This window comes from Vombatus ursinus, unplaced genomic scaffold (assembly GCF_900497805.2).
Source record: "Vombatus ursinus unplaced genomic scaffold, bare-nosed wombat genome assembly UNPS02014822.1, whole genome shotgun sequence".
NCBI lineage: Eukaryota > Metazoa > Chordata > Mammalia > Diprotodontia > Vombatidae > Vombatus > Vombatus ursinus.
The window spans coordinates 296,150-412,669 of NW_020954600.1; the positions used below are offsets into that span (position 1 = coordinate 296,150).

The 116,520-nt window shown below is 41.0% G+C and overlaps 2 protein-coding genes across 2 annotated transcripts; both read left to right on the forward strand.

Moving 5' to 3' along the window:
- The first annotated feature begins 30,982 nt into the window (after nucleotides 1-30,982).
- On the forward strand, nucleotides 30,983-79,247 carry NUP160 (nucleoporin 160). The gene is made up of 36 exons (XM_027837830.1): nucleotides 30,983-31,100; nucleotides 32,023-32,131; nucleotides 36,153-36,363; nucleotides 36,638-36,860; nucleotides 37,809-37,887; nucleotides 38,581-38,695; nucleotides 39,216-39,374; nucleotides 40,380-40,457; nucleotides 40,723-40,820; nucleotides 41,103-41,187; nucleotides 42,335-42,403; nucleotides 49,929-50,012; nucleotides 50,303-50,473; nucleotides 50,676-50,775; nucleotides 51,027-51,192; nucleotides 51,723-51,850; nucleotides 51,957-52,117; nucleotides 52,310-52,443; nucleotides 52,732-52,802; nucleotides 52,895-53,054; nucleotides 54,335-54,404; nucleotides 57,668-57,766; nucleotides 58,105-58,224; nucleotides 63,205-63,300; nucleotides 63,450-63,544; nucleotides 63,621-63,717; nucleotides 63,814-63,919; nucleotides 66,508-66,668; nucleotides 69,507-69,567; nucleotides 69,906-70,016; nucleotides 70,214-70,337; nucleotides 70,732-70,833; nucleotides 72,240-72,381; nucleotides 77,531-77,656; nucleotides 78,363-78,467; nucleotides 78,671-79,247. Exons 1-36 carry the CDS (start codon nucleotides 31,001-31,003, stop codon nucleotides 78,755-78,757), a joined length of 4,203 nt encoding a protein of 1,400 aa, XP_027693631.1. The 5' UTR covers nucleotides 30,983-31,000; the 3' UTR covers nucleotides 78,758-79,247.
- Nucleotides 79,248-84,632: 5,385 nt separating this feature from the next.
- Nucleotides 84,633-112,390, forward strand: FNBP4 (formin binding protein 4). Its single transcript, XM_027837736.1, has 17 exons — nucleotides 84,633-85,003; nucleotides 86,756-86,851; nucleotides 90,850-90,986; nucleotides 91,244-91,409; nucleotides 91,987-92,134; nucleotides 92,257-92,377; nucleotides 93,533-93,871; nucleotides 95,950-96,160; nucleotides 97,310-97,434; nucleotides 100,020-100,124; nucleotides 101,485-101,618; nucleotides 102,597-102,790; nucleotides 107,750-108,057; nucleotides 108,213-108,357; nucleotides 108,920-109,215; nucleotides 110,350-110,507; nucleotides 111,264-112,390. The coding sequence occupies exons 1-17, from the start codon at nucleotides 84,634-84,636 to the stop codon at nucleotides 111,352-111,354; spliced, it is 3,144 nt and encodes a 1,047-aa protein (XP_027693537.1). The 5' UTR covers nucleotide 84,633; the 3' UTR covers nucleotides 111,355-112,390.
- Nucleotides 112,391-116,520: the final 4,130 nt, after the last annotated feature.

Below are 116,520 nucleotides of genomic sequence, written 5' to 3' on the forward strand. Positions count from 1 at the left end.
GAAGAAATCCAAGGGTTGGTTGACCTAGTGTGCAGTGAGAATAGTACTGCCTTTGGGACAGCCACCACATGCACATTGAATACCCTCTGACAATACTGCTGGGCTGGTGGCCCAAGGGTAGCGCCACCTGGTGACCACATTGTATACAACCCTCATAGAATCAGACTCAACATGAAGTAGTTCAGTACAACCTTCTAATTTTACCGATAAGGAAACTGAGGCCAAGAAAGGTAAAGTGACAAGGGCGCAAATGGTAAGACTGGGATTTGAACCAAGGTCTTCTGATTCCAAATCCAGCCCTCTTCCCACTGCCTGCTCCCTGGATGGTTAATTAATTTAATTAATTAGTTAATTAAGTGATGACCCACGTGTTTACAGTTGATTCAAGCAAAGCAACAAGCTAGGTGTGAGTTGTCATGGCTTCTACAGCAGTACCAACCCACACCACCTGTCATATCCTTTCTCTAATTCAATACACATTTATGAAATGCCTACTAAGTGCACCGACCTGTGGTCCAAACTGAGAATGCAAAAATAAAAAAGCTAACCTTTGTCCAAAGGAAGCTTATGTTCTACTTGTCTTGGTCAGTCAAGTGTTTCATTTAATTTTTTCCAAATGAATATCCACCTTTTCTCCTTCCCTCCTCCCCCCCACCCTTGCAGTGAGAAAGCAAGACCTCCTGTGACAAACACGTAGAGTCAAACAAAACAAATTCTCACATTGGCCATATTCAAAAAGTTGCTTCTCAATCTGCCCTCTGAGTCCATCACCTTTCTACGAGGAATCAGGTAGTATTCTTATTAAGTACTAAAAAGTGCCTGAAACAGCCCTAAGTGCTGGGGATGCAAAGGAAATAAAAACAGTCCTTGCCCTCAAGGAGCTTACATTCTAATGGAAGAGACTACGTGAAAATAACTAGGTCCGTGAAAGAAATAATCAGAGAACATGGAAGGTAGTCTTGGAGAGGAGAGCACTAGCTGCTGGGGAGCTCAGGAAAAGCCTCCTCCTGCAGAAAGCGGGATTTGAGCTCAATCCCGAAGGAAGCCAAGGAAGCTAAGGACACCGCAGTAAGGATTCCAGACACAGAAGACGGCCAGTGCAAAAGCCCAGAGGCAGGAGATGGGAGGACAGAGGCAAGATCAGTAGAGCTGAATTGTAAAACACATAGGATTGTGAGGTAAGAAAAAAACTGGAGCGGTAGGAAGGGGTTAGGCTGTACAGAGCTTTTATGTGCCAGACAGAGGCTTTTATATTTGATTCTGATGGTAATAGAGAGCCACTGAAGTTTACTAAGGAAGGAAGTGATACCATCAGATCTATCACTTTGGTGGTCAGGGTTCCGGTGGAGATTGTAAAGAGGTAGGAGACAGTTTCTGGATTCTAAAACCACATATTGAAAATCAAAGCAGGGAGTTAAGTAACTCTGGTGAATTCCCCTGGTATACACTAACTCTTCAGACATGGGAAGTATCCTCTGCCCCTGAAGCCCCTTCCTCTGAGACCAGATCACTCCTCCTAGACCTAGAACCTCTGTTGAAGGAGGGATCTTACTCCTTTCTTGACTCAGCTCCCAACTTCCTTGATCATTCCTCTCATCCCCTTTCAATTCTCTTTTAGGTGCTGTCTTCCCTCATTAGAATATAAGTTCCTTGTGGGCAAGGCTCTCGATCTCTACTTGTAACTGCTTTCCCTGCACTTACAACAAAGCCGGACATATAGTAAATGCTTAATAAATGCTTGTTGATTGGCTGACTGAATTGGAGCTGACATCTAATACAGCTAATTTAGGCTTTCCCAAACCACTGGGTGACTGACTGTCCAATGACCTGTCTACACAAATTCAAATTTCTCAAGTAAACCTCCACTTTATTTTCAACTGCAGTGACTTGATGTTTTTTTTTCCCCCCTAGGCCTTTTTTTTTTCTTTCCAGGAAGCCAAGTCCTGACTAGACCCAGCCAAAAGACTGGATGCAAGTCAGGGGCCTAGCCCTCAATATCAGGAAATAATAATAACTCTAATACTTCGGTAATTACTTTTTTCCTCTGTGCTGATCCAGACAGAGATCTGGCCTGTGGTGAAACCAAAGAAAAAAAATTAAATAGAATAAAGAAACCCCAACAATTCATGTTAAGGACAAGAGGATGCATCTGTTTCCTGGCTTTACCAGATCTAATGGGCCCTGCACCAAAAGCCAGCTGTGTTGAAGCTTGCAGATGCTCTGAAGAAAAAGAAGGTGGTCGGTTGTGCTCAGCTAAGGAGAGGAGTTCCCTGAAAAAGGACGTGAACAAGAAAGGGGTGGGGAGAAAGGAATTTTGATTATGGAGAAGCCAATTGGAAAGGGCAATGGGAAAAGAGTCATGACCCGAGATCTGAGTTCAAACCTGCCTCAGACACTTCCTGGGCAAGTCACTTAACCTCTGTCTGCCTCAATTTCCCTATCCACAAAATGGGAACAATAATAGCACCTACCTCCCCTGGTTATTGTGAGAACCACATGAGAGAATATTTGTAAAATTCTTTGCAAACCTTAAAGAACTACATAAATGCTGTGATTATTATTGGAGACCACTGGTCCACAGCAGTCTTCCCCCTGAGACTTTGTCCTACCCCTCTGTAAGATATCTGTCATGGATCAATTAAGCATTTCTCGAGCACCCACTATGTACAAGGCATTGTCAGATGCAACTAGGTAGATAGAACAGCTAGGTGGTGCAGTAGAAAGAGCACTGGCTCTGGAGTCAGGAAGACCTGAGTTCAAATCCAGCCTCAAATATTTACTTGCTATGTGACCCTGGGCAAGTCACTTCACCCTGCTTGCCTCAGTTTCCTCATCTGTAAAATGAGCTGGAGAAGGAAATGGCAAACCACTCCAGAGTCTTTGCCAAGAAAACCCCAAATGGGGACACAAGAGTTGGACACAACTGAACAACAACATACCTTCTAGTTGGGGTCACAAAGAGTCAAGTGAGACTGAAAATGACTCAACGAGAAAGGTGCAGAAAAGATAACAAAGACCGAGAGACTGGAGATGGAAAGTCAAATGTGAAGAACAGAGACGAGGTCAGTCTGCCCAGATCAAAGTGTGCTGGAAGGGGAGGAATGTGCAATGAGCCCAGGGAGATAGGTCACCTGAGGTGGATTGCAGGTGAATTCTCTACAATTCTCTATCAGATTTTAAGCTCCATGAGGGCAGAGAACAGGACTTGCCTAAACTCTGTATTTCTCCTAGCTCTTGGGACCCAGTAAGTATTTAATGAATGTCCATTGAATAACCGATTGGATGGATGAATGAATGCATGAGTGAATGAGTAAATGAATGAATGAATCAGAAGATCAGGCTTCAGATTCCAACTCTGATACTTCCTTGCTCTATGACTGGGAACAAAGTTCTCAACCTCTCTGAGGATCAGTTTCCATCATAGTAAAAGAGGAATAATCAAACTCACACTACCCAATGGACAGCACTCTTCTGAGGAAAACACTTTGTGAACCAAGTTACCTAAATATCTGCTCTTATTAGGGAAGCAACATGGTACAGGTAGGATCTAGAGTTAGGGGACCTGGGTTCAGGTCCTGACTCCGTCACAACCTAGGTAACCTTGGGTAAATCACTTTACTTCTTTGGACCTCAGTGTCCTCATCTGTAAAATGGGCTTGGGCCAGATGACCTCTATGATGACTTCCGGCTCTAAATCTGTGGTCCTGTGATTTCTAGATATGGAAACTTCTAGCGAACAAGGCTGATTTCTAATAAGCATATTGTTTGCATATGCATAGCAGGTGCTTCTAATGCCTCTCAGACACTAACTGGGAAAATCAGAACAGGAGGCCACAGGGACAGTAGGAAATTTCATATGTTTTCATTCTGTTGCTGTCTCCCTGGCCAGCGGCCCAATGCCTGCACTTGCTGAACTGGATTGTGGGATTACAGAAATAAATAGTTCTCGAATGCTCGAAAATAACTTGTTCTCTTGTGTCACTGACCTCTGGCGACAAACTCCTCTGATGGCTCCTCATGGTTTGGAGGGGAGCCCAGGTTCTCTAGGCCTGTGCTAGCAGGGGGCGGTCTCTGGCAGGTAGGGGCCAGGTGATGGAGCATGTCTGTCCTCTGGCGACTAGCTGAGCTAACTACAGAGAGGCTCAGGACCAGAAGGCTGGAAGAAAGGAAGGAAAGGAAAAGAAACAAGCATTCATACAGTGTGCTATGTGCCAGGCGCTGATCCTCACAACATCTTTGGGAGGTAGGTTCTATTATGATCCCCATGTTACAGCTGAGGAAATGAGATAGACTGGTTTAGTGACTTGCTCAGGGTCACACATCTCAGAAGTATCTGATGTTGTATTTGAACTCAGGTCTTCCCAACTCCAGGGGCCACCCATGTCTCTCTTTTGTTGCTCAGTTGTTTCTGTCTCTCCACGACCTCATTTGGTTTTTTTGGCAAAGATGCTGGAGTGGTTTGCCATTTCCTTCTCCAGCTCATTTTACAGATGAGGAATTGATGCAAACAGGGTGAAGTGACTTGCCCAGGGTCACATTTGAACTCAGGAAGATGAGTCTTCCTGGTTCCCAGACCAGTGCTCTATCCACTGCACTACCTAGCTGACCTACCTACCTCCCTCAAGGTTAAGTGAAGGCCTGCATGTCTATTGTCTGAGGACCAGCCCAGCTAATTTCAGAGGCTGCTCACCACTTTGGCTGCAAGGGGATGAATTCTTCATCACAGAACCCCCACAAAGCCCTAGAAGAGCTACCCCCACTGGGAGAATTGCAGGTCCTTAAAGCACTGAAGCCTCTAAGTTAAACATGCTCCCTTGAATATGATAACATCAATTTGCCTAGGTCACAGGGTCTCTTAACCTGAGGTCTGGGAACTTGTTTTCAAAAAAAATTTTTTTGGATAACTATTTCAACATAATTGGTTCCTTTTAAAGACAATGTATTTTATTTTATAAACAAATTTTATAGCTATGTGATTTTATATAATTGTGTAATATATAATTTTATATTTTATAAATACATTTTCATTTTAGAAACACCATTCTGAGAAAGGGTCCACAGTTTCATCAGCCTACCAAAGGAATCCATGACACCAGAAAGGTTCCTGTTCTGGGAAATGCTTTGGGTTTTTGGTTTGTTTGTTTTTTTAAACAGGATCTATGAGTTTAATGGTATAAGGAATCCCAGATGAGGAAATTGCTTCTACCAAGGCAGACCACCAATTGTCCTTCAACTTCTAGTCTTAGCCTGTGTCACTGGGAGGTGAAGTGATTTGCCTCAGGGTCAGACATCTAGTGTGTGCCCAAAGCTGAACTTGAATCCAGGGCTTCCCGACTGCAAAGCCAGCTCTCTTATTCCCTGGAACACATTGCCACTCACAAATTGTTTCTTCATGGAGGTGCAAAGGAAATGCCTGCCTAGCCTAGTTGAATTTTCTTGGTAAAGTCCAAACGAAAGATTTTATAATAGCGTCAATAACCTTTATATCATAGGCACCCAGCACTGTGCCTGGCACATAGTAGGCACTATGTATATACATCCTGGATTTGAATCAAATTGATATGAAGAAAAGGCATCTGGCTCTCTTTTCCTTTGGATCTTGTGACTATGGAAATATTGGCTTTCTACCACCAAGTTGCCCTGATTGTGACAATAATAGTTTATATTTATAACCACTTCATTTTGATAAGATGCTTTACAAATATAACCAGGTAGACAAGCCAATGAGGACCAAGTCCTAGGAACACGAGCCTTGGGTGAGCCTGCTTCTGGGAAGATGTGATGATTTGGAATGAGGGTGGTCTGGAGCTCTACCTCAGAGTACCCAACTCCTGCTCACTTGCTACATATGGAAGAAAAGATCTTTCAGTTGGCTGCTGAGCCAGACCTGAGCTCCAATGGAGAACCTTGCTTTCTGTCCTTCCTATGGGCCACCAGATATGGAAAGGACTATTTGAGCTCCAGAAGGTGACTGGCCCATCAATGCAAATTATCCTAGGCAAGCTTGTGTCTGAGATGGGGCTACCTTCTGTTGGTGTTTTCTTTCCTTTGATACAGGGTTTTGTGAAATCTGGAAAGGTTGGGAGAGCCACCAAATGTCCAAGAGATGAGTCTGGAAAGGAGCTAGCCCTGAGGAGCAACCTGCACCAGTGTTCTGCACTCGAGGGAGTGATACTGTCCAATGGCTCTGCCTCATTTGAAGGTGAATTTGATGGGCAAATGCTTCATAGAAAGTTTGAGCCCACTGTCCTCAAGGGCTGAGGTGGTACAGGGGAGAGTGTGGTCTGGGAAAGGGGCAGGGATCAGTGCTTATATTTCTATTCTTGCTGTATCTTGTCTGTAATATCCTTTTGTAAAAGTTAATTGATGATAATTATCTATGAGATCGAGGAGATATAGATTGGCAACAGTTAAGTGATATTAAAGAAATAGCTGGTCAATTGATATTGGGAAACACATCAAAATGGAGCCTTGAGCCAATAGCATTAGAAAAAAATCCCGAGCGCATGAACTGATGCAGAGTGAAAATAAGCAGAGCCCAAGAAAACATTTTACACAGTAACTACAACAATGTGAGTGGAAAGAACTACCCACCAAAAAATCAAAAATAAATGTAACAAAATTATAAAGATAAAGCAAGACTCAAACGAAAAGCAATAAGAAGCCATCCCAAACTTACTCCCTTGTGGTGGTGGGGGAGCTCCACAGGTGTTATACATTGTATGCTTTCTGGACTTTTCGGATGTATCAATAGGTTGTGCTAATTTTTTTTTCATATCTCAAAAAAATACTGTTTGTCATATAGGATGGCTCTTGATGAGTTGATGTGGGAGCAGAGATACTTGGGATTAATATGGTAATATAAGAAACAGAAAACACAAAAAATACCCCACTTATTTTTGAAAAATGAAAAAGCCCCCTAACCTCTTTGTGATACCCCTAGAACCTGAAGGAGTTGATGTCTCTAGCCAGCTCTCTGAGACTTGACTTGGCACTATGATTGGGAGTTAAGATAAGGACTCCTAGCAGAGTCTATTTGGGATACACACACATTGGAGCCTCCTTACAATTAAACCAATGAGGTAATCAAACATTATTATCACCATTTTAGATGAGAAAGATGCCCCAAGGTCACACAACTTAGAAGTGTCGTAAAAACTAGGAAATGAACCCAGACCTTTGGATCAGAGATCTAGAGGTGGAAGGAATTTTAGGAGTCACCTAGCCCAAACCTCTAATTTTACGGATCAGGAAACTGAGGCTCAGAGAGATGAAATAACTTGCCCCAGGGCACACAGGTAGTATAAGGATTTGATCTTGAGTTCCATGACTTCCAAGTTAAGTCTTTTCACATGTCATTTGACTACTTCTCAATAGCTACAGAATGAGCTCTAATGGTGGGGGCCGGGGGGGGGAGGAGGGAGGAGTAAAGCCAATTTAGTGTCATTTGTTATCTAGAAAATAGAATATGGCAAGTGAGAAAGAAACAAACAAACAAAAACATTTCTTCCCCTCCTCTCCTTCCCACCAGCACAAGAGTGTTGTCTCTCTGTTTTCTCTCCTCTTTTGTGACCAACAGTGTTGCTTTGGATAAAATTAGTGCCTAAGTAGTGACTTTGCCTCTTAGAGACAACAGGACACCCCCAAAACAACTTGAGGTAATTCCTTTAGAGGATTCTGTTTTCCAAGAGGATGATCTAAGGACATTGAATTGGAGTAGGAAGAAAACATAACGGCTATAGAAAGAAAAGCAATGAACTTTTTTTTTTTTAAAGAGCTAAGTAATTTCATTGAACAGCCCTTCATTCACGCATGGCCAGCAGTAGACCCCCAAAGTTCCACATAGCAGACTGGAACCAAAGAGGGAACTGATTCAAAATCATAAACAGACATGATTTTGTCGGTGGAAACAGCATTTAAAAAGAGGCATTGCCGTCTGCTTTGCTGCTTGGCCTCATCTGATCTTCAGGAGAAATCTTCCATATATATAGTATTACTCCTATTGGAACGTAAGCCCCTTGGGAGCAAGGACTATCTTACCTTTCTTGTTGTATCCCCAGCACTTAGCACCCTGCTTCGTACATTGCTGTTCATTCATTGTTGTTCAGTCATTTGGTTGTGTCTGACTCTTGGTGACCCCATGGATCATTTCATGTCAATACTGTCTATGTTTGCTTGGCAAAGATATTAGGGTGGTTTGCCATTTACTTCTCTAATGGATTAAGGCAAACAGAGGTTATGTGATTTGCCCAGAGTCACACAGCTAGTAAGTATACGAGGTTAGATTCAAATTCAGGCCTTCCTAACTCCAGGCTCAACCTTCTATCCAATAGGTGCCTCCAAGGCAAACAAAGGTTAAGTGACTTGACTAAGGTCACATAGCTAGTAAATATGTGAGGCTGGATTTGAACTCACATCTTCCTAACTCTAGGACAGGTTTCTATTCACTGAGCCACCTAGCTGCCTCTGTTTTGTACATAGTAAGTGTTCAATAAAATTTTTTTTCATTCATTCATTCAATATCTACACATGCTCTGTATAATCCACCAGGATGGACAGGTATGATCATTCCCCATGCTTATTGTACAGAATGTGAGATCTGGAATAATAATAGTCAACATTTCTATAGAGCTGTAAGGTTTACAAAGCATATTACTTATCTCATCTTATCCTCACAAAATCCTCCAATGCAGATGCTGTTATTATTCCCATTTTTAAAGATGAGGAAACTGAAGCCCAGAGCAGCTGAATGACTTGCCCAGGTCTAAGTACCTGAGAGCACATTTGAGACCAGTTCTTCCTGACTACAAGTCCAACTAGATGGAACGGAGCTTAGAGATCGTTTAACCCAACCCACTCATTTTATAGGTGAAGAAACCAAGATTCGAGAGATTATAGCCTGCCCAGGGTCAGGAAGTTAGGGCACAACAGAACAAAAATTAGAACTCACATCTCTGGCCTCTCCCTCCAGGGTTCTCTCCAAGAGCAGTTCTCAAACGATTTCCTTTAGGATTCTGGGCAGGGTGATGGAGCAAATAATTTAGGGATAGTCCGGAGCCAAGCTACAGGGGATGATTTTACAAATAGAGTGAATAAAAAAAAAATCCTTCAGTGAGATAGGCACTTGACACGGCACATGGATTGCTCTTCCCTCCAAAATGAAGCGGCAATTCCTGAGAATTAGTAACCCAAAAAAGTGGTCAAAGATGTTCTCGTTTCAAAGAGGATCATAGGTAGGTTTTTGTTGTTGTTAGGGTTTTTTTTTGGAGGGGAGAAGGGGAAGGGCAGGGTGGTGACTGTGAAAATCCCATCCAGGTTTGCCTCTGCCTTTGGCATTCAGCCCAGATCCTGTGGGACATTTCCTAGAAGGCCCAGCTTCTACCACCATCCCTACCCCATGGCCTCACTGGGCAGGAAGGGTCCTCCCAGGCTCAGGCTTGTAAAGACCAGCCCCAAATGTGAAGGATGCATTTCCCATTCCTGTCCCCACCCTCAGAGAAATGGGACACTTTGCTGTCCCTCAAATAGTGCAGTACAATAGTACAGACTGATGAGAAAAGGAGAAGGGGACTATCTCTTTATAAGACGGACATCTGATTATTCATTTACTCCCTCCACTGTTTCCCACTGATAAAAGGAGCAAAATGAAGGCAAAGTCAGACTTATAAACGTTGGGGACCACATCTTTTTTCTCTTAAAAGATCACTGATCTAGAAGAGATATTATAGAACATTAAGTAAAACCCCTTCATTTTACAGATGAAGAAACTGAGATACAGATTAATTTACTTGCTTAGAGTCCCACCGCTGTTAAGTGTCTAAGGAGGGATTTGAATCCAGGTTTTCCTGACTGCCTAGTCCAGGGCGGGTTTAATGTGTGATCTGTGAACTTTTTAAAAATATACTTTGATAACTGTATTTCATTATAATTGGTCTTCTTTCTAATCCTATTTATTTAATTTCATACACTTAAAAACATTATTCTAAGAAGGGGTCAACAGGTTTTGCCAGATTGTCAAAAGGGTCCATGGTACATTAAAAGATTTAAAAATCCTGCACTGAGCTATACTGCCTTTTTTTTTTTGAGTCCTTTAAACTTCTGTGACCCAAGATCCCCCTAACCTGACACACCAGCCCCAAATCACTGGGTGGAAGAGGAAAAGGAAGAGATATGGGCATTTGCTGATGTCCAGAGCTGGTATGGTGCTGGAAACCAATACTGAAGTAAAGTTCTACTGGCAAGGGCGTGATCTAAAAATGGGTAGTGAACGGCCAGGAGTAGGAAGTTGCCCCACCCCCTGGAAAGAATCTGCCACCCTCCCTTCCTGCTAGAATATCAGATAGACGAGGTGGTTCTCCAGGGGCAGCAGGGAAGCAAAATGAGCAGTCACTCTTTGGAGGGGCCGTACTAAAGAACATGATGTCTTTAACTCACATAGGGAAAAAGAGATAAGAAGAACGCAACAAGCCAGAAAGTTCATTGTTTATGTTATCTTTGTTATTTTAGAAAAACAAGCATGGCAGGCTGTGCCCACATTTTTGACAGCATGCTGTGAAGTGGCTTCTTTTATCCTTTCCACTGGCTTTGTCATGAGTCAAAGAATTTCCGCTCTGAGCTTTCTGGGGCTGGGCACAGAGTTGCCCTGCCTGGCTAGGGGGAACAGAAAGCCAATAAAATTAAGTCAGCTCTCTGGACTGGCACCAAATTAGTCAAGTCACAAAATGTTAAAACTGGAGGGGGTTGTAATAGTAATAATAATAATAACAGCTTCAATATGTGTGTAGATATATAGCACTCTAAGGTGTACAAAGCAGTTGTTCACAACCACCCTGGGAGACAGGCCTTGAGCACTATGGTTCCCATTTTATGGATGAATTAACTGAAATAAAGAGCAACTAGGTAATTTGCCCAGGGCCATACACCTGGTATGTGTCAACGGGGAGATTAGAACTTGGGTCTCCAAAGCCACTGCTTCTACTACATCTTTCTGACCCTTAGAACATAAAAGCTAATATATTAGAGCTGAGTCTCAATGGTGTAATGGATAGAGGTCAACTTTGAAGGCAGGAAGTGTGGGCTCAATTCCCACCTTGGACACATAAATAATTAGGTTTGTGATCATGAAATCACTTAACTTGCATTGCCCCAGTCACCACTCTAAGACAATAAGTTGGAGACAGGTTACCCATTTTCCTACTAGGAATTCCCTGCACTAATGAAATCACAAGTCTGGTCCCCTCCAAAATTTTTCTTATAGCAAGAAGCAGCCTTAGAGCATAAAATGTCACAGCTGGGAGGGACTTTAAAACATAGAATGTCGGAGCTGGAAGGATTCTTGGAACAGAGAAAGTCACAGCTGGGAGGGACCTCAGAACACAGAATGTCACAGCTGGGAGGGATTTAAAAACCGAGAATGTCAGAGCTGGAAGAAGCCTTAGAAAGTCCAAGCCAGAAAGTACCTTATAGATAATGTAGCTCAACCCCCTCAGTTTTGCAAGATAAACACATTGAGAGAATTATCATGATTATCATGATGATGACGTCAATAACAATAATAACAACACGAATTTCTGTAGTATTTTGATGTTTGCAAAGCACTTTATATATATTACCTCATCTGATCCTTACAACAACCCTGTGAGGTAGGTGCTATTATTATCCTTATTTTACAGAGGAGAAAACTGAGACCCAAAGAAGTTAAGCCTAGGGTCACACAGCTAGTGAGTGTCAGAGGCAGAATTTTTTATATATTTGTAATACTGTACTTGGAAACCCAACTTCTTCTCAGTGCCCATTTCTCCTCAATTTTGACTGGGGAAAGTATAAAAGCAAAATTCATAATAATAGTAGCTAATATCTATATAGTACTTCCAGCTTTACCAAGTACTTTGCATACATAATCTCATTTGATTCTCATAACAAACCCTGTGAGATAAGTACTACAGGGTTAGTAGTTTCATTTTACAGATGAGAAAACTGAGGCTCCCCAAGACTGAGTGACTTCCCCTTTTGGTTACACATCTAGTCAGGTTCTGAGGCAGAATCTGAACCCAGATCTCTCTTGACTCTCAATCCAGTGTTCTTTTCACTATACCACACTTTCTGGTAGACAGAAATGAATCAGAGATATGTGAGCATTCATAATTTCCTGCTGTATAGTTTTTGTCTACTCCTACAATTCAACTCAATTTGATTCAATTCAATAAGCCAGGTGTTAGGGATGCAAAGACAAAAATGAAAGCAGTCCCTGACCTCAAAAAGCTCACATTCTACTGAGGAGACACTGCATATGCAGAGAGAAGTAAATGCGCAGCCCTCCCTCCCTTAAATCCAGTTCACTCGCAAGTCTCACCTTCCTGATGTCATGGTCCTCTTCGAGAACGAAGGACAAACATATATACAACAACAAATATAGATGTCATTCGTGGGTCTGGCCTCACATGAACTAGGATCAATATTGGGGGAATTCTCAAAAGATTTCTTTGGCTCCTATGTCTCACTCAGAGTTTTCTTGCTAATATCTCTCTTGTACTTAGGATTTTGTATAGAAGCTCTTTCCAAATGAGAACAGTTATCATTGGAGCCAGCCCTGCCATTATGTCCATTACTTATGGACAGAGAAACAACCCCTACGATTAAAAAGTCCTAACTCAAACCAAAACCTTAGCTTTGAAAGCTGCTGGGGCATTCTATCACATGCAATCTTTCCATTTCATGACAAAACGAACCAGAAAATCCTTGCCTCGGTACACATTCACCATTGATTTCATCCACCAATCCAACCTTTCATGTGGACTAAACGGTTTTCTTTAGAGGTCACCACAGCCTTTGTTGTTTTTTTTTATTTGTTTGTTTTTGTGAGGCAATCGGGGTTAAGTGACTTGCCCAGGGTCACACAGCTAGTAAGTGTCATGTGTCTGAGACTGGATTTGAAATCAGGTCCTTCTGACTCCAAGTCCAGAGCTCTATTCACTGTGCCACCTAGCTGCCCCTGGGTCTTTTTATCTGCCCTGCAACTGGACTTACTTAATATACATTGAGTCCCCCTATTAAAATGTGATATTCTAGGGGCAAGTAAATTGGGAGAACTCGATAGATCAGTCCCCTGATCAACTCTCTAACCACAAACAAAAACTACTGTTTACATTGTTTGTTTGTTTTTGTTATTGTTTAATTTGGGTTTTACACTCCTAGTGCCGTGTGCGTCGTAGGTGTTTTATATGTTTCTGTTGAATGAATTAATAAAGTTTATATATAGAATATCTATATATACACATACATTCCCACTGCCCAGCTATGACATTTACTAATCGTGCAAGCATGGACAAGTGCCTCTACCTTTCTGAGTCTCAGGAGAAAGAACATGGATTCCGAGTCAGAGGGCCTGAGTTCAAGTCTCATTTCAGTTTTTCACTACTCTGTGACCCACAGCAGGTCATCCACTCTCTTTAGGGTTCATTTTTTCACCTGTAAAATAATGGAGCTGAACCAGATGATCTCAAAGGTCCACAGGACCGCTGATTTAGAGGCAGAAAGGACTTCAGCAGTCACCCAGTCCAATCTTCTCATTCTAAAATCCCATCTACAGAAATGGCTATGAGAATCCATGGACTCCTTTCCTTCACAGGCCCTTGGCGGGGAAGGGGTTTTGCAAATCTCAAAGCCCCCACTATGGAAACATGAGCAATCATTTATTATGCTGTGGGAGTTTAAGAGAGCATTTGCTATTTTTTAAAGATAAAATGAGACTGCCACCTGACCTTCTGAAAGATCTGGGTGAATGCAATAACGGTTTTGCCCTTCGCTACTTATTTAGAGTATCAATCAATCATTGCAACAGTGAAAAAGAAATACACCACACATCCTGCTGCAATCATACAAAAAATGAAGTCAAGATTTCAGAGACTTGTAATGGTTCCAGCATTTTTCCCCCCAAGATTCCCATAGAATTATAAGCCTGAAAATAGGTGTGAACATTGGTGCACTTTAAAAATTAATGAGTCGGCCTGCCATGGGCCTAAGATTGGTATTGTTCGGGGAAAGAAGTTCTCATTCTCCAGTGTTGTTTTGGGCTTGGCTGACCTTGTGAACTGAGTTTCTTTTCAGATGGGTGTATTTTTCCTCACCACAAATTTCCTTCAATTCATCAGCAGAGGTTCTAGCCACTTTTCTGGAAGTCTGTGACCTTGGCTTAGATAGAGTTTTGTATACACCAACGATAAGTTCTTGAATCATTGGAGAAATACTTACTTCTTTTTGATGTTTTCTATTTTCAGTGCCATGAGTGAGGTGCCATGGAAAGAGTACTAAACCCTAGAGTCAGAAGTTGTTCCATCAATCCAGTCACGTCCAACTCTTCATGACCTCTTTTGGGGTTTTCTTCACAGAAATACTGGAGTGGTTTGCCATTCCTTCTCCAGCTCATTTTACAGATAAGGAAACTGAGGCAGACAGGGCTAAATGACTTGTCCAGGATCACACAGCTAGTACGTGTCTGAGCCCAGATTTGAATTCATGAAGATGAGTCTTTCCAATTCCAAGCCCAGTGCTCTATGCCCTATGGTGCCACCAAGCTACTGAGTCAGAACACTTGTATTAAAATCCTGGGTCTTCTGCTCAGTCACTGTGTGACTTTGGGCAAGTCATTAAACATCAGTGGAACTCAGTTCCCCATCTGTGAGATGAGGGGGTAGATGACTTCTAAAATTCCTTCCAGTTATAAATCTATACTCTTCCTCCTCAGTCTCCATCTTTAGCCTCAAATGACTATGGTCTGCTTTCCTCCAAGAAGGAACACAACACTATTTCAAAACCAAAACAAAAATACTTTTCTAAACAGCTGCATCTTGACTTCCTAAAAAAACAGACTTGTAATTTCATTGGTGTTCAGAACTCCTACCAATGCAGAAAGAAACCTGTTTGGTGGCAAACTTAACATCCAAGAGACTTGCCTGGGGCAACGAAAGGTTGAATGACTGCCCAAGGTCACATCACCAGTATAAGTCAGAGGTCTCCCTGACTCCAAAGACAGCTCTCTCTACTGGACCTATCATTATGTCACTTTAAAAATGCTATCCTTTGTGACTTGTGCTCAAATCATACTAAGGTCACTGACATTTATGATGCAATTGTAGGATTTAGAGCTAGAAAGGTCCTTAGAGACCATCTAGGGCAATCTCTGCTGAGTTCCCTTACAGTTTTAGATCTATGATCTTGTATGCATTGAGAGGAAGATTTTTGTTTCTCTGCCTTCTGTAACAGTCTCATAACCATTTGTCGGGGGAGGAAGGGAAGGGAAGGGAAGGGAAGAGAAGAGGAGAAGAGAAGAGAGGAAGTGAGGGGGAAGAAAAGGAGGAAGAAAGAAAGAAAGAAAGGGAGGGAGGGAGGACGAAAGAAGAAAGAGAAGGGGAGAGAAAAGAAGAGGAGAAAAAAAGGAAAAGAAAGGGCATTTACTAAACATTTATCATATGCCTTATATTACACTGTATACAAGCATTTACTAAATACAGAAGATACAAACAGAAAAAAGCAGGCTCTACTCTCAGGGAATTCAGTCTAATTAGGAAGACCATAAATGTAGGAGTGTCCAACTACAAGATGAAAAGAAAGACCTGGAGATCCTAATGCGATAGCTACAATGCTGATGGCAAGGCCCTGGAGTCCTTAGTGGGGTCTACGCCATAGAGGGTGAGCTGAGGGGGAGGGGGAAGTGGGATCACACAGAGTACTAGTTCCAGCTATGACCCTCCAGGTGCCCCCAGTGTGATATGGGGCAGGAAGACCTATTTTTAAACAGCTATTTAGATAATTATATTGGTGAAAGTGCATCGAAAGCCCAAAGAATTCCATTCCTATTATTTTATTTACTGTCATTAATTCGTTATTTGGTTGACATGAGAGAAATCAAAAAAGAGATCGCCCATGGATAGAAGAGCCAGTGACAAGCAATGATAGACAGAATAAATATTCAACTCTTATTTTGCTTCATGTTAGTGGCCTAGGATCACAATCTTTGGATCACACAAGACAGAACAAAAATGGCTAATAGGGATTAAAACCCCAAACTGTCAGGGAAAGAGTAAGAAAGCACCTGGCTACCTTGACATTCCAGTTATCAGATCCGCAGGAACTGTACCCCAGAGTACTTATAGAACTAGAGATATGAATATGAATATGGATATGAATCCTAGGCTTTTTGTTACCAATGATCTCTGAAAGACTGTAGCCAACAGACAAAATGGTACAGAACTGGAGAAAGAAAAATGTCTCCAATTTTCAAAATGGAAACATAGTCAGCAAACTCTGAACCAGTGAGATTGGCTTCCAGTTCTGGCAAAATTCTAGAATGTACTATTAAAGAGGTCATTAGTGGACATCTAGGAAAAAGGAAGTGGCAACTACAATGAGCCAGCCTGACTTTGACAAGAATAGGTCATGCCAGAATAACCTCATTTTTCTTTTGACAGGGTTACTGACCTGCTAAATCAGGGGAATGCGGTAGATATAGCTTGACTAGATTTTATCCTAGCATTCCACCGTCTCTCTCATTTTTCTTATGGATAAACTGGAGAGATATGGTCTAAGTCAGAAGAGTGCACACAGGACCACTGCCTCCAGAAGTAGTCTTAAATGTAATTGGGAAATATTTGACAAAATAAATAAAAATACAGCAGGACATAGATAATGCGAATATGTAGTTTTCTAAGTCAATTTGCACCCACAGGGATTCTTATGTACATTTAATGGTTGACTTTCTATTTGAGTTTGACACAGCTGCTCTAGGTAATGGTTCCACCACTGATGTCAGAACTGACTGGTTAGGTCCAAAGAATAGCTGGTAACATTTTGATGTCCATTCAGAAGGACATCTCTAAGGAAATGCCCTGGGGATTTGTGTCTGGCCCTGGGCTGTTTCACATCTTTATCAAAGTCTTAGATAGACAAAGAGGACCTTGGGATCAAATGTGCATAGGACACAAAGCTAGGAAGGGAAATCACGTTGTTGGATGGCTGACCCAGGATCCCAAGTATCTTGATAGACTAGAATGTTGGGCCAAGTTTGAAGGAGATGCAATGAGAGTGGGACCTCTGTAAAGCCTTCCACATGGATTCCAAAAATAAACTCCACAATGGGAAAGGCCAGGCAAGGCAGCAGATTGAAAAAAAGATGGAAAGATTGGGGGGAAGGCAGCATGGCACATGGAAAGAACATTGGTCTGGGAATCAAGAGATTCTTATGATCTCCCATGAGTCACCACCTTCCCGAGCTTCAGTTTCCTTAACTATAAAATGAGGAAGTTGAAGAAATGGCTTCGGAAGGTCCTTCCAGCTGTAGGCTGTGACTGAAAACTGCGTAGAAATCAAAAGCGAAACATGGCAGACAACAAATCTAATAAATTTTAGGTTACATTGAGAGGCAGAAGGTCCATGTGGCACAGGGACCACAGTGCTGCACGTGGAGTCAAGAAGACTTGAGTTCAAATATGACCTCAGACACCAGCTAGGCAACCCTAGTGTCATATGCAAATTCTGTCTGCCTCAGTTTCCTCATCTATAAAATGGGGATAATAATAGCACATACCTCCAGGAGTTGAAGGGTAAAATGATGTGGGTAAAGCACTTTGCAAACTTAAAAGTACTATATAAGTACCAGCTATTATTGCTGTCATGATTATTATTGTTGTTACTAATACATTAGTATAAAATAATAATACATTAGTAGTTATAGTATTTTATTTGGTATTATGGTGTTTATTTGTTATACATTATATTCTATACTATTATATATTAATATGTAAACATATTTATATTGTATATAAATATTACATATGATATAAATATAAACTATAGTACATATAAATATAAAATACATATTTTATATTATTATAATTAATTATTAGTGGGGCAGCTAGTGGTACAGTGCATACAGCACCGGGCCTAGAATCAAGAAGACCTAAGTTCAAATCCAGCCTCAGACACTTACTAGCTATGTGACCCTGGGCAAGTCACTTAACCCTGTTTGCCTCGGTTTCTTCACCTATAAAATGAGCTGGAGAAGGAAATGGCAAACCACTCCAGTATCTTTGCCAGGAAAACTCCAGATGGGGTCACAGAGTCAGATACAACTGAACAACAACAGCAGCAGCAATGACAACATTATTATTAGTGTTATTATTACTAATAGTCCCGCTATACTCTACCTTGGTCATACCACATTAAAGTGTTCGGTTTTGTGTATCACATTTTAAAAAAGACTTTGATAAAACAGGAAGAATCTAGAGAAGGGCACAAGTCTTAAGATCACACTTTATGGGAATCACTTGAAGGAACTGGGGATTGTTTAAAGCTGGAGAAGAATGAGGTTGGACGTTGTGGAAGGGAAGTATTGCTGTCTTCAAGCATTTGAAGACCTGTCACATGGAAGAGAGATTAAATTTGTTCTGCTTGGCCCCAGAGGGCATAACTACAATGGTTAAAATTAGCTTTCCATAAATTGTGTAGTCTCCCCAAGATCCAGAGCTGTCACCAATACTCTTCAGGCAAAGGCTGAATGACCACCTGTCAGGTAAATTGTGGGGAGGGCTCTGGATCAACATGGGGTACACTGGACTGGATGGACAGCAAAGCTCTTTGGGATTTCAGTGATTCCCAGGAAGGGGTCAAAGAGAAGGTCAGTGTCATGTGTCATTGCCCAGAGGTAAAAAGTATGAGGAAGGAAAAGTCGGAAATGTGATGTATGTTTATGTGCATGAATATAAATCATTAGAAACTGGAAATCCTGAAGAAGACAGACATTTATGTCTTCCTCTAAAGCAGTGTTTGCTCTGCATACCACCTGGTTCTCATTAGAGCTCAGGGAAGATGTTATTTCATTAGACAACAGGTAGCAAAGTGGATAAAGCACTGGACCTGGAATCAGGAAGACCTGAGTTCAAATGTGACTTCGTATCTGCAAAGTATTTTGCAAACCTTAAAGTGCTAAACAAATGCTTCATTTCAGTCGTTTTTCAGCCATGTCTGACTCTTTGTGACCCCATTGGGGGTTTCCTTGGCAAAGATACTGGAGTGGTTTGCCATTTCCTTCTCCAGCTCATTTTACAGAGAGAAACTGAGGCAAACAGGGTCAAGTGACTTGCCCAGGGTCACACAGCTAGTAAATGTCTGAGGCTGGATTTGAACTCATGAAGATGTTTTTTCCCAATTCTAAGCCCAGTGCTCTATCCACTGTGCAGCAAATACTAGCTACCATCATTCTCCTTTGGCTACTACAGGACAGCTCACTCTCCATTATACTAAGTTCAGTATCTTTTACCACTGCCTAAAAAAAAAATCACAGTTGGATGAAGCTTGCAATAACTGAAGCCATGCAAGTAAAAAAGGAGGAAAAAACTCCAAAACTAGATTTTCCCCAAAATAACTGACCCCTGATATTTGTTAAATGAATCCTCTGGAGAAAACAAGACTTCCACCCACTGGAGACAAGTGATGCCAAATCATCTGTGGCCTTTGGCTTAATGAGTTAAACCCTTTCAGATGGAGAACATTCAAAGCAAAAGGGATATCTGGGAGCCCCTTTGAATAGCTAATAGGCATAATAATACTTTACATGTGAAAGAAAACATGCATCCTTTATCTCTGCCTTTAAAGGACAGAGGGGAAAATATTTGACCCTAAAAACTTTGATTATTGGAAAAAGAAATGCTGCATTTTGAAGTTTAAAAAAAGAAAAGAAAAGAAACCGTAGGCCCTCACAAGCAAGCATCAGCTGGGAAAAGTGCTATAAGAAGCTAGGATCCTAAAGGGCATCAAGGAAGCCACAAGCACAGACTAGGAATGCAGGGAATAAGGAAAGACCAATATGTCTAAACAAAAGAACATTTACAGAATAGAAAAGTAAGAAGGAGCTTCCCAGGTAAAGGGACAGACAGAGAAACAACAGGAATTAAATAGGTTCCAAATATTTGGAGACTTGGAGGGAAAAAAGTTAAAGATAAAATAAAATAATGTCTACAACAGCACCTTGTGCATTAGATTAATTTGTATTTTTTTTAAAGTCTGAATAATTGGCTCTAAGCTATAGCCCCCAGTCTCAGAGCCCCGATTTGGTTAGGGTCATTGATCAGTAACAGGTGGTGCCCACTGTACCCTATTTCCTAGATACTGAGGAAGTTGGAGACAACACCCTTTATTCCCTGCATCACTGATCTCAGTTCCCTTTCAGATGCTGATATGTAGCTAAATAACTCAGCTGCTAGGATGCCCCCTCAAACTTTTTGAGGCTTTCTAAAACTTGCATCATCATTTCAGAAAGTTCGAGATCATAAAAACTACAAAATGTTATAAGTGGAAGGCATCAAAGACAACCTAGGCCTGTGCTTTTGCTCCACAGCCTAGAGACATGAGGTGATTAACCCAAGGTTGCATAGCTAGTACATCGGAACCCAGGGCTGCAACCTGGAGTTGCCACTAATTGAAATCTACAAACATTTATTAAGAGCCCACTACATAGGGCAGCTAGGTTGGGCAGTGGATAGAGCACTGGCCCTGGAGTCAGGAGGACCTGAGTTCAAATCTGGCCTCAGACACATAACATTCACAAGCTGTTTGACTTAACCCCAATTGCCTCACCAAAAAAAAAAAAAAAAAAAAAAAGAGTCCACTAATTAAAGTCAACAAGCATTTATTAAGGGCTCATTAGAGTTTCTACCAACTGAAGTCAACAAGCATTCATTAAGGGCCCAGCTAGGCACTGAGCTAAGGGATAAGGATACAAGAAAGGCATAAATATTCCCTGACCTCAAGGAGTTTATAGTCTAATGGAGGAGACAACACGCATGCAAGATATATACAGGACAAATTTAGATTACCAATGGAGGGAAGGAGATAGCTTTCAGGAGCCTGGGGGAAGGCTTCCTCCAGGGAGAATTTTAGCTGGGACTTGAAGAAAGCCAGAACAGCTTCCTTCCTGGAATCCACAGAACCATAGAAAAAGAGAATCATGGAATCTCAGAATGAGATGAGAGTTTAGAAGACTTGGACTCAACCCCTGAGCAAGGATCTCCTTGAGAATATCCTCAAGAAGTCGTGCATTGGCCTGAAAACCTCCCGTGAGGGAGAGCTCATCATCTCCCCAAGGGCTCCTGCCCCTGAACCTTCTCTTCCTCTATCTAAACATCACCAAGACGTCCAACCAATTCTTTAAGCAGAATTCTTTGAGTCCAGTCATTTTAAACAATTCTGAATCAACCAAATTATACCATCACCCATCCCACGTCTCCCCATTTTGTCCACAAGGATAGAATGAGAGGCTTTGTCAAATACCTTGTTGAGATATGGGAACCTAATGCCTGTACATTAGACTGTGAGTTCTTGAAAGCAAGCACTGTTTTTGTCTTTTTTTCTTGTATCCCCAGTATTTAGCACAATACCTAGCACATAGTAGACACTTAACAAATACTTGTTGACTTGACTCACTTCAATGAATGTGTCATTTCTTTAATTTCCCACAAGACTATATAAAATGTATATCTCCTGCCCATGGTGAGAGGCAGTTTGAGCTCATAGTGATGGGTTTCCGCCCAAGTCGAGATCCTCACCCCTTACCCCAAAGGGAATCTGGCTCTACAGGCCCCAGCTCTTTATTTCCCTTGGAAAGCCTCAGCCTTACCTTTTGATCTTATTCAGATGCACCTTTGCCCCAGCCCTAAAAAGAATCTGGCTCCCGTTTGTCTACCGATCCCAGAAGACCCTTAAACTTTTAGGTTCCTTATCTACTGTCTTTATCTCCCTTTGAAAGCAAACTTCTACCTTCCAGTTCCCTTCATTATCTATTCTCATTGTTTACTCAAATCTCTCAGACCTTCCAAATGGAATTCTCACCTAGACCCTTTTCCCAACCACCCCCCACCTCCTCTGGCCACCCAAAGTTACTTTAGTGTATAAAAGATCCACCCTGGCCCCCATTCAGACGCTGAGAATTTCTCATGCCCGCTTGTCCCCATGGGCGTTACTAATCTTCAGGTTCCTTGGGAGTCTGGCCTGTATGTTTTACCTCTAATAAACTATTTCTCTGGCTGGAAGAAGATTTGAGTTGAATTCTTTCAGGCAGGGTCCGGTGCCGCGATCTTGGGGTTTCCCAGCACCCCAAAATCTCTAGACCTCTTCAGTAGTGATGTGGTCTAGAGGTTAGGGGTCCTGGAATCCCAAAATCACAACACCCAGGTCCTGCCGGAAAGAATTCGACTCAAGCCTTCTTGCAGCTAAAAACAAGGTTTATCGAAGATTCGCCATATTAGCTAGACTCTTAAGGAATCTGAGCATCTATGGGCTATTGGCTAGATTCTAAGAATCAGAGCATCTTAATGGAGACAAGATGGACCTTATATACAGAAAGACTGTGGGAGGGATCTAGGAGTGGCCAAGTAGTTTGGGGTGATGGGAGTAAGGGCCTAAGGAGATCTGGATGGGAGGGGCTAGTAAGCTGGGGTGAACAGAACTCCTGGGACCTGGACCTCATGGCCAAGGGAGAATGGAGCCTAGCTAGGATTAAGGGTGGGAAATGGTCTGGGCCATAGGAAGGTAAAACAATGGAGGGGAGATGGGGTGTAGCCACAATGAAAGGCCAATTGATGGGATTAAAGCCTCAGACAAAAGCCAGAGATTTGGCCATGTGGGAAAGTGCAGGGTTTTTCCTTTCTGGGGCCCAGATTCCAACCCCATCATTAGGACTTGGGTTGGAAATCTGGCTCCCCTGTTTGCCACCTGTGTGACCTTGGGCAAATCACTTCTCACCTTTCTGGTCCTCAATTTCCTCTTCTATAAAATAAGGGAATTGTTTCTGCATTGCCCAGGAGTAATTAGACCTTTAGAAACAGCATAATGTATTCCTGGGCAAGAAATCAGACCTTTAGAAACATCTTAAGGGGCAGCTAGGTGGTGCAGTAGATAGATCAGCAGGCCTAGAGTCAGGAAGACCTGACTCAAATGCAGCCTCTATTACTTACCAGCTATGTGACCATGGGTAAATCAAGAGAAACCTGAATTCAAATCCTCCATCTGACATTTTTTAGCCACAAAACCATAGGTAAGCCTTTAACTTCTCTGAGCCTCATTTTCTTCATCTGTAAAATAGGGGGGAAGCAAGGCATGGTAATCCATGTTTCTAGTTGGTGCTGTTGGAGAGGCTGAGGTTGATTGTCTGATTGGGTTCAGGAGTTCTAAGCTACAATCGGGCAAAAGCCGACATGGTGTTCCTACTTAGTCCAGCACAATATGGTAAGCCCCCAGGGGCACAAGTTCACCAGGTTGCCTAAAAAGGAGCTAATGGTCCCAGGAGGGAAAAAAATAGAACAGATTAAAGCTTCCAGGCTTAAGCTCGAATTGAGATCAAGTCTGTAAGTGGCTGCTATACTTCTAACCTGGGCAAGATAGGGAGCAAGAGGAGGAGGAGGAGGAATCTGTTACTAAATGTCACAGGGTTGCTGTGAACATCAAAGGAGGTAATGTATGTAAAGCACTTCTCAAACCTTAAATCACTATGGATAGGTCTATTATCATCATACTTCTATTGTCTTTAAGTGAAGGAAACACTTGCTTCCTTCTGTGTCTTTAGGAGAAAAATAATTTTTAAAATGCTTAAAGTAAAAAGTAATTAAATAATAGAACTATCAAACCATACCAGAGACCTCCTGAGTCAATCATTTTACTGGGCTGTACCTCAGCTTCATGTTTTGTAAAACCAGAATCCTAATATCTACTAATCCTGGTTCTCCAAAATGAATGTTGAAAGAATTAATGAGTTTATGTGCTTATGTCTTTTTTTTCAAAAATCCTGCAGAAGTCTTACAAAGAAACAGCCATTTAAGGAAGGACTTTTGTACTGGGCCAAGGGTCAAATTTTTTGTTAAAATGTCTGTCACATCCCAAGAAAGAGCATTTCCTTGTCTGGATGACTTCTTGACAAGTAGGGTCCCACACTTGGCACTGGTAAGAAAGAAGTGGCAATGGAAAGGAAAATAGAACTGTTGCTCTTCTTGGCTGAGATTCAGAAACAAACAATTCTAGCGACAGACATTGTCAGCGTTGAAGCTGAGACAGTCCCATGCAGACAGAGAAAGAACTTTACTGTTACTGGTGTATAAACAGGATCTGTAAGGGAAGCAAAAGAAATATAAACGGTGTACAGGCGTGGCCTTGTGGTTGCCTAAAGAAGTTATGTCAGGCTCTAGTTGGTAGCTGTGCTGGGGGGCCCACATAATCTCCAATGATAGCTCCGTATTTGGGCAATACCAAAGGAGAGATCTAACAGAACCAAAGCACTGGATGCAGGAAGTAGACAGACCCCTGGATCAGTCCTTTTAATTGAGGCCCTGACCTTTATCCAGATTATAGAACATCTACAGACCTGAATCGACTTTTTTCTTTTGGATACTTAACACCTTTTGGTATTTGTGGTCAACTGGAAGGAAAAGTAAAGGAGGACCACAGCTCTTCCTGTTTTTAAGTTGTGACCATCTCCCAATTCCTGTGAGATAATCTCCAATTTATCCTGAATATAACTTGCTTGTACAATCCATAGTTTGCATATTGCTTCTTCCGTTACACTCTCCTTGAGAGCAGGAATGGGGGGGTGACAGTTTACTTTCTTTTGTATCCTCAGAGCTTTGGTTTCCATTCTTACCCAGCCTTTAATTACTGAATGGGTGTTGCCCCAGACAAACTGAGACCTGGGAAGGACTAAAAAGGCCAAGGTCTCCACCACATCGGGGACCATCACCAGTCATCCTGACCTATGTCTTGGCACTGCACTCTGATGACTCTGGAGGACAGAGTGAAGCTGGTGACTTTGCACAGCCCTGCCTCACTTAAATCCAATTCACTTGCAAGTCAAAACATCACTCTCCTGATGTCATTGGTCCTCTTCGAGAATGAAGACCAAGGGGCAGCTAGATGGTGAAGTGAATAGAGCAAGGGCTCGGAACCAGGAAGACTCATTTTCCTAAATTCAAATCTGGCCTCAGACACTAGCTATATGACCCTGGGCAAGTCACTTAACCCTGTTTGCCTCAGTTTCCTCATCTGTCAAAGGACCTGGAGAAGGAAATGACAAATCACTCCAGTATCTTTGCCAAGAAAACCCCAAATGGAGTCATGAAGAGTCAAATCCACCACTGAAATGAGTGAACAACAATTAAAAACAACATACAAAGTAAAACTGGGGTTAGGGGAGCAGTAACAATTAGAAGAGGAGAGAGAGATGGAAAAGGGGAAGAAAGAGCAGATCCAAGAAGAAAGCAACGAGATTTCTGTCTGCTGAGCAATTGCAGTCCAGTGTCCTGACTGACCAGTGTGCTCTTCCAGCATCTTGATCTCACAGGGCAGAGAGGCTCAATGACATCCTACAACTCTCACAGCGGAGGCCCAATTGAAATCTCAGGCCTGGGGATTCAAGAAAGATGGAGAACGATAAAGAGGAAAGGGCCCTCATCAGGAGCCAAATTCAAATATCTATAGAGTCTCAGCTCTTTAAAATCCCACTGTAAATTAAAACAACCCTGAGGTACCACCTCATACCTATCAGATTGGCTAATGTGACAAAAAAGGAAAATGATAAATGTTGGAACAGATGTGGGGAAATTGGAACATTAATGCATTGTTGGTGGAGTTGTGAACTGATCCAGCCATTCTGGAGAGCAATTCGGAACTATGCCCAAAGGGCTGTAAAACGGTGCATAGCCTTTGATCCAGCAATAGCAATACTAGATCTATATCCCAAGAGAGCATAAGAAAAGGAAAAGGACTCACATGTGCAAAAATACTTATAGCAGCTCTTTCTGTGGTGGGAAAAAATTGGAAATTGAGGAAATTGATAGATGCCCATCAATTAGGGAATGGCTGAACAAGTTATGGTATATGAATGTGATGGAATACTATTGTTCTACAAGAAATGATGAGCAGGCAGATTTCAGAAAAACCTGGAAAGACTTACATGAACTGATGCCGAGTGAAATGAGCAGGACCGGAAGAACGCTGTACACAGTAACACCAACATTGTGAGATGATTAACTATGATAGACTTAGCTCTTCTCAGCGATCTAAGACAATTCCAAAGGACTCATTACGGAAAATACTATCCACATCCAGAGAAAGAACTATGAAGTCTGAATGCAGATCAAGCATGCTATTTTCTCTTTCTCTTTTTTTTTTGTTTTTTTCTTTCTCATGGTTTTCACCTTTTGTTTGAATTCTTCTTTCACAGCATGACTAATGTGGAAATATGTTTAATACAATTGTACATGTATAGCCTATATCAAATTGCAGGCCATCTTGGGGAGGAGGAAAAGTCTGGAACTCAAAATCTTATAAAAGTGAATGTTGGAAACTAAAAAGAAATTAATTAATTAAAAAATGAAATAAAATCTCGCTGTTTGGTGATGTCACAGTTCTGGGAGCCTTCAAAGCCATATTCTACCCCTCCAGCTCTGCTCTGCATTTCAGGTAGTTATCACTGTTCATATTTTGTTAAAAGAACAAATGATATTTCCTTTTCTCAGGATCAGTTTTATACATGAGCAGAATAGGTGGCAACCTCTCTGGTCTCTTCCCAGTTCTAAATCTATTATTCCATGATTCCTCTAGCTAAAAACATATCCCCAAATGGCCAATTCTTAATGCCCAAGATTACGATGGCGGATTCATTCTTTTGGATGAAGGCATTATACATTAAAATGCAAATACTTCTGGGAGGTAAAACACCAGCCATATAACTCATTGATACTCTAAAATAAAATAATCAGGTTCACTTGAACCAACACTTAGTAGACAGAATATTTTATAGAGGGGCAAAACACAGAGCAGGCACAGACTGATAGGCATCCGAGGAGAGCCAAGAGGAAGCATAAAAGCACTGGGTACCCGGAGTCACAGTGAGGTAGTATATATAGACAGCATGATGGGGAAAGTACCAGATTTGGGTTCAGAGGTCATGTGTTCTAATCCTGGCTTTCTTACTTAGTACCTTTTTAACCATAGGAAAGTCACAATTTATCTGGGCCCCAGTTTTCTGATGTGAAAAATCAGCAGGTTAAACTAGATCATTTGTAAAGACTACTTTGCCCTGTGTGGCCTCGGGCAAATTACTTAATCTCTCTGGGCCTCAGTTTCCTCAACTGTAAAATGAAGGGGTTGAACTAGATAACCTCAAAGGCTCTTTTGGAGCAGAATTTGAACTCAAGTCCTCCTGACTCCAGTGCCCAGCATTGCATCCACTGCGCTGCCTAGCTGTCTTTTATAAACCTTAAAACATTATATAAATGTCAGCTATGATTAAGTGGCATAGTGGATAGAATACCAGGTCTGGGGTTAGAAAGACTTATCTTCCTGAGTTCAAATCTGGCCTCACATACTTACCCTGGGCAAGTCACTTACCCAATTTGCCTCAGTTTCCTCATCTGTAAAATGAGCTGGAGAAGAAAACGCAAACTACTCCAGCATCTTTATCAAGAAAACTCTAAATGGGGTCACAGAGGGTAGGACATGACTGAAACTACCCAATAATAACAACAACAGGCCTTCTAGCCTGCACTTCTCCTCCTCCTCCTGTTTAGGTAGGGGCCCAGATTACGGTTCCTGCCCTCAGGCCCTCACTAACTAGCTGAACAACAACGATTAATATTACAGAAGACACCTTTAGGACACCCTTCTTTCAATATTTATTCTTTTTTTTCCTTGTCCCCTTCCATTCCATAGCCATTTTTTACCTTGACACTCTCTCTAGACTTCTTTTCTGTTTTCCTTCTCATCCTTGTAAATCACTGAGGGCCCTTTTTCCTCAGAAAATCACTTCCCTTATCTAATTCCAAGATACTTAATCTATCCTTCAGGACAAGTAGCATCAGAGGGTTCCTGAATTAAAGGGTTCCATATTTAGTGCTAATTTTCTAAAGAAGTTAATGTTTATGCACAGTCTTTGTTGTGGTCACTGCAAAAGCAGAAGGGGGGTCACACAGGGCTGAGGGCCATTTTGTATTTTTGTTTGTTTCATGTGTGGCCTTGAACAGCCTACAGGCGATGAGCCTCTCACTGCTTTGCCAGAGTGGTCCTCAGAAAGCAAACACGTCCAACGCTAGGCCCAGCCTCCAAAAAATTGTTGTTCATCCTTTGTTCTCGAAGAGGACCAATGACATCAGGAGAGTGATGTCTTGACTTCCAAGTGAATTGGATTTAAGTGTGGCAGAGCTGTGCAAAGTCATCAGCCTCACACTCTTCTCCAGAGCCACTGGAGTCCAGTGGCAAGACAGAGATCAGGACAACCAGTGATAGCCCCCTCCAAAAATATGTATAAAGGAAAAAGATGGACTAATCATGTGATAACAGTGAAGAATAACCAATGTACATCACACATGCTCCATTGATAGCCTCACAAAGTCAAGAGAAAGAGATGACAACCCCCAGAATATGGGTAGGAACTCCCTGTGGCAACTTAGGAGAGGAGCAGAATGTTGTGCTAAATGGAGTCCTGGACTTGAAAGGAGAAAGACCTACAGCGTCAGATCCCACCTTCCCAGTTGTCTTATACCTGACTCCCCTCCACATACTCCACGATCCAGTGACACTGGCCTCCTTACCATTCCTCCCACAAGACCCTCCATTCCCTAAGCCTTTTCAGTGGCTATCCCCCACACCTGGAATTCTTCCCCTCCTCATGTCATTTCCTCCTCCCAGCTTCTCTGGCTTCTTTCACATCTTGGCTAAAGTCCCATCTTCTGCAAGGAGCTTCTCCCAGTTGCCCTCAATGCCAGTGCCTTCCTTCTGAGACTATCTCCAATTTATCCTGTATATATCTTGTTTGTACCTAGCTATTTGTCTGTGGTCTTCCCCATTAGAATGGGATCTCCTCAAAGGCAGAGACTGCTTTTGCCCTTCTTTCTAAATCCCCTGAGCTTAGCACAGTGCCTGGCACATAGCAGGTGCTTAATAGATGCTTGTTGAATTAGACACTGTGACCCTAGGCAAGTCATTTTACCTCTCTGTGCCTCAGTTTCCTCATATATAAAATAAAGGGCTTATTCTCAACGGCCTCTAAAGACCCTTTCAGCTCCAAATCTAAAATCCTAAGGAGTAGACAAGAGTCGCAAAGAGTGGGTAGGCATGGATGAGCCTTCATTCATATTTATAAAGCATGTTCAAAAAAGAAGTAGAACGTATATTGTTCAGTTGTGTCTAACTCTTCTGTGACCCTATTTGGGGTTTTCTTGGCAAAGATACTGGAGTGATTTGCCATTTCCTTCTCCAGCTCATTTTACAGATGGAGAAACTAAGGCAAACATGGTGAAGTGACTTGGCCAGAATCACAAGTGTCTGAGGCTGGATTTGAACGAAGGAAGATGAGTCTTCCTGTCTCCAGGTCCAGGTTATCCACTACGTCACCCACCTGCCCCAAGTGCTACCCACCAATATTTACTAAGCTCTATGGTATACCTAGCACTACAATGGGTACCATGGAGGGCACGAAAGAAGACTTAAAAAGTAGATTTCTCAGAAAACAACTATCAATTTGGACAATGAGCAAAGCCAATAGCTTGCTTTAGCAACGTATCACTAGGTGGCAGTATAATTTCACTTATCATTTAAGTACATTCCTTCTCTTCTACAAATTCTTGCTGAGCTCCAGTTTCATGTGATCACTGTGCCCTTCACAGGGGGAGATGCACTGAATCTCAACGTTGTGGCAAGGCAAGGGAGGGAGGCCTTAGAGGACATCATCGAGTCAAACCTTTTCCCTGAATAGAATTCCCTTCTACTAAAAGATTTCCATGGGTTGAAGACTCACTGTCTTCCAAGGCAGCCCATTCCACTTGGCACAGCTTTGATGACTGAGAAGCTGTTACGCACATCGTGCCAACGACTCGCCCCCATTCCTCCTAGCTCCGCCCTCTGGGGTGAAGTGGAGGAAATCGAACCTCCTTCCCATAGGACAACCATGCAAATGTTTGAAGGCGGCTAGCCTCTCCCCTCCGCGTCTCCCGTTCTTCACCGCCTCACTCCTCCATCCAGTGCCATTGTCCACCCTGTGGTTCAACCACGAGGCTCCATCTCTCAGCTCCCAGCATTCTCTCTGAGGGCCGTCCTCCGTGCCTGGAAGGCTGGCCCTCGGCCCCAGCCACTGCCCTCCCCGGCTTCCTTCCAGTCCCACCTTCCCCAGGGAGCCTCGTCTTTTGCATGCTTTGCCGTGTATATCACAGTGGTGGTGGTGGTGTTCAGGCGTTTCAGTCGTATCTGACTCTCTGTGACTCCTTTTCGGGCTTTCTTGGCAGAGATACTGGAGTCGTTTGCCATTTCCTTCTCCAGTTCATTCGACAGATGAGGAAACTGAGGCAAACGGGGTGAAGTGACTTGCCCAGGGTCACACAGCTAATAAGTGTCTGAGGTCGGATTTGAACTCAGGTCTTCTTGACTCCAGGACCAGCGCTATCCATTGGAATACCTAGCTGCACCTGGGTTCAAATCCCACCTCTGGTACTTACCACTTTGGGACCGTGGGCAAGTCACTTAACCTCGCTGGGATTCAGTTTCTGCATCTGTAAAGTGAGAGGGTTGGGCTACATGGCCTTTCGGGTCCCTTGCGGCTCTAGGTCTAGGATCCTGTGGCTCAGTTTCCTGCACTGTAACACTGTGAGGTAGGTCAGCTCCCTTCCCGCCCTACCAAGCCGCAGCCCCTTGACGGCACTGCGCCTGCGCGAGGAAACGAAATCGCTCTGGCTCCGCCCCCTCAGGGTCCAGCGACAATGGGCCGGGGGTGGGGGTGGGGGCGGGGGCGGCCTCGGGGGACGCTCTAGCCGGGAACTCGAAGCTCTGGCCTTTCCTCGGCCGGGCCGGGCCCCAGCAATAAGCTGAGCCTCGTTGAACTCGAGGCTTCGCAAGGCCTTGCGGCCGCGCCGGAAGTGACGCGAGGCCGTCGGGTGGACCCTCGCGTCCCGTCGGGCCTTGCGGCGGCGGGAAGATGGCGGCGGCGGGAGCGTTAGAGAAGAGTTTCGTGGAGCTGTGCGGCGCCGAGCGAGAGACACAGCGGCGCTTCCGGGACTTCACCGTCGACGGCTCCGGTACGCGGCGAGCGGGCCTTCAGGCCCCGGCCTCCCCTTCCCCTGGACCCCCGGCCCCTCAAGCTGCTCTCCCCTCCCCTGGCTTGTCTGCGCTCCCGAGGCCGTCGCTGGGCTGGGGGCAGAGCCCTCGGACCCAGCGGCCGGTCACCGCCCCCTGCGTGCCTCAGTGTCTGTTAAAGGGGAGCTTGGCTCAAGGGATCGGAAGGGGCCCCGGCTCGGACGTTCTCTCTTTGAAGATCCCTCCCAGCCGTGACATTCTGGGTTCTGAGGCCCTGTCTCCTGTTCTCCGCTCTAAGGCCCCTCCCACCCCTCATGGCCTCTGTTCTCAGGCCCCTCCCGCCTCTCCCATTCTCTGTTCTAAGGGCCCTTCCACCCTCACATTTTCTGTTCTAAGGACCCTCCCGCTTCTCCCATTCTCTGTTCTAAGGGCCCTCACACCACTCTTTGTCCTAAGGCTCCTCCCACCTTTGACATTCTCAGTTCTAAGGATCTCTCCAGCTCCAAAAGTCCCTCCTGATGTTCATATTCTTTGTTGTTGGTCTTTTTTTTTTTGGCTAGGCAGTGAGGTTAAGTGACTTGCCCAGGGTCACACAGCTAGTAAGTGTTATGTGTCTGAGCCCACATTTGAACTCAGGTCCTCCTGACTCCAGGGCCAGTGCTCTATCCACTGCTCCACCTAGCTGCCCCTTGACATTCATATTCTAAGAAACTTTCCACCTCTAACATTCTATGTTCTAAAGCCCTTTCTGGCTCTGATATACTAGGTTTTAAAGCCCCTCCCAACTCTGACATTCTGTGCTTCAAATTCCCTTCCATCTCTGACATTCTCTGTTCCAAAGTCCATTCCAGCTCTAACATTCTGTGATCTAAGACTGCTTTCAGTGCCTGAGTGTTAAGCCTTTCTCTGATGTTCCCTTTGCAGAACTTGTGGGTTTATCAGGAGCTGTGAAATATGTTGAGAGTGCTGGTGGCTTCTACTATATAGAAAGCAGCAAGTTGTTTTCAGTCACCAGAAACAGGTTCATTCATTGGTGAGTGTTACAGTTACCACTGCCAGAAAGGAGGGCTGGGCCATATATATTCTTGTACAATGGGGGGACTTTACTTCAGGTGAATAATGGTTTTTAAGAATGGGAAGAGACTTCTAAAAATGTGATTTCTAAGTTATATGGAGAACAAATGTAGTGAGAAAAAATTCTGGATTTGAATTCTGACTTAATACTTTGCTGACTCAGTACCTGTGTGACTTTGGTCACATTATTTAATATCTCTGGACCTCAGTTTCCACATCTGTAAAATGAGGGTGTTGGACTACATAACCTCTAATGAATGACCTTTTCTCCTATAAATTTATGATCCCAGGCAGTAGAAAATAAAAATGACCAACATTAAACATATTGTACTATACAGTAACATATAGAACATGGTGATAGATACTAGGAAAAATACATTGTTTAGATAAGATATTGATCTGTCCTCCCAGAGTTTACAGTCTAGTATAGGCCTGCATAACATACAGCCGTGGGTCACTTGCAGCCCACCAAAGGATTTCAGGCAGCCCTTGAAAAATGTAGGGTTGCCACTTCGCACTCTTCTGTTTGTCACGTGACCCACAGCAATTAACCATGGTCAGTCAGTCTCTAGTCTAACCTATCTACAGCCCAAAAAAGTTTAGTCTGTTTTAATTTTGGCACCTACTTGCTGCCAAGTATAGGGCTGCTCTAGTAATGCCAGAAGAAAGAAAACTTAGACTACAAAGTATTCCATGGTAGGTGCATTAGCTCTGCTCTGCAAAGTTTTAAGTAAGACATCAAGGTGAAGATCATTCTGGACCAGGTGTTGATTAGGGAAGACTTCCCAAAGGGAGTCATCTGGTGGAGCTGTAAGAAGTGAGTAGAAATGCAGCCGGTAAAGAAGGAGAGGAAAGCCATTACCAGTATGAGAAATAGCCGATAAAGCCATTAAGGTATGAAAACAGTATGTGTTTGGAGATAGACTAAAAATTAAGTCTGACTGGGGAAGGGAGTGGCTGTTATAGGAAACTGGAAAGACTGTAGATGGCCTTCAGTGTCAAGCACAAAATTTGAACTTTATTTTATAGGCAGTATGGAGCCATAGAAGGTTTGTGAGCAGGTCTGCTGGATAGGGCAGCTTTTAGATACAAGGCAAGGTTACCTCCTGAGTGGAGCTATAGGGAAACCCATGAACACATTTTAGTTCTGGCTTTGCCATTATATGTACAGTGTCTAGCCTGCATGTAGAGTACTTCCTTTTTGTTGATGTATAAATTTTTTTAAATTCCACCAGTGAGCACAAACTACAAAGCAGAGTCCTTAAAACATAAACAAATGATTGCAACTTGTGACTGATAGTTGAAGTAACCATGCACTTTTATAATTTACTACTTGTCAGAACAAAGGGGAGTTGTCTGTTTTCAGTTTAACAGGGTAGAACCAGCACCATTATAGATAACCTGCCTTTGGTTGCTGTTTAATTTTCTTTACTTACATAGTTGTACTCAATGTGTATATTCTTCTTTTGGATCTGCTTTCTTTATGCTGCTGTATCCCTTAATATGAGAATTCCCATATTTCTTTGAATTTTTATTTTTGTTACTCAGGGTACAATAATATTTCATGGCATTCATACAACACTGTTCATTCAACCATTCCCTATTCATTGGGCACTTTACTGTCAGTCTCTTAGGAGTCATTTCTGAGTCAGATGCAGTTTCTTTATCAATCAAATGCAGACAGTTGGAAAAGGGGAAAGAAGATGTTTCATCATCAGTAATTATAATTTCAGTTGGTTTTTTTTTGTTTTGTTTTGGGTTTGTTTTTTGAATCATTATTATTTCTTAGCACCTTAAGATTTCCATAGCATTTTCCTCCAGTAATTCTGTTAAGTAGTTATCATAAGTAGAATAATTCCTTTTTTAAATAAAGGTGGAATTGAGGTTCAAAGAATGGAGGTGCCAGCTATTAAGTGTTAGATTCAAACTGATATCCTTCGTCTCCAAATCCAGCATTTTGTGCTGTGCGCCTTGGAATGACTTGTTTTAGATGGAATAAAGTAAGAGAATAATTCCTGCCTTTCTTCTCTTTAGGGAAGGTTTTATAGAAACAATAGGTTTTAGAGTTTTTTTTTAGCAGTGAGGGAATGGGCTAAGAGGAGATAGTGAATTGTGAGGTTTGGAGGAAGACTTTTAGATGTGCAAGTGTGATGATTGGATGGAAGAGGCTTTGAGTGAATTTCATTCAGGGAGCAGAGGGGATGAGTTGGGGAGCAGACATCATGGGAAGGTTAAGAGAGAATCTGAATTTTCTGATACAGAAGAAGGGAATCCACTAAAGCACTCTTCTGAGTGCTAAGATACAAAACAAGACATAGAGGTCACTTCAGGCAAGTACCAGGATTGCACCGTTCTAGGAAGACAATATGGCAAAGGTCAGAGTTAGGAAACAGACATAAGTATTTGGCAGGAGCCTAGAGAAGCAAAGGCAGATAGATAGTGGTGATGAATCAGAATTGTCAAGTAAATTTGATAAGATAGTCAAGAATAAGGAGTTCTTTACTTGGGAGGAAGGTAATTTTATAGCTTACCTGATATATTGGGGAAAACATGAGTGTGGAGGTGCTTTTCAGGATTTTCTTTTCTTTTTTTTTTTTTAGGCAATTGGGGTTAAGTGAGTTGCCCAGGGTCACACAGCTAGTAAGTGACAAGTGTTTGGTCTGAGGCAGATTTGAACTCAGGTCGTCCTGACTTCAGGGCCAGTGCTCTATCCACTGCACCACCTAGCTGCCCTGTTTTCAGGATTTTCAATGAAGGCTACAGCTACTTCTCCAGTTAGCCTTTGACCGAACAGTTCTGTCTTCAGTAGAAGCGTATAGGTGATGAGTTTGAAAATTTTTCTTTTTTACCCTTCTTAAAGTTAGGAATTTCTTTGCTTACTGATATGCAAGCCCTGTTTTGGAAATAGCAAGAGAAAACCAAACAGCCTCATAAGATTAGAATCGTTTTTATATACTATTATGTTCCTTTTAACTGTGGAAGTGGTGTGTAAAGATGAACAATGAGGGCAGCAAATAAATGGCCACATACTACAGGCCCTGCCAGAAGCCACAGGAGTTAGCAGTGGATCACACAGGCTTGTAGAAGTTGCCTTTGCTTGATAGTATGTTAATTTTAGTCACATGACCAATATCATGAAGACAAACTTCATGGCAACAGTTCTTCCATCATATTAAATTTTACCATCTCTTGTTCCTGCTCCTTTTTGGGCTCTCACCTCAAGGATCGCTTCCTACACCAGGCTTTTCCTGATCTCCCCAGTTGTTAGCCACCTGCCGCACTCTCAGAATTACTTTGTGGTTTTTTTTGTACCTGCATATTTGAATTCCAATTATTTCACCTCCAGTAGGATGTGAATTTCTTGAAGACAAGAACTGTTACACTTATTCTTTTTTCTCTCTAGTGCCTAACGCAAGTGTTTTATAATAGCTAACATTTGTATAGTGCCTTAAGGTTTGCAAAGGCCTTTATAAATTTGATTCTCCCAATAACTCTGGGAGGTGAGTGCTTTTATTATCCTAATTTTACAAATGAGGAAACTGAGGCAAACGAGTTAAGTGATTTGTCCCACCGCTAGTAAATGTCTGAGGCAGGATTTAAACTCAGCTCTTCCTGATTCCAGGTCCATTGCTCTTTCCATTGCTCCACTTAGCTGCCTAATTGGTTCTTTAAAATGTTTGTTGAATTGAATTGCCTCAGGTAAATGAAACTTGGAAGTATTTTCATTTTGTGGGGATTTTTTTAGTCTTAGATTTTATATTATTCTCTGCATTGTAAGTTGAACTCTAATTTTGTGATTTGGGGCTCTTGGATGGCATTGTGTATGTAACATTGGTCTAAGTTTATCTGAATTCTCAAATGTGGGGTATTTGCATATAATATTTATTATACTCATACATGTAATATTCTTATACTGTCCAGTAACAGAGTAAAGTATAAACTTGATAACCACCAGGAAGTCTCTCTCTCTCTTTCCACAGGGTCACCTCAGGCGATATGTTAGAGCTGGTGGAGGAATCTCTGGACATAAATCTTCTGAATAATGCCATCCGCCTCAAATTCCAAAATTGTAGTGTCTTACCTGGAGGTGTTCACATCTCTGAGACTCATAATCATGTGATCATTTTGATTTTAACCAGTCACACAGTACACCGATTAATACTGCCTCACCCTTCCCGGATGTACAGGAGTGTAAGTTTAAGTGAAGGTTCCAGAATGACTATGGCTATCAGTGACTCGTAACCTTCCCTTTAGTTGTGCCTTAGAACATTATCCCTTGGATTATGAGCAGACTTGATTTCCTTACTAGAGTTGTAATTACCCAATGTGCATCAGGCTGAATATTTAAAGATCGCATGGAGGAGCTTTTTTTCTTTCTAGACAACCCATTTTCACTTTAAAAGGGTTGATAGTAGTATAAAGGAGTGATTATTTTTTAATTTATTAATGGCTTGTTATTTTGCAGGAATTGGTAACTGAGAGTCAAATGCAGTCAATATTCACTGATATTGGGAAAGTTGATTTTAGGGATCCTTGCAACTGCCAGTTAATCCCTGCAGTTCCCGGACTGGCGCCCAATGCTACCACTTCAGTTGCCTGGCTCAGCAGCGAGGGGGAAGCAATGTTTGCTCTCCCTTCAGCTTCTGGGGGATTATTTGTCCTGAAACTACCTCCTCATGATATACCTGGTAAGATGGAGACTTGGCTTCCGTTTTAGAATTGTGCCTTATGAAGGGAGGGGGGGGTTTCAGTCGTCCCGTTCTGCCCCCTTCCTCAAGGGAAGGAGCCCCTTCCCCAGCATTCCTAACCGGGTTTAGCTGGCATGGCTCAAGTACTTCCATCTTCTCATAGTTTAAAGCATTGAATCTGTAGCCAGTATTTCTTGACCTCTAAATTTTAACTTATCCCCATTACTAGACTGGAAGTCCTGTGAGGTCTGCACATATTAGAACTTGATAAATATTGATTGAACTGAATTAGGCACCATTTTTTTTTTGTACAAGTCTGATGTTTTACTCATAGATTCCAAATGAATTTCCAATGAAACCTATAAAAGAGTAGGAAAATTGAGGTTGAGCTTTCAAATTGTATAATCTACTCCAGGTTATACAATGTATTATTATAGATGATAAAACTAAAACATAGACTCCTATCCTAAGGTCAAAAACTAGCATTTAAAATTATTAATATTAAATAGATTAATGTGATTAAAAAATGGATTTGGTTTCCGCTCCCAGGAAGAAGTAAAGTGCTTTTCCAAAGCTAGACCCTGTCAGCAGGTCATCTTGTTTAACTTCAAGCCCATGTTTTCATTCAATCATCTTGAGAAATTTGTTTGTTTTGTTTTTTTAGGCAATTGGGGTTAAGTGACTTGCCCAGGGTCACACAGCTAGTAAGTGTCAAGTGTTTGGTCTGAGGCCACATTTGAACTCAGGTCTTCCTGACTTCAGGGCCAGTGCTGTATCCACTATGCCACCTAGCTGCCCCCCAAAAATGTTTTTTAACGTATTCTCCTCAGATGAAGATATAGCCCAAGTTTCTCTCTTCAGTTTTGTTAACTGTGGACTACTTTTAGGTGGGCGAAACATAAGTAAGGGGAACCTTAGATATATTTTGTTTCTTTTTTTGTTTTCAAGGTACTGTGTCAGTTGTAGAATTGAAACAGAGCTCAGTAATGCAACGTTTGCTCACAGGCTGGATGCCAACAGCTATGAGGTTAGTAGTAGCTTGCAAAGAAGTCAAAAGACCTGTACTGGTCTAATTTATGCCTTGGCCTAGATTTTTTTAAAAGGCACAAAAAACACTTATTTATAGGATTTGATGCCTTATAGTAGAGAATGTCATACTAATTCTGAAGTATTTGTTAAGTGTTTTGTAATTGATGGTGTTAAATAACTTCCTAGAGAAGAAAAGTTTATAGCATCGTGTGTGATGAAAGCAAGCACCAGAGAGTCTAGTCATGGTTCATTTATGACAGCATCCATTCTGTCCAATACTTTTCATGGAATGGGAACTTATACATAAACACACCCCTATATATAGTTAATTTTCTAAATCCAGTTTCATCTAGAATAATTAGTAGAAATTGCTTGTTTCTTAGAGCAGATTAGCATATGAGAGAAAAAATGCTATTAGAATGGAACCTTTTTCTGTTATAAATGATGTTGTTGATTTGGGTCAAATCCAAACATACAATACAAACTTAATATGAGTCCACAGTTAGCCTCTATAACTGGTAATAATCCTGTCCCATAATAGTATTTTCAAAGTGTTTCAGCAGGTGGTAAACTAATGCTGCTGCTACTGTTGATTAAAAGTACATGAAAACCTCAAAAACTTCATGTTGCATGTCTCTTTTAAATGACTGCTCTCTGGCTTTGCTACAGCTCTGTATGCTTACATTTTTAGGGGTGACCAGAGCCCTTCTGACCGCCCCGTGAGTCTCTCTGTTCACTGTGTGGAGCATGATGCCTTCATCTTTGCACTTTGCCAGGATCACAAGCTCCGGATGTGGTCTTACAAGGTAAAGGCCCAAAGAGCCATTGACTTTGGGCCTGTTCTCATTCTTAAGCTTAAGATTAAAGGGTGAATGATGAGGGATTGAAGCTAATTATGTTGGTCTGAAAGACAGATCAGAAATCTTGGAAATCCTGACATCATTAAGAGATTTGTTTTCATACATTGCAGTTTGCACTTATAATTTCTAAAGCACAACAGGAGCAGGTTGTAGTCATAACAATATATTTTGGTAAAATAAAACTTTAAAAAAACCTTGAACTTAAAAAAAAAACTTAAAACCTAAAAAAAAAAATCATCATAAAAATGGCAGCAGTGATACCAATTTCCTTTTTAGATCTGTCAAAATTGAAGAGAAATGTTTCACCCTACCTTTTTATATAAATAAAATCTATCCGGTTGTTCAAATAAATGCCAATAGTGAATTTTGTGTAAGTGTGCTTGGATTGACCGTTTCTGATGATCAGAGGGAAAGAAGGATCTTTAACAACTTTTTTTGTGTCTCATTATCTTTCCATCTCGAACAGGACCAAATGTGCCTGATGGTAGCTGACATGCTGGAATATGTGCCTGTAAATAAAGACCTGAGACTGGCAGCTGGGACTGGCCACAAATTGCGCCTCGCCTATTCCCCTTCCATGGGCCTCTGCCTGGGTGTCTATATGCATGCACCAAAACAGGGGCAGGTATATGTTGTTTAGCATTTTCATTAGCTTTCCATGGGTATTTTGGAGCCGTGTTATAAAGTGAATCCTTTTGTCTTTTAAAAATCTCATCTCTTTCATTTACCTTACTGAACATTTCATGCATAAACTAATTGTCATTTGTGAGATGCCAGCAAGTACTGTGAGGACGTGGAAATGAACAGATTTTGAAGAATAGAGGTAGAAAAATGGAGTTGGTAGAGGAGGTTCTGCTTTTAAAGGACTGTGGGGTGAATTAGCTGGAGACAAAAGAGGAAGACTAGAAGCTCAAGAAAGCAGGAGACGTCACCTGCCTTCAGAAAAGGCATGTCTCCAAAATGGGTATCTGAGAGGAGCCCAACCATGGCCATCGGCTGTAGAGAAAAGATATGTGGGTACCTGGGGATGTGTTCTATACTAGGGCAAATATGAGTCCGGAATATATTTTTTAACAAGAGCATTTCTTTTTACAAGTTATTCTCCTAGCACTCATAATTAAGCTATTGCTCAAATGAATGAATAAAGAAGCATTTATTGGTTACTTACATACAAGGGACTCCATTAAGTGCTGAAAATACAAATACAACAAGTGAGATAGGCCCTCCCATCAAGAACCATTCATTCTAGAACGGTGAGACAACGTAGAGGGAAACGGGGGCCAGGGAAGGGAGATTTGGTCTGGAGAGTCGTCAAGACCAGTGAGTTGATCCATACAGTAGTCATTTAGTCATATTTCCAAAAACAGTTGCTTTGAGTACCATGCCCAGAACAAGAGGTAAAAAGCAGGTTGGGACACAGAGCAGTATACAGATAAATGACTAGGTGAATGCCCCCTTGTTTTCTTCATTTTAAAGAAAATAACTGACACTGAAGAGATTTGCAGTGAAATTTCAAGTTGTTTCCAATACTGTTTTGTGGTTCAAAACAATTCAGCTACCTTTGGTTATGCTGATTCTTTTATCTAAAGCATTGTTTGATCATCCTGCTTAAAAATTTGTATTTCAACAGTTCTGCATCTTCCAGTTGGTGAGCACTGAAAATAACCGATACAGTCTAGATCACATTTCCTCATTATTCACATCTCAGGTAGGTTCTCATGGTAAAAATCCCCTTATTGTAAACCATAGTGGTCCAGACCACAAAGCATTATATGGTTTAAGAGACTTCAGGTTATCAACTAAGATTTCCCTGCACATGTGAATGGAACTCTTATCTGAATTCTGCCACAGTTCAGTGTGGTATTGTCCTTCAAGTTTTTTTTTTGTTTTGTTTTAATTTTTTTCGTTCTAGATTTTTTTTGTTTTTCCTTCTACTTTTTGATGCACTTATCTTTTCTCTTCCTTTCCCTTAGGAGACACTAATTGACTTTACCTTAACATCCACTGATATCTGGGCACTATGGCATGATGTTGAGAACCAAACAATTGTGAAATACATCAATTTTGAACAGTAAGTGTTATTTCCCTCTTTATGACCCTACCCTACTCAAAACATACCCATCCTTGAAAAAACAGGGTGACTTATGAGATGTGGCTGTGGTTTTTATGAGGAGTGAGAGTGTTTGTCCAAGTACTGAAAGGGGCTGGTGGTTTGGAGCTGAACCTGCTGGAAACTTACTGAGAGCATGAGCTGAAGGTTAAATTCTGCGGCAAATTGGATGTCTAGGTCACATTTCCTCAGCTTGTCTCTGGTGGTCATTGTTGCTAGCCTGACAGCCATGTTCTTCTTCAGTAATGTTGCAGGGCAGTGGAACCCAGTTTTCATGCAGTCTCTGCCAGAGGAGGAAGTCACTATCGGAGATGACCAGGACCCAAGAGTAAGTGGCACCCAGCTCAAGGCAAATAGGAAGGAGTATGAGGGGACTGACTTTGCACACTGGCTTTCACAGATGGAAAGCCCACTCAGTTAACCACATTAGTGCTAAGGAGCTCTGGGAGGACCTAGAAGTCCTGTAAGGTCGCAGGAGTGATAGAGCTGGAGTCAGGACACCTGGCTTATTATTATTACTTCCAAGGTGTTTGACATTGGGTTCAACTTCCCACTGCCATCCTCACCTGTCAAATGAGAGTAAAAGTACTTGCCCTGCCTAATCCTTAGGGGATCAAATGAGGGTCAAAAAAGCAGTTTGCAAACCCAGGTGGTATTCACATGGAAATTATTGGTGTTATTATTATTGGTAGTGGTGGTGGTATGAAAGGGAAGTGAATCCAAAGGACTGAGGATGGAAAGAAGGGGGAGTCCTTTTGCCTGATTTAACTGGGGACCCCAGAATTTCCATCAAAACCCCTATCTGATTCCATTTTTATTGTAAGAAACATCACATTAGAACCCTGGTGGTGGGAGTTAGGAACATCAGTGTTGGAGGCTTTCCATGTTGCAATGATAAAAATTTTACCGTACCATCACATTAAAGCACTGTATAAATGTTCGCCATGATTAATGGCATGTGGCAAACGTGTCTCACAGGGTTGGTTTAAGAATAAAATAAGATTATCTAGATAATCCATAGAAAATCCTTGAAAACCTTAAGGAGTGATACAAAGGTGAATTTTTCTAGTTGAGCCAGTGTGACAATGTATTTTCTAAGAAGGCATTTTCTAATAAGGGATTTCCAGTGGAGTTGAAGTGCCATTTAAGGGGCAGTCCAACTTCCCACTACCATCCTCAGCAGCCCAAAGTCTATTAAGTTGGAAGCTGAGTAGCTGTATTCTTCCAACGAAGAACAAGAATAGCTCTATGTAGCAGAAGGAGATTGATCATGGGTTTCATTTCGCCTTGTAGAGTTTAGAGAACTACTTTCCTACTCAAATGTAGAAACAATTTCCATACTCTGTCTAATGTGAATGAAAATGTAGGAATTTGTGCTCTCTCGCTCTCTCTTTTTTTTTTTTAAAGAAGTTTTTCAAGTTTGGTTTTCAGTCTCTTTCATTTGGCTTTGCTGACTTTGCTATATGTTCCTACAGGAGACCTATCTAGAGAGTCTTTTCACGCCTGGACGATTCACAAATGCTGCTATTTTCAAAGCTTTACAGGTTAGCAAGAAGTTGATCCATATTTGCTATTAATATTTTGTGTTTTTATGCAAGAAACAGTAAGGTTAATATGGTTTGCATTTGTTAATTACAGTGCACCCAGGTAGAGGGATATGCTAACAATTACAGTGTAAAGGACAACTGCTTTTTCAGTTCAATTCAACAAGCATTTATTAAGCACCTACTATGTTCAAGGCACTGTGCAAGGCCCTGGGAATACAAAGACAAGATCAGCAAACAGTCCCTGTCCTAAAGGAACTTAGACTCTACTAGGGGATGGAGTATGTAAATGGCTGAGTAAAATACAAGATCATTTGAGGAGGCAGCATTAATAACTAGGGGTTCAGAAAAAGCAGAGAGGGAACCCCTTGAAGGCAGCTAAGGATTCTAAGAAGTAAGCATGGGGAAACAGTGTGTTTAGCTGTGGGGGAGTTTGTGCAGAGGCAAGAGAGGAAATGTTGAGTTCCAGAAACAGCTAGACCAGTTTGGCTGGGACAGGGAGTGGTGTGAACTACGTCTAGAAAGGTAGGTTAGAGTCAAGTTGTACATACAGGGATTTCAGTACCAAGCTGAGGAGTTGACAGTTTTTCCTGGAGGCAGTAGGGTTGTTTTTGAGGAGGGGAGTGACATGGTCCAGACCTGTGTGTGTAGATGGGATGGAGAAGGGAGAGACTGGAAGCCAATACCCCAATGAGGAGGCTATTGCTGAAGTCCATGAGAGGAGTTAGGAGGACCTGAATTAGGGTGGTGGCTGTCTGTATGAGTGGAAAGAATGCAAGAGAAGTTTTGAAGGCAGGATCAATAAGACCTAGTAACTGATTGACTGTAAAAGGTGAGGGAGAAGTAAGAACTGCAAAGGACTTAAACCTTAAAGACTGGGTGGTAGAGAGGGGGTAGGGGTTAAAGATTTATTTTAGATAAAAGATCTTTTACTAAAGAGTAAAACCTCTCACTTCTTAGTGAAGGAATTCCTTATGAGGCATATTCCCCAGGTTCCTCTCAGTGTTTCCTGGCTGTGATGCCATGAGATATCTCCCTCCAAAGTAAAAAGTGAGTACTGAGCTCATTCCATAAAATTTCTAACCTTGAAAGAAGTACTGGTATGACCTGGACTGGTTTTCAGTTGGTAGTGTCTGGCTCAAATAGAAGGAATGTGGGTTTCCTGTGGTTTAGAAAAATCTTAGGCACAAAGGAATATTTTTTTACAAAAGGATTCTTCACCTTAAGATGTTTCATCAAAGGTTTTCAGTAAATAGGAATTTTTCCTGGCAGATTTGAGGTGGAATCATGAATATTAGTGTTGGGAACAGCCTTAGAGATTAGCTATTCTAAAGACTGAAGTCTTTTCTAAACCATCTGGTTAGGAGGTCATCCTCTGGATATGTTGTTGCCCCTCGAGGAACAGAAAAAAATCACAAGACAGTAGTTGGACAGTTCTAGTCGTTAAAACTTTATTTTTATATTTAGGTGAACATATGCATCCTTATAATTTCTAGCCAATGGATAACAACATAGAGCAAGTCTGCTTTTTGACATGAGAGCCTTGACTCCCCAAAGCAAGCTACCATATCTTTCTCTTCAATTCTTTATCCTCATTCCCCTCCACCCATCGTTTGTATGACAAGGTTCCAGGACCCTGGCCATTTCAGTCAGATCCTGCATATGTCCCTCCTAAGACATGACACCTACTAGTGAACACAGTGCTTAAGATGTGATACATCTGTTAACAAAGCTTAGGATTACTGTAACTTCTTAAGCAGCTCCATCACAGGTCATCAGGTCATATTAAACTTAGCAACTGAAACTCCCCTCAGATCTTTTTTCATGTGACCTGCTTGCTCCCCTTCCACATCTCCCCCAGTCTGTGGAGGTACAGTTGATTTTTTTTGAACCTGGATAGAACTTGACCTTTATTCCTATTAAATTTCATCTCATTGATGAGCCCAGCATTTCAGCCCCTCAGAGTGTTTGAATCAGTATTCTGTCACTTCATTTATTAATTGTCTTTTTCGACTTTGTATCATTTGCAAAATAGTTAAGCATTTTCTCTATCTTCATGAAAGTATTGATAAAAATATTGAAATGAGACAAGGCCAAGGAAAGAGCCCTGTGGTGATCTATTAGCTATCTCCCTCCTGTTTAACACTACATGGCTCTTTTTAGGCAATTGGGGTTAAGTGACTTGCCTAGAATCACACAGCTAGTAAGTGTCAAGTGTTTGGTCTGAGACTGGATTTGAACTCAGGTCCTCCTGACTTCAGGGCCGGTGCTTTATCCACCGTGCCACTTAGCTGCCCCCTACATGACTCTTTTAACTCATTTATAAATACAGTTACCTAATAAATTGAAACTCCACTTAATAATCCTGTCATTTAGCCCATATTTTTCTGTCTTTCTTACTAGGATTCCATGGAAGTCTTTGTCAGTTATGATGCTAAAGTCAAGATTCAGTGGCAGTCCATGGATCTGCCAGCCTAGATCTTTATCAATAGTACCAACCTACTATTTCCTTTTTTCAGAAAAGGAAATAATTTTACTTGACTTCTTCCATATTTTTAACATGTTTTATAAGGAAATATAGTTTTTCATGAATTGTTCATTTCTATTTTTTTAAACATAAGTTTTGTTGGTATCTTTTGTTTTTACATCACAGTCATTTCTGGATATACTTTGCCTCCCCACCACACACTTGGAATTGATTCCTACCTTATAAGAAAGAAAAATAAGTAAGCAAAACCAGCTGATGATATAGTGATTGCATATGACAGTGTAGGCAAAATTCTGTCCTTATTGTTTTCCTCCTCTCAGCTAAAAGGAGGAAGATAGGTTTTAGTATCTGTATTCCATAACCATTATTTTTTTTCCATTATTAAGCCTTTTACTTCCTTTTAGTAATTTTTTCATTTGTATTTTTGTAGTCATTGTGTGCTTATTGTTCTTCTAGCTCTGCTTCAAGTCATACAAATCTTCTCACATTTCTCTGAATTAGTTCTTTGCCATTTCTTAGTGCACAGTAGTAATCATAGTAGGCATGTTTGTTCAGCTATTCTCCAGCCAATGGGTAGATACTTTTGTTTCCAGTTCCTTTTTCCACGAGAAGTATTTCTGTGAACATTTTGATTTACACTGGACCTTTCTACCTTTTAATTGCTTGGGAATATATTCATACTATTAGGATTACTGAATCAAAGTATAATCATTTTTCCTCACATAAGTTAAAATTTTTTCCCCAGATGGTTGAGTCAGTTACTAATTCCACCAACAGTGTTGGCATGGCTTTTTTCTAATGACCCACCTTGTTCTTTTCTAAAAAGATGACAGCTTTTTTATAATTATTTTAGAAATTTGCCAGTGATTGCAGCCAAGCCTATTGATATCTACAGAGTTCATCTCTGTCCTCTTAAAAATAGGTAGTACTTGGCTTATCACATCATTAGCATCTTTCCCATCATCCTTAATTTTTCCTTTATTATGCCCCCTCCCTCCTCTAATCTTTTGTGTATATGCATGAGAAGTAGCATGATGTGTAAAGAGTACTGGAATGGGAGTCAGAAAACCTGGCTTCTGCTCCTGATTCTCCCACTCATTCGATTTCTGGCCTCAGGTCATTCAATTTCCTTGAGCTTTCATTTCCTTATCTTCAAAATGAAGAATTGCTTTAAGTTATGGCACCTCACCCTGGTCAAATTGCAAAAATAATTAAAAGCAATGAAATTCAGTGTCAGTGGAGTTATAAAGAAATAGGTACATTCATCCATTTCCTTCATTCTGTGTATTCAAGTAGTATTGCAAACTCAAAGGTAGAATCATGTGAGAGGTATTCCATCACAAGTCAAAAGCTCATCATTCTAGTAATTTAAGTCAAAAGTCAGTGTAAGTCTAGAAAAGGGCTTAGTTGGGCTTCTTAGGTCTGTGAACTTTTTTTTTAAACAATATTTTGATAGCTATTTCATTCTTCTCATTCAGATGGAATCGCAAACTCAAAAGTAGAATATTTTTGGAGAGCAATCTCTCCAAAGTACACAGTAAAAATGAGAAGAATAATCACGCCCTTTGACCTAATAGTGTAAGGAACATCACCAGAACACGTTCGCAAAAAGAAAGCAAAATGAATCAAAACTGTTCATGGAAGCATTGTTTGCAATTATTTAAAAACAAACTGGAAGCAGCCAAGCTATCTATCACTATGGACATGGTTAAATAAATTGTGGTACATGTGTGTAATGGAATGCTCTAATGCAGCTAAGACTGACAAATATAGAAAACATAAAGCAATCTAGAAAGACCTTTATGAAGTAATGCAACACTGCCACTCGCCCTCCCCCCTCCCAAAAAAAAAAAACCCCAGAAGAACAGAATATTAACTCGGCCTACTAACATGGAAAAGTGAATGAGAAAGAAAAGAAACAAAGCATTCTGTTGGAGACTTAGAGGCAAGTGACTAAAAAGTTATGACAGTTTATGTGTTGAAGTTAATTTAAATGGTACTAAGCAAGTTTGATTTTATTGATGTTCAATATTATGTTTATAATCATTTGATATGAACTAAAATGAAAGAGTTGGTATAGATGGTCTCTGATAGCCTTTTCAGCTCTAGAATTCTGATTCCTTTAAAATCTGAGGTCATTGGAAAAGTACCTTGTAAAGCAGGCTCTCTTAATGTTTTTTGTGTCCAGGACCCTTTTAGCACTCTGGTGATACTCATAGAATCTTCATAGAATGTTTTTTAAATACATAAAATAAAATACATAGGATTACAAAAAAACTATGTTGAAATACAGTTATCAAAATATTGGTAAAAAAAAAAAATTCACAAACCTCAGGTAAAAAGTCCTACTAAGCCCTTTTCTAGAGTTACACTGACTTTTGGCTTAAATTACTAGAATGATAAGGTCTTGACTCAGGATGGAATCACTCTCATAGCAGCTAGGACGAATTATTTGCCCATAGATTTGCCAGTCTGATCAAGGGGGTTTTAACTGAAAATGGTGGGTAAATGGATAGGATGTAGGGGACATTTCTATTGTCATTGTTGTCTGCCCTGCCCCTCCTTCCTCTCCCAATGTGATACATTAGAAAGACCAGGCCATAGCCTGGTGATCTGATTTTGAAATTTGACTCTGAAACTCAGTTCAATAGATAGTTGTTAGTACTCTGTGCAACCATACTAGGGATGCTACATGGACATTCGTAGAAATATATAGACATAATATGCCACTTGACCAAGCCTCTCATCCTAGTAGGCTAGGTAGAGAAATGTAGGCCCAATGATAGTATGAATGGATTTGTACATTGCTGCTTGACTATACCCTAATCCTTAATGGACTGATAGCCACCTAAATGGAGGCCTCTCCATGGAGGTTTGTCTTCTGCCTTATTCTGTCAGACATTTTTATTGGTGACTTGGAAGAAAATAGATTGCATATTTATCCAGTCTGCAGACCTCATGAAGCCAAGGGGCATGACCAAATTAATATCCATATGATGTCAACATGCTGGAATAAAGAGCTGAATCCACCGTGATGAAATTTAACAAGAGTAAAGCCCAATTCTGGGATTCAGAAAATCAAATACAAGATGCTTAACAGCAGTTTCTTTGAAAAACGCTTAAAGGTGTTAATTGACTACAAGCTGTCTATGAATCAATAGTATGTATGACTCAGCTCCTAGAGACCCTGGTGTGATCTTGGGCTACATTAACAGGAGGGCAATACTTACAAGTAAGGTAATAAGCTAGTCATACTACAGCTATGTTAGACCACATCTGAATTACCATGTTTCATTCTGGGTTTCATTCACGCATTCAGATTTTTCATTTTTATTTAACGCTTTTGATTTTTTACATCACCGACACTTCCAAATATAACCCTAACCCTCTATCCACCTCTAACCAAGGAATCACCTCCCGTGGCAAACAGTGGAAAAAAAGGAAAAACAGTTCAGAAAAACTAATCAACACACCAACTGAGCCTGACCATATATACAGTGTTCCATACCCATAGTAGTCACACACATACCCTCCAGGATTGAAGTGGGTACCTAATTGTAAAGAGATATTAAAAATCCCTAGCATAGCCAAAAGATGATACTTAAAGCTGTGCCTCTTTGAGAATTTCTTGATAGTTCAGAATATTTAGCCTGGGAAAAAAAAGACAAAGGGGGTGGGGTTTGTATCTCTGTGTAAGTTTGTACTGCCCAGTGCCTAGCATATAGTGCATTACACGTAGTAAACTTTGATGACTGAATGAATGAATGAATGAAATTCAAATATATGAAGGACTTACATAGGAAGAGGCTTTGGGCTTGTTCTAAATATTTTCAGAGAACTAATTTAGAGTACTAAATGATGGCAAATAGAAGAAAGCAAATTTCAGCTTGGCATAAAGGTATAAAAAGTCTAAAAGATAGATCTAAAGTTAGAGTGAACTGCCTTAGGTAATAAATTCCCTGTTACTGGAGATGTTCAAGCAGATAAACATTTCTTGAAATCATTTAGAGAGACTAGAAAGTTGGCTTCTAAGGCCCCTTCCAATTAAATTATTTCCCTTTTTTTCCTAATTAGGTTTATTAAGAATTATATAGCTAGAATTTCTTTTTTTGTTTTTTAGTGTATTCTGATCATTGTGAACAGTATATCTTTTTAGTCTTTACCCATGAGATCACAGCAGTATTTTTTCGTATAACTGTTTGGAGCCTGAGGTATATTTTGCTTTATCTTACAGTTATTATTCATATTTTTTATCTTATTGCTCTTTCTTATTAGCTACTTAAGATAAGGACTGTTTCTTGTTTACCTTTGCAACCTCCATAGCACTTAGCCTAGGGCCTTCCTTGCACCTAGTAGGTACTCTGTAAATATTTATTGAATGAATTAGTGTCCAATTATGCCCCGTGTTTCCTTTCCTCACTAATACAAACTTCAAGATGACGTGGTCACTCTCTCCCAAGGTTCCTGTCATTTCCACGTCGCCAACCAGTCCTTGTTGGTCAGAATTAAGTCTAGAATAGCAGTATTCCTCGTTGCTTCCTCTACCTTCTGAGAGATGAAATTGTCAACCAGGCAAGTCAAGAATTTTAGATGCTCTACTTTTAGCAGAATTAGATTTCCAGCAGATGTCAAGATTGTTGAATTCTTCTGTTATCACCATAGCTTGCCTCTATACCATTTTTGTAATCTGTGTGAGGAAGGCATTATCCATATTCTATCTGGCTGGGTGTTCTGTAGTATATCACCACAGTATTACTTCTGGTTCTACTTTTATCTTAACCTAAATGGTTTTGACACTTTAATATTCATCACTTTCTGTATGGATACATAGAAATCAGGTGTAAACAAAACCAATTCATTTTACAAAAATGTTATTTATGCAACTTTTCAGGAAGATATCTATTGTAGAAAACAAAGTACACCGTTCTCCACTGTACATTTTCATGCTAGGTTATAATGCCATCTGAATTGGAATGTTTTGATTAGGTTTGGAGTATTGCATGATATACTAAAATGTCATTTTTAATGTTTGTTTAGATTTTCCGTCGAGGAACAGAAAGGAATTTGGATCTTTCCTGGAGTGAGCTAAAGAAAGAAGTTACTTTAGCAGTTGAAAATGAGGTGAGGTTTGAGTAGAAAAATTATAACTTTACATAGTCTTACGTATTTTTCATCAATATTAGTATTTTATTGGTAAGAAGAAACATGAATATGTGAACTTTTAAATTAGAGATTCATAAGTAAATATATACTTCTCCAGTGCAGGAAAAAGCAAGACCAATATTAAGTCATTCTTGCCCTAGCTCCATTTGAACTGTCTTTATATAAAACCTTTTTTCAATGAGAGAGGATTATTATTTTGGGAAGAAAGTCATGAACTGCACTAATATTTTTATTTATTCTTCTGCCAGCTCCAGGCAAGTGTAACAGAGTATGAATTCTCCCAGGAAGAGTTTCGACAATTACAAGTTGAATTCTGGTCCAAGTTCTATGCCTGCTGTCTTCAGTACCAAGAAGCGCTCTCACGTCCTCTTGCGCTGCATATGAATCCTCATGCAAATATGATGTGCCTGTTAAAAAAAGTAAGGATAGAAGCATGCTGAAGGACTTCTTCCTACTCTTCATTGGACTCTTCTGAATGTTCATCTGCTGCCTTGTAGTTCCTTTCTAGCCACATAGTAATCATATGATTTTCCTGTAGGAATGCAGTTCATTTGGAGTTAGATATTATTCCGTGTTTTTCTTTGAACATTCTAAAATTAACCGGAAGATTCATATTTCCAGGGGTTCCTGTCTTTTCTTGTGCCCTGTGCTCTAGTGGATCATCTCTATCTTTTGCCCGATGAGAATCTTTTGACAGAGGATGAAACTACCATTTCTGATGGTAACAGTAATTAATTGTTCCCTTTTTGAACCCCTCTTCTTCAGCCTTTCAGTCATTATCCTTATTGCATATAGATACAAAAACTTGCTACTGTGACAGAAAAGTCTTTGCCACCTTAGGTATTTGAACAAAACTGATTGGGCACAAGTGTTTTCAACCTTTATGCTCATGAAAATTGTCAACTCTGCCTATTTGAAAAATACTGTCAATTAATATTCACATCTTTAAAGCTGAGATTTCTTTCCTTATAGATTTAGATATTGCACGTGATGTTATATGTCTCGTCAAATGCCTCCGATTGATTGGGGAATCCATTTCTCTGGAAATGTCATTCATGATGGAAATGGCTTGCTACCACCTTCAGTCTCCAGAGAGGGCTGCAGAGCAGATTCTGGAAGACTTGATCGCAAATGATGTGTAAGGGAGAACTTAGGGTAAAGTCTGCTTCATAACGGAGATTTTGTGATCTTGGATACTGAAGTAATGTAGTAGAAATACATTTCAGATGGGTACTATGTAAAGTGAGTCAGTGTCATTAATAAATAGGGGGAGCTAATTTATGCGTGGAAAATCAGCAAATGATTTTACATATATGGAAACAGACTGTGAAACATAACCCAGATGTTATAATCAAAGTCATTAATTGCAATAACATCTTAAGGATTCCTCCTATGAACTATAAGTACAAATGTTCTCCTCTCCAGTGATGGGTCTTGGCATTTCTGAGAAGCCAGAGGAGCAATTACTTGACACTTTGTGCCAGAGGGCAGTTCTTAACTCTTTTTAAAGCTTTGTTAAGAGCCTAAAAAGTTGTCTTTGTTTGAAGTCATTAAAAAGCTGACCCTCAGATCTTAAGGCTGGCTCAGCTACTTCTTAGGATGTTTTATTTGAAGTCCTTTAGTACCACACTGCCTTCAGTCATCAGCGTTCTCTTTCTGTCCCTACAGGGAAAATGTGATGGAGGACATCTGCAGTAAACTTCAGGAGATCAGGAATCCAGTTCACGCAATTGGACTTCTTATACGGGAAATGGACTATGAGACCGAAATAGAAATGGAAAAAGGCTTCAATCCCAGTAAGTGAGGCAAGAGCATATGTTCTCCTTCAGTTTAAAAAAAAGTCACATTTGTAGCCAATGTAGCTCCATTATTCTATGTGTTCCTTTGTTTTCCTTGTTGTAGCTCAGCCTCTTAATGTTCGCATGAACCTTGCTCAGCTTTATGGCAGTGGTACAACAGCAAATGTGGTTTGCAGAGGTGTGTGTAAAATTGCTAATACTCGCTTCCTTATCTGCCGAGACCTATTGATCCTGCAGCAGCTATTGATGAGGCTAGGAGATTCTGTAAGTATTACTTCAGAAAACTGGGGCAGGTGCCCATGACACAGTCACAAGTTGTAAGGGAAGCATGGAAGCCGTACAGGTACTCTGTCAGGAAGCCATAGAAATGTTGCTTTTCTGACATCAAGTCCCCTCTTAAAACCTATTGTCATTTTAGCTCTGAACATTGAAGTTCCTCAACATTTTCTTCCTTAGGTGCTTTTGGGTGGGAATCAACTATTCCAGTCTCAGCAGGACCTTCTCCATCGGACAGCCCCCTTGCTATTGTCATATTACCTCATTAAGTGGGGAAGTCTGTGCTTGGCCTCAGAGGTTCCAGTTGACATACTGTAAGTCTTTTTTTTTTTTTTTTAAGTTTGTTGGTTGCTACAGATTCCACTAGAGGATTTGTAATTATGATTAATAACTAACAGCATTTTGAGGTTTGCAATACTTTTCATATATTAGAACTTGATTCTGGGATTGCAGCTTGATTTGTTTATGATTTGTCTTCTACTTTTCCTTATGCTGGGGATGCAGAATTTCTGTGCTTGTCCAATAATTTAGAGAGGTTATCTCGACAGTTCCGGGGTCTTTTTTTAAAAAGATGAGCTAACCGAGCATTTCTCTTCCTCTAGGGAGTCCAATCTACAGCATTTATCAGTATTAGAGCTGACAGACTCTAACACTTTGACATCACGTAAACTTGGTAAGGACTGTTTCTGTGTAGAAAGTGATCTTAATATAATTTGAACAGTCATTTCCCAGTGACTCATGATGTCTGCAACCTTTTGTTTTTAGTAACCAATCCTCAGACCATTGTGGAGTTATTTTTCCAAGAAGTGGCCAGAAAACACATCCTGTCTCATCTCTTCTCTCAACCAAAGGCACCTCTCACGCAGACTGATGTGAATTGGCCTCAGCTGGTTACAACAATTACCAATTATTTCTTACAACTTTTGTATCCTTTTATTCTAAAACTTCTGGGAAATTTTCCTTTTCCTACCACAAGGATATTATGTTGCTTAATGTAAGTTTTTATTGAATTAATTGTTTTAAGTTGGGGGGGTGGGGAAGACATTGCAATGCTATCATTTATATATAAAGATGTTACTTCTGATCTGCTGTCATTAGGGCATAAGACATGCGCTTAAGTTTTTTTCCCCCCACTGGTTCATCTATATTCCATTATCTGGTTTCCCTTTACTGCTGAGGATATATATGTCTTGGAGGCACGTACATGGCATCAGGGTATAGTCAGTGACACTAGACTTGAGCAGAGGTAAAACTGCTCTGCACAAACGTTACATTAAGGACATTGGCCTAATTCAGTCTAACGAATGCTTGTTGAGTTTATAATAGGCTGTGTGCAAGGCCCTGTGAGGGCCTGTACCACGGTTAAAAATGAAATGGGCCTGGCCCTCCAGGAATCGAGTTCTCCTGGAATGAGGGTATAGCAGAGACAGTGTGTGAAAAGATAAGAAAGTATGGGGCACTTGGAGAAAAGAAGCGGCACTGACAATTGGAGAGATAGAGGAAAGGCTTCCTCTTAATGGCTGTGAGGCAGTGGGCCGTGAGGGGCTGAGGAAGGATTCCCACACGTGGGGCCAGCATGTTTCTGTTACAGCCGGAAGAAATGTAGCACAAGTTCAGGAAGCAGCTCAGCCCATTTGGCAAGTATGGGGATGTAGGGTGAAAAGGCTAGAGAGATGAGCTGGGGCCAGATTGACTTAAAGCGTGATTTACCAACCAACTGAGCTAGGTGATGTAGACAGGCTGTACAGATGGCTGAATACTTTGCATTTACCTTCTTCATGTAATTATTTGATGTAATTACTATTATTACCTTTTATTTGTGAAGAGAACATGTATCTCAGAGAGGCAGGGTGACATAGTGGATAGAGCACTGGACTTGGAGTCGGGAAGATCTGAATTCAAATCCCACCAAGCTGTGTGACTCTTGGCAAGCCACTTATCTTCTCTGAACCTCAGTATTTTCATCTATGAAACGGGCATAATTATAGTACCTGTTGTGTTGTAGAGATAAAATGAGAAAGTAGATGTGAAGTTTTTACAAACCTTAAAGTGTTATGTGATTGTTAGCTTCTTATCGCCTTCACTCCATTCATCTCATTTTTTTAAAGTGGTTTTTCAAAAGCTTCTGTGTCATGGCTTGTTCTGTAGTGTACCTTTAGTTCTTTCAATAAAGGTCAAAGGACCTCTTCCTTAGCTAATGAATAGGTGGCCTAGCAATCCTGGATGCATCTTCCCAGAGTGTTTGATGGGAAGCTGTCAATACACACAGTTACAGGTAAGTTCAATGTTTCACATTTGTTCATTTGAGTTAGTAAGGTCATTTGCTGAATAATATATTTGGAGATAATTCTCTATCTTGTCCAAAACTATATCTTATACATCCTCTTTAGTCACCCAAATAGCTATCTATTACAGTCTTTTCATTAATGTATATTACAGGATTTCAGGGGGAGAGGGGTCAAAACTCACCAAAGTATTGGACAATTCCTTTCTTTTTCTTTACAACATCATTCTCAAGAAGTTAGTCTTACACTTCATATCTTTTCCCTGATTCCTTTTGTTGGGCTTTCTTTTCACATAGGAAGCACAGTCTTCCATTTAAAATAACAAACATCCTAGCATATGGATACAAACAGAATCATCATGAATTCTTAAAATCCTCTTTTTAAAAAACTTGTCATACAACAGTGAACACCAAAATTTGGAAACTTGTTGAATTGATTTGTGAGGGAAATGTGGTTTACTTTCTTGACTCTTCCCTGACTTGTAAAAAAATATTTGATGCCTTTTGACAACATAATCATTTTCTAATATGTCCCCTACCCTGCACCCTTCCATGTAACGCAGACAAACAGCAAAGTGGAGCATCCTTGTCTGCCAGTGTATACAACTTTCTGTGTACATAGTCCTCATCCTGCAGAACTTAGATCAGTAACTGCATTTCATTTGAGTTCATCTGCTTTTTAGCCTTGTTTCTATTTGCATTGTTGTAGTAATCGTACAGTTTTCTCCAATATTTTCTTCACTTTATCTCGTAACACAAGTTATCCTGTGTTTCTTTGACTTCCTCATTTTTGTCTTGTCTTACTGTGCAATAATATTCCATTACATCTGCATACTAAATTTATTCAGCCATTCCCCAGTTGATTGGAATTTTCCACTTTTGGTCCAGTTCATTACTACAGCAAAATGTTTATAGGCTCTTGTTTTCTGTCTTTAACCTTGAAGTATATATACCCAGTAGTGGGAATGCTGGGTCAAAGCATACAAATAGATGAATGACTTTATTTGCATGATTTCAAATTGTTTTTTCAAACTATGAGGCCTATTCTTAGTTCTACCAGAAGTATATTAATGTGCCTGTCTCCCCACAGCTCCTCCAGAATGGACAATTTATATCTCTTTTTGCGAATGTGATGAGGTTAAGGTAGAATCTCAGAGTTCTTTTAATTTTATTCCCCTTACATAGAATTAGGAACATTTTTTTCATATGGTTATTAATTTCTTTTTTTTTCTTTTGAAACTTATTCATCGTCCTTTAACCACTTAACTATGTGGATTTTGACTAGCTTTTTTGAAGCAACTGGATGAAAATGAAATCCAAATAACAGGATCATAATTGAGTCACTAGAACTATAAGGAAAGATACCAGTGATATGAAGAAATGGAAACTTGTGCGTGGTTAAGTTCAGTATTTTTTCCATCTCTGGGCCCAGGATAGTAGTTATACTAATGCACACTTAAATGGTACTTGAATTTGCAAAATACTTTCTTCACAACAATTCTACAAAATATTTATAAATATTATCATCTTCATTTTATTGATGGTGGGGAAGGTAACACATATTTATTAAGCACTATGTGCCAGGTGCAAAGTGCTTCACAAATATAATCTCATTTATTTTCACAATAACCTTGTGAGGTGGGTGCTGTTATTATCCCTTTTTTATAGTTGAGAAAAACCGAGGAAGACAGACGTTAAATGATTGCTCAGGGTCACACAGTTGATAGGTGTCAGAGGGTTTGAACTTGGGTCTTCCTGATTCCAGGCTTAACTCTGTCCACTGCACCACCAACTGCCTGGATGAGAAACAGTCTCTCAAAAGAGGTTGTCACTTCGCAGAATCAATGTAGCCAAAATTGGAAGAAAAGCAGGAAAGTTGGGGGTGGAGGGGTTATAGCAGTTTTCTCAGATAAAGGCCTTATTTCTCAAATATATAGGGAACTAAGGCAAATTTGTGAAAATAAAAGATGATAAATGGGTCAAAGGTTAAGAACAGGCAATTTTCAGAAGAAGAAATCAAAGCTGTCAATAGTCACATGAAAACATACTCTAAATCACTACTGATTAGAGAAATGCAAATTAAAACAACTCCAAGGTAGCACCTCACACCTATCAGATTGGCTAACATGACAGGAAAGGAAGATGACAAATGCTGGAGGGATGTGGAAAGACTGGGACACTAATGCACTGTTGGTGGAGTTGTGAACTGTTCTGACCTTTCTGGAAAGCAATTTGGAACCACACCCAAAAAAGCTATCAAACTGTGCAGACCCTTTGACCCAGCAATACCACTCCTAGGTCTGTATCCCAGAGAGATCAAAGAAAAGGGAAAGGGGCCTGTGTATACAAAAATATTTATAACAGCTCTTTTTGTGGTGGCAAAGAAGTGGAAACTGAGGGGATGCCCATCAATTGGGGAATAGATAAACAAGTTGTGGTGTACAATTGTGATGGAATACTAATGTACTATAGGAAGTGATGAACAGGATGCTTTCAGAAAAACCTGGAAAGACATATATGAATTCATGCAAAATGAAGTGAGCAGAACCAGGAGAAAGTTGTACACGGTAACAGCAATACTATTAACAATGATGTACTATCTAAGGTTCAGCTGTTCTTATCAAGACAATGGTCCAAGACAGTTCCAATGAAGAATGCTATCTACCTCCAGAAAGAGAACTGATGAATTCTGAGTGCGGATTGAAGAATACTTTTTTTTTTTTTAATTTTTCTTGCATTTTTTAAGGTGCTTTTTTCCCCCAACATGGCTAATATGGAAGTATGTTTTGTATGACTTCACATATATCATTGATATCATATAACTTGGCCTCTCAATGGATGGGGGAGGGGCAGGAAGGAGGGAGAGAATTTGGAACTCAAAAACTTTTTAAATGGATGATATAAATAAGTAAAAAGTGAATGATTAAAAGAGGTTGTGACTTATTCTTGTAAGCAGTTGTGGGGTCAGGACTCAAACTCATGATTTTTGATGCTAAGCCTTCTGTTATTTGTCATAATAATCACATTCATATCATGCTTTGAGGTTGACAGAATGCTTTTCTCAAGGCCCTGTAAGATAGATAGTACACATATCATCCCTCATTTACCAGACAGTTTGCTGAGATGCAGTGAAAAGAAGGCACTCAGTGCGCAAGGCTCCTGACTTTGAACCCTCTTTCCGTTATACCTGGCTTCGCTGGTTCTTGTTTTGCTTTGTTCCTTTTCTAATAAGAGAATTCTTTTTTGTCTTCAAGGAATATATTCGCCTCCTACAGCCTTGGTGTCAAGTGAGTGTTGGCTCCTGCCGCTTTATGATGGGCCGGTGCTACCTGGTTATGGGAGAAGGACATAAGGTAAATTTAGTCTTATTTTTTCCTGCTTTATTAACTGGGAGAGGATCTGGTAACTGTAAGAAACTTTACTGTTTGTTGTCTGATTGTATTTGTGCAGGTCGAAAAGACTTTTTTTCTTGTCCCACAATCACTCAAGCGCCAGCTTTCATTTACTGCAGCCTTTAGGGCTTAGCATTAAAACAAACAAACAACTCATTTTGTTGTTATAAGGGTCGAATGAGAATATTTATAACATGTAATATTTGTAGCATGGTGCCCGGCACATAGCAGGTACTTAATGCTAGTTCCCTTCCTCTTCCCCTCCTAGTAATGCATGTAACATTCCTTTGTCTCCTTAGGCTCTGGAGTGTTTTTGCCAAGCTGCATCTGAAGTGGGCAGGGAAGAATTCTTAGATCGATTAATCCGCACAGAGGATGGGGAGATAGTTTCTACTCCCCGACTACAGTATTATGATAAGGTACTAAATCTTAGAAAATGTCATTCTTTCTGATTCCTGGCACATGTATAATTGTATTGCTGTCTTGGGAAGGTGGGAGAGTGCTGTGTCTGTAAATATTGTTACATTGTTATTCACTGTTCTCTCCAAGTGAAAAGAAGAATGAATTGCCAAGGGAAGATGCAGGTGTTAGAATGTTAGTTACTGAGTTGTTACAGGCTCAGGGGCATTCCCAAAGCAATTACACTATTTCCCAGTAGATAGAGTAACTATGGAGAAAAAGCTGACACTACTCAATACTCCGTCCCAGGCATATATTAGCAAGCTGCAGAATTTCCATTTGGTTCCTCAATGGTAAAGATAAGTAGCCCCAAAAAGAAACCAAACTGACTTTTTCATCATAAATTGAAATTCAGTGCAAAATTATTCAGCTGCTAATAAATTCAAAGAACTTACATATTCTGAGTTGATAAAACATTTTCGTATCCAAAATAAATCATTCGTCAACTTCATCTGTGCATCCTTAACCATCTGTAGAGTTATTTTTATGAACTTGGATGAGAATGGAGAGAGTAGGCTAAGGTATTAGAATAAGAGGCACTAACGGTGCCAGCCTCTTCACAGACCAAACCCTACAACAACAAAGACAAATGTCCCAGCAAAGAGAAGCAGACAAAAAGCATATGTAAACACAAACCAGAGATGCCAACACAATGGAAAGTGTAAACTCCAAAAGCAGCTTGGACCTAGAAAACCAGGAGACAGGAGAAAGGAAGCACTAGAAGTTCTGAGAGGTGCTCTCCTCAGGTGGCACAGCCAAAGAAGTGAAGCAAAAAACTTACAAGTCCAAAAAGATCAAAATATCAAGCAAGAGAACTTGAAGAAAGCAAAAATGACACAAGCTCAAAAAAAAAAACTACTTAGCCATCAGATTCATATATAGCTTGCCTTGCCATTAAAGTTTTCTTAGAGTGGATTTGTGTTCCAAGGAATGCTACATTTATTTCCTTTTTTAAAAAATATGTTTTTATTTATTTAGTTAAGTATTTCCCAATTACGTGTAAAAAAATGTTTTAACTTGCGTTTAAAAAAATTTTTGAGTTCCATTGAGAGGGCAAGCTATGTGATATCAATGATATATGTGAAGTCATATAAAACATATTTCCATATTAGCCATGTTGCTAAGGAAAACACAGACCAAAAAGAAAAAAAGGAGAAAAATAAAGTGAAAAAAGTGTGCTTTAATCTGTATTCAGAATTTATCAGTTCTTTCTGTGGAGGTAGATAGCATTCTTCATGGGAATTGTCTTGGATCATTGTTTTGATCAGAACAAGCTGAACCTTAGATAGTACATCATTGTTAATAGTATTGCTGTTACTGTGTACAACTTTCTCCTGGTTCTGCTCACTCACTTTGCATGAATTCATATAAGTCTTTCCAGGTTTTTCTGAAAGCATCCCGTTCATCACTTCCTATAGTACATTAGTATTCCATCACAATTGTACACCACAACTTGTTTATCTATTCCCCAATTAACGGGCATCCCCTCAGTTTCCACTTCTTTGCCACCACAAAAAGAGCTGTTATAAATATTTTTGTATACACAGGTCCCTTTCCCTTTTCTTTGATCTCTTTAGGATGCAGACCTAGGAGTGGTATTGCTGGGTCAAAGGGTCTGCACAGTTTGATAGCTTTTTTGGGTGTGGTTCCAAATTGCTTTCCAGAAAGGTCAGAACAGTTCACAACTCCACCAACAATGCATTAGTGTCCCAGTCTTTCCACATCCCTCCAGCATTTGTCATCTTCCTTTCCTGTCATGTTAGCCAATCTGATAGGTGTGAGGTGCTACCTTGGAGTTGTTTTAATTTGCATTTCTCTAATCAGTAGTGATTTAGAGTATGTTTTCATGTGACTATTGATAGCTTTGATTTCTTCTTCTGAAAACTGCCTGTTCTTATCCTTTGATCATTTATTGACTGGGGAATGGTTTTTATTTTCATAAATTTGTCTCAATTCCTTATATATTTAAGCTACATTTGTTTCTAAATTGGTTATGAGTTGAATAGATTGTCTAGTCTGTTGGAAAAGACACAGACCCAGTATAGTAATCACTGACATCCCAGGGAACTTAGACAAACAAAAAAATTTAGAAGCCAAATATGAGGAAACCAAATTAAAGCAGATTGCTCAGAACTGGCAAAAAGAACCAGCAAAACACAAGGAAAAACTCAAGTGTCAACGTGTATAGGCAATATCATAATTAAATTACAACATTACAAGAATAAGGACAAATATATATGTTACCAAAAGTGCCTACATCACTTACTGAGAAAGGATAGCTTGGATCCCACTGGAATGTTCAAGGAGGTCCAGGGAGGATCACAGAAATTGAAACGCAGTGTGTACAGAATCAGGAAGTGTGGACCAGCCTGCAAAGTTCAGCGTGTTTTAGGAAGGCTGGAGACGGGTGTTTGAGAAGGAAACAGACCTAGAGGCCCATCCTCGTAAATCTTCAGACAACTTCGGATGAGGCTCATGGCCAGCAAGGTAAGTGTTTAAATCCATCTAAAAGAGTTGCTAATGAAAGTGTTTCATTATTGACCAGATCACTGAAGGTTTCAGAAAAGTAGCTTGGAGGAGCAGGAAAGGTGAAGAAGAGCTTTCAGGAGGGTGAATGGGAGTGTGGAGAGAAACCCCAAAGTGAAATCTCTCTCTTTGAGAAAAGGGAGTCTGAGTTAAATTGAGCTGAAGCACAAGACAGAGGCCCTTTTGTTCAGTGTGGTTCTCTTAATTTGACCAATAAGAGAAGCTGTGGACAAATCAAAAAGCTTGCGCCAGCACTGGAGTTGGGAGGACCTAAGTTCGAATGTGGCTTCAGACACTTGACACTTGTTAGCTGTGTGACCTTGGGCAAGTCACTTAGCCCCAGTTGCCTCACCCCAAAAAAGATGAAGAATCAAAAAAGCTTATATTCCTTTTCTATAAACTGACTAAAAATACCAGACAAATGTCACGATGATAACACTCAATACAAATGGACTGAGCTGTTTCATAAAATGAAGAAGAGCCACAGATTGCATTAAAGGCAAACAGAACAGTATGATACTTGGAGGAGGTGCTTTTACCAAAGAAATATCTGAATAGATTCAAAATGAAAGGGTGATGGAATATTTATCATGCCACTGTCAAAACACCGAAAACCTTAAAAGACATTAATGATGTCATACAAAATTGAATTCCCACTAGAAAGCATATTAAAAGAGATAGAAAAAGATAATGTGATGCTAAAAGGTTCTATTCAAAATGAATGTACCAGTCTTAAATATATAGTTACCTAATCTGTGATTGTCATGAAGAATTTAGTCTTACAGGAAGAAATAGATTTCCTTTCAGTCATTATGGAAGGTTTAAACCCATCAATATCAGTACATGATAAATCCAGCCAAAAGATAAGAGGAAAATTATCGCACTAACCAGAGTATTAAGTCTAATCACTGTAAGGAGATAATTTGTGAGAAAAAGGAAAAATGCTTCTTTTTCCCAGAGTTCACAGAACTTGGATAAAAGTTGACATGTGTTGTCCCACAAAGGCAAATAAAGAAAAGAGATGCCATACCGTGACTGCTCTTCTAAACAAACCCTAACCAAGTCCATAGTGTTGCTTCGTCTTCTGCAAGGGCTCACAGACTCTTCCAAAAGCTAAAAAATTACTTACTCAGTAATGATGGGGTAAAAGGGAAAGGTCCAAAACCACAAGTTACATCAGAGACAGATAGTACTATTGCATAATGAAATCTGTAGGATGTAGCCAGAGGCACATTTGTAACATTAAACATCAACAAGCAAAAAAAGTTCATTGAAGTAGAGCTTTAAAAACCCAGGAAAAAAATAAACCAAGATGGAAGCAGAGAAAAATACAAATGAAAAGAAAACAACGAAAATGACTTTTTTTTTAAAAGACAACAAAATTTTGAATAGTTATTTAATTTATTGACTTTGAACAGTTAAATCTAAGCAAAAAAGCCCAAACCAAAACACGTAAATTAGAAAAAAGGAGAACTTGTTAAGGCAAAAGACATAAGAAACTTATCAAGGATACACAATCCAGTGCTTATAAATTTGTGGATCTAAAGTAAATGGATGATTACCCACAGAAACAGAAAATATTCCCTAAGTAAATAACTCAAAATGATTGGTCTCAGAAAGAAAGATCTGACAGGCCATTAAAGAACTGCTTGGCAATAATGCAACACACCTCTATAGATTCACAGACTAATTACCAAACCTTTAAAGAGCAGTAACTTGTATACTATACTAACTGCTTCAGAACAGAAGGGGGAAAAAAATAGTAAGTTCCCCAGCTCTTCCTTCCACAAGACACATGTGGTATTAATCCGAGAATTTGGACGACCATACTAATGAGTGTTACTGCAAAAATCCTAAACAAAATACCTATAAAAGTGAAAGGATGATCTAATCTTCTGTCCTTCTAAGAGGACTTTGAAGTTACAGATATTTCAAAAAGCAACCAGCAACTATGTCCAGGCCCCTAGTTTCTTAGATTTCCATTTGCTTTTCTTTCTGTTGGTGGTTTTATTGTTCTCTAATATCTCCATCAAAAGAATGAAGAAGATTGGGTTCAAAATCAATTGATTCTTTAGATTTTTTTTTATACAGTACGATGCCTGTTTTAAACTGTCACAAATAATCAAAGTTTAACAGCATGTAGATGATATTTTTATAATCTGTGAAAATAGAAGTGGAGGGAGTTTAAAACTCAGTGTTATGTGGGTAACTGAAGAAACTAAGGAAGATGATACACAAATCATAGAGCCAAATGTCTGATGGCAGGCCTTGTGGCACCTTGTCAGCTTAAACTTCATATGTCTCTTTTGTTTTTCTAATTGGTTTTAGGGCCAAGTGCCTAATTCTATTTCAGTTTTATTATTCACTGCTTCAAAGCACGTTTGTGATGACAAAGAGTCCTCTTATTTCCTTAGGTTTTGCGATTATTGGATGTAGTTGGTTTGCCTGAACTAGTGATTCAGTTGGCCACATTAGCAATCACTGAAGCAGGTGATGACTGGAAAAGCCAGGTAAGAAGAGAAATTATTTGTTTGCCTTAATAATTTTCATTGCTTTTTTTTCACATCACTGCAGTTTGCTGAGAATTTTTTTGGCCTAAAACTTTGTACTGTAATTAAGGTCTTTATACTCCTCTCCTTTTCGTTTATTTCATTTCTAGGCTACTTTGAGGACGTGCATTTTCAAACATCATTTGGATTTAGGACACAATAACCAAGCATATGAGGCCTTAACTCAGAATCCAGACCCCAGCAGGTAGATAGTGAGCCATTCACCATTACTTCTTGGCCCACAAAAGGAAGCTTGCCTGATATCCCCCTTTCTCTTCTAGGCAACTGGATTGCTTGCGACAATTGGTGGTAGTTCTCTGTGAACGTTCCCAGCTCCAGGATCTGGTCGAGTTTCCATATGTGAACCTGCATAATGAGGTAATTTAACCTGCCTGAGAGCACATGGGAAAGATTTTGGTGGCTTTGTCAGCCACTGCAAACTCACTCACCTCGATTTTTGTTTCTGTCCCTTAGGTTGTGGGGATAATTGAGTCACGTGCCCGAGCCGTAGATCTGATGACTCATAATTACTATGAGCTCCTGTATGCCTTCCACATCTATAGGCACAACTACCGGAAGGGTGAGGCCTTAGGACAAACTGATTTTTTTGTTGTTGTTGTTGAGGCAATTGTGGTTAAGTGACTTGCCCAGGGTCACACAACTGAGGTTGGATTTGAATTCAGGTCCTCCTGACTCAAGGGCCTGTGCTACTATCCACTGTGCCACTTTATAGAATGTCAGACCTGGCAGAAGCCACCTAATCTAACTTATTTTGGTTTAATGGAAGTAAACCCACCTAAGATGATGCTGCTGGTCAGGGGGAATACTAGGATTAGGCTTTGGATAGAAGAGTCTATCAACTCAAGGGATGTAGGGTCACAGAACTGGAAGGGACCCCAGAGGTCATCTCATCCAGTACCCCTTCATTTTATAGCCGAGGAAATTGTGACGTTGCTTAATAAATTGATCAAGGCCCCTAATGGGCAGAGTTTGGGCAGCTCTGTGACCACAGTTACAAAAGTGCTGTATGACATACTACTTGTCTTTGGCTTTTATTTTACTACTAGGAATATTATCATTTTGCTTGGGAGAATCGTGGCTAATTATAGGTAAAGGTTCAAACTTTATATCCTTTATCTCTTGGCCTTGAGCATATTATAGGAATAGGGTTTAGAGATGGAAAATCTAGTCCAGATGCCTCATTTTACTTATCTGTAAATTGAGACCCAGAGATGCTAAAAGTTACCAGAAATCACATAGGTAGTAAGTGTTAGAGCTGACAGTTGAACCCAGGTCTTTGTACTTTTCCCCTTATGCTCATTAGATGGTGTGAACCAGTTAGAACATACTCCTGAGAAATGACTGTGCTTTCTTACGTGTCTACTGTGTTCACTATTAATTTTTTAATTCAAATAGATTTACTTAATTCTGACTGTGTGAAGATTCAGGTTATTTTGGAAGGTTTGTGAATTCCTGTACCATTTCAGCTCCATAACATCATCCTTCCTGTTTATCTTGTTCTGAGCAAATATTGTGGTTTCCAGTCTCATCAAATGTTGAGTCATCCAAGGCTTTTTAAATTCCTACAAGGAATACTTTCCTATTCAAAAAACATGATGGACTTTTCATCTCCCCTCAGTTATGTGCCAAATTCTTAATATGAAGTCAGTTTCAGGTTTAGTACTTGCCAAAAAAAGATCTTCTTGTGGCTTACTGAGTTCTTCAAAATTTCAAAGTCATTCTAAGGAAAAGAGAAGTGAATGCCTCTATTTTCAGATAATTTTTGACAAACTGTAGTTGTGCTTCTTCCTCAGGAGTGATTTTATTCTATCTCTACTTGAAGAATTCTTGTTGCCTGGGAAGAAATGGAAACATCTTTGGATTAGTTTTCAATTTTATTGAGGAAAATGGCTGGCTATAATTTTTTTTTTCAGTCAAATAGATTTGTTACAACATAAAAGATACTTATTAAATAACACCCAAATGCTTTATAAAGAGCATTCTGAATAGTTATGTTTGAGAAGCATCTTTGTTGTCCCAAAATGATAGAACATTTTACACATATTATGAGTAATTAGCCAGACCTTAGAATCAGAATGATCTGGGTTCAAATCCACTTCTGACAAAAACTAGCTGTCACTTTAGGCATGGCACGTAACCTCTTAGTGCCTCAGGCAACTCTATAAGACGTTCAGTTGCAGAGAAAGTGCCAACTTGCATTGGTACAGAGAGTTTTCTCACCAGGAGGTTCTCATATCTGATATAACTGGTATGGACTCCCCAGGACCTTCTCCGAAGCCACCATCCCCTCCCCTTCCAAATCCTATTTACTCACAACAACTGTGTAAGATGACTGTTACACATATCTACACACGTGTGTGTATAATTATTCCATTTTACAGATAAGGAAGTAAAGGCTTAATGAGTTCTAATGACTTATTCACAATTGTACAATTAATAAGTGTTAGAAGTGGGATTAAAGTCTTGATGTCTCCCGACTCCAAATTTAGTGCTCTTTCTACTAAACTGTGCTGCCTTTAATGTCCCCCTGAAAAAAGGAACTGTTCTTCTTGATTGAAAATCAAACTGTTTTCTTGAAGAATTGAAATCAAATAATTACTAAATTCTTCTTAACATAAATAATTCCATATTGTCAGTCTGGAAACAGTATTTCTCTGGCATCTCTGGACTTGAATGATGTATTTCCTTTTAAAAAAAAAAACCAACTTTTTAACCAGAATTTTTCAGTTGTTTCCTTCAACCAATATAACCTAAATCTCTGTAATAAGGTTGAATCCTAGGGTCAGCTAGGTGGTGCAGTGGATAGAGCACCGGCCCTAAAGTCAGGAGGACCTGAGTTCAAATCTGGCCTCAGACCAACCAAGTCCCCCAGTTGCCTAAAAATAATAAATAAAGTTGAATCCTTTCAGTGCAAACATTTCTTCTCAGGCCACACTGTTTTCCATACTGGGTTTCAAGGCTCTCTCTAAGGAGGGGGAGCTGGCTTAGTACCACTCCAGGGCCTGAAAAGTCAGAAAGCATAGACTCCATTGTGATTGTAAGTTACCATGGGCTTGCTTGTTGATTTTGGCCCCTGGAAGGTGGCAGTGCATCACAGGAGGGAAGCACTGGTTGTCACTGTGACATCTTACTGTCCTTGTTCCACAGCTGGCACAGTGATGTTTGAGTATGGCATGCGTCTTGGCAGGGAAGTGCGCACTCTCCGGGGACTGGAGAAACAAGGCAACTGTTACCTGGCAGCCATCAACTGCCTGCGGCTGATTCGGCCAGAATACGCGTGGATTGTGCAGCCAGCGTCCGGGGCAGTGGTACAGAAATGTTCTCTCTTTGAAATTTTGGATTGTTTTACTAACTGCAACAACAGTGATATCCTTTTGTTTATAACACAGCCACATCTCTTATCTCATTTTATTTTATCTAAACTTTCTGCTTTTGGACTTTTTCTTATTGAATAGCATTACAATAGTTATTAACATGTTATTGTCCAATTAGTTCACCTTTTCATGATTTTAACTATCCAACTGTTGTTGATTAACCACTTTTCCTGATAGAACGTTAGCACGAAGGTGAAAAACGTTTATTAATAATATGTTCTGCATCTATTACATATATGTTCATGACATTAATGTTCACATCTTCCTGCCTGTAGTACATGCACTTAAAGTTTTCCTTTAATGGGATGAATTTGCTTAGATCATCCACATTCATTGCTCAATTCCTACTATGGCCAAAGGCATGGATACCCTACTCCTAATTCTTGCCAGCTGCTTTGCAAATGCAATGGAGTACGTGGCCTGAAAACTGAGTGAAGCTAAGTGTCCTATGCAGGGATCAGATCTAAGACCAGGATTCCTGAACATCATGTTTTAACTGACAACATAAGGGAACCAAACCCATCTTTATTTGGCCCTCATTATTAGAACACCATGCAAGCAAGTGATGCCCATTATACCAGAGAGTATGTGTTAACAGAGCTCTAATGCACAAAGCAGCAAGGGAAAAGTGATTTTTTTTTCTTTTCAGAGATAGATTTTTATTGTTACCTTTTGTTCTAATATTGCCTAGATTTTACTTTGTTCTAACGTTGCTTAGATTTTACTGTGTACCCCTCCCCCCATCCATCCCTTACAACAAATAATTTTTGAAAGGAAGAAGAGAAAAAAATTCCACGAAGAGATCAGTATATTGACAAGAATGATATATGTAATGTTCCACATCAGTGGCCTCCCACCTCTGCCAGGATGGGGTGGGAGTTGGGAGTTCAGGCAGGGTTGTCTTCTATCTGTTCTTTGGGCCCAAACTTATTCCTTCTAATTTCACAGCATTCATTTTCTTTTTCTTTCTTTCTTTCTTCCTTTTTTAATAATTTTTATTGATGTCTTTTGTTTTTCCATTGATTAAATTTTACCATATCCTTCCATTTCCTCCTTTCCATGGAGCCATTTCATAAAACACAGAATTTTTTTTTTTAAGAAAAAGATGTAGAAGGAAAAAAAAAGTCAGCAAAATTTATTAATATGGAGGGAAAAGTATCTTAAAACATATGCAGCCTACCATACCTGTTACCCCACCACCACCACCTCTGCAAGTGAATGGGAGGTGGTGTCTTCTCATGTCCCTTCTTTGTGCCTATGCTTGTTCTTTGTAATTTTTCAACCTTCATATTTGATTGTTTGGTAGTGGTGTTCTTTCCACTTAGATTGTCATTGTATGACATCATTGTGTGTATTGTCTTTGGCTCTGCCAACTTGCCTTTGCATCCAGTCATAGGTCCTTCCCTCCTTCTTTGTTTTTATCACTCACATTAGTTCATTGTTTCCAGTTCTTTACAATCACAAAAGGTGCTGCTGGTGCTGCTGTGAATATGTTAGCATGATGGCTTAGCTTTGGCTGTAACCCACCCCTTGTCACGTGTACCTAGCCATTAAGCTGAACACTTGCATACTGCTTTCCAGAGTGGTTAGCACGCTCATCTTCCCACACCCCATTGGCATGTGCTTTTTGATTCTCATTTTCCTTGTTTTTAGTGACAGCATTCTTTTATATGATTATTGATAGTTTGAGGTTTTTTTTTTCCTTTTGAGACTATTTATTCATATCTTTTGACCACTTCCCTCTTGAGAATAGCTTTCAGCCCCCAATATCTGGTAGTTGTATATATGTCTTAGATTCTAAATTGTTATTAGAAATATTTGATAGAACGATTGCTTCCCTTTTTATTCTGTTAATTTTGCTTGAGCAAAAACTTTTCAACTTCTTGTAATCAAAATTATCTTTATCTTTCGTAATTGTCTCTGTCATGTTTGATTAAAAACTTGCTCCTGCTCCTAGCTGTGAAAGGTGTGTGATCTGCTTCTAACTTTTTTATGGTGTAATCCTTCACACTCAGGCCATTTTGATTTATTATTAGAATATCATTTAAGATAGTGATGGAAGCCTAATTTCTGACAGGTTGCTTTCCAGTTTTTCCACCCATTTTTATGTAATAGGAAATTTTTTCTTAAGTAATTCATGTTTCTGGTTTTTTCAAAAACTGAGCTCCATTATTTCTGTTTCTTCCTTATGCTGTCAGTTCTATTGGTCTTGTTTCTTTTTTATTTAACCGGTACCAAATATCCTTGATGTCTTCCGTTTTATATTAAGTTGAGGTCTCCTCAGTCAACATTCCTGTCTTTTTTCATTATTTCTCTTGATAGTCTAGATCCTTTTTTCCTCCAAATGAACTTCTATTATGTTATCTAGTAGGCAGCTAGGTGGAAAGAGTGCTGGGCCTAGAGTCAGGAACACCTGAGTTCAAATCTGGCCTCAGGCACTTACTCGCTGTGTGACCCTGGACAAGTCACTTTACCCTGATTGTCTCAGTTTCCTCATCTGTAAAATGGGCTGGAAAAAGAAATGAATGGCAAACCATTACATTATCTCTGCCAAGAAAAGCCCAAAATGGATCACAAAGAGTCAGACATGACTGAAAAATGATCAAACATCTAAACATTATGTTATTTAGCTCATTGATGGTATGACATAACATTAAATAGCTAAATTAAAATTAATAATATTATCATTTTTACCATATTGGTACAGTTGAGTTGATTATGTCTAATTAAAATTTCTATCACCCAGCTAATCACTCTTTTTTTGTCTACTAGTATGAACGCCCTGGAGCCTCCCCAAAAAGGAATCATGATGGAGAGTGCACAGCTGTCCCAAGTAAGTGAGAACTTTCAGCTAAGTGTTTGTTGCCTGGGAACTGTTTAAATCTTAACCTTAGTAGCTGCTTAATTCTTATTTCACGATCTTGTTTTTGACTCAGATCTACACAGTCCAAGAACTAATTGAAATAGTAAGGTGACTTTGATTTTTTAAAGTCATGCATTTGGGCTTTTGGAAGACTAATTTTTTCCACCCTCTTCGTGCCTTTAGAAATTGGAAGGTTTTATTTAATGACTGGCAAGAGGATGGACAAGTTCTGTTAGTCTGCCTGGCGCTGTCTAGTGCTATCTGATTTATCCCAGAGTTTTAGAGTCTCTCTCTTTGTGGTTTCCCAGCGAGCCGACAAGTTGAAATCTTGGAACTAGAAGACCTAGAGAGGGAATGTTCTTTAGCCCGAATTCGCCTCACTCTGGCTCAGCATGACCCAACAACTGTTGCCATTGCAGGTAGGAATTCACTACTTTACATTTCTTCTCAAATACCCATCAGAATCTCTTTTAAGTATCCATCTCTCTGTGCATTCTTTCGGACCATGTACACAACAAGCTAGAGGCTGTGAAATCCCTATTTCTATGAAGCTCTAAAGTCTGACTTATTTCTTTATAAGTGGGACTAGAACTGAATATATTTCTCATCTACACAGGAAGTTCATCAGCAGAGGAAATGGTCACTCTCTTGGTGCAGGCTGGCCTGTTTGACACAGCCATCTCACTCTGCCAGACTTTTAAACTCTCCCTAACGCCAGTCTTCGAGGGACTAGCTTTCAAGTATGTATCAAATTATCCTGTTATCAAACATTGGCAGTCTGCTTCTTATTATCAGACATGCCTGAATTACAAGTTCATTTTACAATAGTTTAGCTAGTGTACGTTATTTAAGCACAATTTCATTGCTTTCTAAAAAACCTCATTTATAATGGAGACTTTTTAAAAGTCATATAAAATTTGTGTATTGGTTTAAAAAAAACTTAAATTTATAGCTGATAACTGACACTTCTTAGTTATAATTAAATTCCTATCTTTATTGATTGGCTAATTGAAAGTCTCAGTTTGAAAATATTTCTGAATATTTATTGGAAATTGGGTGGGAAGGTAAAGTTAGTGACCCAATGATAGTGACTCTTTAAAAGAAGAGGATTTAAATGCTTACTTTGCATTACAGGTGCATCAAATTGCAATTTGGTGGGGAGTCAGCACAGGCAGAGGCATGGGCTTGGTTAGCAGCCAATCAGCTTTCATCTGTCATCACCACCAAGGAATCCAGGTACCTTCCTAGCATTAATTCTGGCATGTGTTTTGGATTTAAGTGTCTCAGTCCCATAGCTTATTTTGGTGATTGAATTATATAAATTGCTAATATGTAGGAAGCTACCTTGCTTATTTTGGGTTAGATGTTCTATGAAAGAAATATGTAATAGCATATATACAATGCTATTTCCCCTCCCCCACATCCATTAAAAAATTCTTAAACAGTTCAGCCAGAGGGCTACTGTAAGCAAAGTGTTTTGTAATCCCAAAAGAACTGTAAAAATACAAGTTGAGTCAGAAGTCTGTATTTAATATATTTCCAACATGATATCCCTTTCCCCTTTCCCCCTGCCCCTAAAAAACAAGTTCTTCCATCCAGAAATCACACATGACCTCATAATGTCCAACTGCCGTTTAGTTCTGGTTGTTGTTTAGCAGCCCTTCTATTTGACTTGATTCCCTTCCTCCTGGGCTTACTCCCTAGAGCAGCTGTTTAAGACTTTGGTTTCTTCCCTTAAGCATTCCCCTTCACCAATAATAAAGTCGGTTATTCCTGAGCCCCAGATCAGGTCCTGCTCAAGGTGACTTTTCACTCTTGGTTTTCTGTAGCACTTTTAGTCTTTATCATACAATCTAGACTATAGTTACTTGAGGGCTAGCAGGAGAGTTTAGCTATTATTTGAGCCAACCATCTCATTTTACAGGTTAGGAAATAGGTCTAGAAAAATGAAGTGGCTTGTGGTTGTCAGCTGATCAGGACCAAAACCAGTTCTAGAAAACAGATCTATGGGCTTCCAGTCCACGGGTTTCTCCCTTACACTGCTGTCTCTAGCTTTCTTAATTGATTTATCTTACTTTGATAACCAAAGTGTCTCAACTGGGGGGAGGGGGGAAGCCCGAAGCAGAGACAATGGGGACAGGGATGACAACTAAGTCTTTTACTTTTAGATACCCCATAGAGGCTAGCATAATCATGGTTTGTTGAAGTTTAATGTACAGATGTTACAGAATTTTTTATTGCAAATGTTTTCTTAGAAATCAATTGTTTATTTTCATTTCAGTTTAGTAAGATTATTTAGGTTTTAATTGTTGGCATTTATCCTTTATCTTTAAATTAGTTTTTGCCACTGTCACATAGGTTTTAATTCTGGGCAGGTGTGTGAAAACCCTTTCCCTCAGCTTTTCTTCTGTGGTCTGCCAGAGCCCACAAAGAACACAAATGGTCATACCCACCATGGGGTTTTTCTGAATGCAGCTCTGTATCATACAGCTTTTTGTCTGAACAAAGCACATCAGGTTTCATTGACATATTTCATGTGTCTCTGTGTGTGTTTTTAAAGATGAGTTTTCCTTCTACATGAGTATTTTAAACTCTGCTGGCATAGCCGATTGAGGCATCTGAAAATTAATCATTCTTTCCAGTGCTACTGATGAAGCTTGGCGGTTGTTGTCCTCTTACCTGGAAAAATACAAATGCCAAAATAACTTGTATCACCACTGTGTAATCAACAAGCTGTTGTCCCATGGGGTTCCTCTGCCCAATTGGCTCATAAATAGTTACAAGGTAAGGAGTCCCTTCGTTTTCATAAAAGCTGTCCATCCACCTGTCTCCATAACCTGGTTAGTAGTGACAAAGTGATGCAACAATGACTTGGAAGAAAAGCAGTAGAAAAGTCTAGCTGTAGTTCTGTGTGTAACCCTATTGCCTTTGGGTATAGGGTCTACCATATAGGTAAAAATCCATGTTATGTCATATAATTTCAATGACTCCTTTATGTATACTAAGTGTTTTCCTTACCACAGCCTTCTGAGTAGGTAGCGTTAAGTATTGTTCTTTACTTCCACTCCATCCTAGAGTTGGAAGGGAGCTCAGAACCCAGACCATACCTCAACTAGAATCCTCTCGACAAGGTAGCCTCCTGCCCAATATGCTTTGAGACGGCTCTGATTGTTAGAAAGTTCTTCTTTTTATTTTATTCTATTCTTTTTTAAAAATGTATTTATTTTTAGTTTTCAACATTTACTTCCACAAGATTTTGAGTTCCAAATTTTCACCCCATTTCGCCCTTCCCCCCACCCCAAGATGGCATGCATTCTGAATACCCCTTCCCCTAGTCCGCCTTCCCTGGTATCTCTCCCCCGCTTCTCTTATCCCCTTCCCCTTCCATTTTCCTGCAGGGCAGGATGGATTTCTGTACCCCATTTCGTGTATTTCTTATATCCCAGTTGCATGTGGAAACATTTTTTTTTAAACATGTGTTTTTAAAACTTTGGGTTCCAAATTTTCTCCCTTTCTCCCTCCCCACTCACCCTCATTGAAAAGCAAGCAACTCAATATAGGTTATACATGTGCAGTTATGCAAAACACTTCCGTAGTAGTCATGCTGTGAAAAACTAACTCAATTTCCCTTAATCCTATTCTGCCCCCTCTTTATTCTATTCTTTCTTTTGACCCTGCCCTCCTCAGAAGTGTTTGCTTCTGATTACCCCCTTTAGGAAGTCCTTAGTTACATAAAGCCAAACTTTGCCCTTTTATTAAACCTGACTCTGCTTCTTGAGAGCAAGTCAAGACAGTCTAACCCTCTTCCCCATGACAGCCTTTCACACATACCTCTCATGGTCTCCAGAGTCTCCTCTTCTCCCAGCTAAATATGCCCTGCCCACCAGCCATCTTCATATTGCACGATCTCGGGCGCCTTCTTCACCATCCTGGCTGCTCTGCCCTTCTCCTGCCATTCTTCCCTTCAACTGACCAGTGTCCTTCCCAGAATATGGTGCCTAGAACTGGAGCAGGGCTTCAGCTCATGCCTGCACACATAGAGCACAGTCCAAGTACTCTGGCTCAGGACACGGCTTCTCAGCGAAGCTCAAAACGTCATCAGCTTTTTTGGCCTCGAATCATCCTTTTGCAGGTGAAAAAGTGAAGCCCGTCACAGGCACCCTAGCAGTTCTGGGGTCGGGCTTCAGTTCCCCACACCAGGGCTCCTTTCATTGATTATTCAGCAAAAATTCCTGTCAGATGCCTCCTGCCAAGGGGCAGGTAAGTGGTGCATAGAATAGAGCACTAGGCCTAGAGTAAGGGAAACTGAGTTCAAATTTGGCCTTGGACACTTGACACTTTCTAGCTGTGTGACCCTGGGCAGGTGACTTAACCCGAATTGCCTCACCTCTAAAAAAAGAAAAATGGCTGCTGCCAGCATATTTAAGTTGATAATGTATATGGACGTAAGGTAACCCCCGCCCCCCCAAAAAGTATCCAATGATACTATAAACTATATTATATATAGTATAAAATATATATATATTATATACTATAGTATACTATATACTATATATACACACTATATTATATAATTATATATATATACTATATCATATAATTATGTGTTGTATAATTATATATTATATAATTATACAATATAATACTATAATAATCTCATTGGCTCCCAAATAGTAACTCACATTTCTGTAGCCCTAAGGTTTATCAAGCATTTTCCCCACAGAAGCTCTGAGAGGTAGGTAGGTAAGGTGGTAGTATCCCTGTTGTAGAGATGAAAAAATTGAGGGGGAGTGGTGAAGTGACATGTCCAGAGTTACACAGATAACATTTGGTAAAGCTGAGATTTGAACCCAGGTCTCTCCTATTTTTATAGTTTTATTCCATCCTACATAATGGAATCAAGGAGGACCTGGGACAGCCTTCATTACAAAAGAAATTCACAGGAAAGGGAATTATGTTAGGCAGAGAAGGGAAAAAAAATGTTTTTTCAGAAAATCTGACATTTTCTGCTTATGTCTTGAGGACACCCAGCTCTCATAGCCATTAACCAGCTGTTCCCTGGTGTTGTGAGTCATGTGAAAGACTGAGGGTGCAGAGGGTTTAATTAGGTGTGAAGATAGGGAGAGAGGGAAAAAACCGTTACAGGTAACAAAAGGGAGGTTTGATTATTGAGAGAGAGAGAAGATAAAATTCAGAGCTTAAAACAAAAAAGAGTGATGTATAAAAAATTTAGAAACTAATAAATTGGGCTAAAATAGAATCGAATTGGAGCAGACACAGTTGAGGGAGAGGTTTCATGGTAGAGTGGAAAGAAGGCTGACTTTGGAATCTGGACTTGGTTTGAATCCTGACTCTGCTTCTTTTTGCCTGTGGGGTCTAGGACAAGTCACGGAAGCTCCTTGGGCCTCAGTTTCCTCCTCTGTAAAATAAGGGAGTTGACCTAGGGCTACCTTGGGAATCAGCTCATTCAATGCCCTTTGCTTACAGAGAAAGAAGTAGATCCAGGGAGGGGAAGTGATTTGCCCCAATCACCTAAGCCAGTAAAGAGCAGAGCCAGGATTCAAACTCAGGTCCTCTGAGTCTAAATTCTTTGCCCTTTACCTTGATGACTTGGAGCTTTTGTTATACCTTTCATTCTGTTCCTTGGTGTATTTAACTATAAACACTGCAGTTATTTACCTACCATTCTAGGAAATACTGACTGGCTGTCTCTCCACCTATTCCCAACCAGCCTTCAGATAGATAAACTGAGGCAAGCAGGTTAAAGTTTGTTGTCACATAGCAAGTACACTCAAGATCAGAATGCATTCCCCTTGTTTGGGGCCGTTACAACTTTTTAAGATCCCCGGCTAGCCTGTCTTGTAGGACTGTCCAGCTCAGTATAACCCTAAAAATGTTGCCCTCCTAGATCTTAACCCTTCCATGTGACTTTTTGGAGTGCCTGTTCCATAATGAACAAACATCTTTCATCTTAAACTTCTTACTTTCTCCATCCTGTTCCATCTTCTGACCTTCCCAGCGACCTGGCTGGCTCCTTGCTGCCTACAAATCAGTTAATGTTTTCACCTTTCCTTAAAAAACCCCTCAATTTATAAAAAACACAAATTTTTACTTGATGCTGCCATCCCATAACTGTCCTCCCCTTCATAGCTGAACTCGTGAGCAAAACCATCTATAACAGGTGCCTTCTCTTCCTCTCCTCTCCTCTGAACCCTCTACGTTCTGGCTTCCAGTCCCATCATTTAACTGAATCTCCCCTCTCCAAAGTTAAAAGTGACTTCTTAGTGGCCAGATCCAGTGGCTTTTTCTCAGAGACCTTTACAGCATTTAACACTGGATTATCTTCTTGTGGATCCTCTCTCCTCTCTAGATTTTTGTGACACTGCTCTCTCCTGCTTCTTGTCCTTACTGCCTGACCACTTATTCTGAGTAAGTCTCCTTTGCTGCTCTTTCATCAGAGTCGCGCCCTCTCTTCCTGGGTGTCCCCCAAGGCTCTTTTCTGGGGTCTCTTCACTCTGGACTGTCTCACTTGGCCATCCCATCAATTCCCTTGGAGTCAGTAAGCTCTATGTGCATGATGTCCAAATCAGTATCTCTGACCTTGGCCTCTTTGCTGGGCTCCAGCTCCATGTCACCAACTGTCTCTAGACATGTTGAATTGATTGTCCTGCTGGCATTTGGAACTCAACATTTCTAAAGCAGAAATCATTATCTTCCCTGCCTCCCTTCCCCCCCTCCAAAAAAACCAAACAGAACAAAAAAGAAAACCCTCTTCTCTTCTGAGCTTTGCTATTACTGTCAAGGGAACCAACATCCTCTTCACCAGCTCAGGTTCACAGCCTCAGTCATGCTCAGAGGTGCTCACTGTACACGGCCAACCCGTGGCCCAATTTTGTCATTTCTGTCTTCATAAGATCTCTCATATGTCCCCTTCTCTCCAGTCACATAGCCAGAACCCGAGTTGAGGCCCTCATCACCTTTTACCCAGAGTCTGGGTAGAGTCTAAGTCCTAGACTGGGACAGCAGCCTTCTAATTACACTCTTCCTCAGATCTCCTCATTTCAATCAATCCTTCGACCAGGTGCCATGGTAGTTTTTTGGGTTTTTTTGAAGACCTTCAAGGTTAAGTGACTTACCCAGGGTCACACAGCTAGTAAGTGTCGGAGAGTAGATTTGAACTCCAGCCCTCCTGACTACAGGGCCGGTGCTCTATTCACTTCAACATCTAGCTACCCCAATTTTTCTGAACTGTAGATCTAACTATGTTATCTCAGTGCTCAATGAGCTTCACTGCTGCCTTATCACCTGCAGGATGAAATAGAAAATCCTCTGTTGGGCTTTTAAAGCTTTTCTTAACCTGAGCCCTTCCTACCTTTACAGTCTCCTCCACATACTCTCTGACTCAGTAACAATGGCTTCCTTGCAATTTTCAACACCTCATCTCCCACCTCCGTGCTTGAAATACTCTCTTTCCTTACCTCTGACTCTTAGTTTTTCCCTGGCTTCCTTTGAGACTCAGCTTAAATTCTACTTTCTTCAGGAGACTTTTCCCCATCCTCCCAGCTGCTAATGCCTTTTCTTCCCAGCTTCTCTAACTTGCCATTTGTTTTTCAATTGCTCTGCAGATGCCCCTCTTTATTTATCAAACTAACTAGCAGTATATCACCGTAAAGATCAGTTCTCTTTTGGAAAATAGCCTATTTCAGATTTTCCAAGAATAACCAGTCTTTAGATAACATCATCCCTAAGAAATTCCCCTCCCCCCCCCCAAAAAAATCAAAGTTTCTGCAGAATGGGTTAAGCATTAGGGGTCCAAGATCCTACACAGTACTTGTGCCTTAACTCACTGAAATTTTCATATTATTAAGTGCAATATCTCTCTAAGAAGGGAGTTCAATAAAATACTGTACTTTGCCATCCTTCCTTTTTGCAGAAGGTTGATGCTGCTGAATTACTCCGTCTCTACTTAAACTATGACCTTTTAGAAGAAGCTGTGGATTTGGTTTCAGAGTATGTTGATGCTGTACTAGGGAAAGGACATCAATACTTTGGAATTGAGGTGGGCACAAATTGACATTTTTTTCTAGTTAGGCCAGGTTCTGTAATTAAACTTCTCTTTGGGTGTTAGTACTATTCTGGGTCTAATTAATTACATCACTGATTTTTTTCCCCTAAAATATAAGTGTTTAATACCTCCATTTTTCCATTTGTGGAATGGGAATAATAAATAATATCTCATTTTCCTACCTTAAAGGGTTGTGGTCAGAGTTGGCCTCCATAAAAAAGAGGTACTATATAGATGGGCATAGTGTTATTTTTCTCTTTTAAGCAGCAAAATACAAAGAAAGTCCACATGGGAGCACTAGGTTTTTTGTTGTTGTTGTTGTTTTTCTCAGTTAATTTAAATCACAGTTTCTAAGGTGGTGTTCTAGTTGTAGAAATGGTGGCTGTATTAAGTCACTTGGAGGAGACCGGACTTCCCAAAAAAAATTTAATGCTAAGTGAAACCAGAATTTTCTGTTTTAACTAAGGAAAAAACTGGTGTGCCTAAAAGCAGTTAAATCAAGGAAGAAAATGAGATTTTAAAAAAAAAAAAACCTCTGTTCTGCATGTGTAGCGTTTACATTCTTTTTGTTATTGAAAAAAAAAGCTTTGAAGAAAAAAATGAAAGTATATGATCTCTTAAAGGTTTAGAATAGAGGTAGAAATCTCAGAGTTTTTCAAGTGATTTAGTTCATTTTATAAAAGTTATGCTTTCCTTTTAGTTTCCACTGTCTGCAACCTCTCCAATGGTGTGGCTTCCATACTCTGCCATTGATCAACTTCTTCAATCACTGGGAGAAAATAGTGCCAACACACATAACCTTGCTGTAAGTGACACTCTTCATTAGGATCCAGTTACTTGTTTGCCCTACACTGGAGCTTAAAATTGAAAGTGAAAAAGAAGGGAAGGTGCTAACGACTTCATTAGCAATCTGGGTTCTAACTGGTGCCAGGAGTGAGCTTGATTCATTTCTTAGGCTACTGAACTGCCTTACAAGCATGTTGATTTTTTTTCCCCCCTGTCTTACAGCTGCACCAGAAAATACTTGACAAACTGAATGACTACCAGGAAAAAGTTGATCGAGCAACACGGGATGTGTTGTATCGCCGACACTAGTATTACGGACATTCTAACCTTTACGACCTCTTGGTGCCTCATAGGGCTTGAGACTTTACTCTCCAGGAACCCTGCACTCAAGGCCGATTTCTGTAAACTGTAAAAGATACGTACAATGTAAGCCTGAATTCAACCAGAGGCCAGGAAGGCAGAAGTCACATGGAGGTCCTTGTACTCAACTTGGCCGGTGGTGCTATACACAATTTCTGGTTTTCAATATTGGTCTGAAGCAGCTGCTTTTGTATATGATTGAGGAGCTTTTGTAGAGTTTATATTTTTTTAAATTACCGAAGACATTGTTTATCTGCATATTAAAAACCACCTTCACCCAAGGAAACAGGCTGGTGATTTGTTGTAGTGAACAACCAGAGTCAGCCACTGCAAACCCTGTCATGCCCCATCACGTTTTGTAGTTCAGCAGAATCATTTTGAACCAGAACTGACATGTATTTTCCATTCAAAAAAAAAAAAAAGCCAGCCTGAAAACGTTGCTCCCTCTCTTGGTCCTTCATTTATTGTGGGATTGTGTTATTGTTGTTTTTGTATGACTTTCAATAAAATGTAAAACATTTTGCGCAAGCCAAGACTAAACTAACAAGCAGGTGTTTGAAGAGGATAACACATTCCGATCTTGACTCTGAAGCCAAATTTGAAAACAACTCTTGATTTTATATTGATGCAAATGTTGCAAGTTTCCAAGTCCAGCTTACATAGAAACAATGAATTTCTGCGTCAGTTCTGTCTGTCACAAAGTACTGTTTCAATTGACTGTAACCAGGCTGACATTCCCGGGTCACTGATTGATCGATTCCATTCAAGTCTTACTAAGGGCTGGACCAAAATGTAAACCTCCCTGGTCAGAGGCATTCACGCCTCAAGATTTTGAAAGAAGAAGATAGGAAAATCTTCTGTGGTTTTATTCTGTACATTAAAATTTATCGATCTCATCTTTTAAGAAAACTAGCTGTGTATACTTTGGTCATTGTTCATATTGTAGAATTTTCTTTGACTTTGCTCTGAGATCTTCGTTTCAGGGCCATAATCAGAGCCACATTCATTGTACTTCTGTTTTAGGTAAGAAGCCAGAAAGGCTCTTATACATTTGCACTCATTGATTAAATGTTGGGTTACATTTTAGTGTCTTTGAGATTTGATGTGTTTATCAATCAGTTATTGGTACTTTCGAACTTTCCCTTCCGATAGTGGAATGAAAGGCTTTGGTCCCTCTTAGAGGAGTTTCAGGCATCAATCAACATATAAACCTCAATTAAGGAAAGGATTTGTGCCTAGAGAGACAGAGGGATAGACAGACTGAATTTATTTAACACAGTGTACCAAGCACTAGGAATCCAAATACAAGTAGAAAGATAAGTCCCTGCCCTCAAGGAGCTTCCATTCCAATGAAGGAAGACAACACATAAAACGGGCCTGAAGGGGCTGGGGGGAGGTTGAAAATAGAGGGACCCCTGGAGCTAGACTTGATTTTGCCCATTTATTAGGAATCCAGGGAACTCCAGTCATAGGATTTCATCTGGAAAGGTGCCTCAGCGTTTCTAGTCCTTCTTCCTTATTTTATAGCTAATGAAACTGAGACTCAGTAACATCCACCCATTATTCTTAGTTCTTTCTGGAGATGTAGGAGGGAGCTCTCCATATCACCACTTTCTTAGTTACCATTCACTATTGGGAATCATTAAATAGTTAACAAAAGCAAAGTTTTACTTGTCCTAACGTGGGCAGAATGTGCTACCAAGATCCAATGGCATATAGCTTCTCAGCACAGCATTCCACATCTCCATATGAAAATGAGCCTGATTGTCGGGGCTAGCTAGAGGGAAAGACAGGACCGCTCTCATGGGCTTCAGAAATCCATCACTTGTTCAGGGCCTAGACTCCCATGGCTAGGGCTTTTTATTCTATTAGATGATCAGGAAGTTGTGTCAGGGAAGCCAGAGGCTAATCAGGGTCAGCTCTGTCTTCTTTTAGGAAAAGCCTCCTCATGCTGTTGGTCCTATCACAAAGGCCACCCAGGAAGAGATTAATCTCTCTTTCACATGACAGCTCTTCATATATGTGAAGACAGTTCTGTTTCTTATAGATGCACCCCTCTGGTCTTTTCTCCAAGCAACGGATAGGGTGCTGGGCCTGGAGTCGGGAGACTCATCTTCCTAAGTTCAAAACTGGCCTCAGACGCTTAATAGCTGGGTGACCCTGGGCAAGTCACCCAGTCCTGTTTGCCTCAGTTTCCTCATCTGTAAAATGAGCTGGAGAAGGAGGTAGCAGACCGCTCCGGTATCTGCCAAGAAAACCCCAAATGGGGTCATGAAGAGTCTGATATAACTGAAACAACTGAACAAAAACAAAATATCCCCAATTGCTTTAACTGATCTTTATTTGCCACAATCTCAGTTCAACAAATATTTTTAAACTCCTGCTATGCGCCCAGCAGCCCTAGGCTGGTTCAAAGACAAAAAGGAGAGAATTACTGCCTCAAAGGAGCTTACGTTCTTTCTTTTTTTTTTTTTCAGTAGGCAGTGGGGTTAGGTGACTTGCCCAGGGTCACACAGCTAGTTAGTGTTATGTGTCTGAGGTTGGATTTGAACTCAGGTCCTCCTGACTCCAAGGCCAGAGCTTATATATTGCTATCCCCAGGAGCTTACATTCTATTGGATAGAGCCGTAACATGTACCAACAGTGATGTGATCTCATCTCTCTTTTAGGCATATCAGTTTGACCTCTGTGTAGAGGATGGTTTGGAGAGGCGGGCATCCAGCCATGATTGCTCTTGTCTCTGTCACTGAACACAGAAATTTAGAGCCAAAAAAAACCTTGGAGTTCATCTAATTTAGCCCTTTCATTCAAATAGTGCTGGACTTGGAATCAGGGTGACATTCCATTTCCCACCAACTGCTTGTGCATTGGCTGTGCCTCTGGCCTGGAATTCACTTCCTCCTTATCTCCATCAATTTGAATGCCAAGTTTCCTTCAAAGTCCAGCTCAAACACCACTTCCTACATGAAGCCCACACTGATCTCTACAGGTAGAAATACCCCCACTGTAAAATTAACCTGTATCAGCACTTTAAGGACAGAAACTTCATTTTTTTATTCCCTGGGCCTAGCCCCATGCCTGAAACACAACAGGTACTTAATGAATGCTGGTGGAGTGGTTGGTTGATTGGATTGCTAAGTGAAGTGGAGAGAAGGTTGGGCTTGGAGTTAAAAAGACCTGAATTTAACACTTACTAGCTGCCTGACCCTGGGCAAGTCACTTGCCTTTTGTCTACCTCATTTTCTCCTCAGCAAAATGGAGATAATAATAGCATCTTCGTCACGGGGTTGTGAAGAGGTATGTACACACAGATGATGAGGTTGACCCATGACTTGCCAGAGCTAGCTCAGTGTTGGGGAGGCTCTGAAGGAAAGTGTAGGAGAGAAAAGAGGTATTAGATTGCCTACCAAACAGAAGGTCCACAGAGCCAGTTGTGCTGACCTCATTGCTGCATGCCTGTGAAACTTGGACAGTGTACCAGCACTGTGCCAGGAAACTGAATCACTTCCATTTGAATTGTTTTGGGAAGATTCTGAAGATCACCTGGCCTGATAGCGTTCCAGACACTGAGGTTCTCTCTCTAGCCGAACTGCCAGGCATTCAAACTCTACTGCAGAGACTGCAACTCTGATGGCCTGGCCAAGTAGCCCAAAGGCCAAACACATGTTTACCTAAAAGACTATTTTACACAGAACTCACAAGGCAAGCACTCAGAGATCAGAAGAACCGATAGAAGGATACTCTCAAAGTCTCTCTGAAGAACTCTGAAATCGATTTGGCACAGGACCATCCAGCCGTGCATGCCTGGGTCAGAGAAGGCATTGTGCTCTATGAGAAAAGCAGAATCGCAGTAGCTCAAAAGAAACATGAGAAGCGCAAATCTAGAGACAGCTCCATCCCAAATTCTCGGACTATTTGTGCCTGACCTGTGGCAGAGCCTTCTGAGCTCATATTGGTCTGATCAGCCATAGTCAGACTCACTGTAGCTTGACCCCAACATAGTGATGTCGTTTAGGTCCTCTTCCAGCACAATGAACAATAACCAGATTCTAAAGATCAAATGAGATCACATTTGTAAAGCACTTTATAAACCTTAAATAAAACACTATTTAAGTGCTTGCTATTACTTTTGTTCAGATTCCATCTCTGATGTCATCTCTTTCTATTATCTGTTGTCTAATGTCATCTGTTGTCTCTGATGCTCTATGACCAGGGACAATTCTCTTAATCTCTCAGACTAAGTTTTCTCATGTATAAATTCCACCCCCCCACACTCCCCATCCCTGTGGTACCAGACCTGTGATTTCATTGGTTAGGGAAGGCACTCCCTCTACTAACCACAGATTGACTATGAATCTGAAATCTATAATCTTGGAGAGTTGCCTAGGATGCTGAAAGGTGTAGCTGTGCGTTCAAGACAGGACTTGAACTCAGGCCTTCCTGATATTGAAGCTGACTCTTCATTTATTCACCATGTTTCTCAAATTCAGTCATTTCACTTGTGTCCAACTCTAGATGGCCCCATTTGGGGTTTTCTTGGCAAAGATATTGGAGTGGTTTGCCATCTCTTTCTCCAAATCATTTTGCAGATGGGAAAACTGAGCCAAACAGGGTTAAGTGACTTGTCCAGGGTCACACAGCGAGTAAGTGTCAGAGGCCAGAAGACTATGGGCCAAAGACCTCTGGTGCATCTCAACTACTCAGTGCTGATGGAGCCACATTGATTAGTGATAAGGACGTGACCCTGAAGAGATAGGCTGAATACTTCCATAGTGTTCTCAATAGACCGTCATCAACCAATGCTGAAGCCATTGATTATATACCTCAGGTTAAAGTCAATCCCTTTCTAGTCAAACTTCCAACTGAAGAAGAGGTCTTGAATGCCATTAGGTTCCTCTCCTATTTGGCAAAGCACCTGGTACTGATTCTATTCCAACCGAGATTTACAAGGGGGGGGGTGTCCACTGCTCACACAAAAGCTGACTGAAATCTTCCAGGTTATATGGCAAGAGGAGATTATCCCCCAGGAGTCCAAAGATGCCTCCATTTTCTATCTCTATAAAAGAAAAGGAAATAGATTGTCCAGTGACAATGACGGGGTTGGGGCCCTCTCTCTTAGTCATTGCTGGCAAGATTCTTGCCAGAGTCCTTCTTAATTGGCAGATCCTTCGCCTGGAAGATGGTCATCTACCTGAGAGTCAGTGTGTTTTCAGAAAGGGCCAAGAAATGATAGATATGGTCTTTGCTGCTGACAACTCCAGGAGAAATGCCAGGAGCAGAACAGAGGTCTGTATACAATGTTCCTTCGTTGACCAGATCAAGGCTTTCCATACTGCCTGGGACATAGTAGGACCTTACTTTTTATTGATGGATTGAGAGGCGATTGGCCCCCACTTTGTGTCAGGCCTGGAGCTAGGTGCTAAAAATGGGATAGAAGTGAAATCGTTTCCCCCCTCAAGGGGCTTACATTCAAAGGGAGAGACACACCAAAGGTACACACTTAAGTAGACTCCAGACGCAAAATACATACAAAAGGAAATTTAAAGATCAGAGGTCTCTCCCTTCCCCCTCCCGCGCAGTGCCTGTTACGTAACAGAGATTGCTGGGCTCCATTGGTCGGTTCAATCAGCCAATGGCCCGCTCGGCTAGAGCAGGCCCCGCCCATTGGAGCTGGAGCGTGCGCGCTGGTGCGCCGGTCAGGCGCCGCGGGCTTCGGGGGCGGGGAGAGGGTCATGAATATTGATCGCGTGCGGACGTGCCAACGCCGCCTGCCCTCCCCCTGCCGGCTGCCTTGACGCGAGTGGCGGCTCGCGCGGAGGCTCGCGATGGGGAAGAAGTCGCGGGCGGTCCCCGGCCGGAGGCCCATCCTGCAGCTCTCCCCGCCGGGCCCTCGGAGCGGCGCCTCTGGACGCGACGCGGAGCCCGAAGCCGAGGTTGAGGTTGACGCGGTGGTTTCCGCCCCGGCTCCGACCCCGACCCCGGCTCCGACTCCGGCCCTGGCCCCGGCCCCGGCTCCGGCCCCGGCCCCGGCCCCGGTCCCGGTCCCGGTCCTGGCTCCGGCTCCGGCTCCGGCCCCGGCCCCGGCACCGGTCCCGGTCCCAACTCCGGTTCCGGCCCCGGCCCTGACCCCTGCCCCGACGGCGGCAGCGACGGCGGCCACGGTGGCGACCTCCCTAGAGGACTCGCCCTCGGAAGGTAAGGAAAGGCCGCGCGGAGCCTCGGCCCCGAGTAGGAGTCACGGCCCGCCTCGCTCGCGCTGCCAGCGGGAACACCCCAAACTCGAGTCCGGGGCTTGGGGCCTAGTCCGGCCCGGAGCTCCAGGGCTGGACGTGGAAGGGTGGAGGGCGAAGGAGGAAGAGAAAGGAGTCTGAGGCCCGGGCGGGCTGAGAGAAGCCGCCGCAGCCTCCGCCCTGCGGCTGGCCTCGGGTCAGGGAGGAGCTTTCCCGAAGGACTCGCTGGATGACGCCGAGGCCGGGCCGCTATCTCGGCCTGGGAAGGAGCGCGGCCCCTCGCCGGGAGCCCTGCGGGTGCGCGAGCACGGACCAACAGCCGGCTGTCCCCGACCGCCCGGAGCGGGGCCCAGAGCTAGTCAGGGAGCCAGCCGAGCCTCGTTTGACCGGGGGAAGTGACTGGGCCAAGGTCACGCCCGCGGCTTCCGAGCCAGGGCTGTTTTACTGAGCACGATAGCGACGCTGTGGCGTGTGGGTGTGCCCCAAGCCAGGAGAGCACCACGATTGTCGCCTTTAGAGTTTTGGGGCTTTTGGTTTGTTTTTTTGGTTTTGTTTGGTCTTTGGTTCCCCCAGCACCTTGCCTAGCGTTTGGCCCATGAGAAGCGTTTAGTAAAATGCCTGTTCAAGTGAGTCCAGCAAAAGCCTGATTGGTAACAGTATCAAAAACATAACATTCCTAGAGGAGTGGAATTTATTTCTAGATATGGGTCATCAGCATCTCTATCCCACCCCCTTATAAGTTATTAGATGACTAATGAGTTTTGTTATTGGGAAATACTTCCATGCTACTCAGAAAACATTATTATAAAGAATGTGGATTTAGGGCTGGAAGAGACTTCAGAAGCCATTTAGTCTAACCCACTCGTTTTATGGGCGAGGAAACTGAGGCTCAGAGAAGTTGAGTGGCTTGTCTAGGTCACAGTATGTAATAGAGCAGAGATTCAAACTGGGTTCCTCTGATTCTAGATTTGGTGTGTATGATTCTGAGAAATGGAAATATTGTATTATATTGCTTGTTAGATGAAATAGCTCCTGTGATTTAGAGTAATTGTTAGAGAATTAATTAAATTTTTAGGTTTTCAAATGTGATAATCTTTAAATGAGAAGCTACTTGGTGTGTAGGGGAGAAGGGTAAAGGGCTGGTCAGAAAATTCTGGATTCTAGTCTTTCCTCTGAGTGTATGCTAGTTGTGTGACCAGACAATCCCTTAATCTGTCACTGCTCCAGGCCACTCATTAAGACTATAAATGATTGCCAATTTGAGATCTGCATCTGGGGAGGAATTGTGAGTTCTAGGGCTTCCAAACAATGAGGAGATAACAGGTTTGGACAAAAAAAATTGCAATACTTTTTAATTCATATTTGGAAATTCCTAAGTTAAATGATGAGTGTAAGGAGCTCTATTCTTTCCAGAAGTTGCGCTGGGACTGTGGGTGTGGAACATGCCATATTTCTGTCAGACTTTGTTGATAACTCCTTTGTTTTCCTCTTTTAGTTTTAGCAAGGGATGGCTTGCTGGGTAGGAGAGAGAAGAGGGATACCTTCAGAAATGAAGGTGATGTCAAAACAATTACTATCAAAATTTAAAACAATTTTTAAAAGTAAGGAGCTAATTCTTATGCCCTAAGTCATGTTATTTGAGTTGTTTGTTTGGTTTGGGTCAAAATTTTTAGATGCTATCATTTGTAGTCTAAATTTTCTTTACTGTTCCTTTCAGATGAACAGGAAGTTGTTCCAGAAGCTCCTAAAGTTATTGTTCAGAATCCCCCCAAACCAGTCATGCCAACCAGACCTACCACCGTCAAAGCAACAGGTATGGATTTGGCTGTTTGGATTTTTACTTTCTATTTTTCTAGAATAATTAGAATTAACTAGTAAGTTTTGATTGATTATAATTGTTTCATTGATTTAGTACTACTTAAAACAAAAATTCAAAAATCTTTGCTTTCTTTCTGACTTGTCACTGGCTTGTACAGCTCACCCAGTTTGAGGCAAATTTAATGTTGAGAAGAACTCCCCAAATAATTAAATACTTTCTTTGATTTGATAATTATTTAAAATTCAAATAATTGGGAAAAAACTAAAATTTAGCTGTCAGAAAACATGGTGGTGCTATCTAAATATATTTTGGGAAATTATGCTTACAAATACCAATTTTTTATTATACTGTTAATGAGCTGGAAAATTTTAATTCCAGTCCCGAAAAATTGAAGCATATACTGTAATTAGTCTAGGGTTAAGATTTTACCCTGAAGCAGAGGAATAGTGTTCAAATATAATGAGATGTTCAAACCTGTTTTATTTATTTACTAAATTTCATCCACTGGTAAAGAAGTTTTACAGGGCTTGTGTATTAAAAAAGGGTATCTGGAAGAAAATGAACTTTCAAAATAATACTTTGATAAAAACATAGTAGAATGGTCATTGGAGTAAGTTCATAGCAGTGTCCCATGTCATGAAGATTGGTTTGCTCAGCAGGCACTTACTGAGCACAGACTATACTCTGTGCAAGGTGGGTGAGTTCTGTGTTTAATGCTGTAGGGAAAATCCATAGAAGCCTCAGGCTTGATCCCTGTCCTGAAAGGATCGTTATGTTGCGAGTGAAAGGGCAAGGTGTGTGCCAAATTGGCATAAACATTATTGATCATTAAACTGAGATTAAGAGATAAGAATTGACAACTCAGGCTTTCTGTGGAAATTTGTCTAACCCGCTCCTAGAAAAGGCAGCAGGAAGAATTGTAATCCGGAGTACTACTACCACCCTCATAATTGCTGACATTCATAAAGGGCTTTACATTCATTATCTCATTTCATCCTCACAACCTACATGTAAGGTCAGTGCTGCAGATATCCCCATTTTACATGGGGATGAAGAAACTGATGGTCATAGAGCTCAAATGACTTGCTCAATAATGTCAGGTGGATTTTGTTCCCAGGTCTCTCAGAACCACAAGCCCCTGGCGTATTCTAGCCCAGTCCAGCCCTTTGGCCATTTCTTATCCGAACTGTTGCAGTTGTCTCTTAAGTAATCTCATTCCCTCCAGTTTCTCACTCCAATCCTTTGGATGGACCACAGCTGAATTAAAGTTTTTGGATATTGTTCCTGGGTGCTGAAAACACAAAGTCCCCCATTCCTTAGTCTAGAATTTAGGGTCCTTAGTCTGTCCGCAGCTTACCCCTCCAAGCTTAACTCCCATTCTTTAACTTACACGTTTGTTGTTACAACCAAGTTTGAGTCTGCTGTTCACGTCATGACGTTTCTATATTTGCTTTGCCCAGAATGAGCCCTTTCTTCTCTGCTTCTCTAAGTCCTGCCTGTTCTTCAGAGTCCCTGAAGGGCTCCTTGATCCAGTGGTCCAGAGTGCTCTCTTTCTCCCTCAGTGGCCATTTAATCACATTTGGTAGCTTTTTCTGTGTGTTCTGTCCCCTTTTTGTATATACCCTTACAGATTATATAGTGGACAAGTAACATTTGATTAGGAGGACAGTCTCACATAGTGCAGATCTTTTAAGCGAAAGGTGGTATCCACAGGCCAGGGCTAGAATTGGGGCACTTAGTTGAAATCAACATCCTGATTCTCCCTCAAACCATCTGGTAATGGAGAGGCAGTGGGGGGATCGTAGTAGAGGCTGATGTGGAAGGCAAGTGGTAAGTTACACTTTTATACTTCTGACAGGTACTAGCTGTGTGACAGTGGGCTCAGGATTTTCTCAGTTGGCACCGGCAACTTTCAAACAAAATTGCATGGTAGAGGGAGAGTTTCTTATTCTAATGAACTTAGGTCTGGACCTACCAAAATTAAAAAAGTTTAAATGAGTGTTTTCATTTGAGAGTTTATAGGAGTTGATTTCTCTAGGGAGAAAAATAGCTGCTTACTCATCTGTTTTAGGTGATCATGGCATTCTCTTGAAAGATTTTTTTTTTCATTAATCCATAAGTAAAAGCATATCTATTTTTAGCATCAACTCTGTGCTGTGCTCATCCTCTCTCCTTTCTTCCCTTCTCTCTTCTCTCTGTCTCCCTCTCTCTCTCTCTCTCAGAGTCAGAGCACATATAGCCATTTAGAATCTGGACCCACTGTCATTTACTAGTATAGATTTTTCAGTTTAATTTAGATATAATAGATTGTAAAAATGGATTATTTATCAGCTCTCATTAGATATACTTAAAAATTATTCTTTACTAATCATTTTTATACTCTTAATGACTTAGTCGTTAATGCTTTTTGTTTGAAATTGTACCCAATTAAATATTCATTTTTGTTTTTGTTAAATTCAGGAATAAAAAAGGTATGCACTTTAAAAAATGTATCCATTGTTGAGGGGCTTGAATATTATTTATGTAAGATTGTTTTCCATTTCTGAAAAAACTTTTAGTATTGATGTGTTACTTAAAAAGAGAAAGTATTCTATGCTAAAGACATTTTCTAAGCCAATATCCTTAGTTGAGTATTTTAAGTCTTAATTGTGTAGGAGGATTTATCTCTAAAATTCAGAAAATTTAAAGGAGTTAGGTTTTTAATTGCACTTTAACAAAATCCTTAGAAACAGTAAGCAGCAATGAAAAAAGTTAGTGAATGAAAAATGAAAACTGACAAATTGCAATCCTCCATTTAAAAATGTCAGCCTTGCAGGGCTTTTCTGAAGGTGCTTCATAAACTTTAAAACACTTTTGGAGATATGAATTGTTCTTATTAGTAAAATGAATGCTAACTTGACATAGTAGAAAGCAATCTAAGAAAAAAGTAAAATTTTTAAAAATTATGCCACTGGTAGATAACATGTGTTGCAGGAGCTCTGAGCTGAAATAGGACTAAAGCCTATTTGGTGCACACACTAAGCCCAGCACCAATCAGGTGAGCCTCGCTCCCCAAGCTGTTCAAGGAGGATGACCCAGCCCATGTAGGAAATGAAGCAAGGGAAGCTCTGTGCCTGTCGCTGCCGGAGGTGGGCTGTGAGAGGCTGCTGTAATTCCAGCATGTGTGACTCAGGCTCAAAACAGAATGATAACTGCCCTTTGGACGAACGTACATGCTGAGGAAAAAAAAGTAGGGCTACGTTTCCAACACAGTGCCTGAAACTATTGGTATAAGTTTGCTAAGGCATTTACAAAACTGAATGTGAGTACTGTGAAGATGGGACCCAGGAACAACGTAGCTTCAGATTGGCTGTTCAGACATAGAAAACTGGAATCGACTTGACAGATTAAGGAATGCTTTTTAAGTATCCTAATTGTGACAGACATAAATAAGGAGGCACTTCGTGGCACAGGAGAACATGATTAACTTGAATTGAGGGAGTTATATTAGTGATTACTACCATTAGCCAATTCCCAATATTATTTCACTTCCTGATACTTGGTTACTCAAGCAATAAATATTTGGAAAGGATGACCATGAAAATGTCTAGTTTGTTTTTATGTTTTATGTAATATTTTGCCTGGTTGTTATATAGTAGCCAGTGGTCACTTACAGGCTCTGTTATTTCCTTTTAGCAATATTGGCCTATTACTAATAGTCCCCAAACTACAGAAACTGTGCACAGCTGGATGCTGTTAGCATGATTTTTTGTATCTGTGTGTTTTCAGGAGGGCCTGAAACAGATGTTGACTTCTTTGGCTCAGTAATTAGAAAACTGGTTTTTGAGAAAATATGCATTCATTATCTGCTAAGTGACAATATGAAGTTCAGCTTTTGGGCTAAAAGTTTACAAAATAGAGCATAGCAGTTATATGATCATACAGGAGACATCTTTCCTAAAATGTTCTGATTTCTTCTTGTTAATTTGGTTTCTTTTTTGTTTGGTTACCAGGAGGCTTGTGTTTGCTTGGTGCCTACGCAGACAGTGATGACGATGAGGGTGATATACCTGAGAAACCAGCCTTGCCTAAGGAAGCAAATGGAAACCAATCCACTGACATTGACAGCACGTTGGCCAACTTCCTCGCGGTTAGTAATAGTTCAGTTTTAGTGGCAGTAGCCACTAAAATAGTTTATTCTCAAGTAAAATCAAGCATTTATTAAGCACCAAATTCTGTAAAAACAAATTTTCTTAAGATTTTTAAGATTTGGTAGTTGTATTTCTTGGGAAAGAGGTTAGGGACTTGATTGAATACAGTTGAATTTTCTTCTTTAATGGTGACTACATTTTCTCCATTTTTATTGATTTTTAAATGTAATACATCTGTCATTACTTCCTTTTAAAGGAAATTGATGCCATAACAGCCCCGCAGCCTGTGTCTGCAGCTAACACTTCTGCCCCGCCTCCAACTCCACCTCGCCCAGAGCCCAAGGAGTCTGCAGCGGCTTCCGTTTCCTCTCCAAGCCACGCCTCCGGGTGGCAGTATGACACCCAGTGCTCCTTGGCCGGAGGTGAGCTTGGTCCCATAGTGTCTTTGAAGTCATCCTACAGCCTACTAAGGGGGCACAGGAAAAATAGACATTATAGTGGACTGCTCGTTTTTTTCTATAATCAAGTTAATTATAAATGAATTTAAATTCTTTTAGTTGGTAGTACCAAAGATAAAAGATGTAATTATTTGCTACCAACCTTTAAGATTGTGGGCTTTGAAATATTTTTGGGAGTTAGGTACTTGGAATGTTTGTTTTGTAAAGATGGCTATTTACCGTTGAGATCTACCCTAATAGATGCCTATGTGCCGTCTCATTAGGACCAGTAAGTATCTCTGCTAGGTGAGTAATCAGGCATTACTTTTAACTATATACTTTGGAGGTCAAAGATATACATAGCTGAACCAGTGAAGTTTATTTTTTTCTTTTTCTTTTTTTAAACCGTACTTGCAGTTGTAGGGTTGGTTCTTCAGGAGATACTAAAGAGGAGGGCAGTTTGTTGTTTGAAGTCTGGTTTGGGAGCTGAGTGGTTGTAAGGTTAATAACAAAATTGTGGAAAGTGCTCCATCTTTGCTAAAATCTGCTTATTTTCTTTTAGTGGGGATTGAGATGGGAGACTGGCAAGAAGTTTGGGATGAGAACACGGGTTGCTATTACTATTGGAACACACAGACAAATGAAGTGACGTGGGAACTCCCACAGTACCTGGCTACCCAGGTACAGGGAATACAACATTACCAGCAAAGGTGAGAATGATCTTTGGAATGCTTTTTCCCCCCGATTGGAAATTCATTATAGAGTCGCAGGACTCTCTTCTTGTCTATATAGCTTCTTCTCCATGCTGCTAGCTAAGAATATTCCTTTTTAGTTCTGTAACAGGTGCTGACACAAGTTTCCTGGTGCCAGCAGATATATACTCCAAAGAAAAGACTCTTTCTGTTACCACTAATAAGAGTGGGCCACTCTTGGTTAAGCGAGAAGTTAAAAAGGTCAGTGCCAGCAGCTTAGGTAATTTATTCACATTAATCATATGATTGAAATGTTAGGTTTTTATATAAATGTGATATTGGTTCTAATTTTGGATTGTTAACTCATTCTTATATCTAAATCTTTTGTTAGGATCCTCTGTGATCAATTTCTTCTCTCAAATTTCTATTGAAATCATTAGAAGTATTTTTGTCTTACCCTGAACACTCAGAGTTCATGCTCACATATTCCTTTTGTATTGAGATATTTTTACTATTCAGTTAGTTTTATTGGATTAGGTTTCTTGTTGCTATTGGCATGTAATAGCATTTGACATCTTATTGCCATATGTGCTAGAGACTGTATTTTGGAGACAATATACTTTGAATTGACTTAATTTTTTAATCATCTGTTGTTGATGAGCTTGACTGTAGTGAAGCTGGTTTTAACCAATAGGCTCTGTCTGCTGATAAAATTTGTCCAAATTTGTACTCTGTTTGGTATGACCTCTGAGAATACCAGGTTACTACACACTAGTGGCATTGAGATGAGGTAGTATTTTAAGGATAATGCATTGTTAGCAACCGGACAGGTGTGTATTTCACTTTTTCAATCATTCTTTGTGTTTGGGCCTCATGACAACTCCATGGTGCAGTTAGGACAGTTAGTTTTCATTTGACAGACAGATAAATCGAGCCACCTTTTCCCAGGGGAGGGAAAAACGTATCGCTTTAAATTGCCTTCACAGTATCCCTGTGAGGTGCTCAGTTTACAGAAATGGATTTGGACCCAGGGCTGGTCTAAAGTTACTCACTAAATTAATAGAACATGGAAGTAAGATGCTTTGATCTTTTTTCCCCCGAACTATGAATGCCTTCTCCCAGTTTTGTTTATTTTAGTCAGAATAAAGGTGATCTTGAGAAGGAGCACAGGGAACCAAAATGTTCAGATTGTTTGTTCCCAGTAGTGATACTCGAGCTGAACAAAAGCTATATAAGGGTCTCTTTGGATGGGACCCCGACTGAAAAGGTTTACATTTATGGACATTGTTCAGGTGGCTGAAAGAGGGCAGGCACCATTTATCCCAACTAACATTTTTAGGGTTTCTTGGCTATAAAAGCAGACGTGTATCGAAGAAGTAAAACGGGTCCCTGAGAATGTTTCCCATACCATTACAGGAGGTGAACGAAGGGATCCAAGCTCTTTCAAATAGTGAAGAGGAAAAGAAGGGGGTGGCAGCTGCTCTGCTGGCCCCTTTGTTGCCTGAGGGTATAAAAGAGGAAGAGGAAAGATGGAGGAGAAAAGTGATTTGTCAAGAAATCGATCCAGTAGCAGAGGTAAAGGAGATGGTGGCGGCAGAGGAATTGTCAGGGACAAGAAAAACACAAGAAACTATGGGAGAAAATGCAGAAGACAACTCCCAGGAGGATCTGTGTAGCGTTGTGCAGTCAGGAGAAAGTGAGGAGGAAGAGGAACAAGATACCCTTGAACTCGAGCTCGTATTGGAGAGAAAAAAGGTAATTGGGGGAGCTCTGACGTGGGACGTGCATACCCACGTTACAGCCTGAATGGACTTATGAGGCCACTTCATAGTTCCTGACAACAGTAACTTTAGGAGAATTTGGTCTACTACCCCCAAAATTTGTTTAACTTTGTTACTACATTTAAAATTGTCACTGCTTTCGGAGTCATTTCTTTGTGGAGTGGTGCTTAAACTCAACGTGTCTAAAATGGAATTCAGTATCTCTTCCACCCAGATCCTTCCCCATTACCATAAAGGGCAAACACCACCGTCCCAGTCCTCCAGGCTCACAACCAAGGGCTTATGCCTTACTCTCTCTCACCCCCCCCCCCCCCCCAACCAGTCTTTTTCCAAGGCCTGTCAGTTTTTCTACTTCCACTCTGGTGGAGGCCCTAATATATTATCTTCTCACTGGACTCTTCTAGTAGTCTGCTAGTGGGTTTCCCCGCTTCACTCCATCCTCCACTCAGCTGTCATATTGATCTTCCTAAAGCACAAGTTAGACCTTGTCATTCATGCATGCATGCACACACACACACGCTTTGTCTCCTTCCTTCTCATACACCTTCTTTCCTGCTTGCCCTCCCACCCTTCAGTGCCTTCCTATCACATCCAGGATCAACTATAAAATCCTGTTTGGTGTTCAGACCCCTTCATAACTTCCCCTGGCTTTCCATTCTTATACCTAACACCTTCTCCTCTTCTACCCCTTGCCCTCCTTCTCCCAAGATCTAGTGATGCTGACTGCTTATTTGGTTGGTCTCAAACAAGACATTCCATCTGGTGGCATAAAAGGAAAGGGTGTGTCATGTGTCCCACTCTGAGCATTTTCTCTGACTGTCCCCCATGTCTGGAAGGCTCTCCCTCTTTATTTCTGCCTCCTGGCTTCCTTCAAGTCCCAGCTAAAATCTCATTTCCTACGGGAAGCCTTTCCCAGTTCCCCTCCTCACCACTACCTTAATACTGCTGCCTTCCCTCTGTGGATCATCTCCAATTTATCCTGTTAAAAATTTGTTTATACATAGTTGTTTATGTGTTGTCTCTTGTGTTAGGCTGTGTGCTCCTTCCGAACAGAGACTGTCTTGCCCTTTTTTGTATCCCCCATGATTAGCACAGTGCCTGGCACACAGTAGGCATTTAGTAACTTTTGCTTGTTGACTGAATGATTGGATAAACAGGGATAGAGAGCTGGCCTCAAAGTCAGGAAAATCTGGGTCCTGCTGCTTCTGACCCTACCAGCTGTGTAGTTCTTGGCAAATCATTTACCTCTTAGTGCCTCAGGGAATTGTCAAAGATGTGGACTCTTAATTGTTGTTATATTTTGGTTGGACCCCTTTGACAGTCTGGTGAAGCCCTGAACCCGTTCTCCGAATGATTTTTTAAATTCATTAAATAAAGTATTTAGGATTGAAAGTCCACAGACTCTTTAGCTTTAGAATCCCTAATCTTAAGACTGTAAGCTGCGGAAGAGTTGCTTACCTGCATTTGGTCAAAAAAGTTTCCTCCTTCCCCAAACCACCAGCAACACCTCCCTCCCAAAAAAAAAAAAAAAGGCCAGAGTAAAGATTGATTACGTGGTCTCTTGGGATTTAGGTTTTTAATTTAAACTTCTAGTTCCCTGGTGCCGTTTCTGCCTGCTAGAGCCAGTGGAAGTCACTGTGTGTGGGGCAGATCTTTCTTCTTCTGAGGGGGTTAAGCAAGTGTCAGAGGACCCTTAATTGAGAATGTCTCCTATAGTAATAGAGCTTTAGAAGGAAAGGCAGCTGTATAAGCCATTTTGTGTGAGAAACAGATTCTGAAGAGCTTTTCTCTTCTGAGATCTTTGGATACCGTCCTTGAGTATAGGTAGAATGATTGCATTTTTCTAAACATTGACTGCAGAATTGTCATCAACAAGTAATCTGATTATCTGCTGCACGTGGCATATTAATACTCGGTTGTAGAGCGTCAAAGAGAGCTAGAAGATGTATCCTCCTGCATTTAAAGAGCACGTACTACATTCTGGTCACTTACTCCGATTCTCAGAATGAATAGTTAACGTAACTTTAATCTTACTCTTGGATTTTTCTCTAGGCAGAACTGCGGGCCTTGGAGGAAGGAGACGGTAGTGTGTCAGGGTCTAGTCCACGTTCTGACATCAGTCAATCCGCGTCTCAAGATGGAATGCGTAGACTCATGTCAAAAAGGGGGAGATGGAAGATGTTTATCCGAGCTACCAGTCCAGAATCTACCAGCCGGAGTTCTAGCAAAACTGGCCGTGAGACCCCAGAGAATGGAGAAATTGGTAATTTAAGGATTTTAGGAGCCTTTTGAAAGGAACCTTTTAGGTTATTACTTTCCTCTAGTGATAGTATAAAGTACAATTTGGTTTATCCCATCCTTGACATTGACAGCTTATAGGATTTTCATGAATTATAAATTAATTGATGGGACATTTTGAATAAAGATCCATCCCCTTTTATAGAGAACACGTAAAAGCAGAAGGGGACGTCGTAGTGAACAATAGAAAGTTCTTATGAAAAGCGTTAGGCTAGTGGTAATAGGATATTTGAAAGCAGAAATGGAGGTGTATTGAAAGAAAAATGTCAGTACTTGGATCTGCAGTAGAGCAGTTAGTAAAAATTTCCAGGTGCTGTTGGTGTTTTGTTCAAAAGAAGTCTGTGGAAGTCCTCTGGGAGGATTTCATTGTTTCCTAAGACATCCAAGCTGTATTGACAGCTATAGAAGCTGTAGTACTAGAACTGAAGTTAATAGCTTGAAAAGTAAAGCCAAAGTAAGAAAAACTGGAACCAAGGTGTCAGGTGGAGTGGACCTAGAGTTGACATGCCCCGTTTTCCATTCCCCACCAGAGAGTTCCAGTGCTGGTGGATGCTGACATCAGAGATATGAGGGAACTTCTGAATAAGGTTATGGCAAGGAGTATGCATTAGTTTATAGAAGTCACTGAAAATGTCCAGAGCTCATCTCTGGGGCACAACTCTTGTCCGTGCCATGTTTCAGTTACTGGCATCTGAGTTGCATAGAATCAGCAGAGCAGTTTGAAAGGAACAGTTTGGGAAAGAATTCCTAGTGGATCATTCATGAAAGTATTAACAGTAAAAATCAAGAACCTGCATTTATTAAGTGCCTGCTGTGTCCAAAGAACTGCTGGGAACTGGGGATATGAAGACAGCAAGGGGGTGGGGTTATTCTCTTTGAGAAGTTTTATGTTTTATTATACATTTTTCTAAGAAAGATGGAAACGAAGCAACAGGGAACCAAAAGAAGTCTATCACTTTGATCGCAAGCTTAAAATAAATGAAGGAATAGTTGAGGTTGGTGTTTCCCAGTCTTTTCCTGCCCACGACCAGAGAGTAACCTAAAGGGAAGAAAAGGGCTCGTGGAGAAGACTAGGATTTTGGTCAGCAAGGTGAACGTGTTTTTTCTTTTCCAGCGATGGGCACTGAGAATTCAGAGAAAATAGATGAGCATTCTGACAAAGAGCAAGAGGCAGAAGAATGTCCAGAAAAACTAAAGTCACAAACAGTGCCAAAGCTGGATGAAGAACAGGATTTGAAAGTATGTCTATTAATTAATGCAGCCTTGTAAATGTATATTTGAAATTTGACTGACCCAGTTTGTTTATTTTTAAAAATCAGTCTTTTGCCACTAGGAAGACTGCAATTTAGCGAAATGAACAATTTTTACTATCTGCAAAGCGTAAATGGTCATTCACAAAGGATATGGGTTAGTGGGTTATTTTCACAAGTGAGGGTTAGGGTTAAGAAATTGCTAGGTACATTACCGGTAACACACACAGGGTAAAGGTAAAAGGTTGAAGCAGAATATATTATGCTTCAGATGAAGTTAAAAAAAGCAGGGGTAGCAATCCTGATCTCAGAAAAAGCAAAAGCAAAAACAGATCTTATCAAAAGAGATAAGGAAGGAAACTACATCCTGCTAAAAGGCACCATAGACAGTGAAGTAATATCATTACTAAATATATATGCACCAAATGGTATAACATCCAGATTCTTACAGGAGAAGTTCAGGGAGTTACAGGAAGAAATAGACAGCAAAACTATACTAGTAGGGGACCTCAACCTCCCCCTCTCTGAACTAGATAAATCTAACCACAAAATAAACAAGAAAGAAGTTAAGGAGGTGAATAGAACATTAGAAATGTTAGGTATGATGGACTCTAGAGAAGGTCTCTAGAGAAAACTGAATGGGGATAGAAAGGAATATGCTTTTTTCTTGACGGTACATGGCATATACACAAAAATTGACCACGTACTAGGGCATAAAAACCTCACAATCCAGTGCAGAAAGGCGGAAATATTAAACGCATCCTTTTCAGATCATGATGCAATAAAAATTATATGTAATAAAGGGCCATGAAAAGATAGACTAAAAAATAATTGGAAACTAAATAATCTAATCCTAAAAACTGATTGGGTCAAACAACAAATCATAGAAACGATCAATAACTTCATTCAAGAGAATGACAATAATGAGACAACATACCAAACCTTATGGGGTGCAGCAAAAGCAGTTCTTAGGGGAAGTTTTATATCTCTAAATGCTTATATAAATAAAATAGGAAAAAGAGGAGATCAATGAATTTGGACAACTAAAAAAAACTGGAAAAAGAACAAATTAAAAATCCTCAATTAAACACCAAATTAGAAATATTGAAAACCAAAGGAAAAATGAATAAAATTGAAATTAAGAAAACTGTTGAACTAATAAATAAAGAGCTAGTTTTATGAAAAAACCAATAAAATACACGATCTGTGTAGAAGTTCTTTTCCACATAGATTTTTGCAAGCAAGTTGAGTAATTGTAAGGCCAGCAAGTAGTGACTAGTACTGTATAGGAGTTATTTTTTTTCTCTAGTTAATACTATTAATGTATTTTCCTATTATAATTTAAATACCAAAAATCTTTTTGGGGATTGAAATAGAACTGGCCTGGGTAGGAAGGAATAAATTATTTATCTATGGTATAGAGAGTAGTTTGGTTGTACCTGAACACCATTTGGTTTATATCAGTGGTGTCAAACTCAACTAGAAATGGTCCCTGCTGGGTCACATATTGATTTAGAAAACAACAAAGGAACGTTATCACTGTGTTATATTTTTACTTACTTTGTTAAACTTTTCAATTACATTTTAATCTGGCTAGGCTACATATTTGATTCTTCTGGTCTAAATGTATTTTTCCCAAAATTTCACTTGTGTAAAAACTGCATTTTTAAAAAAATGTATACCTTTATATTTTTTCAAAGAGACTTCATTGGAGAAGTGCTTACCTGTTTTCAGGCCAGTAAGTTGGAGTAGAAAAGGCTTGGGTCACACTTTGGCCCTGCCCACCTGTATGACTTTGGCCAGGTCACTTTCTCCCAGATAATAATCTGTGGGCCTGTTTCCTTGTAAGTGAATCTTTGTGCAATCTTAAAGTTGCATGAGCACCAGACCATTAGGGTGAAGGGGTAAATGACAAAATGAGTTTGTTTAGAGCATTATTCTAAGAGCATAGTCACAAATGCAATCCTTGTTTGGATTGGGAAAAATCTGATTCTCTGGCTGTAGCTGGCTGGTATAATCTACCTTATTCTAACGACCATCCTACAAACCCCACCAGCAGAAGAATATCTCCGCCAATCGCTTGTTTTATTTTTACCTGAAAGAATTGGAGCAACGTTGAACAGTGAGAGAATCTGGCTCGTGTTTGAGGCTTCCATGTGTCTGTCCACTTAAAAGGCCTCTTCAGAAATAAGTGGTCAGGGTAACAAATGTCCTAAAATGTGTAGTTCTGAGTCTTTAGGTAAGATAAGTTATCATTTTAAATTAGCAACTAGCATCTAGTTGGCTTTGAAGACACTGGTCATGTTTTACATGATCGTGTGTACTGTTTCATTGTTTGTGTGTAGATTATTTCACTGCCGATAAAAAATGTCAATGATCCTCATTCTCAAGGACTTTTTTTTTAGTGTCCACCCCAAACCTAGCTCTGCATTTATGACTATGAGGCAAAGAGACTGCCTAAGGAAGAAAATCGTCCAGACACGTATTTGGATGTCTCTGTCAGTCAGTGTAGAGAGTTCATAGGAACTGCTGTTGACTTCTTGCATTCTTCTTTTTTTCTCCTTTGCGGAACAGTTTCAGATTGGAGAACTGGCAAATACCCTGACCAGTAAACTGGAATTCCTAGGAATTAGCAGACAATCCATCTCCAATTTTCATGTGCTTCTCTTACAGACTGAGGTAGGTTCAACTGTCAGCCAGTTTTGTACATACCATCAATTCCCTGTGTGATTATCTGTTTGGTAGACTGTATTAAATTTTTAATTCAGGAGTGATTTTTTTTTTCTCTCTCAATACATCTCTGAACTGCCAATTCAGGAAACACGAGTAAAGCAAAAACATAATTATGATGGTAACTGGGTGGCATAGCAGATATAGTGCTGGACTTAGGAAAACTTGAGTTCAAAGCCTGTCTCAAGCCCTTTGTAGCTGTGTGGTCCTGGGCACGTCACTTTGCCTCTCTCTACCTCAAGTTTTCTCATCTGTAAAAATAGAATCATAATTGTACCTATCCCAGGGTTATTGTGAGGGTCAAATGAAATAATGTCTGTAACATGCTTTCCACAGACCTTAAAAATGTTGGCTGTTATCACCACATGTAATAAAGCACCTCACGAGTCTTGAAGTGCTCTGTATAAGTGCAGAATATTGTTCTGTAGCTGTATGAAAGCACGTCTGATAGACCTACAGCACACTGGTGCTTGTGGAGCCATTCCAGTAACAGATAGACAAATAGGGATCCACACATGCTCCTGCCTCCTTCGTGACAGAAACGTTTCACTTGTCGGATACAACCGAAGAAATCAGTCCACTCGGAAATGAAACCTGTGACCCTGGCCAGTATTTCAGCAAACTTAACTAACCAACCAACAACAAACAGGCCTATTTCTAGAAAACAAAATTATACGTTATGTTTTTAAAACCAAAATTGAGTAACTTAGCTTGCTTCTCCATTTTCACAAATAATGAATGGATAAGTGATATATGACGTTATCAAAGTAAGACTACCTAAGAATCCCTGTGTTACATGAATCACCCTTAGAGTGTAGGAGGTCATTGGTTGATGACCACCTACACTCTAAGCTCACCTCTGCAGCAATGCGGCATAGACAAGAGAAGGCTGGCTGGGGTGTCAGAAAGACCTGGGTTCAGGTTCTTCTGCCTTTGACTCACATCAGCTCTGTGGTTGAGCAGGTCACTGAACCAACCTTTCAGTGCCCCAGCAACCCTCTCAGAATAGAAGTTGAAGGTGAGGTGGTGATGTGCATCAGTGGAAGGTATCTGCATCCTGATGACTCTGGTAACACCTTCCCACCCACGCACCACAAGATCTCAGTCATACCCTAACAGGAGCCAGTCAGTACGTGGTGGTATCACTGTTCCCTGCTGGTGTGCCTCAGCTTGGGGCCTGTGGCTGTCCCTCCTGGTCAGAGAGGATAGCCAGCTCCTGGTTGGCTGTTAGCTTTCAGAATGCGCTTCTGAGGAGCCGGCCAGCTTATTCCTCAGAACAATGAATTGAGTTGAATTTGTTTGTTGCTAGACACGAATCGCGGACTGGCGAGAAGGAGCTCTCAACGGAAGCTACCTCAAGCGAAAACTACAGGATGCAGCAGAGCAACTAAAACAGTATGAAATAAACGCCACTCCTAAAGGCTGGTCCTGCCACTGGGACAGGTACGCACTCTTCTCCCCTTTTCACCTTTCACCTTTGACATCTCAGACATGATTTGTGATCACCACCACCTGACAACGTGACGTCCTCTTGGAGACTTGGAGCAGCTTCAGTTAGCGGTGCTGGGCAGGCAGAGCACCGCCAGCACTTACAGAGTTTGGGCCAGCCACAGATTGGAGAAACAAAAAGCAAATGTTTAAAGTGTTCCATGTAACGGATTTTTTCCCAAGATTGGACAAAGCTGGTTTTCACTCTCCAGAGTGTAATTTCACGGAGTAGGGCGGGCTTGGGGGTTAAGCGCATGCGAGAGCTCTGTGCGCTTTACAGGACCTCTGGAAGCAACTACTCCTGATTAACCTCGGTGAAGTTAAGGAAAGCTTCGTGGCGGAAGATGTGAATGAAGAGCAAGATTACTATCTTCTGCCGGCAGGTCAGACGAAAATATTTCTTTTTATATTTGGCTTTTCTTGATTTTTTTTTTCGTTATTTGAAATCTTTGCTCTTTTATTTTTCAGCTCCCAGATCCTCTCCCTCTCTTTAGCTTTCACTGTGTTTGATATCAAGAGTATGAAATGTGAATTCCACGGTCCAAGAGGGAAAAAGCCATCTTTCACAAACTCCGCTGTTCTCTTCTTTGGAAGGGAAATTAGGGTTCTAGGCGATTGAGTCCCTTCATTAATGAAACTTGAAACCCTGTTAAGCATTGGCAAAAAATGAGATGTTTTGCAAGCCCGTCATCTGTTGGAGTTGGAGGGCTCAGGGCTGTATTCACAGAGCTGCTGGCAGGGCAAATAGCTTTGAATCATCCTTGGCTCTCCTTCCTCAATTCTCAAAGCTGTTTGTTGCCTTTGTGAATAGCAGTTCATTAAGAAGAGGTTCTTCCCTGTGAGAGCAGACTGCTGTCCTGGGACAGGACCGAGTGGAAGTGTCACTACAGGAGATTAGGTCTTAAAACGTGTGTTTTTTTTCTTGTGATTTAGGGATCATAGACGTTATTTCTATGTAAACGAACACTCGGGCGAGTCTCAGTGGGAGTTCCCAGATGGTGAAGAAGAAGAAGAAGAAGAAGAAGGGCAAGCCCAGGAGAATAGAGCAGAGACTGTTCATAAACAAATCTTGAAAGAGAAAAGTGGCGCTGATGCAAACTCTGGGGAATCCACTGAGAATTCCACAGGTAAAAGTGGCCATGTGCAATCTAGTCATTAGGCAAGAAGGGCTTGGTTTCAGGGGCTCACACATACACAGGAAGTTCTTGTGAAAAGAAGGACAGTTTTGTTTTTTTTTTTTTTAAATACAGCTTTAAGTACTAACTGAAAAATTGTAGCTCAACCCAAAAGAGGGAAAACATTAAGAAGAACAGTAGCTAAACCCTGAAAATCAAGTAGCTCTGTGCCTGGAGTGGTTAGACTGTGCTGTCAGAGCATCAGTAACTTGAAACCCATATTGGAAAATTACGTAGAATCACTCGGACCGAGTTCCAAGGTTTACACGAGCCTGTAAGGCTGTGAACTGTTACAGTACAAAGATGACATTGAGTTAGGATGTCTGGTAATCAGGTGTTACAAAGACAGTGATCTGATTTTTCATGCCTACCCCTGTCAGACGGGACACTGCATATAACAAGACTGGCACTCTGTGTAGTTGAAGTGAGAGTTACGAGCCATGGCAGACAGAAGCCATGCTGTACAGCGGCCAGTGGTTTGGGGGCATGGGCACAGAAGAAAGTCGTTACTGGAAAGGGTCAATAATATTCATGTTGGCCCAGTTGGTTTCTCAGTGGGTAGTTCTTAAAGTCTGGACATGATCCCCTCAGTTATCTTAAGTTTTCTCTGCATGTGAGAAAATGACATTTTACCTTCAGGGATAAATAAATGACAGTGCCAGAGTGTGCTTGGAAAGTCACACAAAAATAACTGAAGTGTTTAACTCGTAAAGGCAGCAGATGATATGTGTACAAAAGAAGATCAATTTCTGTCTAACTGCTGGTGTTTCTTAGCAATGGAAAAACGAGTGGATTCTTGACATGATCAAGATGATGAGATCGTGGCATTCACTAGTTTTGCTCTGCTACCTTTGGGTGGCAGCATTTGCTGCATTTGACCATGGGAGTGGAAAACAATTCAGTCCCATTTGGGAAGTTTTTGCCTAGTACCCAGGAGACTCTAACCTCTCTGAGAAAACAGTAACTTTTGGTTTTCTCATATCTCTGTGCCTAATGGAGTCCATTCTACTTTATGGGCTCTAGACAAGTGTTTTTGGCTTTTTTGTTTGTTTGTTTTGGAATACTGTGTTCCAGCTTTCCTTTGGACCTCCAAGAAGAGTAATTATTTGAAATTCTATCAGTCACATAGTTTGTACAGAATTTATTCTTACTAATCAAGAAAGTTAGTTTGGTCTATATTGGTCACCAGGTCCAAGTAGAACATCTTAAAATGAAGATAGATAAGACTAGCAGCAAATTAAATGGGGTAGAAATCTGTCCTGCCTCTAAGTGAATAACTTGACGCTTTTGATTATCTGAGATCCGTGGAAACTTTTTATATCCAAAGCAGCTTTTGTGAAAACTAATGTTACCTTCCAGAACTCTGCCTCCAGTTCAGCATCTTTCCTGATCAATTCTCTCCATCTTAATGAGCCATATGAAACTAGAATCATATTGTAATCTAGATTGGCAGAACTGAAGCACCTCACTTGAATATTCATAAAGAAGAGTTTTCTTTTTTGATCCCTCACTGTCATTCAGAGTAGTAAAATGTAAATCTCAAGTCGATTGTAGTAGTTTTTAGTACATAGTGATTGAATAAAGACACTTGAATGTGGTTCTTAGGAGGCATATAAAGTGTTCTTTAGATCTCAGTCCTGCCTAACTGTGAGGTCGTGACTTATTGTCGTTTTTTTTCTCTCCACTCATGTAATCTTCACATAGAGGAATTCTCGCATCATTAACCTTGCTAGTAATGGTACCACAAACACTAATGGTGGTACCCACATCCATTTATTCCTTGCTTGTGCCAGAAAGAAAATCTCAAAATGTTCATACCATCCAGTGGAAATGTTTTTAAAGTAGCTCACTTAACCTTCTCCCAGGAGGCAAAGTAGGTCATGCTGTGGGGAGCGTATAGCCTCTCTTCATGCCTCTCTTCATGCCGGGGACCTCATAAGATAGGACCAGTGTAAGGTTAAATAAAGTGATCTCATGCTTGGCACAGCTGAGATACCTGCTATGGAAGATAGCACACATTACTTCAAGGCCTGCTGAAGAAAAGTTTAATCAAGAAATATTATCATGCAAGTAGTGTCTTTAATAGCACTTAATGGAAAAAAGGTGGTCTTCCTAGTGAAGGAACTGGCAGGTTTCTAAATATGCTGGTAATATCTCATTTAGCTTCTTTATTCCTGGAGGTGGACAGTTTTTTAGGATACTCAGAGACTTAGTTTTGCTTAAGTTTTGTCACCTGTAATAAAATTTTAGCATCAGAAAGTTACCTTTGTTTAATCCCTTAGACCTGAAGCTATATTTTCTAATTTACCTATTGCTTGCCGCCATTTGTTTCTAGCCATGGTACCAGCAGGTTAGTTGGTAGTTGTGAATACAGTAAGTGGGGATAAAAAGTACGTGTATGAGTAAACATGCATAGGGAAAAAAAGGTGTAGGATTCAGAACTCTCCGTTCACGTTGTTCTCAACTTTAGAAGATGATTTCCCATATTGTAGTTAACTAAGATTACCTGTGGAGATGCTATTCCTTATGGCAGCCAGACTCGGGCTTCTTCAGTCTTGTAGGATTTCCCGAGTACTGAAAAAAATAAAAAGTGGCCTATTCTGTTTCAGTGTGACCAGAACAATGACGAGTCTATGCCATAGATGTCCATGTGCTCTCAGACCTAGTGTTGAATCAAAATTTTAACCCATCAGCCTAATTCAAGCCAGTATATCAAGGTACCTTACAGGTCTTAGGCCCAGAAAGATTATCCTTAAGGCTTCAACTGTAGATTTTGAGTTAGCTTACTTCTGTGTAAATTACCAATGCATAGTCATCTTTAATACACTTGGTGTCTGCTGTAATTGGCATCTGTTTTGTTTCAAACTAATATACACAAGGCTGATCAAATTCTAGTTAGGTTTAGTGTCACATAGCACAACCAAGGCTTCGTCTGTATACTAATATAGCCTGAGTACTTGACTTCAGGTCCAGCCTACTATTTGAACATCTGATGTACTCGTAATTCATCATCTATCATCACGCCATCGACCTTGGCCGTGTATTTCACGAGTGCCAGTAGTGTGTTGTTGCTTTGGTAGGAGGAATAGAATTGTCACTGACCCATAAGAAGCCTGCTAATGCCGCTGCTGATCATCTATCCTAGTACTGGTCTCTGAAGACAAGCCTAAGTGCCTCACTCTAGATTCCCACCTCCTACCCAGATGCCCATTACAGGATGGGTCAGTCTGTAAGTGCATAGTGCAGCTTTAGCTAAGTCAGAATGATGATGTGTTGGTGAGAGCTCTTGATCCACATTTTAATAGTGGTCTGCTGACCAGCAATACAGCAAATACTTTTATCTAATCTGCAAAGTTTCTTAGCATCTAAAAGATCAAAAGTTGGGTGAGCTACGTGGTACTATATTTTTTCTTTGTATGTACTCACTAAGAGCAACTTTAGGATCAGTGGGATATCCAATACTTTAGTGAGCTTGCAGCTTTTCAAATAGTATCATTGATATCTATCTTTGTCTTCCACATAGCAATACTGTAGAAGCTAAGTGACTAGTGGTTGGTGCTTTTCTTTGAGTTGTATGGAGCTACAAATACAGTATCCCTATTTTTCTAGGCTTATGCAACCTATATGTTCTATTGGAATACATTAAAGTTCTCTTGTAAGTCAATGTTTAACACTGCTTTTGACCGTGGAACTGTTAACAGGTGGCTGCAGCTGGACCCACTTCTTGAGAGGTGAGATTTGTTTGGCTGAGACTTTTAGGTCCCTGGACTTGTTTCATTTGCTAATAGGGAAATATGTTGTAGAACACGGGACCTAGACTTTGCTTCATCTCGCTCCTTTCTCCCGTAAGTGTTTGACTGGGCGATTTCTTCGAGGTTCACCGTTCTGTAAATTCAAGAAAAGAAAATCTTTGTAAAATTCTCAGGAAATAGGGAAAATCTTATACTTAGAATAAAGTGGAGGAGAGGTCTAAGTTTTTCTCTTCCTTTTTCCTCCCTTTTACCACTTTTCAGAAGAAGAGGGAAATAAACTGAAGGGGGTCCTCTTGCTGAGCTAGAGGGACTAGTTCGGATATCGGAGACTGAATTCAGGGAAGTTCAGCTTCACCCGCTAGACCTGAAATCTTTTGCATTAGCAACATGTTTTCAGTGGTGGTTTTGTTGCCAGGGCAGCAGACAAAGTAGGAATGATTTGGTCTTTGTTGCCTTTCTGCTCCTCTTTCTGAGCCCTCTTTTCAGCTTCTTCCTCATCCCAAAGACCTGGTGACCTCAGGCTCAGGCTGCCCATTAATTTTGCAGAATCACCTCTGATACCACCATTGAGGATTCCATAATGCCCCATATTCTAAACATTTGTCCACCCTAATCAAAAACTTGCATTCTTTGATGAATTGTACTGTCTGTTTGCCCCTTAGCAGTTAACTTGTTAACCTAAATGAAAGTGATTAGAAAGCTAAGGGGCAAGGAGGGAGCTTTCCTCGATGCTCCAGGCCACTTCTTCCTTCCCACTGCTTCCTGTTTTCTCTAGACTTTCGTTTAGCTCAAAACTCAGTGTTAACCAACTCAATATTCCAACCGCTTCCATGTCTACAAGTTGCACTGTTCTCCATGTGGTCTCTGACCCAGTAAGAAATTGAACTCAGCTAGAGTAGCCTCTGAAAGAACCTTTTAAATCTTAACTTTTTATGAATGTCATTTAACTATACTGACAGCAAACAGTGGTGATTTTAAGTGCAGCAGCAAACTGGGCAATGCAAAGTACAAGTGTGTAAGGCATATAGATAAATTGGCTTAGGTGGAAAGAAGACAAGTCTGGTGTTTTTCTGTGTCCAAGTGGGCTTTGTACTCTTATATTTCCATTTGTGGTGCCAACAATCACTTGTCTATCCTGACGTGTATCTGTCTATCTTAGGTTCTCTTTGTAAAGAGCCCTTTTCTGGTCAAGTCTCTTCTGCATCGCTCGTACCACTTACTCCATTTTGGACCCTCCTTCAATCCAATGTTCCTGTGCTTCAGCCTCCATTGCCCTTAGAAATGCCACCCCCACCTCCCCCTCCCCCAGAGTCACCTCCTCCCCCACCCCCACCTCCTCCTGGAGAAGATGGTGAGATTCAGGAGGTAGAGATGGAGGATGAAGAAAATGAAGAGCCTCCTGCCCCAGGAACTGAAGAAGCTGCCCCCTTAAAGCCCTCTGTAGCAACTCCAGCTGTCAGCAGCCAGGTGAGTGGCACCATGGGAACCTTGGAAAGCAGTTGGGATCGAGGGGCTTTTTGTTAAATGAGCTGCAGCTTTTAAAAGTATCTTGTTTGTTTTGTTTTTAGAAGAGATTATTTAACTTATGTCTAAAACTCATTGGAACTTTTTTTTCTGTTTAGAGTTCAGTTGATTCCAGCACCTCCAACTCTACTACCACCAGAGCAGTGAAAAGGAAAGCCTCAGAAACAGCTGCCGGAGTGGCCCAAAGATCAGCCACCATTGGTGGCTCTCCAGTTCTCTATAGCCAGCCAGCCCTAACTACAGGTGAGCCACGTCTTGGCACTTACCTCATGATGTCGTGGAGCTGCTGCTTTAGATTTTTCAAATCCAGAAGGACTTTTTAAATCGACTTAGGTTGCTGCCTCTCTTTGTCAGCAGCTTTGGCATAGCAGTGCAGAGGTCAGGAGAGACCTCGAGGCTAGTTCTGACCTTGCCACAGACCAGCAGCATGGCTGGGGGCAAAGACTGAAACTCCTTGAGTCAGACTATGTGTCCTGTCTGTCCCACTTCTCCTACACAGTAGATACAGTCCCTGCTGGTGATTAACGGACTCTCTGGGTTGTCTAGTTACTAGTTTAAAGTGGAGGGATCAGTTAGCTATTCTAAATTTTACTAGACATAAGAGTGGAAAGGTTAAGATGAAAAAAGATTTTTCTTTTCATCTTGTACTTGATTCTTAAGTATCCTGTAGGACAGCCTGAGAGTATAAACAAGTCGAGCTTTGTTCCAGAAATCTCTATTAAGCTCAAACTCCCTGTTTAATCAGTTGTGTTGTTATTTGTCATTTATGTGATTTTTTTTTTTTTTTATGGTGTCTCTCTGTCAGGTCACCAAACTGTAAATGTCAGCCACCAACAAACCTCAGATGTCGCTCATCAAACAACAGGCACCGGTCACCAAGCCACAGGGGTGGGCCTCCAATCGAGTTATCTGGGACTGGCAGCGTCTCCTGCTGTCATGTCCTATCCTGAGTGCCCCTTACCGGTTAGAATGACCGTTCCCACGGTACAACCGGTGCCATCTCGAAGCCTGCTGAGCACTGCTAGCATCACAGAGCCTCCGCCCCCACCTGCTCCCAAAATGCCACCACCTGAGAAGAGCAGAAAGGGGAAGAAGGACAAGGTATGGGATGTGTACTCATAGCTTATTTAGAGAAACAGCAAATGGCCACTTTGATTGGAGAACTGTGCTAAAGGATTCAGATTTAAAGTATGACTTGGGAATTCAGGAGGTGGGGACTTATAGGTAGGGAGGTTCAGAGCTGGTGTAAGACTGCAGGGGAAGCAAGACATCAAATTGGGAAAGACCTTGAATTCTGGGTAAAGTAATTAAAGTATAGTAAGTAATGTGAACCTAGCTTAGTAGGCTGTAGAGGAGAGTAGGAAGACCTTTGGGGAGATTTGGCAGTACGAGACGGGTTGGGGAAGGGATAAGCTCCCATATTAGAGTGGCAACAGTGTAGGAACATAAAGGATGGATTTGAGAGATAGATGGATGTTGCAGAGGTGGAATCAGCATAAATGAAAGAAGGGTACCAAGGATGGTATCTTAAGCATCTCCCATATTGGGGAGTCAGAGAAGTAGGCATCTCTGAAAAGGATATTCAATGGAACCAATGGAAAGAGAAGAAAACAGAAGATAGACATTCTGTCTTTTCCCCATGATGGAATAGCTTTGGGGGTTGTAGCATTAATCAGTGTGAGTGTACGTGCGAGCAAACACTCCTTGTCAGACAGAAATCATTTTATTGCCGTGAACATCATGTTTGATTAGATGAGGAAGGTTGAAGTGTATATGCCCAGTGGAGATAAGTTGTAGCATGTGTTTCTTCTCAGGACATGATCATCTGATCTCTGCCCACCAAACTCTGCTTATTGCTGTAACTCCTCAATCCTGCAAGAGTTCAGTTCACATGTTACTTTCTCACTAAAACTTGTCCTGATCCCGCTCAAACAGTGATCTCAGCCTCTTTCAAATCCCCGCTCACCCATTTTTTGTCCTAGATGTCCAAGTACTCTCGGAGCCATTTTGGGTCTTCTGTAGAGTTCAGGGGCTGTCTTTTGTTGAATAAGGGTTGTTCCTGAACACAGATCTGTGCCTCGGTCGCCGTGTTAGCTGTACAGATCTTCCGATCCTCCTGCTCTTTCTCTTTTAGCTTTCTCGCCTTGTTCCATTCTTCAAGTTAGTGCTTTTATTCTCTTCTTCCACTTCTCACCTGTGATGATTTTTCCCACATTTTACATTGCACTTTTTCAGGGGAGAAAGAGTAAAACAAAGATGCCCTCTCTGGTAAAGAAGTGGCAGAGTATCCAGCGGGAGCTCGATGAAGAGGAGAATTCCAGCTCAGGTGGTGAAGACCGGGAGTTGACGTCACAGAAGCGGATTGAAGAATGGAAGCAGCAGCAATTAGTCAGGTAAAGTGAAGTTCCGGTTTTGTTTTTAAGATAGAGAGGGGGGTTTTTATCCTTCAAGCTGCAGCCCTGCCCTGAATTTTATCCTTTCCTGATAAGTAGATCTACATATAAAAATAGTTCCCTGGTATTCAAGGCCTCATCCAGACATGAGTGTTTTTTTGGTTTGGTTTGGTTTGGTTTATTTTTAGGCAGTTGGGGTTAAGTGACTTGCCCAGGGTCACACAGCTAGTAAGTGTTACGTGTTTGGTCGGAGGTTGGGTTTGAACTCGGGTCCTCCTGACTTCAGGACTGGTGCTCTATCCACTGCGCCACCTCGCTGCCCCCAGACATGAGTGTTTTTAAAGGTTTTTTTGGAAGTTGGGCACTTAATTGAATGGCTTTGGCCATAACTTGTGAAGAGAATTCTTCCTAGAGGATTTATCCTAGGAGGATAAATGGAGAAATAATACAAAATACTTGTTGCAGGACAATGAAAAGTATCTTGAAATGTGATCTCGGCTGTCACGTGCACAAAGCATCCTTCAGGTGAAAAACCCAGGAAGCCCACGATGTAAACAGATATCGTTGCCCTGCCCTCCCAAGTCTCTTGAGGCCGAGGACTATTTGGTTTTTGTCTCAAGTGTCCTCAGCACCTAGCACTGTGCTGGGCACCTAGAAAGCTTATTACGTGCTTCCTACTGCTCAGCAACAAAGGAACTTAGAACCTTAGGGTTTTTTCTCTTTCTGGTGAAGTAATTTGTCCATTGTTTTCCCCAGTGGCATGGCTGAGAGAAATGCTAACTTTGAGGCCCTTCCTGAGGACTGGCGTGCTCGACTAAAGAGGAGAAAAACAGCTTCAAACACGTAATTCATTCGGGGCATTTGTGTTTTATTTTCATGTACAGTTAAGAGTCTTACCAGTTTTACTGTTGTCAGATAAACTGTAAATGTTTTGGGAGAGAGCATTGAATTTCCTGGATTGGTGAAGGAACGTGTGCAGAACCAAGTTTTCCCTCCCTTTTGCGGATTGGAATCTTAATGGCCGACGTTAAAGGGCCAGGCCCTCGGACTTCCTCTGCTGCCGGCCAGCTCCAGTTTGTGTGTAGACTCACGCATTGGTTTGATGCTGAGGCTGAGGAGCAGCGTCTCAATCACAGGCTTAATAAGGTGTGAACGAAATGCTGGGCAGGCCTGAGGTGAGGGGGCGGGGAGGTCTGAGGTCCAGACCGTGCCCGTGGTTTCCAGTTTGGAGCCCTTGACCATATGTCCCCAGCAAGTGCAGTTAAGCAGAAGGCAGCCGTTCTCTTTTTTTCCCCAGAAGCTTGTTCCTTGCTCAGAGCCTGGTAGTCCTGGCCTGTGCTTCCAGCCTCGGGCTGCCTGCCGCCCACGTTCTACTGTACCTGGGTCTGATATTTCTCCCATACGGACCCGGTGTCTGCACTGTTCCCGGTGGTTCTTGTCCGCAGGGATTCTGGAGCTGAGCGTCCTCATCTCACTTAGATGCTTTTGTGGAGGCTGGGTTTAGAATTTCACACAAGCAGCGACAATTGCCGTTTATCATCTCCGGTAAAGGAAGGTGGATTTCTTAATCCCTTGCTCTTACCTGAATGAGTATGTCAGGAGCAGTTGAGTCCAGATTCATGTTTCTGTGTCTCCATTTTACCCTGTTCCCAAGCGCACCTTCCTTCTGTCTCTACATTGTACTTGCTCTCTGTAAAGATTCCAGTATTTAAACGGCGGTTCCCTGTTCTTTCTGTATTTTTTATCTTATCACAATCAGGTAAAAGTCACTTTCTTTAAACTGAAGGAAAAGCAAATTGTGTTTTAAAGCTGTTTGTATTTCTCCAGTTTTTGACTTTGTAAATTTGTATATATGCACTAATAAAATCTTTTTATACTTCTGATGCAAGTGATATTTGTGATTCTCTGAATTCCGTTGCTATGTAACTAGCCTGTTCTCGCACATCAGCTTCCAAGTACAAGCAGTTCCCCGTTTGCCAGCTTTATCTTGCAACAGTTCATAATCACTCGTTTACACATTTGGAGCACATTTCTCTATAGAAACAATGTTTGTTATATTAACAGAAGGATTCTTGGGCAAACCGACCAAAGCCTATTAAATACACAACATGAGGCTAGCGTACTGCTAAATTAATGCTTTTTTGGAGCCTAACCACCACGAAGAACAACGTTTCTATAGGAAGATGTTTTCCTATTTCCAACTTGGGGTGCCAGAAAGACAGAAGAGGCTTGCCGAGCCCTCCTCACCTCCTGTCGTACAGCAGCAGGGGATACCTAGAAATACCTAGTGATGGATCTGGGGAGCGGGGAGGAAATGACCCCCCCCATTTCTTATCCTTCATCAATTCTTGGGCTCCAGGGCCTCCTCGTTGTGTCCCAATTCCAGCCGGTTTGCCTTTCCCTGGGCCATGGTAGAACATCCTGTCAGGAGCCCAGAGCTCACGAGAATGAGCAAGTTCAACTTAAGGACCAAGGTTTAGATGGCCTTCGTTCATGTTGGTGTTGATGGTCTAGCCCCCTTTCTGAGCCTCGGCTTTTTTTGTGTGTTTGTATGACGACGCCACCCGGTAAGGGTGGGCGTGAGGCTCCGTTGTGATAGAATAAAGTGCTTTGGTTACACTGCTGTATTAGAAGAATATAATCCATCACCACCTAAGAGACCTCGAGCAAATCTGCCCGGGAGCCTCGGCCTCCTCGTCTGCAAAATGAGGGGACTGATCTGTGTAGCTCCTAAGGCCTCTTCCAGCTCCTGGGAACAATTCTGTTAGACGCGTTTGGCAAGAGCCTTGGCACTTAATGCTTAATACTCTGGTTCCCGGCATAAGAAAACAACCCGTGCCCAGAGAAATAAATACAAAATTTTACATTGATGCAGCCCTTGGAGACTTTTTCTGAAGGTTAAAAAAAAAATTACTCCTGCTTTTATTTTTTTTTCCACTTAGACTTTGTAAGCACCCAGGGGCTCTAATGGGTATTTCCTTATAAAAATCTGTGTTTCTCTAGGCTGAAGATTCTTTATACTTTAAACCACCCTATGCGGTCAGTGCCCAGTCTTGTCAATTCTAATTTCCATGCCCATATGTGTCTCCTTTTTTCCACTCAACATGGCCAACACTGCCTTTAAAGAGCATATATTCTGTAGGGGAAATGTCTCACACAGATAAGTAAGTAGGAAGTATATACACCTGTAGCTTGGGTTGAACTGGAGTTTACTTGGAGCTGTGCCTGTACACATCTGGCCTCTTCTGGCCAGATGTGTGTTCTGATCCCATTGCTGAAGGACAGAAGGCACCAGCAGCTGTGGCTGATCCCTTGCTTCCGCATACCTGGCAGCTCTTATCAAAGATGACCAGTAGTTGATCCTGAGAGAACTGCTCCCTCCATAGGATACAAGTACTATAGAAAGGCCCCGTGTTTTTTTGAGCATGTTGCTTGGGACTCAGGCAGCCTCTCCCTTGGGCTACCAACAAAAGGACAGGGGCAGGGGTTTGTCTTCCTTCCCTGTCCCCAGCAGCTACAGGCACGCAGCATCAAGAACATATGCTAGACATGTGTCTGGCTGCCCCTTCTGCTTAGCATTTGTATCTCTGAGCACAGGTGACTCAACAGTGATCCTGAGAAATGGACATTTCCAACCTTGGTGGCTACCTCAGGTTTTCCTGGGTACCTGAGCTGGTGCTGGAGGGCCCGTAGGAGGTGTTACTTATACCTCCACCGCTTCTCAGGGAGGAAGAGTCTTCGAGGATACTCCCACCGAGAGGTCTAGGACAAAAGCCAAGAGAACCACATATGTTGCTCTGATGCAACAGATCCAGGATGAATATGAAATATCTGGTCACCAGTCCCATAAAGTTGTTCTTATCTCCCAGGTGGGTGATATTATTGCTTTATGTTTTAAGTATCTATTAATACTTGCTTGACTATCTATAGTCATATAAAAAAACTCTAAATCACTGTTGATTAGAAAAATGCAAATTAAAATAACTTTGAGGTACCACCTCACACCTATCAGATTGTCTAATACGACAGAAAAGGAAAATGACAAATGTTGGAGGGGATGTGGAAAACTGGGACACTAAAGCACTATTGGTAGACTTGTGAATTGATCTGGAGAGCAATTTGGAATTATGCCCAAAGAGCTATAAAACTGTGCTTACCTTTAGATCCATAAAACCACTACTAGGTCTGTATCCCAAAGAGATAAAAAGGATGGGGGGAACCTATTTGTACAAAAATATTTATAGCAGCTCTTACTGTGGTGGCAAAAAAAAAATGGAAATTGAGGAGATGCCCATCAATTGGGGAATGGCTGAACAAGTTGTGGTATATGAATGTAATGGAATGCTATTGTGCTATAAGAAATGATGAGCAGGTGGATTTCAGAAAAACCTGGACAGACTTACATGAACTGATGCAAAGTGAAGTGAACAGAACCAGGAGAACATTGTACACAGTAACAGGAACATTGTACAATGATCAACTGTGAATGACTTAGCTATCCTTAGAAATACAGTGATCCAAGACAATTCCCAAGGACTCATGATGAAAAATGCTATTCACATCCGGAGAAAGACTTGATGGAGTCTGAATGCAGATCAAAGCATACTATTTTCATTTTCTTTATTTTTTCATGAGTTTTTTTTTCTTTTGGTCTGTTTTTTTCTTTCATAACATGACTAATATGGAAATATATTTTACATGATTGCACATATATAACCTATACCAAATTGCTTACTGTCTTAGGAAAAGGGGAGGGAAGGAAGGAGAAAATCTAAAACTCAGAATTTTTAAATGAATGTTAAAATTTGTCTTTACAAATAATTAGAAAAAATAAAATACTATAACAAAAACAAAATGCTTGAGAATCTTTTGTATTTTGGTATTTCTTTTGTGGTGGAGAAAATATAAGGCTATCCTATACTTGCTATAGTTTAGTACTTGGTACACTGGGTAACATTTCTAGAAGGGATCCTCACTCTCTAAGATAGGCTTTACCTAAACATTGTTATAGAACTTTTCCCTGGAACTCTGGGGTGGGGAATATAAAGGAGAAGAGCCTGACTCCTCTCTTTGAAGGATCAGTCAGTCAGTCAACTCAGAGGGAGGAATCTAGGAAGACATTTAGGTTGCAGGCACCATGAGGAAGTTTGGGAGTGGGGAGGGTTTGAAGGGAAAGATGAATTCAGTTTTGGACATTGAGTTTAAAGTGTGTCTACAGCACATCCAGCTTGAGATGTCCAATAGAATGTGGAGGTTAGGAGGCCAGATTAGTAGATCTGAGAATCATGGGCATAGAGATGATCCCTGAATCCACTGGAGCTTATGAGATCTCCCAGTGAAATAGCGTAGAGAGAATAGAAAGAAGAGTAGACAGCCCAAGACAGCACCTTGGGGAACTGCCATCATTAGGAGGGATGAAGGAGACAGAGAAGGAGTAGTCAGACTGTCAGGAGAACCAGGAGAGAGAGGAGTCACCAAAACCTAGAGAGGAGAGAGTGTCAGATGAGGGGAAGAGGGTGATGGGCAGTTGTCACTGGCTTCAGAGAGCAAGGAGGATGAGAACTGAGAAGAGGCCGTTAGACTGGGGAGGGGAGGTAGGGAACAAGCATTTATCTATCTATCTATCTATCTATCTATCTAATCTATGTATTTGTCTATTTATTTATTTATTTACCTACTTGTTTATTTATTTATGACAATTAGGGTTAAGTGACTTGCCCAGGGCCACACAGCCAGTAAGTGTGTTTGGTATGAGGCTGGATTTGAACTCAGGGCCTCCTGACTTCAGGGCCGGTCATTTATGAAGCGCCTACTGTGTGCCAGGAGCTGAGGGCTGGACGCTGCACGGGCATTACTTCCTTTGATAACTGGCGATTAAAGATAACAATTGGTGATTCGAAAATCAAATGGAGAGATGGTGGGTACCTTCGGAGGGAGCAGCTGAGGGTGGGGGGTTTAGAAGAGAATGAGGGGTCCAGAGAGGGGTGCCCCCGGACTCCAAAGAACGCAGGAG

What these genes read in the sequence shown, in the direction of transcription:
- FNBP4 (XM_027837736.1), top strand. Translation starts at nt 84,634, where the DNA reads ATGGGGAAGAAGTCGCGGGCGGTCCCCGGCCGGAGGCCCATCCTGCAG. An exon ending in AGAGGACTCGCCCTCGGAAG is followed by an intron (nt 85,004 to 86,755) that starts GTAAGGAAAGGC and finishes TGTTCCTTTCAG; the next exon opens with ATGAACAGGAAGTTGTTCCA. An exon ending in CCAGCCAGCCCTAACTACAG is followed by an intron (nt 108,358 to 108,919) that starts GTGAGCCACGTC and finishes TCTCTCTGTCAG; the next exon opens with GTCACCAAACTGTAAATGTC.
- NUP160 (XM_027837830.1), top strand. Translation starts at nt 31,001, where the DNA reads ATGGCGGCGGCGGGAGCGTTAGAGAAGAGTTTCGTGGAGCTGTGCGGC. An exon ending in CTATTTTCAAAGCTTTACAG is followed by an intron (nt 42,404 to 49,928) that starts GTTAGCAAGAAG and finishes ATGTTTGTTTAG; the next exon opens with ATTTTCCGTCGAGGAACAGA. An exon ending in GGCTCATAAATAGTTACAAG is followed by an intron (nt 72,382 to 77,530) that starts GTAAGGAGTCCC and finishes TCCTTTTTGCAG; the next exon opens with AAGGTTGATGCTGCTGAATT.